At 39.5% G+C, this 144,179-nt stretch overlaps 2 protein-coding genes across 2 annotated transcripts; both read right to left on the bottom strand.

Annotated features, from left to right (window-relative positions):
• Positions 1-68,681: 68,681 nt before the first annotated feature.
• Positions 68,682-137,510, bottom strand: LOC126175211 (vascular endothelial growth factor A-A-like). The gene is made up of 6 exons (XM_049921840.1): positions 137,379-137,510; positions 131,761-131,791; positions 104,378-104,499; positions 104,123-104,218; positions 89,107-89,223; positions 68,682-69,101 (listed from the first exon to the last, which is right to left on the bottom strand). The coding sequence occupies exons 1-6, from the start codon at positions 137,445-137,447 to the stop codon at positions 68,994-68,996; spliced, it is 543 nt and encodes a 180-aa protein (XP_049777797.1). The 5' UTR covers positions 137,448-137,510; the 3' UTR covers positions 68,682-68,993.
• LOC126175213 (uncharacterized) lies at positions 131,799-142,855 on the bottom strand. Its single transcript, XM_049921841.1, has 2 exons — positions 141,686-142,855; positions 131,799-132,166 (listed from the first exon to the last, which is right to left on the bottom strand). The coding sequence occupies exon 1, from the start codon at positions 142,604-142,606 to the stop codon at positions 142,163-142,165; it is 444 nt and encodes a 147-aa protein (XP_049777798.1). The 5' UTR covers positions 142,607-142,855; the 3' UTR covers positions 131,799-132,166; positions 141,686-142,162.
• Positions 142,856-144,179: the final 1,324 nt, after the last annotated feature.

Here is a 144,179-nt window from a genome sequence, read left to right as displayed (position 1 = left end):
ATTTTAATACCTACTCCGAATTTTTCTTTTGTTTCCTTTACTGCTTGCTCAATATACAGATTGAATAACATCGGGGAGAGGCTACAACCCTGTCTTACTCCCTTCCGAACCGCTGCTTCCCTTTCATGCCCCTCAACTCGTATAACTGCCATCTGGTTTCTGTACAAATTGTAAGTAGTCTTTCACTCCCTGTATTTTACCCCTGACACCTTTAGAATTTGAAAGAGAGTATTCCAGTCAACATTGTCAAAAGCTTTCTCTAAGTCTACAAATGCTAGAAATGTAGGTTTGCCTTTCCTTAATCTTTCTTCTAAGATAAGTCGTAGGGTCAGTATTGCCTCACGTGTTCCAGTATTTCTGCAGAATCCAAACTGATCTTACCCGAGGTCGGCTTCTACCAGTTTTTCCGTTTGTCTGTAAAGAATTCGTGTTAGTATTTTACAGCTGTGGCTTATTAAACTGATTGTTCGGTAATTTTCACATCTGTCAACACCTGCTTTCTTTGGGATTGGAATTATTATATTCTTCTTGAAGTCTGAGGGTATTTCGCCTGTTTCATACATTTTGCTCACCAGATGGTAGAGTTTTGTCAGGAATGGCTCTCCCAAGGCTATCAGTAGTTCCAATGGAATGTTGTCTACTCCGGGGGCCTTGTTTCGGCTCAGGTCTTTCAGTGCTCTGTAAAACTCTTCACGCAGTATCGTATCTCCCATTTCATCTTCATCTACATCCTCTTCCATTTCCATAATATTGTCCACAAGTACATCGCCCTTGCATAGACCCTCTATATACTCCTTCCACCTTTCTGCTTTCCCTTCTTTGCTTAGAACTGGCTTTCCATCTGAGCTCTTGATGTTCATACAAGTGGTTCTCTTATCTCCAAAGGTCTCTTTAATTTTCCTGTAGGCAGTGTCTATCTTACCCCTAGTGAGATAAGCCTCTACATCCTTACATTTCTCCTCTAGCCATCCCTGCTTAGCCATTTTGCACTTCCTGTCGATCTCATTTTTGAGACGTTTGTATTCCTTTTTGCCTGCTTCATTTACTGCATTTTTATATTTTCTCCTTTCATCAATTAAATTCAATATTTCTTCTGTTACCCAAGGATTTCTACTAGCCCTCGTCTTTTTACCTATTTGATCCTCTGCTGCCTTCACTACTTCATCCCTCAAAGCTACCCATTCTTCTTCTACTGTATTTCTTTCCCCCATTCCTATCAATTGTTCCCTTATGCTCTCTCTGAAACTCTGTACAACCTCTGGTTCTTTCAATTTATCCAGGTCCCATCTCCTTAAATTCCCACCTTTTTGCAGTTTCTTCAGTTTTAATGTACAGGTCATAACCAATAGATTGTGGTCAGAGTCCACATCTGCCCCTGGAAATGTCTTACAATTTAAAACCTGGTTCCTAAATCTCTGTCTTACCATTATATAATCTATCTGATACCTTTTAGAATTAGCAGTTACTGTGATATATTCACATATTTTGACAATCTCCTGACAAATGATGAGGATAATAATTATTATATTCAACTGTATTATGTTATACTTTCTGACATGGTATTTGTCATTCGCGATGGCCAGCGGCTATTTCTGAAGAAGTACGTAAATATTTGTTCGCTCCAGTAACTATCGTCTCTGTAATATCACCGGCGTCTAAGTCACTGTATCAGGAACACAGACACCCAGTTATTCCGTTACCAACTTCCAGGTTACTTGTAATGGTAGCCCGATAACTGCCAGAGAGCGAGAACTGTGAGTCAATAACTGCCAGAGGAAAATACCGATCTCTGACAGTTATTTCCATAGTCGCTCGAATTCCTTATGGTACCTCTCTTTATACAACCCGTCCAAGCTAAACTGACATATGAGTCGGTGGCTTAAGGGAACGACCGTACTTGTTAATGCCTGTACTGCAGCTCCTATCAGCCACCCTCGTACATTAACTTTATTTAATTGTTTGTGCTAAAAGTAACGAAGGTGAACAATATAGTACACAGTTCTTATCAACAGATGGCGCGCAGTCTCACATTTATTCCCATGGCCTATAGAACGCCTTCCAAATGGTCTAGCCTCTCCTTAGTTCCTAGCCAGATCTCTGATGAGTTGACGGGAAAGCGTAGTACGATCTTCGGTCAACAGATGGCAAGAGGCACTGTTGACATTAGACAGTTATTGAAATAACTGCCTGTATCAGAGGAACGGTTATCGCAGTAACCGTTACTTTTCAGTAACCGGTTATTTCTATCAGTTACGTTATTTTTTGCCACCTCTACCCTTCGACCATAGATACTAGTAGACTGGCCTTGCTGTGCGGAAGCTATAGGGCTGGTGTGGCTCCAACATAAACCACGTGACTGTTGGCAAAACGTGGCGGGATTTCAAATGAGCGGTCTGCCATCCTGTATTTGTATCGTATTTTACCCACATTTCTCAATTGACTGCCAAACGCTACCAACAAAAATTACTTTTTATTTGCGAAAAATTATGTCAGAACTACATTTGACCTGGATTTGTTCACAGTACCATTTATAAAATCTAAAAAATACATCGAAGGCCCCTCTGGTGGGCAGTGGGACTAAATTACTATAAACTATCAGTTAAAGTAAAATGTCGTTAAAATTCTTTTAAACAGTAAGAGTGGGCTCGTGTCAAAACTTTGAATATTGGATTCGCCGCGTTTTGAGCTCTAGTCACTTATAAAAGAAAATGGGATATGGGAATTATGTCAACTATAGGTCCCAAAATTGTCGACTTTAGGAGCAGGTCCATTTTAGAGCATCAATTTTAGGTGCACTTCAAAGGTTCAGTTCCTACAATTTTTACAAAAGTTTAAACTATCAGTTTAAAAAAAATAATATTTTAGATGAAAGGTGAGACTCTGAAGTTTCAGAAAATAATTTTGGAACCTACATTTATTTAATAGTATTAGAAGGTAGAAAAAAATGCTCTTCATGTGTCGACTATAGGTGCTCTTACTTTATTATAATCTCACTTGTATATACAGAAAGGCGCCTATGTGCAGATGGCTTAAAGTTTTTCCGTTTCAGGGCCTGTATCCAAAGCTGTCTTCGGTTTTCATCCTTACGGAACCTATGAGTAGGAACTAGAAACGATTATACTTACTTCTGTAACCGAATTATCACAGATACTTTCCAATGTAATATGAGTCTGACTTTACAGGCATGACTTTCAACACTTTAATTTACGTGATACTCTATTTCAAGTGTAAAAAACATATAAAAGTCACTTCAGCAGATTTCAATGAACGCATCTGCATTATCATAGAAACACACGTGAAATGTAATGCCATTTCCCCCGACAAAACGCTGAGTACAGCCATAAGCGCAACACGAAACAACCATGTTTTGCCAACATTCACGTGACTTTAGCCCAGAGATGTTGGAGCCACGAAAATGACGTCAGGGCCAGTCTATTATATTTATGGTCGAAGCCTCTACCCCATTGAGCCCAGTGTATTGTATCGGGCGTCTCTGCCAGCAGAGATGCCGAGGCACCCTAGTGCGGCAGGGCCCTAATGGAAGAAAAGAGCGGACGACAATTACGAACACGAATCTCAGTGTTGCGCTGCTTCCCGTGCATTGCCGTCGCGTACAGGAGGCCGTATTGTTTTTATACACAGAAAAGTAAGTATATACACAATATTAGCACAAAAGCTAATGTATATTTTATTTAAGTCAAAGTACTGAGGGTGTGTTTGTGCCTTTAATGAAGCTTGTAGAATTCGAAATAATTACTAGTTTTAATGCGTTATTATTACTACCGTTCCTATAAACTCTCTTGTTTCAGAGGTGGGGTTGGGGATGGTTGAAACAATTTTTGAGGGTACGGTTGAAACAGCAAATATATTATTTCGTTTTGTTTTGTAGATGATGAGGGTTAGGGTGAGGAAGACTTCCAGAGGGCAGGCAGTATAAGGATACATATGAAGAGGTGAAAGCAGGAAACTCACTACGTAAAGCAGCGGACAAGCATGAAATAAACCACTGTTCTCTACTCCGGTATATACGAAAGCGAGACGCGACTGGCCAGGACGATGAAGGTATGGGATACAGAGCCCGCAATAAAGTTTTTAAAGAAGAACAAGAACGAGAACTATCAAAATATTTGATGCGATGTGCTGATATATATTTTGGTCTTTCTAAAAAAGAGGTGAGAAAAATGGCTTACGAACTTAGAATTAAGTATAATTTATCACGACCTCCAGCTTGGGACGACAACGAAAAATGGCTGGTGAGGAATGGTTTCGGATGTTTATGAGAAGAAACCCTGAACTGTCCGTACGTGCTGCGCAAGCTACAAGCCTATCAAGGGCGACTAGCTTTAATAAAACTAACGTCGATGCCTTCTATGACAATTTGGCCATTGTCATGGACCGCCATAACTTTGAACCCCAATATATATATAACACCTATGAAACAGGCATAACCACTGCTCAAAAACCAGACAGAGTTGTAGCCAGACGCGGTGCTCGTCAAGTAGGTTCAGTAACTTCAGCTGAAAGGGGTAGTTTAGTGACAGTAACCCTTGCAGCAAACGCCATTGGCAATGTTATTCCTCCATTCTTCGTTTTTCCACGAGTGCGTTACCAAGACCATTTTGTTAGGGGTGGGCCAGTACGGTCTGCTGGAACTGCAAATCCCTCTGGTCGGATCAGGATGAATCATATATGAATTTCCTGGAACACTTCAAGAAGCACGCGAATGTATCTCCGTCTCATAAAGTGTTACTCATACTTGATAACCACTCCTCACACACTCGTATTGAGGCACTGGATTTTTGCAAGAACAATGGCATTGTCTTACTGTCTGTCCCTCCCCATTGTTCTCACAAACTCCAGCCACTCGATCGATCTGCATATGGCCCTTTCAAGAAGGCTGTAAACTCGACCTGTTATGCGTGGATGCGAAACCATCCAGGAAAAACAATGTCAATCTACGACATTCCGGGGATTGTAGCGTCTGCTATGCCCCTCGCTCTGACATCTTCCAACATTCAAGCCGGCTTTCGCAAAACGGGAATTTACCCATATAACCGGCAGCTGTTTAGTGAGCTCGATTTTGCTCTTGCATTTGTAACGGATAGACCCAATCCTGGAAATACAGCTGAGTCTGCAGTTGTTCCTGTAATTAATGAAAATCCACCTGAAGATGAAACACCACCATTAGACCTATCGCCTTCTCTTTCAACTGAGGAACTAGGCCTAGTAGCAGAGACAACAGTTCAACAGCAGGCTATTAATAGCTCACCAGTTCCATCAACCCAGCAAGAAAACGTTGATGAACGTCAAGAAACTTCGAATAGACCTAAAACACCTACACTGTGCAGCAGCATTAGGCCTATCAATCAGGAAACTTCACCGAGACCCTCTACAAGCACACAAGCAATTTCTAATGATGCTATTTTATTTACACCGGAAACAGCACGGCCTTTACCGAAAGCACCCCCGAGGAAATGTAATAGACCAAAAGGGCGAAAAACTAGAAAGTCAACAATTTACACCGACACCCCAGAGAAAGAGGAGATAAGAATAGAACATGAAGCAAGATTGAAACAGAGAAAAGCTAAGCAAGTGAAGAAAAGATTGGATGGAAGAAAAGGAAAAAAAATTTGAAAACGAAGAAAAAATAATACTCAGCAGGAAATGTCATTACAAGAAGAAGACTGCTACTGTATTGTTTCCTTATCGCCATATTCAGAGAGCAGACCCGGAGAAAAGTGGATTCAGTGTATTACTTGTAATCAGTGGGCTCACGAAAAATGCACAGAAGGTGGACTTAGCTATGTTTGCCACAATTGTGACTCTGAATATTCAGATTGACCCCAAGCAAAAATTTTTTTCTGTAAGTTTATTCGTTTGAAGAAATATTTCCTTTTAGTTTTTTCGTAATGTTCATTACTTGTCAAATGTTATTTGGAAATGTCTTTATAGGTATTAAAACCTTGAAGACTGATTAATTTTATCATATAGTGCCACAATTATGCATATCACTAGAATTAGCCTACTCTTAAATAAAAAAAGTTGCAATATTAGTCTATATTTTGTGTTATTTGCATGTGTTTCAGCTGACCCCAATCACCGAGGAAAAATGTTTGTAAGGCTAAGGATCGAGCTGACAAGGCTGGATTCGTTCAGAAATGTGTGCCTGAGCAATAGGGTAACTTTGACGACACTTTCAATGTTACAGGTAATAACGGCAAGAAAAAACTCCGCATTGTTGTTCTTAAACGGACAGTAAGTCTCGGGAGTCTGTTTATGCGGAAGGAGATGGATGCTATTGTTACTTCGTCGAAAAGGGTCTATTATCGTGAAAGCGGAACCACATAAACTGCGCACGGAGTCACTAAGAGTCAGAGCACAAGGTACATCGTTGAAAAGCACAAGGAAGTTGGTTGTAGAAGGGGAAGGTGCACCAAGTCATGGCGTTACAAGGTGTAGTCAATCTGTAAGTAACTGTGGAATAAGAGAAGGAACTGGAGCTACCGACCAGTATATTGGATGCGGTAGTACTATAAGTAGTTGTAGCGTAAGCATAATTTCAGGAATATGTATTTTAAGAAAACGTAAGGGAAACTGTTGTTTCGAAGGCGGAGTTCTTGATGATATATCAAAACAGTTGGTTAAAAAGGCTCGTGACAGAATAAGAAAAACTGAAATTGGTGACAGCTGATAAGGACAAAAACGGATATAGCACAGCTGTGTTTCTTATAGCAACTAGCACCTGTGCATAAGGTGTAAAGTTGTCAGTCCTCCGGACCTACCTTTGCAACCCGTCGAATGGTTTGACGCCGTAACCAAGAAGAAGGGACCGAAACCAATCCACCGATACACATAATTAAATTATAGCAAGTAGAACGAGAAAGATCATGACCATATTAGAGAGCAAAACCTAGATGTAAATGGAAACAAGTAAGGTAACTCAATCTCGTGATGTACACCGAGACTGTACATTATAAACTTGTGTAAATACAATCTACTAAAAATGAAGGTGTTCTAGGGTGACGCCAGAGTAAAACTGTGAACGTACTTTTTTTTAAGAAGAGTTCCCCACAGTCGTTTAATAAACAAAATAAGAGCATATGGACTATCAGACCAATTGTGTGATTGGATTGAAGAGTTCCTAGATAACAGAACGCAGCATGTCATTCTCAATGGAGAGAAGTCTTCTGAAGTAAGAACGATTTCAGGTGTGCCACAGGGGAGTGTCGTAGGACCGTTGCTATTCACAATATATATAAATGACCTTGTGGATAACAACGGAAGTTCACTGAGGCTTTTTGCGGATGATGCTGTTGTATATCGAGAGGTTGTAACAATGGAAAATTGTACTGAAATGCAGGAGGATCTACAATGAATTGACGCATGGTGCAGGGAATGGCAATTGAATCTCAATGTAGACAAGTATAATGTGCTACGAATACATAGAAAGAAAGATCCTCTATCATTTAGCTACAATATAGGACGTCAGCAACTGGAAGCAGATAATTTCATAAATTATCTGGGAGTAGGCATTAGAAGTGGTTTAAAATGCAATGACCATACAAAATTAATCGTCGGTAAAGCAGATGCCAGACTGAGATTCATTGGAAGAATCCTAAGGAAATGCAATTCGGAAACAAAGGAAGTAGGTGTAAGTAGGCTGTTTATGTTTTCTTATTGGCAACATTACGTAGTGCTCTGTATGAAAATCACTGGCTGTGCTGTGTGCAGTCTGTGGCTAGTTTGCATTGTTGTCTGCCATTGTAGTGTTGGGCAGCGGCAGCTGGATGTGAACAGCGCGTAGCGTTGCGCAGTTGGAGGTGAGCCGCCAGCAGTGGTGGATGTGGGGAGAGAGATGGCGGAGTTTTGAAATTTGTAAGACTGGATGGCACATGTATTATGATTATTAAGGTAAATACATTGTTTGTTCTCTATTAAAATCTTTCATTTGCTAACTATGCCTATCAGTAGTTAGTGCCTTCCGTAGTTTGAATCTTTATTTAGCTGGCAGTAGTGGCGCTCGCTGTATTGCAGTAGTTCGAGTAACGAAGATTTTTGGTGAGGTAAGTGATTTGTGAAACGTATAGGTTAATGTTAGTCAGGGCCATTCTTTTGTAGGGATTTTTGAAAGTCAGATTGCGTTGCGCTAAAAATATTGTGTGTCAGTTTAAGCACAGTCTTGTATAATTGTTCTAAGGGTCGTTTCATATGGATCCTGGCAGGGTCGCCATATGAAACGTCCCCTTAGAACAATTATACAAGACTGTGCTTAAACTGACACACAATATTTTTAGCGCAACGCAATCTGACTTTCAAAAATCCCTACAAAAGAATGGCCCTGACTAACATTAACCTATACGTTTCACAAATCACTTACCTCACCAAAAATCTTCGTTACTCGAACTACTGCAATACAGCGAGCGCCACTACTGCCAGCTAAATAAAGATTCAAACTACGGAAGGCACTAACTACTGATAGGCATAGTTAGCAAATGAAAGATTTTAATAGAGAACAAACAATGTATTTACCTTAATAATCATAATACATATGCCATCCAGTCTTACAAATTTCAAAACTCCGCCATCTCTCTCCCCACATCCACCACTGCTGGCGGCTCACCTCCAACTGCGCAACGCTACGCGCTGTTCACATCCAGCTGCCGCTGCCCAACACTACAATGGCAGACAACAATGCAAACTAGCCACAGACTGCACACAGCACAGCCAGTGATTTTCATACAGAGCGCTACGTAACGTTGCCAATAAGAAAACATAAACAGCCTACTTACATAGGTTACAGTACACTTGTTCGCCCACTGCTTGAATACTGCTCACCGGTGTGGGATACCAGATAGGATTGATAGAAGAGATAGAGAAGATCCAACGGATAGCAGTGCGCTTAGGTACAGGATCATTTAGTAATCGCGAAAGCGTTATGGAGATGATAGATAAACTCCAGTGGAAGACTCTGCAAGAGAGGCGCTCAGTAGCTCGGTACTGGCTTTTGTTGAAGTTTTGGGAATATACCTTCACCGAGGAGCCGAGCAGTATATTGCTCCCTCCTACGTATATCTCGCGAAGAGACCATGAGGATAAAATCAGAGAGATTAGAGCCCACACAGAGGCATACCGACAATCTCTCTTTCCACGAACAATAAGAGACTGGAATAGAAGGGAGAACCGATAGAGGTACTCAAAGTACTCTCCGCCACACACCGTCAGGTGGCTTGCGGAGTATGGATGTAGATGTAGATGTAGAGCACTCTTGCATTCGCAGTTGCACATATAATTTTTAACAAACAGAGAGAATCATATTATCCGGCTCATATCGTGTGTCACAGTCGTTACCAGAGTGTCAGTGTTGCAGAGGGCAAGGCGCAGCTCATAATAAATTTCCACACAGACCTGAGCTGTATTCAAGCAGTGAAAACGGTGCAGTATGGCACCACCCAGTGTGTTATTCAGCGAGCCTTGCAATACGGAGCCATAACATGTAAGCTCCGAGCTCGGCCGCCCCATGGCGTCCTAGCACTGACGGAAAATGTGAAGGCAAGTTGAAGGCAGTAATCACGCTGTACCCTGTAGCAATTCGATGGAAGGATCTGGGTTTCCGGATTGCCTGTGAATTATACCTGCCAAGTGAGACGCGAATGTGGAAGGATATGAACTCCTTTTACAGCATTATACACTGCATACAGTTGAGGAACAGTTATGAGGCAATAAGTATTTGTGTCAGCATTACAGTGCACCCTGTCATACAGGGTGACTCCAATGGACCACCTCTGGGATGACTTTCTAGAACGTCGACCTCGCACCAGACCTCAGTGCCCAACATCACTACGTTCTCTGGTTGCAGCTGGTGAGAGCTGCCATTTTTCCATAAACATTCAAAAACGTCATTAAAAGCGTCGCCAGCAGAATACAAGCCATTAGAAAGATAAAGGGTGAACACACGCCATATTAACGTTCACAGTAGATGTCCAGATAGATCAGATCAGATGGTGTAGTTGGTTAGAAATGAATCAAGGGTAGTACGATCATAAGAGATACCAAACGAAAATTTGAGGCTAGACTGACGGTATCTTGATAGGGATGACACAGCATTTTACCGTAAAAGCTGAGTCATCAGTGTGATACCGACCTGATCTTCATCGTCCCATCCAGCGCGCTGTGCGCAGCTCACAGCTAGACGAAAGAGACCACTTTTGAATCTCCGCTGGCTCGCTGCAGGTGAGCTTGCTCTTCCATTGCTCACTGCCTCCGACTGGATGCGCCACACGTACACGCCACCAGAGGGCGCTAAATTCACATTACCTCACTGCTTGCTACCCTGATTCGCCTGCGCGTCTTTTTAAGCAACAGAGTTCTGCGCAGACAGTCAGTGATTCTACAGACTTACCAACCTTAGTACGAAAGGCTACAGTGAGTAAAATTACATGATTTAGCGAAACACTACCGTGCCTTATAAGCTATCAGTGACTCATATACTGAAGAGCCAAAGAAACTGGTACACACTCTTGTAGGGCCCACGCGAGCACACAGAAGTGCCATTACACAACGTGGCATGGACTCGACTAACGACTGAAATAGTGCTGGAGGGATTGACAGTATGAATCCTGCAGGGCTTCTCATAAATCCGTAGGAGTACTAGGGGGTGGAGATCTCTTCTGAACAGCATGTTGCAAAGCATCCCAGATGTGCTCAATAATGTTGATGTCTGGGGAGTTTGGTGACCAGCGGAAGTGTTTAAACACAGAAGAGTGTTCCTGGAGACTGCGCTGTGGAGTGTCGCATTGTCCTGCCGAAATTGCCTAAATCCGTCGGAATGCACAATGGACATGAATGGATGCAGGTGATCAACAGGATACTTACGTATGTGTCACCTGTCAGAGTCGTATCTAGACGTATCAGGGGTCCCATATCACTCCTCCTGCACACGCCTCACACCATTACAGAGCCTCCACCAGCTTGAACAGTCCCCTGTTGACATGCAGTGTCCATGGATTCATGAGTTTCTCTCCATATCCGTACATGTCCATCCGCTCGATACAATCTGAAACGAGACTCGTTCGACCAGGCAACATATTTCCAGTCATCAAGAGTCCAATGCCGATGTTGACGGGCCCAGGCGAGGCGTAAGGCTTTGTGTCGTGCAGTTATCGAGGGCAAACGTGTGGGCCTTCGGCTCCGAAAGCCCATATCGATGATGTTTCGTTGAATGATTCGCACGCTGATAGTTTTTGATGGCCCTGCATTGAAATCTGCAGCAATTTGCGGAAGGGTTGCACCTTGTCACGTTGAACGATTCTCTTCGGTCGTCGTTGGTACCTTTCGTGCAGGGTCTTTTTCTGGCCGCAGCGATGTCGGAGATTTGATGTTTTACACTCGTGAAATGGTCGTACGGGAAAGTCCCCACTTCATCGCTACCTCGGAGATGCTGTGTCCGATCGCTCTTGCGCCGATTATGACACCACGTACAAACTCACTTGAATCTTGATAGCTTACCATTGTAGCAGCAGTAACCGATCTAACAACTGCGCCAGACACCTGTTGTCTCATATAGCCGTTGCCGACCGCAGCGCCGTATTCTGCCTGTTTAAATATCTTTGTATTTGAATACGCATGCCTATAACAATTCATTTGGCGCTTCAGTGTATAACAGTATCACCATTCAAGACTATTTGTTTCTGTTAAGAACTTTGGGAGTTCAGAACTGATTGGCACTGAATTTTTTTGTGATCACCGGAACTGTTTACTGAAAAAAAAACTAATACAGTTTGTATGACAAATATTCGCCACTGTCTATTCACTTTCGCCACCGTTCTGACAGCTTCCGTAGTTGTGCAACAAACCATTCTTTGGGGATATCCCAGTGTCACTGGTGAACAACTGCATGAAAATAGTTGCTAGGAGCCAGATCTAGCAAACATGGAGCACGTGGCGGCACAGCAAACCCTAGTTCAGGCATAGGCGCAATGATCTGGCAACTGGCACGTGGCTGCGCATTATCGCATTTGTGCAAAGTTCCATTGCCCCCTTTCCTGCAGCGGCGTTGGTGCAGTGAACTGCAGTACAGATTACTGCTGATGAATCGCATTGAGAGGGAGTCAGTCCATCAGCAGAATCTCTTCCTGATCCCAGAACACAGTTGTCATTTGTTTCTGCTCAAATGTTGCGGCCATGACTTCTTAGGACGATGACTCCCAATATGCTTCCACTCCCTAGACTGTCATTCCTTTTCTGGAATCTCGTGGAAGAACCATGACTCATCAATGGTGACCCAACACTCAAAGAACTCTGTTGGATCTGCACTGTTATGCTGCATAAACTGTTACCATATCTCCACAAACTTCCGTTTCAGCCCAGTGGTGAGGAAATGGGCACCCACTGGGCACGCACCTTCTTCATCTTCAAATCCTCGTGAATGATGTTGTCGAGGGTTGCCCATGACAGGCTTGTTGCCTTCTCTAAATCATCAAACGTGATTCGCCTGTGCTTTATTATCAAGTCATTCACACTCTGGGTATTGTTTGGTTCGTGTGCAATTCTATGGACGTCCATAGTTTTTGTGTCCTTCAACACAGTCCCTGCAGTGTCTTAACTCTGATATCCAAAGAATCTGTGCTGTTTCCCAATGTATCGCTACTAACCTACTGTGGATGTCTGAAGCAGTCACTCCTTCCCTCTAAAGAAACCACACTCTCCACTGCTGCCCAAGCTTGTCTGCTTCCATGTCGTCTTATCAATGTCCTCCAGCGTGCTCGCAAGCCGGAACAAGTGCTACTGCAATGCGCCACCTTTAGGAAGCAGAATACCAAATGGTTCAAATGGCTCTGAGCACTATGGGATTTAACATCTGTGGTCATCAGTCCCCTAGAACTTAGAACTACTTAAACCTAACTAACCTAAGGACATCACACACATCCATGCCCGAGGCAGGATTCTAACCTGTGACCGTAGTGGTCACGCGGTTCCAGACTGAAGCGCCTAGAACCGCACGGCCACATCGGCCGGCAGCAGAATACCATTTGGTAGCAGTAGATAGAACTACAGCCTATCTTTATCCATACGTTGACACACATTTCAAACTGCTGCCTTGCAAGAGTTGAATCGGGAGTACCAGTCAATAATGAACGAAGTAAATACATAACTCAGCACCACAGAAGAACCTACAGCTATACAAAGTTACGTATATCTCTGTTATTATGAGTCCATAATGTAATTAAGTTTATTAACGTGCTACCTTTTTGTAGACGTCTGTCTTTATCTGGCCACCTCAACAACCGACGCACCAGACAATATACATAGAAGTAATTTCATGCCTTTCGCAATGAAGTGTGTTGGGACCCTTGCTGTTTATTTTATAAGTTAATGATCTAGCAGATAATGCTGATCGTAGCCTCAGACTTTTTGTAGATATGCAGTCATCCACAGTGGAGCAATTATATTACATAATTTTCATAAATATCTAGTCATATCATTTTAAATGTTTCAGCTATGGGTTCTTGGTGAAACATTGTATTTTGTTTAAATTAAACGAAACACCTGTTTTGCTTTGTTTCACAAATCTTTATTTTCATACGATCTATGTTTCGGTTTGTAAGCCAATTTACTATAGAACAACTGATTATAATAACAGCATCCAAACAAAGATAAAAACATGTCATCTTCTTCACATATCGCTTCTTGACTTAAACTATAACATGCAATCAGACCTTGGTATGATTTTAAAGTGGTATTAAGATTAGCAACTTGCTTCAAATATTCAGAAACTTAAAACTTCCCACTTCACCAAGCACAGAAAAGCACTGTTCTATGACTACAACATCGACGAGTCACAACTTGAAACAGTCAACTCATACAAGTAACCTGGTGTAATAACTTGTGGTCACATGAAATGGAATGATCGCATGACCCCAGTCGATGTAAAAGTAGGTAGCATACAGTGGAGAGACAAAAATATGAAAAGACTGAAAATATAAGACATTACCTTGTTTAAATACGGTGTAGAAATGAAATGATCGTATGGTATTTATTGGTCGGGATACCACTTTCGGGGTTCAGCCACCGTATTGCAAGTCTTTTTAGTTGACGCCACTTCGGGGACTTGCATGTCAATTCAATTCACTTCAATTCAATTTATTAGCGTCCTTGTAGTACATCATCAAAATGACATAGGACTTGTCAATAAACATTACAATTTAAAATATATGTACATGAAAATTTATAATTGAATTTACTTGTCACTTAGACATTACAATTTTAATAGAACTATAAGAGCATTAACATAAAAATATACAAGTAGGATAACAACGTACAAAAAAAAGCTACTGATTCTCACATCAAAGATTATTTCCATTCTTACATTAACACCGTTTCACACTTTCATAGAAACAGCAAGTATTTAAATGTGAGCAATTACACATTTATTATGTCAGGGATATATTAACTGCGCTTTTATTGTCAACGATTCATAAACTCTTCAATACTGTAAAAACTATTGCTCAATAACATGTTTTTAATTCTCTTTTAAATATGTGCAGTTTTGGTATTTTTTTAGTTCTTTGGGGAGAGCACTGTAGAGGATTTTGGGTTGGTGTAGTACACTTTTGTGATACACAGCTGTTTTATGAATATCTCTGTGGAAATCATTCCTATTCCTTGTTTCGTAGTTGTGAAATTCTCTGTTTAATGTAGAAAATTCCTTGTGTTCTTTTAAGAAACATATGCTTTCATATATGTATAAGGATGGTAGTGTCATGATTTTTAATTCTTTGAAAGCATGTCTACAAGAGTCTCCATATCCTATACCTTTTATTATTCTGACTGCCTTAATGAATGTTTGTTAGACTGACGTTCCCCCAAAACTGTACACCGTATCTTAATAAACTGTGCATGAATGAGAAATAAACACATAACACTGTTTTAATATTACATGAGCTTTTAAGCATTCAAAGTATATAACATGTTTGACTTAATTTTTTGTTCAATGGTATTACATGCTTTTCCCATCTTAAGTGTTCATCAAACCATACTCCCAAGAATTTAGTGTATGATGCTTGTTCAATCTTACACTTGCCCAGTTCTACTGTAAGGTTAGTTTTTATTTTATTTGTAATATGTCTGAAGCTGATCCACATTGTTTTTTTGCAGTCACAATGAGTCTTTTTTCATTAAACCATCTGTTGCTTCGCCTGTTGCTAATGTGACTTTTTCAGGTAAGTCAGCTTCACTATTTGCTTTAACAAGCAAACTTGTATCATCAGCAAACAGTACTACTTCTGCTTCAGATAGTTCACTTGGTAGATCATTGATAAATATTAAAAACAGTAATGGCCCTACTGCAGATCCCTGGGGTACTCCATACAAAACTCTCTCGAATCTTGATGAATATGTCCTATCTGCATGGCTTATCTCCACCTTCTGATACCTGTCCGACAGATATGAAGGACTCACATCAGCCAGTCGCTTCCGGGAATCAAACCCGGGCCCCCTTGTTTGGTAGGTGGTAACGCTACCGCTGCGCTGTGGAGGCGGACACACGATGTAGAAAAACTGTTGGCACTCAAAACAGCTTCCAGTCGTCTCGGAGTGGAGAAATACAAGTCCTGTATGGTTTTCAAGAGAATCTTATACCATTCTTCCTGCAAAATAGTGGCAAGTTCTGGTAATGATGGTGGAGGACGGCGATCACGCACCTTCTCTCCAAAGCAGAGAAAAAGGCTCAATAATATTGAGATCTGGTGACTAGTGGCAAGGGAGATGCGACATTTCATCCTCGTACACACAGAACCAGTCCTGGACTATGCGAGCTATGTGAACAGGGACACTGTCGTCTTGGATTGCATCATCACCATTGGTGAATAAACAGTGTACCATGCGAGGGACCTGACCAGCCAAAATGGTCATATAATCCCTGGCAGGAATGTGACCTTGCCAAGTAACCATGGGTCCATGGAATACCACCGTATGGCTGCCCAAATCATAATGGAACGCCAGCCATGTTTCACTCTTGGGACGTAAACTCGGTCAAAAGTTGGAAACAGTGTGAAACAAAATTCGTACGTCCAAGTGATATCCTACCATTGTTCCACAGTCCCGGTTCCTTGACTTAGACACCACGTTATCCTGTTACGGGCAATTGCAGCACTGATGAGTGGGTTTGGAATTCTTATTCGCCCTGTATTTACCCGCTTGTAGAGCTCTTTCCGTCTTGTTATGTGTTGCAGGGTTCGCGAGTACGACATTCAGCTCTGCCATGATTTTTGCAGTTGTTGGCCCCTACAATGACAATCTGTCACTATCATTCAACACACATTTTCGTCCATGTTGTGACTTGGCGGATAATGTTTCTCTGCTTTCCTTGTACGCGGTATAAATCTTCGATGCGGTGCCTCTTCGAAACACCAAACACTTCGTTGCCCTTGGTTACAGAAGCACCCACCATACGAGCTCCAACAGTTTGCCCACTCGTTCGAATGCACTGAGTTCCGACATAATGCACTCACAACTACACAGAACAAGTTTCTGACCACGATGTGTTGAGCACATGCACAGGGGCTGTTCATGGCCAAATACAACAGGGCACTCTGCAGGCTTGGCTAGCCTCTGAGTCATGTATTTATAGCAGAGTTTCCGCATTTTTGTCCACCCCCCGTACTTCTTTCATTGGTAGGATACAGGATAAAGGAGGACTATACAAATGGTCACAGGTTTGTTTGAGGCAAGGGGAGCGTCACGGAAAAGCTTGCAATAACTGAGCTGACAGACGACTGAAGGGAGACGTTGGCTATCCCACCAAAGGCTACTTACGAAATTTTAGGAACCGCTGTTAAGGGATACTCAAAGCCCGCTAGGTCTCGCCGCCGTACAGGACCACGAGGACAAAATGGTTCATATGGCTCTGAGCACTATGGGACTTAACTTCTGAGGTCATCAGTCCCCTACAACTTAGAACTACTTAAACCTAACTAACTTAAGGACATCACACACATCCATGCCCGAGGCGGGATTCGAACCTGCGACCGTAGCGGTCGCGTGGTTCCAGACTGTAGCGCCTAGAACCGCTCGGCCACCCTGGCCGACTTCCACGAGGACAAGATAAGACAAATTACACTGCACGAAGGGGCGTTTAAGCAGTCATTCTTCCTTTGTTCCGTACTTGGACGGCGAGGGAATAAATCTGAATATGTGATAGAATGCTGATACTCCTTAACATGAATTTCACAGTGGTTTGCACAATATGAACGTAGATGTAGAACTGAAACAATTACGAACCGCACAGTAAAGTGACATCGCTCTTTCAAACATCAGACCCGAGAGAATATCACGCTCTTCCTGTAGCGCGGATGTCTTTCGTTTTCGAACATCGGAGCATGTTTAAATAATTATATACCAAAAGACCTGCGCATGTCCTAGGGAATTTAGAAACGTATAAAGAACTTTCGTCAAACTCCAGTGAAAATTTTAATTGTTTAGTAGGTTGATTTGGGGGAGGAGACCAAACAGTTATGTCATCGGTCCTATCGGATAAGGGAAGGATGGGGAAGGAAATCTGCAATGCCCCTTTAAAGGAATCATCCTGGCATTTGCCTGAAGCCATTTAGGGAAATCACAGAAAACCTAAATCAGGACGGCCGCGGCCGGATGCGAATTTGAATCGTCGTCCTCCCCTATGCGAGTCCAGTGTGCTAACCATTGTACCACCCCGCTCGGTGAAATTTAATTATAGATACCCAGTACCTATAAACGAGCTCAGGACAAAACATATTCAGGCAATAAACTAACATTAAGCTATACAGTGTTTTTAACGCTGACGACGATAAACTTTACAGGTTTAAACTTTACATTTTGGAAAAGAAACACTGACAATGATAGACGCTACAAGTTTAATCTTTTCGTTTTGAACAAAAGAGGAAGCGAAACAGCCATACGCCAGACGCAGAAAATCATGGACACTTTCACTACGTGATAATGTGAAGTTTGCGGAAGACGAAGAGTATACTCTACCTTGTTTTAAAAGATGAGTTCTATGCGACAGTATAGTGTATGACATTCAATTTGGTATTTACTTCGATTTTACAAGAAACTCTTTGTGTACCCATGATTAAATTAATATTTTCGATGGACCAGATGTAAATTGGACTGTAAATATTTGGTAATAATGGCATTTTAAATTCAAGGAAAAATAATTTCCCTTAGAAGGCGTAGAGAACCGTAGACAACTATGATAGATGCTTCGGCGCCCTTGCCATTGCGTTTTTATAATAACAAGAGATGTTAATCTGCTAAAATATTTTTTTCTGCGGCCAATCACGATACATTTTCAAGCAAGTCTAAGCGTTACAAAGCTTCTCCTTCAATCTTTCCCACTCTATCTCTTTTTCACTCCTACCGTGACTTCACTAGAAATAATAATTCAAGGAAGCTTGTGAAAATAAAATTGTAACAACGAACAGTGAGCAACTGAAATAACTAAGAACACTTAGAACGACAACAGTGCGAAATTCGGAAGGGTTGTTTTTTATCGTCAGAAAGGTGAAGATCTGCTTCATTTCAGTTATATTTTAATTTCTTACTTTTGGTATTTCTCGCCAGAGAGACTAACGTGCTTCAACATGCAGACTGGCAACGGTTAAGTTTCTCCGATGCTGAAGCCAAACTTTAAGCGCACAACATTCGTTGCGTTACAAAATGATCGCGGTACATTTGATCCTCACCTTCGGTAGCGAAAATTACTCTAGGAATGCGTTACGGTGTAACCTGTCTTAGAACAGGACGTTCACCTGTGAACAGCCTGTGCTATCGTACGGGCCGCTAGCTGCCAACGCTTCTGTGGCACGAACGCCTGCCAAATACAAGAGCGGGCGTGCTTGCCTTCTCAAACCGTCTGTATGCTTCGGAAGTTACTGGAACTTAGTCTGCCGTCCTGTTTCGCAATATCGCCCATGTTTCTGCCTCTACGCAACATTCATACTCAAAAAACTCTATGGGCGGTGTTCCCCGGCTAAGTTAACTGTCAGCGCAGCCGTTGCAGGAACTAAACGTGAGAATGTTAGTCGCCTCAATACATTATTTAACATCCGCCAGGTACAACGAGGGAGAACCTGTGGAAAAGGTGACGATGTGCATCTAGTACATGGCGAGATAATTTTTTATTTGTTCGGTCTGACGTTGTTCGTGTGCACTTCCAGCCTTCCAGATTCGTTTAATCGAACGTACTCATGCTAGAACTGAATGATGCAAGTTGCTGTTGAATCTGCCAGCTGAAAAAGACATCTAGTTTCCCTGTCAACGCTGCTGCCATTATATTCTTAGCTGTTCCTGAATAACATTCGTCTACAGCACCATATCTCAAACGCTTCCATTCTCTTCTTTTCCGATTTCCCCACTGTACATGTTTCACTATTATACAATTCTGTGCTCCAAACGTACATTCTTAGAAATTTCTTACTCAAATTAAGGCCGATGTTCGATACTAAGTAGATTTTTTTTGGATAGGAATGACCTCTTCGCCTGTGCTGGTCTGCTTTTTATTTCCCCCTCACTTCGTCCGTCATGCGTTATTTTGCTTGTGAAGTAGCAGAAATCATATACTTCGCTTCCTTAGTGGTCTCCAATTTTGATGTTAAGGTTCACTCTAATTTAATTTCTCCTTCTCCTCATTACTTTCGTCTTTGTTCGGTTTACCTTCAATCCATATTCTATACTCTTTAGGCTGTGCATTTGATTCAACAGCTCTTATAGTTCTTGTTCACTTTCACTGAGGATAGCAATATCGCAGCGAATTTTATCACTGATATCCTTCCACCTGGAATTTTAATCCCTCTTTCGAAACTTTCGTTTATTTCCACCATTGCTTTCTCGACGTATGTATTGAATATTAGGAGCGACAGACTGCATCCCTGTCTTACATCTTTTTAATCCGAACACTTTGTCCTAGTCCCCCATTCTTATTATTCTCTGTTGGTACTTATACACATTGTATATAACTCACCTTTCCCTATAACTTATTCCTATATTCCTAACAATTTCGATCTTGGGTCATTTTACACTGTCTAATGTTTTTTCTAGGTCAATATAAAACGTAAAGATCATTCATGGGCTGGACCATATGCCTGTTCCGACTGGCCGAGTGCTGCATACAAGACAGTATGAGGAGTGGCCTATGATGGTGGGACATGTGATGAGCATGCCGCCAATGCCTCCAGCTGTTATTGTTTTCTAGGTCGACAAGTCTTGATTTTTCTTAACTCTTGTTCCCAATAGTAAGTTAGTTACTTGTTCTACAGACCATTTGAACGATTATTTTATCGAAATGATGTGGAACGAGTCAGGTTGCGGGATATGTAGAGATGACTGATATTAACATTAATAAATACATTATTTTTATGTCTACTCATGTAACTACATTAAAAAAATGTTTTTTCTGGCTACCTGTTTTTAAATGGAAATTCGTCCATGGAATAGGAGAAGCTGTCCATAAGAAATGATTTTAGGTTAGATTTAAAACTTCCTTTGGAACCTGTCACACATTTTACGTTTTTGGGCAAATGATAAAAAATTTTTGTTGCTGCAAAATTGACTCCTTTCTTAGCCACTGACGGCTTTCGTGGGTAATAAAGGTCATTTCTTCTTCTATATTCCGTTCATCATAAGAACAAACCTGATGTAAACAAACACAAACGCAATCATTGGTCAGAAGCAGTAGCACACGTACACTGGTGTTGATACGCTCTTGGAAGTAGGTCCTACTTATGTATTAGGCGTATTATTACTAAGTTAGGTCAAATGAAACTTTAAGAAACTCAAATGTATCAACAGTCATCAACGTTTTTCTTAATCACGCTTTAGATAGGTAGTTTTTATTTCAAAAATCTAGAACAATCGCAGACTCTGTACTATTGTGCTCTGATTGTAGCGCCAATAATGCGTAGTATGAAAACGGTTGAGGATGCTTCCTGTTTCTTAGTAATACACGCGCGTGGAACACGGTTAAAATGAGCCGAGAAATAGGTTGTTCTTAATGTTTGTCATGAATTTCATGAATTTAAAGAGATGATCGGCTTTGAAGTTTTCCCAGGACTGTATTACAAACAATTGAAACAAACATTCGTCGTGGGCGTTTAGCGGAATCGGTAACGTAATGCATAGATGACTTCTGACAGTTCATGTTTTGTTGGTTCAAATCTCGTATGAGTAATTTTATTTCTCGCTTGGTCTGAAATACCTTACTCTCGTAATTGTAAATTTCATAATCATTTTTTATGAATAATGCACGTCTTCTTGTTTCTAATTACATATTGCACGCGAAATTCCCGTTTTCATTTCAAATATAAATTCTTAATTATCATTGTTTTGTGAAAGACTGTTAATAAAAGTTGCTTAAATTAAGAAAACATAACAATTTAATTTTTAAGGCAAAATTAAAAACCAATACTCTATATTTGGACTATGTGCATCGTTTTATACCATGGATGTAGATAAGTGTGGTAGAAATATGAAAAACAATCATTCTCACAGCATCGATCACACCACCATACAAATGCTGCATTTTTACATTTGCCACTGTACCATTACGATATGTGAACCCAACAGAACTGACCTGGAGCCAATTTAAGGGATTTGATCCGAGAAGTAACAACACTGTTAAGCTGCCAGACGTACTGCAACTAACGCACGCAGCTTTTTCACGTGTCACTGCCGAACATTTGCGAGATATAGAATGGTTCGTCATAAGAGGAGAAAATGCGGCTCCTGGTTGGCTTCGTGGATTCTGTTGTGGATAAGCTCATTATGAACGTAGCAGATGGCACTTCCAGAACTGAAATGTACTTTCTCGGATTCGGATAAGGAAGGAGCTAAGAAATTACCAGACAGGTGACAGTAATTAATACCTTCAGTGGCTTCAGTATTCAACAGTACGGTGAAATCCCTGTAATAAGCATTTACATCACACGCGGCTTGCTCGGAAAAACTACCCAGTGTTAGAAATTTTCATCACTCATTTTTGTAATTAGAATACTATAGCAGATGAGAACGAGAGCATTCTATGCTTTCCGACTGGCCTCCGAAAAAGCTCGCGGTATTTCATTCTCTATAAAAATTAAATGGGATTCGGAGCTATATTGCTGCTTTGCTCGTCTCTTTTTACACCTGAATTGCAACTGCTCACATCATTGCAGGTTAGCAACGTCAGACCTGCGTGTGTGGTGCTTTTTGTTTCCCCTAAAGCCAAACTGATCGTCATGTAACAGGATCTCAGTTTTATTTTCTATTGTCTATCCTTCTTGCCAACAACTTTGATGTGTAAGCTGTTAAGCTGATTGGACGACAGTTTTCGATCGTCTTTGCCCTCGCTATCTTATGGACCGTGTGGACGATATTTTTTCCGAAAGTCTGATGGTATTTCTCCAGCGTCATATATTCTGACAACTAAGCCGAGTTGTCGATTGGTTGCCACTTCCCCTAATTCTGAGGGAATTTATCCATCGCTTCTGCCTAATTTCATCACAAGTCTACCAGTGCTCTGTTAAACGCTGACACTATAGTGCATCCGCTCTCTTCCATTTTGACTCCTGTTTTTTCTTCACGCACGTCATGACACAAGTCCTCCCACTCATACAGTGGCCCTCAGCGTGCTCTTTCTACTTATTCGCTCCCTCCTTTGTGTTTGGTGATGGAATTCCCACTGCGTTCTTAATGTTGACACCCTTGTTTTTAATTTCACCTAAGGTTGTTTTGGCTTTTTTAGACGTTGACTCAGTCCTTCCGATAACCATGTCTTTTTCGATTTCTTCACATTTTTCTTCCCGGCTTTTCGTTTCCTTCCCCTGCTCTTTCCGTTTATTCCAGTTCTAAGTGACTTCTCTGCTGTATTTCTGTCTTCCCTAATCGATGTTCTGTTTCCCTCTGTCGCCGTAAGCTTAAGTATCTTTTAGTTACCTAAGTTTTTTCGCAGTTACCTTAGCTGTACTTATATTTGTCTGTCCAGTTTCTGTGATTGCAGTGTTTATTTATATCCATTGCCCTTCACCTGAAATGGCTACCATCGTATTTACTACCACGCTGTATACAGCTTCAGAGAACTTCAACACAAAAATTTTCGTTTGATAAAAACAAAATAAAATAAATATTTCTCACTTGCCTTTATCAAAAATAATGAACTATTAAAACTCTGAGATGGGAGTTAAAATTTCAGACCTCGGAAACATATCTGTTTGTTTCAGATGTCTATGTGCAAAGACAACCAAGCAACACACTCCCCCGTTTCTTGTCTTTCTCTGGCCAAGTCTAAGGTACTCCCCAGAATAACAGTCGCGCAATACTGTGAATGGAATCCCGTCTTTTCGGCTTGCTTTCATGTTTCCTTACAAGTAACACGCTATAATACACGCTGCAATACGTCCACCTCATTTGTCAACAATTGTTTTAAAATATTTGCCTTCTAATATCGAGCAGTTATAAAGAATAATCCGCGACACAACTAAGCCGACTGGTATAGACTACCTCAATACTTTTTTTTTTTAATGTAACAGCGGTGTGGTTTAAGATTTCAGTAAAATTGTTTTCATGTAATCTGAATTGCTAGCGATTTGTTGGTTGAGACAATGGCTTTGAAAGACACGGGAGCTTGTATTGTAGACAGAAGGGTTCTTACCGCATTAATAGCTAACACAAAGAAGAGGACCAACTGACGGGATGCGTACAGCAGAAGCTCTTCGTCGGGCAAAAATTTTCGTCGCTTTCAAACGTTGCCCGGTTACTGGACGCGTGAGGAAAGCTGGAACACCATATTGATTGTCGCTTCTATACATCATTTCGAATTCGAACGGTTTCCTAGTCGCTATAGATAAATTCGTCATACTTTGTCGTCATCGTCACAGGTGGATATTGGCAGGTCATACCAAGAGGGATGTAAAAACACATTTCCTTGGATTCATTACGACAAAAGAATTGGACAAAGCGTTCTGTAGTGTATGTAAAAACGCATTTGATTTCAGTATAGTCCTTCCGTCGGCAGCTGTTACTTCCGCAGACAGAGAATCGTGTAACGTATTTGTTTTCCCAGTGGCAAAAGGCAGTTGAACGCTTCAGAGTTCGTGAATAATGTACACGTCACCGTTCGTCCGTAACTGCTCTGGCAACTACGAAATAGGGTACCAATGATCCCTTGTCTCAACACCTAAATTAGAATATATGAAAAATGCCTGCAAGGTAATTTTAAAGATAATAACGTCAGTCCAATTTTTAAGTCAATAAGGAATAGAAATTCGTGGTCACAACGATGAAGCATCAAATATTCATCAGTTGCTTCTGCTCAGAGCAGAAGATGCTCCTAACTTGAAATCTTGGCTACAGCAAACTTCATATAAGTGGGTTTCTCACAGTATATTGAATGAAATTGTCTCGTTAGTGTCTAGCTATATACAGGAAAACAGTGTGAAATCTGTTAAGGAGGCACTATATTTTTCTCCTAGTGCAGATGAGACTTCGGACATGCCAGTGAAGGAACACTCCGTATGTTTGAAATATGTCGACAAAAATCTTCATGGTGAAGAAGTTTTTACGGGTTTCTATAAAGTAGCTTCAACATGTTCTAAGACATTGTTTGAAGTTGTCCGGGATGTCATTAGGCGTTTATCTCTCGACGTAAAATACTGTCGTGGCCAATGCACGAGCAAAGCTAGTGGACGTTTAACAGGACTACAAAGTAGGACTACTCAGTGGGAGCCGAGAGCTATATTAGTTCACTGTTCGGCACGTAATTTGAATATGGTAGTACAAGATGCTATGCAAGGTATTAGTTACGTGTGAGACTTTCTGGTGATTTTTCCTGAATTAATATCTTTTGTAAGACATTTTTCAAAGACCCCCTAGCGGTGTTTCAATCGCTACAAGAAGACAACGAAGATAGTGTTGTAAAAAGCGTCCACAGACCGACTTTGCGACCATCAAATCCATCAGCTTGGAGGGAAATGGTTCGAGATAGGAGGTGGCTAACTAGAAACATAGTGTGACGCGAAACTATATGCAAGTCTGAAGGCAACGGTGTTTTCAGTTCGTGCTGTAAGTAAACCACAGTTGACACCGATGTGTATTCATAACTAAGGAAAAGTGAAAAAGTGTAAAAATAGGTGCTCGAGTTTATTTTGAATTTGACGATAACACTGGAATCCATCAGTCCAGCTTTTTGAGAACATATGGATAAAATAAGAAAACCAAATACTGAAAACTCGACACCAACCATCAAACTTCTCGCAAAGTACAATCTGGTATTACGTGATCTAATAAATAAACAAAGTAAGTTTACACGCAAAAATACCTTAGCCCTTCAATTTAAACTGTCCTGGCCCGTGCAGTTGAAAAAGAAATTATTAATGACATTAACACTGCCTCATTACATTCTATTATTGTACATGCAACATAGGATATTAAAAAAAGATATCAATTAACTCCTTTAAGATATGATACAGTGGAAAGCCTTGTGACGTGAAGATAAATGAAAGCTTTTTAAGATTTCGTGAAACAAAAGATCAGAGTGCATTAGGAACAGAAAAGGAAATACTAAGTAGAATAGATGAAAAGGGACTTTGTAACCAAATGCTGAGGTCAGGGTTATGACGGTTATGTCTATATGTCAGGCATACACAAAGCTATCAGAATGAGAATTCAACAAAGACAAAAGACTGTATGTATGTGCATTGTGCAGTGCGTACATTAAGTCCAGTACTTACCAGTGCTACGTATGGAATTAAAGAAATCAGGTCCTTTTACGAAGCTGTAGAAATGTTGTATCATTTCGTCAGTCATAAAATTAAAGGGTGGGAACTTTGGTATCTTTCGTGTACCTTAAAAACGCTTGATCCAACACGTTCGTCTTCGAGAGACTAGTCTGTAAAAGCCCTTCATTATGCTCACGTCTATTAGGCCACTTAAGGCTCTGTAAAAAAATAATATTGACATCTAAGTAAAGGGAAGAAAGAGAGCAAGCTATTGTTTTGAAAAACCATTAGAGAAATGTGATTTCATTTTTCAGATAGCGCTGCAATCAAAGCTTTGCTGTTTAGCATCTCAAATTATGCAACCGGAAAATGTAGAGCTTGGTAAAGCGTGTTGTATTGTTCAGATGTAGCTGACAATTTATCTTGCTACAGACACAGTTTTTAAGAAGCAATGTCATCGGTTGCATCTTTGGCAAAGAAATGGGACATGTTAATGGCTGTTTGCATATCATTGTTGCCAAGTAAAAGAGCAAATCTGCTGGTATGCATAACGTTAACCATTTCTTCAAAATTATTTTCCCAAAATTTATAAATTCTGCTTCCAACGAAAAGAGTCACATTGCAGTAATAATTCTTCAAAATGAATATGAGGAGGATTTATCCAGTACATTCCCAGACCAAAAAAGCTGTGAAAAAAGAAATAGCCTCGGTAGTTGAGTACCAAAATACCGTAAAGCAGGGTGACTTTGAACGGCGAGGCGACTTTGAACAGTAATTTAGCATCTTTTTAAAGTAAATGTTGACCTCTTTTGTGTCAATGTGGAACTAAGAGCAGAATCATTAAATATTGCCAAAAGTCGATACCTTCAGATGTTATGACAGTCAATATGAAATAACATCGTATACCAACGCCAGACTATAAAATAATTTTCTGGAAATGTAAGTTCCTTCCCAACAACAAAAACATTTGCCTATTATTATAAGCATTTTTGAGTTTAGAATTTGAAATGAGTTTTTATGGCAAGGGTAACACTTGCATGAACATTTACAATACTCATAAACACCGGCACTGTAGCTCAGCGTGTTCGGTCAGATGGTTTGCTACCCTCTGTAATAAAAGAACTGAGTGAACGGATCAACGAAGAACCTGAACGGGTGCCATCGGACGTCCGGATCGAACGAATTGAACTAACATTATGGAATAAAATGAGATCTACCAAAAATAAAGAAGGAAAGATGCCCTCTGTAATAAAAAAAAACTGAGTTAATGGATCAACGATGAGCTTAAAGAAGCGTCATTGGACGTCCGCCGCGAACAAATACAACGAACAGTAATGAACAAAATAGATGACTTGAACAGCGCCTTCCGTATTCTTTGACACATCAGCTCCATGGAAAATATGTTTTAGTGCAGTTTCCTTCAAAGGAAAGTGTAAAATATTATCTTGGACATGTTCTCACTGAGATGAAATTACACTTCTGAGGAAATGGCATTCCAAGGTGGAATCAGGTGAAGTTTACACAAAGATGATACACTCCTGGAAATTGAAATAAGAACACCGTGAATTCATTGTCCCAGGAAGGGGAAACTTTATTGACACATTCCTGGGGTCAGATACATCACATGATCACACTGACAGAACCACAGGCACGTAGACACAGGCAACAGAGCATGCACAATGTCGGCACTAGTACAGTGTATATCCACCTTCCGCAGCAATGCAGGCTGCTATTCTCCCATGGAGACGATCGTAGAGATGCTGGATGTAGTCCTGTGGAACGGCTTGCCATGCCATTTCCACCTGGCGCCTCAGTTGGACCAGCGTTCGTGCTGGACGTGCAGACCGCGTGAGACGACGCTTCATCCAGTCCCAAAGATGCTCAATGGGGGACAGATCCGGAGATCTTGCTGGCCGGGGTAGTTGACTTACACCTTCTAGAGCACGTTGGGTGGCACGGGATACATGCGGACGTGCATTGTCCTGTTGGAACAGCAAGTTCCCTTGCCGGTCTAGGAATGGTAGAACGATGGGTTCGATGACGGTTTGGATGTACCGTGCACTATTCAGTGTCCCCTCGACGATCACCAGTGGTATACGGCCATTGTAGGAGATCGCTCCCCACACCATGATGCCGGGTGTTGGCCCTGTGTGCCTCGGTCTTATGCAGTCCTGATTGTGGCGCTCAACTGCACGGCGCCAAACACGCATACGACCATCATTGGCACCAAGGCAGAAGCGACTCTCATCGCTGAAGACGACACGTCTCCATTCGTCCCTCCATTCACGCCTGTCGCGACACCACTGGAGGCGGGCTGCACGATGTTGGGGCGTGAGCGGAAGACGGCCTAACGGTGTGCAGGACCGTAGCCCAGCTTCATGGAGACGGTTGCGAATGGTCCTCGCCGATACCCCAGGAGCAACAGTGTCCCTAATTTGCTGGGAAGTGGCGGTGCGGTCCCCTACGGCACTGCGTAGGATCCTACGGTCTTGGCGTGCATCCGTGCGTCGCTGCGGTCCGGTCCCAGGTCGACGGGCACGTGCACCTTCCGCCGACCACTGGCGACAACATCGATGTACTGTGGAGACCTCACGCCCCACGTGTTGAGCAATTCGGCGGTACGTCCACCCGGCCTCCCGCATGCCCACTATACGCCCTCGCTCAAAGTCCGTCAACTGCACATACGGTTCACGTCCACGCTGTCGCGGCATGCTACCAGTGTTAAAGACTGCGATGGAGCTCCGTATGCCACGGCAAACTGGCTGACACTGACGGCGGCGGTGCACAAATGCTGCGCCGCTAGCGCCATTCGACGGCCAACACCGCGGTTCCTGGTGTGTCCGCTGTGCCGTGCGTGTGATCATTGCTTGTACAGCCCTCTCGCAGTGTCCGGAGCAAGTATGGTGGGTCTGACACACCGGTGTCAATGTGTTCTTTTTTCCATTTCCAGGAGTGTAAATGAAACAAATGATTAAACAGAAATAGTCCATAATCATACAAAGGTATTACATGTTTCACGTTATATGTACACACAAATCCAAACAACATACATGATAATTTTAAAAGATACATTTCAGTAATGATATAACATATTAAACACCATCTTAGTATTCACTCAAACTGTATATACATTTCTCTGTGAGATATAGTTTCAAATGATTTTTAAAACGTTTTAGGTCTGTTTCTTTTTTAATGATTTTGGGGAGTTTATTAAAAAACCTTTTGCCTGCTTCTTCTGGGGCAGTCATAGACAGTTTTAGATTTCTGTTTATCATGTAGTAATTTTCATTTCCTCTTGTACCGTGTTTGTGTACATCTTTATTTAGGAGGTGTTTATCACTTGACCTTACCGCCATTATGCTTTGGTATATGTACAGTGAATATACTCTCATAATATTATAGTATACAAAAGCTTGCCTACAGGTCTGTCTTGGTGGTATTTTTGCAATGCATCTCACTGCCCTTTTCTGAATTGTGAATATTCTTTTTAGGTAGCCAGCTTGTGCACTTCCCCATATATGAACTGAATAAGACAAATGTGGGAAGACAAGTCCATAATACATTGATCTGAGGACTTTACCATCCACAGTCTTAGCTGTTTTATGCATGATGAAGATCTGTTTGTTTATCTTTTTACACAGTGCATCGATGTGCTCCCCCCATGCCAAATGTTTGTCTATTATAGTTCCTAGAAAATTTGTGCTGGTTACTTCTTTAATAGTCTTTCCATTTATATTAACATTTATATCATAATTTTCACTATGCTTGGTCTGAAATACTACATTCATTGTTTTAGACTGCTTCATAAACAGGTTGTTTTGTGTTAAATATTTATTTGCATTTTCGATAGTCAGGAGTGCTTCCTTCTCAAGCTCCTCCTTTGTGTCAGCTGTGCAATTGATTGTTGTGTCATCAGCATACATTATAAGTTCCTGATTTATATAGCTAGGGAAGTCATTTACGTAGAGTATAAATAGTATTGGCCCAAGCACAGACCCTTGCGGCACACCGTGTTTAACTGTTTGTAATTCTGATCTGTAGTTTGTTATATTTCCCCCACTAGTATGTCTGATTTCTGTACATTGTTTCCTATTTGTAATGTATGATTTAAGTATGTCATAGCATTTTCCTCTAATTCCATACTGATATAATTTCATCATTAATTTTGAGTGGTTCACACAATCAAATGCCTTAGATAGGTCCATAAAATTCCCACAAGTCTTTTGTTGCCTGTCAAGTAAATTAAGAATGTGCTCAATTATATCTGTTGATGCTGTTTTTGTTGACTTCCCTTCTCTGAAACCATGTTGTGATGAATGCAGTATACTGTACTTTGTTATAAAACTTACAATTCTATTCTTTATTATCATTTCATAGATTTTAGCAAATGTTGAGATCAATGATATTGGCCTGTAATTTCCTAATTCATCCCTGTTCCCTTCCTTAAATATTGGCTTCACTTTACTTACTTTCAGTGAATCTGGAAATATACCTCCTTCTATCGCAGCATTCAGCATGTGTGTCAATGGTTTTAATATACATTCTCTGCATTCCTTTATGAGATGTGATGTGACACCATCCAAGCCAGATGAATGTTTAATTTTAAGTTGTTTTATTAGGTTTGACACTTCTGCATCCGTTGTAGGTATGAAAACCATAATATGATTTGTATGTGGGGGGTTTACCAATTTACTTGCTGCATTTCTTTTATTTTGGCTTATTAATTCGTCTGCTACAGTAATATAATATCTGTTAAAAGTATTGGCTACTCCTAGAGGGTTTGCGTTGCTTTTACCACTCATCAGTGGGCAGATGTCCTCCGCCCGATTTGTTACTTTTCCTATCTCTTCATTAATGAACGACCATAAACCTATTGAGTGGTTCTTTCCCTTATCTATAGACATCCTGATGAATGATGCTTTAGTTTTTCTGATAAAACTACAGTACTCTTTCTTTTTTATTTTATACAGTGTGTTTCAAGAATCATAAAAGAAGGTTGTATACCTGGAAGAATCCTGGAGATACTAAAAGGTATCAGATAGATTATATAATGGTAAGACAGAGATTTAGGAACCAGGTTTTAAATTGTAAGACATTTCCTGGGGCAGATGTGGACTCTGACCACAATCTATTGGTTATGAACTGTAGATTGAAACTAAAGAAACTGCAAAAAGGTGGGAAGTTAAGGAGATGGGACCTGGATAAACTGAAAGAACCAGAGGTTGTAGAGAGTTTCAGGGAGAGCATAAGGGAACAATTGACAGGAATGGGGGAAAGAAATACAGTAGAAGAAGAATGGTTAGCTCTGAGGGATGAAGTAGTGAAGGCAGCAGAGGATCAAGTAGGTAAAAAGACGAGGGCTAATAGAAATCCTTGGGTAACAGAAGAAATATTGAATTTAATTGATGAAAGGAGAGAATATAAAAATGCAGTAAATGAAGCAGGCAAAAAGGAATACAATCGTCTCAAAAATGATATCGACAGGAAGTGGAAAATGGCTAAGCAGGGATGGCTAGAGGACAAATGTAAGGATGTAGAGGCTTGTCTCACTAGGGGTAAGATAGATACTGCCTACAGGAAAATTAAAGAGACCTTTGGTGAGAAGAGAACCACTTGTATGCATATCAAGAGCTCAGATGGCAACCCAGTTCTAAGCAAAGAAGGGAAGGCAGAAAGGTGGAAGGAGTATATAGAGGGTTTATACAAGGGCGATGTACTTGAGGACAATATTATGGAAATGGAAGAGGATGTAGATGAAGACGAAATGGGAGATAAGATACTGCGTGAAGAGTTTGACAGAGCACTGAAAGACCTGAGTCGAAACAAGGCCCAGGGCGTAGACAACATTCCATTTGAACTACTGATGGCCTCGGGAGAGCCAGTCATGACAAAACTCTACCATCTGGTGAGCACGATGTATGAGACAGGCGAAGTACCCTCAGACTTCAAGAAGAATATAATAATTCCAATCCCAAAGAAAGCAGGTGTTGACAGATGTGAAAATTACCGAACTATCAGTTTAATAAGTCACAGCTGCAAAATACTAACGCGAATTCTTTACAGACGAATGGAAAAACTGGTAGAAGCCGACCTCGGGGAAGATCAGTTTGGATTCCGTAGAAATGTTGGAACACGTGAGGCAATACTGACCTTACGACTTATCTTAGAAGAAAGATTAAGAAAAGGCAAACCTACGTTTCTAGCATTTGTAGACTTAGAGAAAGCTTTTGACAATGTTAACTGGAATACTCTCTTTCAAATTCTGAAGGTGGCAGGGGTAAAATACAGGGAGCGAAAGGCTATTTACAGTTTGTACAGAAACCAGATGGCAGTTATAAGAGTCGAGGGGCATGAAAGGGAAGCAGTGGTTGGGAAAGGAGTAAGACAGGGTTGTAGCCTCTCCCCGATGTTATTCAATCTGTATATTGAGCAAGCAGTAAAGGAAACAAAAGAAAAATTCGGAGTAGGTATTAAAATTCATGGAGAAGAAGTAAAAACTTTGAGGTTCGCCGATGACATTGTAATTCTATCAGAGACAGCAAAGGACTTGGAAGAGCAGTTGAACGGAATGGACAGTGTCTTGAAAGGAGGATATAAGATGAACATCAACAAAAGCAAAACGAGGATAATGGAATGTAGTCAAATTAAGTCGGGTGATGCTGAGGGAATTAGATTAGGAAATGAGACACTTAAAGTAGTAAAGGAGTTTTGCTATTTAGGGAGTAAAATAACCGATGATAGTCGAAGTAGAGAGGATATAAAATGTAGACTGGCAATGGCAAGGAAAGCGTTTCTCAAGAAGAGGAATTTGTTAACATCGAGTATAGATTTAAGTGTCAGGAAGTCGTTTCTGAAAGTATTTGTATGGAGTGTAGCCATGTATGGAAGTGAAACATGGACGATAACTAGTTTGGACAAGAAGAGAATAGAAGCTTTCGAAATGTGGTGCTACAGAAGAATGCTGAAGATAAGGTGGGTAGATCACGTAACTAATGAGGAGGTATTGAATAGGATTGGGGAGAAGAGAAGTTTGTGGCACAACTTAACTAGAAGAAGGGATCGGTTGGTAGGACATGTTTTGAGGCATCAAGGGATCACAAATTTAGCATTGGAGGGCAGTGTGGAGGGTAAAAATCGTAGAGGGAGACCAAGAGATGAATACACTAAGCAGATTCAGAAGTATGTAGGTTGCAGTAGATACTGGGAGATGAAGAAGCTTGCACAGGATAGAGTAGCATGGAGAGCTGCATCAAACCAGTCTCAGGACTGAAGACCACAACAACAACAACACAGTGTGTTGTAGGCCTCAGTATTTTTTTGTTTGGAGAGGTCATAATATACTCTCAGATTATTTCTGGCATGGATTACTTCTCCAGTCACCCAGCTTTTCTTTTTTTGTTGCTGTCTGAAAAGCCTTTTACTAACAGGACATGTAACATCATAATAATAACTGAATAAAGAAAAAAACTGGTTCCGTTTGGTGTTTGCATCTTTAGCTGCATATATTGTTTCCCAGTTTTCTGCCTCTAACATCTTTTTTAGCAGATTTATGTTATGTGGGTAGTTCTGTCTTCTCATCTCCCATATCTTCTGCACTGAATCACTAGTCTTTATATTTATGTCTATCATGATTGCAAAATGGTCTGCTAATGTGGAGTTTATTACCTGTGTGTCACAATGGCATGTAGGAATATTTTTATTACATGATCAGTTATAGTTTCACTATGCTTTGTTACTCTGGTTGGTTTATCTATTTTTATTTTTAGGTTGTATATGCACAATATGTCCAATAGGGTCTTAGTATTGTCTGTATTTTTACTTGTGTCTATGTTCAGATCTCCTATAATTATCAAATAAGCATATGTTTTTGAGAGTTGTTGGATTATATCTTCCAGCTGTTCAACGAAGGTTTTGATTATACCATTTGGTGATCGATACAAACCTAATATACAATAATTCCCAGCAATTTTAGTTTCCAGTGCTGTAGCTTCAAAGCTCAATTCTATAGCATATTTTATTATATTTATGGCTTTAGTTGATTTATAGTTAGAAAAAATGGCCACCCCACCACCTTTATAGGAAGTTCTGCAAAAACTGGCTACTTTCACATAATTCTTCAAGTTGTACATTCCTATGTGATTTTCTTTTAGTCCATGTTCTGTAACTACTAGACTGTTTGGCCTATACTCCTGTAATATTACCTCTAGTTCCTCTGTTTTATTGTTTATATATTGAACATTTTGGTGAAGTATTCTAACAGTTGGCTTTAAATGTAATAGTTCCCCTTCCTGTAATATACTAAGCACTTCACTTGCTCCCTTTGCTTCTGGTACTATGCAATGTTTTTTTTCAGTTTGTGTCATTAAACCTAGATCATATCTTTGTCCGGTGTTTATGTCCCTCTCACTATTGTCACACTGGTATTTAAGATGGACAGTTTTACTTACATCTTTTTCCATGTTCTCTTTCTGCTTACTCAGTACCATAAAAATTCCTCACTTAGTATAGCAGGTCTCCTAGTTCTCAGGCATCTGTCTTGATTGGAAGCTGCTTCTGCTGTTGATCTCCCAGGCCTCAGGTACCTCTTCTGTGTGTTTGCTGTTGCTGGTGGCTCCTGCGCTCCCCGACTTGGTGACTGCCCTTCTTTGTTAGCTGCTGCGGCTAATGAACCTTGTATGTTTTCCTCACATGCATTTTCATTGCCTTGAGGTAGTATTATGGGGTCTGCTGTTCTGGATGCTGTTGCTGATGACGACAGCTCTGCTGATGATAGTGGTGATTCTGCTGCTATTGGTTTATCTGACATTGCTGCTGAGAATATCTGAGCCTTTGCTGCTGCTACTGGTGTTTGTTGTAGCTCTACTGCAGATAGTGATGATTCCACTGTTACAGACAACTCTTGTTTTGGCGGAATCGGGATTGGAGACACTTCCATTACAGATGACTCATTAACAAATTTAAGTATTTCGGCACTAATAATCTTTTTCCCTTTTACGTTCATGTGGAGACCATGTCTAGTGAAGTGCTCTCTGTGAACATTGTTTATCTCTACGAAAGTCGTATTCTGGAAACCTCTACATATTTTCTCATATAGCCTGTTTGCTGCAACAATCTCGATGTTTACGCACGAGTTTTCCATCAGATCGTGTCTCCTGGGGATACTAACAATGTAGAAATGCACTCGAGGCATCCTTTTGACTGTTTCCTTTAGGATTCTCGTTGCACGCAAAGTTTCATTACAGTAAACATCATTTGCGCCTCCTATTATGATGCAGCTGTTACCGGTCGTTAATATGTTGTCACTGTTTTTCAGAATTTCGCGTAATGGCGCGCCTGGTTTGATGATGCATGTTAGATTAAGGTCTGGGTGATTTCTTCTCATAATTTCCGTAATTCCTCTCCCATGACTATCTGCAAAAATATATGTCTGTTGCTTGTATCCTTGCTTATGCATAACGTGGTTGTTTACTTTGTTTTCTTTACGAATATTTACCTTGTGTTTTTCTCCGTTTAATCCACTTGTATATTTTTGTGTGGATAGTTTGTTCATATTTTTATCCATAGATGCACTATTAACACTTTCTTTTCTTGCATTTGATTCACTTGTGCCTTTTTGAGTGATCAGTTAGTTCATATATCTAGTTACAGTCGTACTGTTTACACTTTGTACATTTGGTTGCGCAGACCTCCGAATTTTATGGCTAGCATTAATGAGATCTTGTTGCCTTGACGATTCAGACAGTTCCCGTATGGTTAGTACCAAATTTTCCATTGTTTTTATATATTTTTTTATAATGTCAAGTTCTTTTTGAAGTTCGCCATGCACGCTGTTTTCTATTCCCGCGTAGTACTTTCCACTCGCGATCTCGCGGCCGTTACACTCTATGTCACATTTACACTGTATTTGTAAATCTTCTTGAGCAAAGCAGTGTGAATGGCTCCATTTATGTTTAAACACGCATAATCTAATTCCATTTAGCACTGTTTCGTCACAAACAATACACTTGATTGAAATTAAGTCCTCAAAAATTGCAGAGCGTTTTAAAGTTACGTGTACACTTGCCGCCATCTTGCTCAAAATTTAAATCTATACTCAATGTTAACAAATTTCTCTTCTTCAGAAACGCTTTCCTTGCTATTGCCAGTCTACATTTTATATCCTCTGTACTTCGACCATCATCAGTTACTTTGCTCCCCAAATAGCAAACCTCATTTACTACTTTAAGTGTCTCATTTCCTAGTCTAATTCCCTCAGCATCGCCTGACTTAATTCGACTACATTCCATTATCCTCGTTTTGCTTTTGTTGATGTTCATCTTATATCCTCCCTTCAAGACAATGTCCATTCCGTTCAACTGCTCTTCCAAGCCCTTTGCTGTCTCTGACAAAATTACAATGTCATCGGCGAACCTTAAAGTTTTTATTTCTTCTCCATGGATTTTAATACCTACTCCTAATTTTTCTTTTGTTTCCTTTACTGCTTGCTCAATATACAGATTGAATAACATTGGGGAGAGGCTACAACGCTGTCTCACTCCTTTCCCAACCATTGCTTCCCTTTCATGTCCCTCGACTCTTATAACTGCCATCGGGTTTCTGTACAAATTGTAAATAGCCTTTCGCTCCCTGTATTTTACCCCTGACACCTTCAGAATTTGAAAGAAATTATTCCAGTCAACATTGTCAAAAGCTTTCTCCAAGTCTACAAATGCTAGAAACGTAGGTTTGCCTTTTCTTAATCTAGCTTCTAAGATAAGTCGTAGGGTCAGTATTGCCTCACGTGTTCCCATATTTCTACGGAATCCAAACTGATCTTCCCCAATGTCGGCTTCTACCAGTTTCTCCATTTGTCTGTACAGAATTGGCATTAGTATTTTGCAGCCGTGGCTTATTAAACTGACAGTTCGGTAATTTTCACATCTGTCAATGCCTGCATTTTTTGGGATTGTAATTATTATATTCTTCTTGAAGTCTGAGGGTATTTCACCCGTCTCGTACATCTTGCTCACCAGATGGTAGAGTTTTGTCAGGACTGGCTCTCCAAAGGCTGTCAGTAGTTGTAATGGAATGTTGTCCACTCCCGGGGCCTTGTTTCGACTTGGGTCTTTCAGTGCTCTATCAAATTCATCACACAGTATCATATCTCCCATTTCATCTTCATCTATATCCTCTTCCATTTCCATAATATTGTCTTCAAGAACATTGCCCTTGTATAGTCCCTCTATATACCCCTTCCACCTTTCTGCTTTCCCTTCTTTGCTTAGAGCTGGGTTTCCATCTGAGCCCTTGATATTCATACAAGTGGTTCTCTTTTCTCCAAAGGCCTCTTTAATTTTCCTGTAGGCAGTATCTATCTTACCCCTAGTGAGGTAAGCCTCTACATCCTTACATCTGTCCTCTAGCCATGCCTGCTTAGCCATTTTGCACTTCCTGTCGATCTCACTTTTCAGACGTTTGTATTCCTTTTTGCCTGCTTCATTTACTGCATTTTTATATTTTCTCCTTTCATCAATTAAATTCAGTATTTCTTCTGTCACCTAAGGATTTCTACTCGCCCTCGTCTTTTTACCTACTTGATCCTCTGCTGCATTCACCACTTCATCCCTCAAAGCTATCCATTCTTCTTCTACTGTATTTCTTTCCCCCATTCTTGTCAATTGTTCCTTTATGTTCTTCCTGAAACTCTCTACAACCTCTGGTTCTTTCAGTTTATCCAGGTCCCATCTCCTCAAATTCCCACCTTTTTGCAGTTTCTTCAGTTTTAATCTACAGTTCATAACCAATAGATTGTGGTCGGAGTCCACATCTGCCCCTGGAAATGTCTTACAATTTAAAACCTGGTTCTTAAATCTCTGTCTTACCATTATATAATCTATCTGATATCTTCTAGTATCTCCAGGGTTCTTCCATGTAAACAACCTTCTTTCATGATTCTTGAACCAATTGTTAGCTATGATTAAGTTATGCTCTGCGCAAAATTCTACCAGGCGGCTTCCTCTTTCATTTCTTAGCCCCAATCCATATTCACCTACTATGTTTCTCTTTCTCCCTTATCCTACTCTCGAATTCCAATCACCCAAGACTATTAAATTTTCGTCTCCCTTCACTACCTGAATAATTTCTTTTATTTCATCATACATTTCATCAATTTCTTCGTCATTTGCAGAGCTAGTTGGCATATAAACTTGTACTACTGTTGTAGGCGTGGGCTTCGTGTCTATCTTGGCCACAATAATGCGTTCACTACTCTGTTTGTAGTAGCTTAAACCGAACTCCTATTTTTTTATTCATTATTAAACCTACTCCTGCATTACCCCTATTTGATTTTGTATTTATAACCCTGTATTCACCTGACCAAAAGTCTTGTTCCTCCTGCCACTGAACTTCGCTAATTCCCACTATATCTAACTTCAACCTATCCGTTTCCCTTTTTAAATTTTCTAATCTACCTGCCCGATTTGGGATCTGTCATTCCACGCTCCGATCCGTAGAACGCCAGTTTTCTTTCTCCTGATAACGATGTGCTCCTGAGTAGTCCCCGCCCGGAAATCCAAATGGGGGACTATTTTACCTCCGGAATATTTTATCCAAGAGGACGCCATCATCATTTATCCATACAGTAAAGCTGCATGCCCTCGGGAAAAATTACGGCCGTAGTTTCCCCTTGCTTTCAGCCGTTCGCAGTACCAGCACAGCAAGGCCGTTTTGGTTAATGGTACAAGGCCAGATCAGTCAATCATCCAGACTGTTGCCCCTGCAACTACTGAAAAGGCTGCTGCCCCTCTTCAGGAACCATACGTTTGTCTGGCCTCTCAACAGATACCCCTCCGTTGTGGTTGCACCTACGGTACGGCTATCTGTGTCGCTGAGACACGCAAGCCTCTCCACCAATGGCAAGGTCTATGGTTCATATGATAGGGATGTCATTTAACAGTAATTGACATGACCCCACAAAATAGGCAAATGTTTCCATGTTGAAAGTAACCCCTACTCAGGAGATGAAACTAAACAGTACAAAATTAAAAAAAATAAACTAAGCATGGGGGATAGAAATGTATAATGTGCTTTATCATCTTCAGTAACACGTCTTGCAACTTCCCAAAAAGTTTCTTGTCAATGCCTTGAGAAGTTTCTGTTTAATTTACAAAAATGAATTTAAAACATTCAAAGTCACCCCACTTTACAGTATTAGTAACAGAGAATTCAATTGTAGCTTTAGCGTTCCAAATTAATGCACAAAATTTTACCTGTTTTTAATATCCCTGTTGCTGTTTCTTCAGCTGAACACTTATTTTCGAAGCTCATACTTAAAAAAGAACTATCTGTAGAATTTTATGACCCAACCATTGATGTCAGTGAAATCATCAATACCTTTCACCACAGAAGTAAGTTACCAGTATGCCGCATGGTCACTAGAGTTCAAGGTGAGTTTCTATAGATACAAATCAGTCAAATAACAGATAGAACTATAGATCTGTTCTTATTGACTGTCAATCATTATAATGTTTTTCATTTTAATAACATTTATCAGTATTAATAATTTTTGTTTAATACTTTGAATACAAAAAATGAATGATATCTTTGTTTATATTACATGGGATTTTACAAAACAGTCAATTAATATGTATTTCTGACCGGTGTAATGAAAGTTATGTTAGTTATACATTTTATGTTGGGGTGGTGGGTCAAGATCTTTATTTTTGCACGCGGGTTCGTATCGTGTACCCACCGTTGGGTTAGTGGCTTCGCCCAGTTACATTTGAACCCGAGTTTGATCTCATTTCTGTTGCTTTTAAGTCAGCTGTCTTACTGACTGAGCTAGGGCAGTCTCAATGTATGCTCAGAGTACCAGTAGGCTATATTTTACTTTATCACAGCACAGATCTTTGTGACACAGGCAGTGTCCATAAGAGATGTAAAGGAAAGGTAATCATTTCAAAAATATTGAGGCTCCCCAGAAAACATATAGTACATTCTGCCATTGATAGTTACCCACAGAAATTTTGGGAAGTCGATGGCCAAGTTCATATCCCACTTCGTCCCACGCTGGTTATTCCAGGAGAGTTTTTTTCAGTTACAGCCTGTTCTTCATATTTACTAAACTGTGAATTGAATCTGTGTCTGCTCCTGGCACATCTTACAATCACATATCTGTTTCCAGAATCACTGCCTCGCCATGATCTAAACGAGCTGAAATCTTCCCTTATCTTTAGCATTTTCCCAAGCGTGCCTCCTCCTCTTGCGATTTTTGAACAATAATTCTATTTATTCTTTTATATGAAATGTAAAATACATATTTCTCAGTGCAAATTTGACTGGGCGTAGACACATCTCAGTCAGCAGAGGAATAACCATTATATCTTACATTAGGGTAGAGTTAGTAGTACTTGAGGGGTTTAGGTGGATGGTGTGGTGTCACATGGCTGTCAATCAACAGCTAGCAGCTTGTATTTCTGCATCTCCATCTGCATCTCCATGTAACCACACCTTTATGAAGGACAGTCGGAGCATCCTAATGCACTCTCTGACCAATGTTTCCATCTTAATTACTCTCCTGGTAAAACCAATGCCTGACAGTCAGCACTGCACTATTCATCTTGCCCCAGCAGATGTTTGCTGTCTTCTGATGTTCATGTGACTTCTTTTGTCTGTATTATTTTATGCTGTTGAAGCAGCCACCAAGTCATATTTGGTGATGTGGGTAAGATAGCATGAATGCAGTTGAATGTTCATGGACCATCCAACTTGGAACGGAAACTGAGGATGTCATAAAATGACAGTAGACACTGGGATAAATATAGGAAAAAGTCCAAAAACTGAGCAGAAAACAGACTTGACATGCATTGAGAATACAAAGTCAGAATGCCATATGTGAAAAAGTGTGCAAATCACTTAGAACGGCATCAAATGAATTCCTAAATGCTGCTGCTTGAGAGTTTTGTTCTTTCTCTCCCATTCTCATTCCTCAGGACACTGAATTGCCCATTGTATGGTCTTATCATTAGTGGAGTCAGTTTATGATGTCCCCCAACGAACAATTGATGCTAGGTAACTCCAGTCTGCCAGACTGGGTTGCAGGCGGTGGTATGTACTTTTTGTTAAGGTAAGCAGTTACAATAGAATTAAGATGTTGTTTTTAAATATCTAATTTGATGAATTTCAAGATCATCGGGTCATAAGACTCAGAGTTCAACTGCCCCAGGAGATGGCTTTCAGTTAATAATAGAACTAAGTTTGTAAACTGTTCAGAGTGTGAACTTCATACATATTTTTTATCTTTTTTGTGGCTGAAAAGCTTCTCTCAGCAGAAGTACTGGATGCTGAAATATCAAAATGAGAACAAAGAGTTTTACAATTTCATCATACACAGTCTGGAGGCCATTTGACAATAAACTTCAACAAATCATCAACACTTTTGTGGCACATTTCTCCAGGAATATATACAATCACTCACTCTGGTATTAAACAAAAAATATGATTCATTGCAGCCTTTCGGTGACTGTAATGCAAGTTCAGGGTAACATTTTTTATAATGTTCAAAATTATGCACATAAGTTAAAACAAAAGTGTGTCCAAGTATCTAACTGAATCCATCTTATAATTACCACATCACTGCATATCAAATTTCACAGTAGATTCTTCCAAAGTTTTTTACCAAATTGATTGTGGTATTATTCCTAGGACATTTAATTACTGGTTCACCCGTATACTGACTGTGAATGACTCTTTCCCATATTATTTCAAATTGTCACACTGAAGATGTCTTGCAAAGAATAAAAGCAAAACTCATATGGTGCAAGAACTATGTTCTATTTAATTGTGACTTGACATCTGTAACCATCACGCTTGGTTTTCAACATTTACTCAAATTCATTAATTTTGTCACACTTTAGCCAGTATCATAAGTTCTGTTTTGAAATATGTCAAATAAGCCAGCAGTGACAGGAAAAAATTGGAAAAAATATCTAGAATGAAATTTAAACTGGCATCTTGATTTCAAATCCCTGCAGTATTAGATTTTCACCAAACGCAGACCTCCACTGCATACTGCACACTTTAGGCAGTCATTTCGTTACTTTTTGTTCTAGAGCCAAGTTTATTTTTGTTGACCAGTAAGAAAAGGCTGCATGACTATTCAAAGTGAGGAGAAAAATTTTATGTTCTTAGATTATTGATAAGGCTTGAGACAGCATTGAGTTCAGTCTTCGAGCAAAACAGTGCACAAGCTCTGCAGTAGGAAACATTCAGTTTTGACTGCAGTCCATTCAATGTTTAGACAACTGCAGTTCCATCGTATCCCTGAGCAAGTTCATGAATTTTAGTAACCTTTAATGGATGAAACTAAAAGCTGTGTCTTAGCAAAGTAGTGATGAGACACCTGAGCAATTACATACACTGTTGCTTCATCCAGAACAATCAAGGGAAAATTGGATTCTCTTTTCTCCTCTCTTATTTTATTCATGAATGTATTTGAAATCTGGGCAGGCAAGTCATTTTGTATTAAATTTGACACACCTGTAAACACAGAAGATTATATTAAATAATGTTTCAACTTTTCATCACACTCACTGAAAAGTAGTATGTGTTCAGCATAATTGTGTTAGTTCAGATTTTGCTTATTAGGACATGCTGATAGCCACTCATTCTTGTTGTAAAGTTGTTGAAATCTATATTCAAGATTTCTGATTATGATACATGATTCAATTGTAGGTCTACCCATCTGTATTATGTTCTTCTCCTTTTGGAAAATGCAGGCACCAAAGTTGTGCAGCAGAGACGAACATTCACACTGGCGCCCCACTCTTCTGATTTCCATGATTTTTGCCTCTCAATGATACAATACACCACAGGCCCAGTTGCTAACCTTCCCGCCAACTGTAGCCTACCTAGGCATCGTTTACTATAAACTGTTAAGGCTGTTTATAGCATTGAGATAGCATAAAAATATACAGGGTTTTAGGGGTATAAATTCAGATATTATTATTGGTGATGGAGGATGGTGTAGTGAACAACGTTGCACAGTATTTACTTCATTTTGCAGTTAGTAACTACAGATATTAGGAGGATTATGTTTTGAGATTGGTTAGTACTTCCAAGTACATGTGCCAAGAGCAAGCAATAAATGTTTATTTTCCCCTGGGCAGCAGGCCATATCTGAAATGTGGATGTGTGGGCACAAAACAGTTAGTCTATTCTGACAGCCAGAGTCCACTTACTGGTGCAGTTTCAACCGTGTAGAAAACAACAGATATGAAATTATATGATGTGCTTGCAGGAAGACTGTTTTACTTGAGGAAAAACAACTAACACACTGCAGTGAATACATATTAAGGTAGGGGATCACAATATCTGCACTTATACCCCTAACACCCTGTACGTAATTAGTCATCTGTCTTATCCATGAGTATATTTCCTATAGCCCTAGAAAATAAATGATAACTTTTAGTTGTTATTACCTCAACTAAGGTCCACTGCTGGTGGCTGGTTGTAGCAGCCTGCCTTGCCACCCCTCACAGAGCTCCAGATGCTGCTTGTGTAGCCAATTCAGAGATCAGTCCTTACTCGAACCATAACTCAGAGAATGTGAACTTATGAATTTTGCTGACAATCGTGAAAAATCAGCTGGGCTAATCCAGAAATATTGTATAATTTTGCATTTGTCAGACCATGTAATGATGCTTTTAAACTTCAATGTTTGTATTAGTTTCAGCATTGTTTCCAGTTTATGCTAGTTAAGCAGTGCTTAGATTGCATCCATGGAATACACACCATTGGTTACAGGGTACCAAATGCTTTTGATCATTCTTCAAAAAATCCCTAGACAGTGGCCAACGTGGTGTATTTGAACTCGACAGTGTTTGCACAGTGGTCTCATGCTGTTTCAAGTCATGGTGCCAACCACTGCCCACAGTAAGTTCCCTACAGGTTCGCATACCAGATTTTCTCGAAAAAATCTGTGAATTCATCCAGGTGTCCATTCACTGCATTCCTGAGCCACCAAGAAAGCTGCATCTTAATCCCAGGTTCATTTGTTTGAAATGGAAAGGCAATTAAGCCTCAATCTTAAATATCTCAGGTTCCCAATCAGGACCTAGGGAATGTTGCTCAGCTGTCAGTCAGTCCTCAAACAGGATACTCTTTTCAGGTATAAACCACACACATCTGTATTCTGTGACTTTAGGGAAACTCTCATGATATCAAAGCATGGCTTATTTCAGAGCATCAGCACTAAAGTATTACCTTGTTCCTTGGCATGACTTCAAATTTTAGTAGCCTCCAGAAGGTTAAGATTCATAGTAATCTGACCCACCTATTGCTCACTAGGATCACAAATGCTACACATGACTTACATATGCACTTGACATTTCATCTCTTCACATCCATACTAATACATTGTTTTTGCCATGTATACAACAATAAATACATGCCAATCACTACTATGAGAGGACTTCAAAAAGTAAATTACACATTATTGTTGCAGGCCTCATAACTTTTTTTGAATAGTGCACTGCACTACAAATTAACACAGATACATGACACTATTTTTCAACAGGATTACCAAGACTCTGTAAACAGTGGTCAGGACATTCTATGAATCGTTTCATTATGCAATGACAGATGCCTGCTCCTTAGTAACAGAGCCATTTGAGAACCTCATTGTCCTGATTATTCAATAATCTATGATTGCTGTGAAACAGTTCCTCAGTTGCCTGGGGATTTTCATGTGTGTCATAGCCTTCCATCCTGATCAGCATTACCCTCGTCTCTGCTGCCTTGGTCAAATTGTTGGCTCTGTTTCAGTATGGCTGGATACAGCATTTCATTTAGTCCATGATCTGCCAGAATTTCACAGAGAATTTGTGTGCAATTTAGTTGTCTTGCCCAAAATAATGGTAGTCTTCTGCATACTTCAAGTTTGGAATACATTTCCAGTTGCTATGTCATTTCACTCCCACACTGTGATGCACTTGATAACTGTACCACAGGGGAACTGTGTCTGCAGAAAACCCAAAACATGCACTATCTTCTGATAAAATGCCTTCCTTGTTGCACAATGGTCTTAGCATGAGATGATGTGTACCTCCTGAAGTTACCTCATAAATGTAATATGTACAAAATGCTGGGTATTTGCAACCTCCGCAATTATTTATACATCTACTACTATAAACTGATCTACTGAGAGATCTCAGGCTGTGGATGTTAAATACCCACACATTGAGCTTCCTATCATAATGTAGGCATTTAGTAGATCATCCTTATTCTTGCTGTCATCCAACAGGCAATCATCCCTGTTCAGGTGAGATATCAGTAGCTGCTGCTGACACTGACTCATCGAGAAACTTGCTCTCACAAGTGTCTAATGTGATCAACATTTTCCTCTGTGGACAGACCAACATTGACTTCTATATATTCTATACTTTTGAAGAGCACCTGAGAGTGTTTCTGCATGACGCTGTGATCTCTCTAAGACTCTCAGCCTTATATGAATGGCTCCACTGTTATGGCTGCTTGCTTCCAGTAGTCAGTTTATCAGCTTTTCCCCCCCACAATTTGAGTAGCACTTTATACCACATACTAGCTTGTTTTTCTTAGTCTGTGGCTTCTGTGTTGACAATGGTGGTGTAGGGTGTCATGTGAGCATACTCATTAATGGCCTCTGGTACTAAAAACTCTTTAAGTACAGATGAAAGACTACTTAGTCATGAGCAGTCACAACATGTCTGTCAGATTTCCCTTCTTCAGTCAGATGTGTGGAACAATCATTGCACACGCAGATGGTAAACTGGCCTCATCTGGAACCCTTGTTCCATCTAATACAAAATTACCTTTTAGCTCCCATGGCTCATCTGTAACATTTTTGCTTGCCCTTTGTACACTACTGCTTGCATTCCATTTGTCTGTATCTTTAAACAAGTTAGTCACAGTTTTTGTGGTCCAGTCCATGACCATTGCTCTGCCCAAGAATTGCAATTACTAGAACGTTGCTTCTCCTGTTGCTCAGTGATACAAAGAACTGTTTTTCTATGCATTTATTTTTTGCTCGAAATATGGGAATCTGTTAGAGCCCTTTAATGGGTATCTCAGCCAATTTACTGACACACTCCACCAGTTCATAGTTTTTTATTTCTATTAGAAATTTATTTATGAATGATTATGTTTTAAAGAGTTATATTTATGTATTAAGCATCCATTTCTTCAAATCACTGATACAGAACATGGCATATTTTACACTTAAATATGCAATTTTAAATACATGATAAATTACAGTAAAATAATTCTAAGTATGTAATATAATACAGTAAAATAGTGAAACAGAACATCTTACAATAATAATACAATCTATTATGCAATTCAATAGATACCAAATCAATTTCAGATACATAATAAGAATGGGGAAACAATTTAATATGTGCTAGCAGATATTCACTTACAGTATAATAGCATAAACATCGCAAATTAGTTTTGGGAGCAATTTTGAATTTTTGGGTATTTTTCATTTCTTGATATGTTGGGAAAGTTTATTGTTACATTTTACCCCAGCTTGCAGTGTTCCATTTTTTCTAAGAGTTGTGTTTGCATACTCACTGTGAAGTGTCAATTTTTGCCATGTGTTTTATACAAGTAGTTTCAAAGTCTTCCCATAAAGTGTCTAGAGATGATATATCATATCATGGAGAACAATTTTTATTGGAGACAAAATGTTCCACTGATGACCTCAGATGTTAAGTCCCATAGTGCTTAGGGCCATTTGAACATAATGTTCTCTGACACTACCCAACAACACTAGGCACCTAGTATTTGCTGGTCCTGAGACAATGAGATTTCGTCAAACTATCAGGGTCTGTTAACCAGGTGTGGTGCATACTACTTATCTTAGTAAACTGTTAGAGTTATCATAATAAAAAGTGTCTCTAAGCAAAGAAACTTATTTTATGAGGGACTCAGACACTTTAATTGGCTTGACCTACACCCTTTTATATGGAGCAGAGAACTGAATTAAAAGCAACACACATTGCTTACACATATTGCAAAGTGTCTATGCCCTGCCGGCTCTAACAGGCACAGACAATACAAAAAGATACCTCAGCATCTGTAAATATTTTGTCTCTAACAAATGTTGTTTCCTGTGATGTGATCTGTCACCGTTAGACATTTGATGCAAAAGCTTTGAAACACGCTATATATGGACCACTTGGTTTGTATGTACTAAGTTGTTTTCAGACTCTGAAATTTTCTTTATTCAAGTAACCATCTAAATAATGTACATGCACGGCAACAGTAGAAACTGGAGTGTTTTAAATAGGGGTCTTCAAGGGTTTATGGGTGCTGTATTTTCAGTTGCCATATGATCCACTTTTGTGCTGTAAAGCAGATTTTGATAATTGGTAAACTGCCTCCTTTTTTGTATACCTAGTGAGTATTTTTATGGCAGAGCTTGTTTTACTTGATTTCCTGTCAGAGCAGTTGATGTGTGTCTACCATTTCAGGTTTTCCTGAATCCATATTCCTAGAAAATTTTCAGACTTAATTTTTTTCTAATTGTGTACTAAAGTATTTATAGAGGGGATTAACGGATGTTTCTTTTATATGGAATGAAGGAGAACTGCAACAGTTTTCTCTGTGTTAACAACAAGAATGTAAGTGGTGAACCATTATGCAATGTTTGAAGTGCAGTTTTGTTTTTCATGCTTTAATTCTCTAGGAACATTTGTGTCATATATAAATTTTATATATTTCTGGAACTGCTGAATGATTCTAATTGTAAGTCATTTATAAATATCAAGAATAACAGCTGACCCAAAATGAAATCCTTGAGGCATGACAAAGGCTACATAATTTGTTTTCTTTTCAAATGGTATGTGTATGTAATATTCACTTCCTGATATGTGATTTCTGCTATTTGTTCTCTTCTGTTCTGATATGATTTCACATATTAATGTGCCAAGCCTCTAATTCCTACATATTCCAACTCGGAAGGCAGTAAGCTGTAACCTATCACATCAAAAGCTTTGTGAGATCCTGAAATATTGCTGACAAAGTTTCCTCCCGGTCTGTTGTGGTTGAAACATCATTCTCAAAATTAAAAACGGCAGTTTATGTAGAGCTGTGTTTTCTGAATCCATATTGGGTATGGCTGCTGCAGTCTTCGGCCCAAAGACTGTATTGATGTAGCTCTCCACGCTCCTGTAACCTGTGCAAGCCTCTTCATCTCCAAATAACTACTGCAACCTAAATCTATTTATTTATTTATTTATTTTCGAGTTCCGTGGTTCCTTGACGCGAATGTATTGCAAGGATGTAGAACATGTCAGGTTATTACAGTAGATGATCATGAGGCAACCAATTTAACATGTATAAGTAGATACATGAAAAAGGACATCCACTTGTCAAATAATTACACACAAAAGTGCAGATAACAACACAGGTAATAGTACAGTAATGACATAGATGACTGCATAAATAATAGTGCACTAATGACATAGATGATTACATAAACAAATTTAAAGTAGTACATCTAAAAAATATTCTGCCAACAAGTGATATGCTGCTTGAAGGTCTCTCGGGCATGCAGCCGGGTTGACTGGTCATTGTCCCTTGTAGGGACAGTGAAGGACGATTTAGGATTCCGGAAATCTGGAGTTTATTTCATACCGTGCGAGTATGGGAAAGCATATGTGGGGCAAACCATTCGCACCATCGAGGAAAGGTGTACTGAACACAAACGGCACACCGATCTTCAAGAGCCTACAAAATCTGCAATCGCAGAACATTGCCTCGAGACAAATCATCGTATGGAATACGAGAACACAGAAGTCCTGCACAACACATCAAGCTTTTGGGACTGTGTATACAAGGAAGCAATTGAAATCTGGCTGCACGAGAACCTTATTAACAAGGACAACAGATTTTAACTCAGCCAAGCGTGGAATCCAGCAATAAAAGTTCTGCAGGAGCAGCGGAAACGGGGCACCACACCCGCCGAAGGCAGCATGCATACTGACGCCCATCAGTCATCTCGTCAGCGCAAGCTACCCCCACCACCGCAACCTGCACATCCCTCAGTCCATACGCAGAGTCAGTGGAGGGGAGAGGCGACAGGTATATATACCACACCACCCGCTGGCCTAGGACGTCAGTCAACAGGAGTAACCTGTACACGTTACGCCATCGAAAATTCGTTCAACAACGACCAGTCAACCCAACTGCGTGCCCGAGAGACCTTCAAGCATCTCATTCGCCGGGAAAATCTACGAACACACATAAGTGATATGCTAATCTACATAATCAGTTCTATCAGCAATGCATGAAATTAAACACAAATTCATGAAGTATTACACATTATCAAAGAATTCCTGTAAAGAACAGAAAGAATTATCCAAAAGATAAAGTTTTAGCTCTGTTTTGAATTTAGTAAAATCCTCAATGACTGATTTGATATGAAAAGGAAGTTTATTACACATTTTTATACTTGAATAATGAACTCCTTTCTGTAGCATGCTGAGATTTTTTAAAATCTTTGTGAAGATCATGTTTTCTTCCTGTATTGTGATCATGATACACACTATTCATTTTGTAAATTGCATAATTTTTGTTCACGAAGCACATTAGCGACAAGATGTATTGACAAGGCATGGTGAAGATCCCTAGCTGTTTGAATAAATTTCTGCACTCTGCAAACTTTATTTGCTTGTAGTTGATTTCCCCAGAATATGATGCCATATGTCATAAGTGAATGGAAATAACCAACATATGCAGTTTTGATTGTTTCCATGTCACAAACAGAAGGAATTGAGCAGATGGCAAATGCTGCTGAATTCAGTCTTTTACATAGGTCAGTGATGTGGACAGACCAGTTTAGTTTGTTATCAATATGTAAACCCAGAAATTTGGAAGATACAACTTTAACTATTTCTTTGTCTCCACATTTTATTTCAACATTTTCCAATTTTGTGTTTACTGTTTGAAACTGAATGAAACGAGTCTTATTAACATTGAGGGACGTACCATTTGCAGTGAACCAATCTAGAACTTCTTGGAATATAGTGGTCACAGTGTTCTCTAGACTGCAGTTGGGTACCTTGACAATCATAATGGTTGTGTCATCTGCAAATAGGGTGAAGTGTGCTTCTTGGGTCACACACCATGGGAGGTCATTTACAAAGATTAAGAAAAGTAAGGGACCAAGCACCGAGCCATGTGGCACTCCACATTTTAATGTACCCCAATCAGACCTGGCAGGTGCCTTTGCACAGTTGTTTATACTACCTTCTGATTACTGTCATCTAGATACAATTCAAACCACTTCGTTACTTTATCTTTTAAGCCATAATGCTCAGCCTTTCTTAGTAGACTCTTGTGATCTACACAGTCAAATGCTTTGGCAGATCACAAAAGATTCCAACTGGTGACATTTTCTTGTTTATTGATTCAAGGAGTTGGTTGACAAATGAGAAAATGGCTTGTTCAGTTGAAACACCCTTTTGGAATCCGAACTGATTTTTATTAAGGATGTTATATTTATTCAGGTGAGCCATGATTCTATTGTACATAAGTTTCTCAAGGATTTTTGAAAGACTTGTTAACAATGAAATTGTGTGGTAGTTAGAAACCTCTGCTTTATCACCCTTTTTGAAGAGTGGTTTAACATCTGCTAATTTTAGTCTATTAGGGACAGTACCTCGATTTAGAGACTCATTAAATATGTGACACAGAACTTTAAGAATATATTTGTGGCAATGTCTCAGTACTTTGATAGATATATTGTCCACACTAGTGGAATTTTTGTTTTTTATTTGGCATATCACCTTCTCAATCTCATCTGTGATGTAGGGTACATACATCAGGCTAATTTTTCTCTGCACTGTTTTTTGTAGAAGGTTCATGGCTTCATCCATAGACCCTTTACATCCCATTTGATCTGCTGCTGTCAGAAAATGATTGTTGAAGATATTGGCAACTATTTCCCCTTCATCTATCATGCTTCCATTGTGACACACTTGGACACTGTCTGTATCCCTGAAACTTTTCTGTCTCCTTTTTACCACCTTCCATATTGTTTATATTTTATTATTTGATCTGTCAATATAAGACTTGATAAACATACTCTTAGATTTTTAATAACACTCTTTAGGATGTTACAGTACAATATGTAGTGTTCCCTATGCTGAGGTTTATCAGAATTTCTGAGTGAAACATAAAGTGTTCTCTTTTTTCTACATGAAGTTTTTATTCCCTTAGTGAGTCACTGTCTCCTACAATCATTCCGGTTTGCACTTTTTGAAATTTTCTTAGGAAATACAGCTTCAAAAAGGGTAACAAATTCATTTAGGAAAAGGTTGAATTTATCATTTACATATTTAGCCTGATATACTGCCTCCCAATCCAACTGCTCCAAATGCCTACTGAAGGTTTCCAGATTCTCGCTGTTGATTAACCTGTATGGCGTACTGATAGAACTGCTCTTGTTAGCAGGGCTTACATCACGTATTTCCAACAGCTGTGCATCATGGTCAGAGAGACCATTTAAGATTTTAATTACAAATATATTTTCGATTCTGTTATTATCTACAAAAATATTGTCAATCAGACTTTTACAGTTCTTTGTTACCCTAGTGGGAAAGTCAACAACTGCCCTCAGATTGAAAAAATTCATTACATTCTCAAACTCTGTTCTATCATTGTTTAACCCGCTTACTGTATTCATTTCTCGGTCACCAGTTACAATTTTTACTCCCCACACTTCCCTCAATTACTGAATTGATGATCCGTTGATGTATCAGAATGTACCCTATCAACTGATCCCCTCTTTTAATCAAGTTGTGCCACAAATTTCTTGTCTCTGCAATTCTGTTCAGTACCTCTTCTGTAGTTATATGACCTAACAATCTAATCTTGACCATTCTTCTGCAGCACCACATTTCAAATGCTTCCATTTTTTCTTGTCAGAAGCCTTTATCACCCAAGTTTTACTGCCCTACAGACAAACGTCTTCAGAAAAGACCTCCTAATACTTAAATTGATGTTGAATGTACACAAATTTCTCTTCTTGAGAAACACTTTTGTTGCCATTGTAAGCCTGTATTTTATATCCTCTCTACCCAGGGTATCATCAGTTATTTTACTCCCTCAATAACAAAATTCATCTACTATCTTTAGTGTCTAATTTCCTAAAATAATTCTCTCGGCATCACCTGATTTAATTTGTCTATGTTCCATTACCATTTTTTTTTGTTTTTGTTGATGTTCATCTTATATCCTTCTTTCAAGATACTGCCCATTCCATTCTGTTCCTCTTCCAAGTCCTTTGCTATCTCTGATAGAAGTATTGTGTCATTAACAAAACTCAAAGTTTTAATTTATTCTCCCTGAAGTGTGATTTCTTCTTCAAAGATTTCTTTAGCTTACATTACTGCTTGCCCAATCCACAGATTGAATAACATTGGAGACAGGCTACAACCCTTTCTCACTCCCTTACCAACCACTGCTTCTCTTTCATGCCCTTCAACTCTTCTAACTGCTCTCTGGTTTCTTTACAAGTTGTAAACGACATTTTGCCCCCTGTATTTTACACCTGCTGCCTTCATAATTTCAAAGAGCATATCTAGTTAACATTGTCAGAAGCTTTCTTTATTTCTACTTATGCTATAAACGTAGGTTTGATAAATGTAGGTGTGCCTTTCATTAACCTATCTTTAAGAGAAGTCGTAGAGTCACTACTGCCTTACATGTTCCTACATTTCTCTGGAATCCAAACTGATCATACCCAAGGTTGGCTTCTACCAGTTTTTCCACTCGTCAGTAAATAATTTGTGACAATATTTTGCAACCATGACTTATTAAACTGACAGTTCGGTAATATTCACCCTGTCAGAACCTGCTTCCTTTGGAAATGGAATTATTACATCCTTCTTTAAGTCTGAGGATATATTGCCTGTCTCAATACCTTGCTCACCATGTGGAATAGTTTCATCAAGGCTGGCTCTCCCAAGGATATTAGTAGTTCAGATGGAATGTCGCTACTCCAAGGGCCCTCTTTCTGCACAGGTCATTCAGTGCTCTGTTCAATTCTTTTCCCAATGTCATATCTCCTGTTTCATTTTCAACTACATCCTCTTACCTTCTATCAGCATCAACTGCATAGTACTGGTTTTCCATCTGAGCTCATTACATTTATACAGGCACTTCTTTAATTTCTCTGTAGGCAGTAACTATTTTTCCTCTCATTATATGCACCTCTGCAGCCTTGCATTTGTCCACTAGCCATCCCTGCATATCTGTTTTGCACTTTTTGTTAATACCATTTTTCCATTTTGCTGCTTCATTTTCTGCATTTTGATATTTTCTCCTGTCTTATTTTTTCTTGTAGGTCAGCTTCACTAACTCCCTTGATAAAAAGGCTCATATTGTTTGCAAAAAGTACTGATTCTGCTCTTGTTAGATGGTTGGGAAAATCATTAATAAAAACTAAGAAGAGCAAAAGGCCTAGAACAGAATGCATGGGGTACACCACAGTTGACTTTCAGATATGTTGAGTAATATTTTGTGCCATTATATATTATTAGTTCAACATTTTGATATCTGTTGCACAGATAGAATTGAAACCAGATGTATGCTTTTCCATGTACTCCATAGCAATACAGTTTCTCTAGCAAACTATCATAGCTGACGAGGTCAAATGCCTTGGATGGATCTAAAAATATTCCACAGTTTAAGTCCTCATTATCCATTGCAGTTAAAACCTGTTCCAAGAAGTGATATACAGCTGTTTCTGTAGACCAGTTTTTCCTGAACCCATTCTGTGCATTGGTTAGAATTTTGCATTTGTTTAGGAAACTCAACAGTCTCTCATACATAGTTCTCTCAATTACTTTAGCAAAATCTGACAGTTGTCACAATGGTCTATAATTTTGTATGGTATGTGGACAGTCTTTTTCATAAAGTGGCTTTATTATTTATTTTTTAATTGCAGAAGGGAATTCACCAGTTTTAAATGATGTATTAATAATATCAACTAATTCAGTTACTGTTTTGTTTGCACTGTATTTTATGACCTTATTGGGAATGCAATCACATCCACAGGACATTTTATTTTTCAGCTTATTAATTGCATTTCTTACTTCTGAATGCATAATTGGGTACAAAAGCATTGTCTTTTCATTTGCTGGAACTTTTGACTTACTACCATTTGAGTTCCCCAGGTTCTTGATAAGATTTTGAGCACTGTTAATGTAGTAGTCCTTTAACATATTGGCAGCATATCAAGGGTCTTCAACAACTTTTCCTCCCTTTTTTTATGATAAGATTATTGTTTGTCACTTTGGATTTACCAATGTTATGGTTTATGACCTCCCAAACTGATTTGGTTTTATTGCTGCCTGTTCTGATAATTAAATCATTGTTGAGTTTTTTTGCTGCATGAATAACTTTTATGTAGCATCTAAGATATGGCTTTATGCTGCATTATGCTTTGAATGCCAACCCAGATTTCTAAGAGTACCTGCAAATTTCTTAATTCCCGCAGTTAACCATGAATTAGATTTGAGAGAGATTTTTACATTTTTTAGGGGGAAAATGACTTCAAAGCAGCATTTATAATCAGAAAAAATGACTCATATTTAGAGTCTACAGTTTTCTTTGGGTCTCTGTCCCATTCAACACTATGCAACATGCTATGAAAATTCTAAAGGCTAATTTCATTAATGTATCTTGTTTCTATATAGTTTCCACTATCATGTTTGTTCCTATTCATATTTTTTAGTAAAAGCTTGATTGCCATGTGGCCAGAGAAACCAGTATCTGTTACTTCAACCTCATAACTACAGGTCTCGTTGTTAATAAACACCTGATCAGTTGTTGTCTCACACCCATCTCCATACCTGATGATATCAGTTACTGTGGCTTCTAAATTATATAAGGTGAAGAGATTTAGCAATTGATTCTTGTGTGCATTATTATTACTTCTAAAATTGATGTTGAAATCACCCTGTACAACTGTTGATTTTGACCTAAGTCTCAATTCATTCATTAGATCCTCAAGATTTTTAAAAAATAGAGGAATATTCCCAGAAGGTGACCTATATATACAGACAATTACCAAACCACACTCAGTCAGTTCACAGACACAGTATTCAAATTCTTTTTCTATACACTTTACATTGCTTAACTTCACTTCTTTATAATTAAGATTGTCTCTGACATAAATACAAACACCTCCACATCTGTACTTTTCTCTGCAAAAACTGCTTATGATTTTAAATTTGGGATGGGCTGTTGTACATATTTGAGAGTTTTGTAGCCAGTGTTCACTGAGACATACAACAGATACTTGGTTAAAACTGTCACTTAACAAGACTTCAAGTTCACCCAACTTATTACATGAACCTTGTACTTTCTGATATAGAACTGAAAACTGATTATGAGACGCAAAGTTAAATAAATTATTACTTATCTTAATGCTGCTTTCTTGAAGCTCTTTGACACTAAAAAAATCCTTGAGGTGATTTGGCTGCCTCACATTACTTCTAATTGGTAGCCCAGAAATTATTGCTGCTGCTGCTGCTGCTGCTATAGGTTCTGATGAAGTGGTTACTGAAGCTGGTTGTGGTGTTGGTTGGGCTTCTGGCGTTGTTGCTAAGACTGTTGTAGTAGTTCCTGGAGTACTCATTGGTGATACTATTGGTGGTGCTGCAGATGAAGCTGATTGTGATGCTTGTTGGGCTTCTGCTGTTACTGGACTAATTGGCAGCTCAGAAATTATTGTTTCTGCTGCTGCTGTTGTTGTTTCTGATGAAGTGTTTACTGAAGCTGGTTTCGGTGTTGGTTGGGCTTCTGCTGTTGTTGCTAAGACTGTTGTGGTGGTTCCTGGTTTACTCACTGCTGACACTGTTGGTACCTTGGTAGGCCATAATAATGGGAAGACATATGGAAAAACATGGAAAAGAATCTGCTTAATGTAGAGGAAGAAAAAAATCATTGCGTAACACCTGTTTGTTGTTTCAAAGTGAGGATTTCCATTTTCGAAATTCAGTGTTCAGTTATTAGCACATAAATAATTGTGATAATATTGTGTGTATATAATTTTATAATTTAAATATTTTCTGTTCAACTCATGAGTGTGAGTCCATATAATGTACTTTCTTAACAAAATGTATTAAAGTCCGCATTGACTGAGCCTAAAATTCCTTTAAAAAAATAAAAATAAATAACAAAGTACACCAACAGAGAGGCCAGTATCAACATTTATTTCTACGTAGCCTACTTTCATATGATGGTCAACTTAACATGGAGTACTCGGTTGCTTAAAATGTGTTTTCCTCAGTGACAGTGGACATTAATAAAAAGAAAATAACAGAAAACAATCCCTTGGTTATGAGCTATAAGATACTACTTTCAGTGAAAATACAGATTGCTTTGTTTTTGGAGTAATGTTAAAAACACAAAGAAAATCTGTCAAATCTGGATTGGTTGATGGTACATAAAAGAATTCCAGAAAGTCAGGTTACCTTCCATTCGGAAGAACTGTATTCAAAGAACTGTGACTGATACCGGAACAACAGGGATTTACATGCATTGAGAATAAAAAATAGTGCATTGAGAATGGCTAGCTACTAGCTGAAATCTGGATTTGCATAATAAAATCTAAAAAGGACGACTGATTGCTGCACTCTATAAATTATAATTCCAGAAAGTGTAAAAAATATTCAGAAAAATTTGACTCTTGGTTCAACATCTACACCCACAAACCACCATGAAGTGCATGACAGAGGGTGCATCCCACTGTACTGGTTATTAGGGTTTCTTCCCATTCCATTCACATGAGGAGCACAGCAAGAATGATTGCCTCTGTGCATGCTATAATTATTCTAAACTTTTACTCATGATTGCTGTGTGTGAGAGATATGTAGGTTGTTGTAAAATATTCACAGAATCATCATTTAAGCCAGTTCTTGAAACTTTGCTAGTAGACTTTCTCGGGGTAATTTATGTCTATCTGCAAGAGTCTGATAGTTCAACTTCATCAGCATCTCTGTAACACTTTCCCATGAGTCAAACAAATTTGTGACCATTCATGCTGCCCTTCACTGTATACGTTCAATATTTCTTGTTAGTCCTCTTTGGTATAGGTCCCAAACACTTGAGCAATGTTCTAGAATCAGCCTCACAAGTAATTTTTAAGCAATCACCTTTGTAGACTGATTGCACTTCCCCAGTACTCTACCATTAAAACATAGCCTACCACATACTTTACCCACAACTGAGCCTGTGATCATTCCATTTCATATAGGCCTAAATCTTGATAAAAATCTAAATTGGAAGATACACATGACTACTTAGCTAATAAACTTAACATCTTAGCATTTGCAGTGGAAAAGCAGGCCAACACAGCTACTTTGAGTCATTTATTCATTATGACATAATCTTGTGGGGAAATTCATCAAATGTCATGTTACTCCTAATATTACAAAAGGAAATAATTGGGAACACGTTTGTCACCATACAGTGGATATCCTGTTGATCACTGTTAAAAGATTTAAAAATACTATATGTTCCCATTCTTTATATATATGATGTGTTGTTAATCTTATATAAAAATCATTATACAGTAAACACTTTTTGTTTCGATCACAACTGCAGCATTCATCACAGACACCATTTTAAGCTACTGACACACCACTTAGAACTCTATGTCCAAGCACCAGATAATTTCAGGTTTAAAATTTACAATAAAATAAAATAAAATATTTAACATGAAGCTTGGTACAGGGAAAAGATTACTCTTCACACTTACAATGGAAAAGTGTTATTAGTCTATTTAAGAATTCATTGAGGTCAGTTTCACAGTTTAAAAAAGGTAATTATATATTTTATTTTAAATTGAAACTACAGTACCAGTATGTATTTGTATAGTAGTAGCTCAGTGTAAAGTGGGGTGAACTATTTTATTTCTCTTAAAAAATGTTTCTTACTGTAAGTTTTCACAAGTCTCCTATACACCAAATCAAATGATTTGAAAATTGTATGTTAGGAAATGAATAAATCACATTTTTGTATACACTTTATCCACTGTTAACATCACCTTGTCCGAAAAAGATATGTATCATATGAGAATAGAACTTGTGAAAATCCAGGATGGAATGTAAAAATATCATGAAAAGAGTAGTTGGTACTCATCATATAGCAGAAATGATGAGTTGTAGATAGGCCTTGTTGACTGAAAGCTCACTTTCCAAGTCTTTTTATTGTGCCTATCTGTGGCTCAGCATCTCCACTATGTGGTGAGTAACAACTATCCTTTTCATAATACTGAGTACAGAACTGTGCAACAGATTATCCTTATCTGTAAAATCTGTGTGTGTGAGCTACATATTTTAACAAATCTGTGGCATCCTGCCTGATACAAAACTGCTTCAACTCAGTCTCACATTACCTCATGACCGAAAGTATACAACTCAATCATGATATCATACACATAAGTTTTGAGTGTACAATGTATGTTAGCCAATTCTTCACTCAATAAATTTTAAATGACTCACATTGTAAAAGTAACTTCTAAAAAGATTATCTATGCATCAGGTTGTGTAAAATATATACATGAAAAAGATTAATGGACAAACACAAAATAAATATCAAGATGTTTCCCTAAAGAGCCTAAATCACAGGTAACTGAATCCTGAACATGAGTTAAAATTGCTGGTTACCAGATGTCATCACTCAAGAGTTCTATTGTCCATATTTCAGTTGTAATCAGCATTTAGCAACAAACCTCATTACTTTTGCTTTTAGTAATATTTGTATTTATACATTATCTTCTGTCTATGCCATAAGCATATCATTACCTGCAAATAAAATACTATTCAATTCATTTGGTGGTGACAGTTATGCATCTTTGTTACATTTTTCCCTCTGGTATCAAATTATTGTTGTTGTTGTTGATGATGATCCAAAGACTGATTTGATACAGCTCTCTGTGTTAGTCTATCTTGTGAAAGCCTCTTCATCTGCAAACAACCACTGCAACCTACTTCCATTGTAACCTGTTTACTGTATTCATCCTTTTTCTCCTTCTAATATTTTCATCCTGCACACACCTCTCCATTACCAAACTGACAATTCCTTGGTGCTTGCATAGGATGTGTCCCATTAACAAAACCCTGCTCTTAGGAAAGTTGTGCCATGAATTACTTTTTTCCCTATTTATTTGAGTACTTCTGAATTAGTTACTCAGTTTACCCATCTCATTTTCAGCAATCTTCTTTAGCACAACATTTGAATAATTTCTCTTCTTTTCTGGGCTATGTATTATCCATGTGTCACTTCGATACAAGGCTACACTCCAGACAAATACTTTCAGAAAAGACAACCGAAAATTTGTGTTGGGTGTTAACAAAGACCTCATTTTCAGAATTCTTTTCTTGCTATTGTCAGTTGTCATTTTATATCCCCTCAACTTCAAAGATTATCAGTTATTTTTCTGCTCATATAGCAAAACTCATCTACTGATTTTAGACTCTCATTTCCTAATCTAATTCCCTCAGCCTCACCTGATGTAGTTCGACTATATTTCATTACCTTCTTTTCACTTTTGTTGATATTCATCTTGTAACCTCTTTGCAACACTATACCTTCTGTTCACTTGCTCTTCAAAGTCCTTTGCTGCCTCTGACAGATCACCATGTCATCAGCAAACCTCAATGATTTTACTGGACTTGAGATCCACCTGCTATGCAAACATCATCTTTTCATATAACCACAGACATGTTTCAGCACTGTTCTGCCATCATCAGTGGGTATTCTTTACTCAAATTTGCAAAATGTTGACATGTTTTCAGCAATAATTATTCTACAAAAATTAGGCCTAAAAACAATTTCTGTCTGTTGTTATAATTACCTTATATTTTTACATTATTGGTTTGTGTAGAACCTTGTATACATTATCAGATATTGGTACTGTGTCATCTGCAATTAAATGATGTTAATGTGAGTTTCTTTGGCAAGTTAACACATCAGTTCCAACTCTGTCTGGTTATTAATTACAGAAAAATTTTGAATTTAGCAGAAAAAAAATAAATAAAAATTAAAAATAAATTGTGGGAATTTACCACTGCAGTGTGCGTCTTTTCCCCATTTGAGATAAACATGGATAAAAAAGGAGGACTGCTTAATAAAAACACTTGAAATAACTCTTTGTAATACTACTGTATTGTAACAAAGTTACTCAACACAATATTGAACTTAAATATATCATAAATTTTAACATAATGGTAAAAAATTCTTGTAAAAAAACAATAGTTTCTTCTCCATGAAAGGAGGATTAGCAGGGTAACCTGAAAGAGTTCAGAGACTGAGTCTAAGCTATCTAGGCAACTAGTCAACACTGTAGTTTGTTAACTTCTTTGAAAAAATTATTTCATTAAGGAACCATGCTATGTTCATTCCTGTGTTTAACAGTTTCATTATCACATTGTCAGTACCAATGAATGACTCTTCGTACATCTCAATAAATTTGTAGGCGCCTGGAAGTTTTTTGTAAAACATAGGTTCATAGCCTTCCTCTTGGTGTACTGAAGTTATCTTTGCCACAAAGAGCCAGAATCCACATTTACTACAGCAAAGTCATTGAGTAATCAAGAAATGTGATTCTTCCTTTAAGTCCCAGGCTCTTGTTCACTGAATAGCGAGTCATATCTGTATCTGAACTACTGTTATGGCCTGAGAAGTCTGAATCTGACTCTGGATGAACTAGTTGTTTGACCTGTTTTCTCTTTTTCTGGCACTGCTGCTGTAAAATCTAGTGCATGTCATTTTGTTTATATAGCACACACTTTTCTTCCTTTGGCATGTCTTTTGTTCCCAGCAGCAAGCTTTTCTTTTCCCATGGATTCTTGTTCCATTTGTTCTTTATTGGGAATTGACATTAGAAGCACAGATTACAATGCTTATTCAGAATTTTCCTCTAAATCTCTATTTTAGGCAGTGGAATTATATCTTAAGGTGAAATAATCTCACACCGTGTGGACTGTGTGAGAGTCTTCACATTGTTGGGGCCGTAGAGATTTACGCCAAACACCTGTGGGACCTCATCTATTAGTCTTTTCTGACAAAAGTGCCATGTTGCTTTTGGGGACCAACTGGAACAATTACTTCCTTGTGAAAGTGAAGCTCAAATGCATTAGTGTCAATGAATAGCTTGTCAGTTCTTTTCAAACCCTACATTAAAAATGTTCAAATGAAACAGCAGAAAAGTTATATGTAAATGGTATGGGTGTCAGCACGGGAAAGGAGACAGGGTGTATGTGCTTTAGGGGGAGGGGGTCAACATATATCCCCTGCCCCCCTCCTGCTGAATATTTTTTTAAAAGCAATTTCAATTTTTTAAGTATTAGTTGACAAAAAATGACACCTTTGAATGAATATATTCAAGATTAGCTAATTACATATACTAAGAGCTCTTGTGCAGGAAAAATTAATAGTTTGCAGGATTTACCAACATGCCAGTAAATCAAATCCACTTATATTACTCACTGAAACAATGTTTCAAGTTTTAATGCAGTGTGTTGGTACGACTATCAGTGATGAAGGAGGGGGTAGATAAGCACAAATCTGCATGGTTTTGCTGTAAGTCTGTAGGCGGGTGGCCAGGAGGCAGATAGCTAACAATCAGATACCATGTGACAACTTCCAAAGAAAAAAGCGTTTTGTCAGCAGTTGTCTGAGGGTGCAGATCCAAATGAATTGCTGTTGCTTGAAGAATTTTATGTGCAGGAGTATTTTGAAATCATTGACATGACTGTCAAAGAGGTTAGATATAAAAAAACTTGAATTGACCAACTGGGCTCTAAGAAACAGGTTTCCTTGGCAAAAGTGTCACTGGAGAACAAAGGAGATGATGTGGTTGCTCCATAGCCAGAAATTGATGTTCATTCTTTGCAAGCAGAACTTGAACTCTTTCACATACAACGTAAAATGCCTGAAAGACACAAAAGACTTTTGGATTCTATGAAAAAAGAAGTTCAAGAATTATTTGCTAATGTTGAAGCCTTGGAAAGACTTACACTTGTGTGCCCAGCCTCATGCCAAAAAGCCCAACGCAATTTTACTATTCTGTGACAACTGAAGAACCATCTGTATTCAACAGTGATACAGCAGAAGCTCAGTCACACAACAGTTTGCAGTGTGCACAAGTTGCTATTGGATAAAATAGATTTAAGAAATGTTACTAGAATAATTAGATCAAATTTTGATAACAGAAGAAAATTTATTTGAATCACTGGAGAATGAACTTCGTTAGATTATTTTACTTTATACTCTTGAAATAGCATTTAATTATCGTTACTGACTTTTTAATTACTTATATTTTTTATTCTTACTTCTCATGGTTTTCTTTTTGGGGTTTAAAATGTATTTTTAATGTGTGAAGAAAACTAAATAAAAATGTATATGTGATACTGTTTATTTTCATTTCCAGAAAGAATCAACTAGAATTTAATTTGAAAATTATTCAATTTGAAATAGTTTTCACATCTATTTAGGACATAATAATCATGCCCACACAGTCAATAAATTAAAATGCTAATATTTTATAATTTTTTTTTTATACAGTAATCAAAAAATGTTTCAATTCAGGCTTAAATTTGCAGTTTTAAGTGCCATGGAAGTATGTTGTCTTGAGGCATCCAAAATTCTCCAGAAGTTAGTTTTAGAGCCCAATTTTTTCAATTTTTTTGAGGTGGTCTCTCATTTAGACCCTTTTGTGATCTATAACCTATCTAATGAGTCATCATGCCTCAATAATATAGTGCTAGTGATGCCTGTGGTAAGTAGTAAAAACAGACTTATCTCATTTTCTCATCTCTGAAGCAAACTGGGTCAAACTTCTATGGAACAATAAGTTACAACAAGACAATTTATTTATTTATTTATTTATCCATCTTTAAGCATTTACATGCAATCGATGTCGTCATGAGCAATGTACAATTTACATATTAAGAAATATAACTATTGTGAGGTATCACACAAAGCTAAAGTATACATTTTAAAAGAACATACATAATAAAGGAATACATTTGATACATAAAGATATCCCACATAACCAAAGTGTGCATGTTAAAGAATGTGCATAATAAAAAAATACATTTCATACATAAGGATTTCTCCACATGTTTAACAATTAAATGTGGAACTCCAGAGACAAGAAAAGCTTAGGAAGAGGTTCGAACAGAGTTGCAAGTTGTTTCGTAAGTCAGGTCTATTTTTGAAGAGTTTTCAAATTCTTTAACACTGTAAAAAGCTTTGTCTTTCAGCCATTTTTTAGTCTTACTTTTAAATATATTAAGAGAGGCACAATGTGCCTGCACAGGTAATGTATTGAAAAGCCTTATTCCCATGTATTCATAACTGTCTTTATGTTTTCTTGAGTCGAGTTGTTGGTATGTCTATCTTAAATGTTTGACGAGTGTTATGATCATGAACGGACTGCCTAAGGTTATAACTGTTAAAGTTTTCTTTTATGTACAAAAGGCAGCTGTATATAAAAAGAGAAGGGACTGTTATTATCTGTAATTCTTTGAAGTATGACCCACATGATACGTTATTTTTGGTAATCCCAGAGATGCTCCTGATGGCTATCTTCTGCCAAATAAAAATTTTCCTTGACCATGGAGAATTACCCCATAGAAGAATACCATAGCTAATATGGCAATGAAAGAATGCATAATAGGAATTAATCAGTAGGCTTTCAGAAACACAGGTGCGTAATTTTTTCAGTAGATAGATAACTCGCGAAAGCTTTCGAGATATGTTGTCTATGTGACTCTGCCAGGTTAATTTCGTATCTAAGTATATGCCAAGAAGTTTGGTAGAAGTGTACTCAACATCAGCATTGGATAAGCTGAAGGATATATTTACAGTCTTTTCATAGTTAATAGCTAACTCATTTGCTTCGAACCACATATTGGATAATCTGAGAAAATCTTTACTTTGCTCCTTCAGTTTATTTATGTCCTTCCCTGAATTGATGAAAGTTGTATTATCTGCATAAAGCACAGATTTGCATGGCATATTGCTGGGCAGGTCATTTATAAATATTATAAACAGTAATGGCCCAAGCACTGATCCTTGGGGTACACCTCTAGTGACATTCAGTAGCTGTGACTTCTGACCGTTGTAGCTTACAGTTTGCTTTCTATTACTGAGATATGATTTAATGAGGGAGAGTTCCAGATCCCTAATGCCATAACACCATAGTTTTTCCAGCAGTATTGTGTGGTTTACAGAATCAAATGCTTTGCTTAAGTCCACTAGTGTGGCTTCAGCAGATAATTTGGATTCAAAAGAAGATTGAACAATAGAAACAACATTTTCAACAGCATTAATTGTTGATAACTGGGCCCTAAAACCATATTGAGACTTAGTCAGTACATTGTTTTTTGACAAATGCATGTTAATTTTCTTTTGTATACAATATTCGATTATTTTTGAAAAAATAGGTATCAGAGAAATTGGACGATAATTATTAGTGCAGTTTTTATCGCCCTTTTTGTGTAATGGAATTACTACTGTCTTCTTTAGACATTCTGGAAAAATACCACTGTCAAATACCCAGTTTATGAGTGTGCAGATAGGGAATGATATCAAGTCAATTATTTTTTGAATCACAAAATTTGAGAGGCCATAAATATCTTCTGATCTGGAGTCACTTAACTTTGCCACTGGTTTAATTACATCACTTATTTCCACATGTCCCCAATTACAGGTTGGCACAGTATCAGCAAAGTTTTGTAAAAACTGGTTTATATATGTAGATTGTGAATTTGATTTTGAAATCTTCTTATGAGGAGGTGAGGGATTAGGGTTTGCTGCATTGATAAAAAAGAGATTAAATTCATCTGGGGTGACATTAACATCAGTTGTAACTTTTACACTATGACTACCTGTACCTAATTCTGCTTTAATGACCCTCCACGCAGCCTTACACTTATTATTGGAGTTTTTAATGAAGATATCATTTGCTCTACATTTTGCTAATCTGATATGTGATCTGTAGTGTCTCTTGAGGCTAACATACATTGTATTGTCAACACTACCATTTTTTACCTTATAGCATATCAAAACCATTAATCTTAGCTTCTGTAAATATGGTGTAAACCACCTATGTGGAGTAGTTCTACCATGCTTTCTTGCCATAGTTTTGTTTCGTTTGGTAACCATTGGACAGGAGGTATTGAAAATTTCAGATAGAGTACTAACAAACCTGCTACAAGCCTCAACATTGTTGGAAGCATATATTATAGTATTCCAGTTTAGTACCTTCAGCTTATCCCTGAAGCTATTTATGCTTTTATCATTTAATAACCTGACATACCGGGTTGGTTCACAATCCCCCATTGTTTCATTAATTGTTAGTTTTACCCATATACCTTTGTGATCTGTCAGATGGTTGACATTAAGGAGTCCCAATTCAAAATCATCTTTATGTATATTTGTGATAAAATTGTTGAGACAAGAAAGTTGTCTTGTGGGACTATAATTTGCACAGAAGAGATTATGGGATCTTAGCATGTTAAGCAAATTAGTATTTTTGTGTATTTTCTTCCTTACATCAAAATTTAAATCTCCTACAATTACTGTCTTGTGTTTGGTATATTTTTCTGTACGGTGAATAAGTTTATCTAAACACACTACAAATTGATCGGCATCACTATCAGGAGAATGGTATATTGAAATAACTGTGAGTTTTAATGTTGGTAGTAGCATGACATATGCTTCAAGAATGCCTTTAACACATATGTCCATAACATCAAGCACAGTATATCTTAACCCTAGGTTGTCAGTTATATATATTGAGGAACCCCCATAACCTTCATTGGGTCTGCAGTAACTTGTAATTAAATTAAAACATGGTGGTATATACAGTTTTATCTCTTCTTCTCTTAACCAATGTTCATTAATATATAATACTATTCTATTGTTTCCATTCAATACAACACCAAGTTCACCAGCTTTATATTTCAGAAATCTAATATTTATGTGCATGAATAATATTGATGTTTCACAGCAAGAGGGAAGATGCGTGGTGTCTTGGGCCCAACTGGATGCACACATGGTGGTTTGCCTTTCACTGGTCCTCATGTTTGGTGTGGTGATGGTGTTATGTTTCGGTAGCGGCTGGACTAAACCTCCACCTGGTGGTCACCTCCTGAGTTGATGTGAGTCACTTCAAAAATTTAGTGCAGGTTTACTCCAATCTACCCTATAACTATGATTACTTACATTCAGCTTTCAAAAATCCTTTTTCATCTGCATTCCCATAAGTTGTTGAGAAGCACACACAAACACTACATGTATTTTCTGGAATTGTGTTTGTAAATAATATTTTTCAACTTTACCAAAACACAATGATAACTTTCAATACAGCTGTTGTGTGTACAGTCCCAATTGGCATTCAATTGTTCTCAAGTTAGTTTGATGCCAAATTTGATTTATTTTACCTTCTCTCTCTCTCTCTCTCTCTCTCTCTCTCTCTCTCTCTGTGTGTGTGTGTGTGTGTGTGTGTGTGTGTGTGTGTGTGTGTGTGTTAAAAAGTGTGTTCTGGCACAGTGTGGTGTAGTCTTTTATAATCTATTTTCCTTCTGCTAATGTCTTCTGTATGTGGAAGTTTTCTTGTACTGTAAGTTTCTGATATAGGCAGGGGTTGGATTTTAATATGTGTAGTATGTGGCCATTTTAACATTAATTTTCTTTCAAATAGTAACAGTCATAAACAACTGGAATCATTGTTTTCAGCTTTCAGTCTACTCCCAGCAGTTTCAATCCCAACAAGACTATATGCATACACTAAGACCTTGATTGATAAATTACAATGATGTAAAAATCACAATTACAGTGATGTAAAAACACAAGCCATAACAAATGGTTTTTCTGATCACGAAGGTCAATTGACAACCTTAAAACTCATCAGTAGAAAAACTGTAAATGATCACAGCCAGGTTACACAAGTCAGAGTAATAAATGTGGAATCTACTAGCTTGTTTAGAAACGCTTTACATCATGACCAATGGGAGGAAGTGCACCAGGCAGTACAATGAGTGAGAAGTTCAATTCATTTGTGGACTTATTTCTGAAACATTTTGAAGCCTGCTTACCCCAAAGAGAGATTAAAATGAAATCAACCTGTTGTGGAAGGACAGAGTGGATAATAGCTGGCATCAAAATTATCATGTGCTAAAAAGAAAGACCTGTATATAGAACATATTATGCTATTTATGTAACCAGTCAGTGAAAACTGGGACATTTCCAGACAGACTGGAACATGCAGTAGTGATGCCCATCCACAAAAATGGTTCAAGGTATGTAATACCCAAGTATCAGCCCATCTCTTTGCTGCCAAATGTTCTCAAAGGTGTTTGAGAGAGTAGTTTATGATAGGATTTATGGCCATATGATACAAAATGGCTTACTGTCATCTACACAGTTTGGCTTTCAGAGGGATTCCCCACAGAGAAAGTTATATTTAACCTAACAGATGAAACTCTAGATGAATTAGAAGGTATCCAGTGGGGATCTTTTGTGACCTTGCTAAAGCTTTCAAGTATGTAGATCACAACACATTGCTAAAAAAAGCTTCCACACTATCAAAGACGAAATTTTGATGTGGCTAGAACCTAATCTACACGACAGGAAGCAAAGAATTCTCTTCATGGAGGCAGGTGTAAGAGTAAACTCAGACTGGGAAAATATAAAGTGCGGAGTCCCCCCAGGGCTTGAACCTTGGGCCACCAATTTTCCTGATCTACATTAATGATCTACCAGTTACAATTAAAGACAGAGCAAAAATAGTCATGTTTGTGGATGATAAGAGTAGTGTGATCAAGGGTCCCAACTCCACAATGCTGGACACAAATGGTTCACAGCAAAAGCCTAACCTAAATTTACGAAAACTAACATTATGCAGTTTCAGATAGAAAATAAAATAACTCCCAGTTCCTGAAATGGAGATCAACAACCAAAAAATTTAAGAATGATTAATGGGAAATCTCATATAAAGACGTGAAACAAATACTAACAAAGAGATAGAGGGGCTGGCCAGTACTTACCTCAGCTCAGTACAGCCGATAGATACACAAAACAGAACAAAGTTTACATTCCTAGCTTTCGGAACTTTGTTCTTTCATCAGGGAGGAGAGAGGGGAAAAAAGGGAAGAGGGGAAAGTGGATTCAGTTACTCATAACCCAGGTTATGAAGCAACAGGGAAAGGTAAACAGGGAGGGTAGCTACCGATACCCCTCCACTGTGGTTCCACCTATGGTATGGCTCCTATATTGTTGAGGCATGCAAGCCAACCCATCTCAGCAAGTCCATGGTTCACGGAGGACTTAATTCATATAAAACGTATGTTGCAAATTTCTGAGATGATATGGCACTGTCAAATTCATATACTTACATTAACTAGCACTATCAGTTGATTTCCTTTGCCTATACAGCTACCAGTATAGCCAAATTATCATTTTTAATCATAATATTCCTGAATGGACTGCTGTTGAGGATAGAGAGATAGTGAGACTGTTGGTAGTTGAGACCAACATTGTTGTGAAACTTTCATATCTCTTGATATATCTCTGTTGCAATTTTTTTCCAAACCTAAATTTCATCTCAACAATTTGTTGTACGTTGCTAGGTTTTCCAAATCCTGTGATACATCTGTACCAGCAGTCGAAACTGTTAATACTTTATTGCACATTTGTTTAAAGCACCCTTGTTTAAAAAATGAGTATGACTTTTTAATAAGCATTCTACAAGCATGCAGCTAGAATGCAATTTTTTTCTATTCATGTATTTTCTGTAATATGGTATGTACTAATCATTACAGAAATGGTTATATGACTTGTATGGTTGAAATTCCATATAAGTAAGAAACTTTGTTACATAATTAATCACAAAGCAACAAATCAGGAGGAAAAATATATTTCATGACTTTAGAATCGCTCATTAAATTGATTTCCATTGTACCTAAAAGTATTCAGAATAATATAGTTTGTTATGTGATATAAAATCTACATAATATGCTCAGTATTTAAAACATATGTTTTAATTTATTGCTTAACACAGCTTATGCCTCAAGGATTATTATTTACTTTGTTACTAAGTACTCAATACTTTACAAGAAGATAAAACAAAAAGTTGTAGAGTAGACAGACAAACTTAGTCGGGTAAAGAAACTTATGTTTTCTGTAAACTTAGAGCTGTCAGTTTAAAGACTCTTCATTGTTTATTCATTCACATTCACATGTATCCATATTCCACATGTCCTTTGGCTTAACACAGTCTTCAGGCTTCATGCCATTAATGCAGTTACACTGACAGTCACTTGCACTGTATTCCTGAAACAGTGGAGTGATATGTTGATATGAATGGGCAGTATTAATGCTTTATAAGGAATAGATCAACATACTGCTAATTTAAAAGTTAATTAGTTGCATGTCCCACAGATTATGTTCATGACACCGCACAATAATTTGAATGTCTCAATTAGTTTACTTAATTATTGGTTAATCAAAACACAAACACAAAATTTCTATTTAAATCATTTTAATTTACTGACATGTGAACTCATGATGAAGCAATTAATTATTAGACAATGAATTATCAAGTAGAGATTAGTTTGATTTGCTGTGAACAATATTGGATCAAGAGAGATCATGAGACTGAACACTCATCTATTACAGTCACTGGCTACCAGCACCAAGACAATTGTTTTGCACCTACCTAAGCTTCCATCAGCCTAACCTCACTTTCAGTTCTCATCCTCCCTTCAAGGTGACAATATCAGAGTTCAGTCCTGCACACACACCATGACAGACACATAAAGTGGTCAAAAAATTCTTATCCGAGATCCTCATTGCAAATTACTCAGGCTTTCCCATGCCACACTTTCTCTACACATGCAACTTGGCTCAGTATGTAAAGCAGTTCATGGCACCAAAAGACATTTCCTCCCACTATCAAGAGCATGTGTCCTTGTGGGTACTAGCCGAGATTTAAGATCCCAAGCTTCATGTAAAAAGTGTCCTCCATTCCTCTGAACCTTGCCCAGGCCATTTCTCCCATGAGAGACATTATCAGTGCAGCACATCATGTTGGAAAAAAAAAAAAAATGTGTTTCTGCTGAAGAATGCTCAGTGACCAGTTAGTGACTTTCTTCTGTGTCCCAAACTCTTGTGCAACATATGTAAAATGTTTATTTTGTGGATGCATCACCACTAAGGATGCTATTAATACTGTGCCTCTTGGTGCCATTCTTTTTATTAAATGTTATCCTATCAGCAAGTGACTTTCACTAAGAACTATTTGAGACTGTTTCAGTGGTCCCTGGAGTAATTTAGTTAGTTGAATGAACCTGTGCTTTGTCACACATCTGTTTTGAACATTATTTATTAAACCATCACCAATGTACCTATTCTCATGTCCTCAGCTGTAGCTGATTTTCTGTGATTATTTAATTAAGTCAGGTAGAGACACATTCCTACAATGGTGACATGACAATAAACTCTGATGACTCAGTTTTCAAATTTGGCATGTTGCTGGCTGCCTTGGTCCTAGCTGCCCCATTAGGCTTGTGTCCAGACCTGTTCTCACACTCACACTTCAAGAGCAACCTCTGTTTCAGTGCTACAAACTCTGTAGCACTGGGCTACTATTTTGTACTTCATGTGATGAACTGTTTCATGCCACGGGCCATAATTTGTGCTTTTCACCACAACCTATCGCACTTTTGTGCATTTCATGTGTTTGCCACTGTGCCACCTAATGACCATGGCCTCTGCCACTGGCCTGACCAAAACCTTGCCACCCACAGTTGCCACTCCAGCACCCTCTGATGTTGTTGTCAACTAACCGCACTCCTCACAGAAGTGCAACACTGCAACATCGACTTGCCCATGAAAGTTGGGGCAGCCCAGCTCCCGGCACTGATCCAGACAGATGCCCACACTGGCCTCTGCATCTGCTGCCAACGCCATCCCACCTAGTCACACCACTCCGACAACCAAGACCCTTCCGGCCACCACCACTTTGTCTGGCTGTGGCATGGTTCACCTACCACCCTTCAATCCCTAGGACCCTTATCTGTGGTTTTCTATGGTAGAGGCCATCTTCATTGGCTCCAGCTTCACCTTGATGACACCCATTTCACAACAGTTCAAGCCGACATATGCAATGGAGGTCCCTGATGTCATTTTGTTACCTGCAACTGCCCACCACTACAAGACACTTGGGCGCCACCTCATAAGGCAACTCAAGTCCTCCTAGATGCATCTCAATCTGGTCCTTTCCCTGAAGCAGTGAGAGGGCCGGCAGAGCTCCCCGTTTCTGCGCCATTTACAAAGACTGACCGAGTCCCACAAGATCTCCTATGGCTTCCTGTATAACATCTGGCTGGCTTGCCATCTGGCCCCAAATAAAAAGTGTGGCATCACATGCTGATCTCTCCCTCACTGCCACTGCCAGCCTCAGTCACAGGGCACACGAGACAGTGGCCTCCATGCCCGTTACCACCACCACCATGTACCAACTACACTCCCATCCAGCACTGCCAGCCAACAATTACACTGACAGCTGGCTCACCACGAGTTCACATTTTTAGCTTATCATGCCACTCCTCTCCCTGCTGGCCCACACCACAATACCCAGCAGCCCAGGATATATGATTTCCTTGTTCACCTTAGTGCTGACTTGGCAACACTGTAGGGTAGGGTTCTGTTTCCCACCTGGACTTTTACTACCCCTGAGTACACAGCCCTAACCACTGATGCAATTATGGCTGCCACCACTGAAACTCCAGCTGTTCCAGCAATACCCCTTGTGATGTGGTCGGTTTCTGTTGATACTGAGAGAACTTCAAAGTGTACCGCTGCAACTGCAAAGAGCCCTGCTCTTGGGCCCGAAAGCCCAACAGCTGTTAAGATTAGGCACACGCAGCTGCTGCGCAGTCTCTCAGTGCCTGTTTGTCTGTGATTTCACTCAGCTATGCCATTCTTGATCGACAACGGCTGAGACCTGTCTATCTTCTTGTGTCGGCTCATACAGGCCCCTGGCATTACATCAGTGATCCTTCTGATAGTGGTGAACAACTCTACAAATCTACTATCACCACATATGGTGAGTACCATTGCATCTGCAACCTTGACCTGCAATGGGGCCTCCCCAACCACATTATGAGAATGGATCTCATTGGGCAGTAATGCCTGTTCTCTGATGTTGGCTGGAACCTTACTGACAGCTGTACTAGGAGATCAACTAAGAGCACCATCCAATTTGCTGTCTTCTTCAGTATGAAGCAGGCAGCTGGCATAGTCTGGCCCATATGTTGACTTCCTGGCACAGTTTCCTGGTTTCAAACTTCTGTCCAGTGTACCTTAGTAGGTCTGTCATTCAGCTGCCCATTGTGTAGATACCACATCTGTACAGTCTGTCTTCTGCTGGCTACAATCTCAAGTTCATCAAGGTGGAGTTTCACAAGCTGACTGCCGCCACCATGCTCCACCCTTTGAAGAGCCCATGGGTGTCTGCCCTTCACTTTCTCAAGATGAATGTCTTCTGGCACTCCTCTAGCAATTACTGTGTGCTAAACTCTCTTACCATTCCTGGCTGGTACCCTGTGCCATTCCTACAATAATGTACAAGCTGGAGCTACAATCTTCAGTACAATCAACTACAGTAGAGCTTTCACCTAGATTCTTGTCACACCCAAGGACATCCCGAATATTGTCATCATCATGTCCTTCCACTTGTATGAGAGTGGCTTTATGACCTTCAGCCTCTGAGGTTGTTCTGGTGTTTCACCTACTTGAATGAAATCTTCATTTTCTCAGTGACACTTGAAGAACACTGCAAGCACCTTCACATGATCTTTGAATGCCTCCAGGATGCTGGCATCATTGTCAACACCGCAAAACTTGTTTTCTGTGTCAGGAAAGAGATACTCTGTCCGCTGCCAACTCTCGTTCCCAGCCCAACCTTCCTCGATTTCCCACACCTTGCGACTGTCAAGTACCTCCATCATTTCTGCAGCTTGCTCAACTTCTGCCACTGCTAAATGAGGACTTCCACTGCTATGCAGGAGCCACTCACCACTGTCCTTTATAGCATCAAAACAAAGGGGAACAAACTGATACCATGGACACTACAAATGAAGAAAGCTTCACAGCCACCAAGTGCAACTTGGTGGACACTACCCTGCCTGCTCATCCCACTCCATCCCCCTGGCCCACTTGTCATCAGACTGATGCAAGTGAGGCAGCCATCAGTGCTGTCCTGCAGAAGCATGTTAGTGGTACTTGGTATCCACTCGAATTTTTTCACTTGCTAGCTCTCTGTCACTCAACAGCACTGGAACACAAATGGCAGAGAGCTCCTCACTATCTATAAGGCAATCAAATACTTTTGGCTGTTGGTAGAGTCCCATTCTTCACCAACCACAAACCGGTAATGTTTTCCCTCTCAAAAGATATTGACCAGTGCTCTCCACATAAATTCAAGCAACAGTCATTCATCTTAGAGTTTACTGCTGACATATGTCATGTTGTCGGAATTGACACAAAAAAAATGGTTCAAATGGCTCTGAGCACTATGGGACGTAACATCTATGGTCATCAGTCTCCTAGAACTTAGAACTACTTAAACCTAACTAACCTAAGGACATCACACACATCCATGCCCGAGGCAGGATTCGAACCTGTGACCGTAGCAGTCGCGCGGCTCCGGACTGAGCGCCTAGAACCGCTAGACCACCGCGGCCGGCAATTGACATCACCACCACCAACTATCTCAGCTGCAGCTGCACTGTTGCTTCATCTCTGGACTATGAGGCCCTCAGCACTGGCCAGGAGCACAAACTGGAACTCACTCACCTCTGCCTGGTTGCTGCTTTGGGCCTCCACTTCAATGTACTTTGGTCCATGGCTCCAACAGCAATACATGGTGTGAAGTATCCACTGGCTCACTGCACCTGTTCCTGCCCACTGCCTTCCACAAGGCTTCAATCGACTCTTACATAATCTGGTTCAAAGCAGCATGCATGCACACTTCCACCACTCTGCCTCTGGTACATATTGGCCTTCATATCACTCACAAAGCTGACCTGGAGATTTCAGCTACTGACATTGTTTATGTGCCAGTCACCCATAGTGTCAGACCACTTCCTGAAGCTCACCAATCTGCCTCTCTCCTGCAACCCATCTGCCTCCCTCCAGTAAATGACGAACTCATAGAACATTCACTCACAGCGACCTCACCTCATACACCCATGTCATGCTGTGCTTCAATGTTCACCAGTCCCCATTTTGCCCACACTACTCCCCCCCCCCCCCCCCCCCCATCAGCTCCTGAGGCAATACTCCGAGAAATTCACCCTACATCTTCAAGGCACTCCTACCTGTGTCTCGATCAAATCAATAGCCTGAGGCCTACATGCTGCCTGACCTCACACCACTCAGCCCAACCACCATCCTCATCAACACTACAGCCGCCCACCAACGATAAAGCCAGCACCAGTGCCAACACCATTCGCTGTACCCCTGCTGCCGACCTGCAGTGATGCCATCCTACTGCACCACTGCCTTGGAGATGGCAGCAATTCCACCAAATTATGCCGGTACTGCTCCCAATTCTGTCCCCAATCCACCAGCCACAAACAATGCAGGCATAAACATCATCAATGTCCAGGGCACTCCCACCACTGTCCCTCTACCTCTCCTGAAGCCATTTCACCTATGCTATATGCTGACTATACCCCTGATGCCACACTGCCAACCTTGCTACATATGTCACTCTCTTAGTGGCATTATTTCATACTTTTGCAGTGCTCTAGCCCAGACCTGCCAGCCACTGTCCTAAATCTCAAGAGTGCCCGATGTGTGCATTTCGCACTGTCAAATGTAGCCTCTTAAGTTGTCAGCCACTCCACGTAGTGACCTAGCAGTGCCACACTGTTCCTGCATCTACCATCCCGCACTTCCAACATTACCCAGCACCTGCTCGCTGCATGTGCAGCTCCTGAAGTAGGCTGCTCTTCATTCACTTTCCCTTCACCTCCTTGCTCTAGTAGACCTGGCTCAGCACCCCACAACCCACGCACCACCAGCTGATATATCACTCGAGCACTCACTAGCTCCTCCCTGTCATGCAGTGCCCCTGCACTACTGAATGCCAACTACCTGCCTAACTCATGCCCGTTGTCCTGAAGTCAGGTGGCAGCCCTGAGCCTCACCATTGGTAAAACACACCTCTCTGCCAGTACCAGCCTCCATCATTGCCACTTTGTTCCTCCTCCATGTACCATTCTTGTGGGAGTGGGAACTGTGTGACGGCCCTCCACCGCACATTGGTCTAAGCAACACAGCCTCATTCCATATGTGCCTAACTCACTAGTGCCATCTGCTAATGCAGCACCTCTGCCTACCTCCACCCAAAGCTCTCAGTTCTGTTGTGCAACTGGACAACCATCTACTATGGTGGTGGCTATGGGGACCAAGACTATAGCTCCACAACTAGCTGGACTTCTATTGGCCTAACCTCACTCTGAGTTCTCATCTTCCCATCAAGGTGACAACATCAGAGTTCGATCCCACACGCACAACATGATGGACATGCCACGTGGCTGTGCCCTTCATATCTGAGGTGCTCATTGCCAAATACTGAAAATCATCCATGCCATGCAGTCTCTACCCATGCAATGCAGGTTGGTATGTAATGCAGTGCATCACACTACAAGACATTCCCTCCAGCTGGCAAGTGCATGTGGCCATGCAGGTACTAATCAAGATTTAGCATCCCACCCATCATGGGTGGTACACTCATATCAAAAAGCTGTGTTCCATTTCCTTGAATCTTGCCATGACGATTTCTTCCATGAGAGACATTACCAGTTCCATGCCTTGTGTCAGCAAAAATCATCTTTGTGCTAGTGAATATTCAGCAGTTACTGTCTTTGTTCTGTGTCCCACACTCAAGTGGAACATGAGTAGAGCATTTATTTTCCTGGTAAATTGTCACTAAGGATGCTATTATTACTCTACCTCATGGTGCTGCTCTTTTATTTCATGTTATTTTCTCAGCAAGTGACTTTTGCTAAGAAATATTAATTTCCGATACCATTTCAGTGCTCCCAACAGTAACTGAGTTAGCTGAATAAACCTGTTGTTTGTCTTAAACCTATTGTGAACATAACTCACTGTGCTAGTGCTCAACATGCTAGTTCTCACATCCACGATCTAAGTTTTTTTGTGATTATTTAAGTACATTCCTACATGCTCTTTTGTGAAACAATGTTCTGTATTACTTCCACCTGTTGTGCAATTAGTTGTCAATCTATTACATCCTACAGTTGCTCAATGTGGGACATGTTTTAGTGATTGTTTGCCCAGTGGAGTTGGCAGTTGTATTCATGAGCATGTCTGTCACAAGGAAGGTATGTAAGGGAATTGTTTTGCTGGAAGAGAATACATTTTATATATGTTGCTAGAGCAGACTGTGTAATGTTCTGATGCATCCTGAACTGTTCAGTTTTCCTTCAACAAACCGCAGAAGTGTAGAGTTATTATAGACTATCGTTCCCCAGCTTATGTTACCCACAATTAACCCATCACTGCCTATTACACCTTAGTCTGTCCTTTTCAATACCACACTTACAAATAACCATTACAAATTCAAAGGCAGAATCTACTCATCATCATCATCATCATCATCATCATCATATTCTTCTTCTACTACTGCTACAGTTTCCAGCCCGTGGTTGGGTCTGTTTGGAACATAAGCCTCTCCATCTTGTCCTGTCCTCCCACCACCAATCTCTCTCTCCATTCTTCTTTCAATTGTGGAAAACCTAGTGGAAACCCTTACACTGTAAGACCTGGAGGAGCACTCAAGACATCACTTCCACAAATTATCAAACTTCTTGACAATGTACTCCTGCCTTGGAGCACCACTGCCCATCAACACCAATTCCACCCACAGAGAACCCCCTTATCAACCCTTTGTAGCACCCAGACCCTGCATGCTGACCTTGTCAGTTTGTCACATCCTCCAAAACTCCCTTCCAGCATTCCATGAAACAGAGAACTCAGACAAACCTGAAACATTGTTGTTAACATTTCCACCAATCCCACAGAAGATTCAACCCTATAGAAAAGCCTCACCTATAGGCCTGCACACATTTTTAACCACATTGGACTTGTCGAAGGACTACTTTTCTTCTCTCAATCACTAAAGTTGAAACACCCTTTTCTGCAAATCCCTCCAACCAGTCAATATAATATCAGCATTTAACCTTGCCTCTCCCAGTTATTACCACCATCCAATTGTCACGCCCATCTCATTGTCACCTAACCGCCCCCTATTCACCTTCCAGGAATTCTTTGCCTCCAGATTGGCCCCACTGTACTACCCCAGGTCGCCCTGTAGGAATACTAACTTCTTAGTAGAAGAAAGGACAGCCATTTACAGCCTCAAAACAGATCCTGATGTAATCATCCTCCCTGCAGAAAAAGGCTCCACCACTGTTATGATGAATCACAGTGATTACCAGGGAGAACACTTCTGCCAACTGTCTGAGTCCTTTACATATGTGGTCGTCCATAGTAATCCCATTCCAGAAATCCACCATAATATCCTCTGATCCTGAGTGAAAGCCTTCGGCTCATTCCAGAATCTCTCCCCTGAGTCTATCTGCTTTCTCACCCCCAACAATCCCCCCCCCCCCTCACACACACACCAACCTTCTACATGCTTCCCATAGTACACAGACGTAACAGTCCTGGATGCCTCAATGTAGTCAGTTACTGTGCTCTTGCTGAGAGGATTTCCACTCGTCAACCAGCACCTCCTACCAACTCTCCAAAGCTTAGCTTCTTTCATCAAAGATACTGCCAACTTCCTTCATTAACTCTCAATCATCCCCACACCATTACTACCTGGATCCCTACTGATCACTGTAGATGCCACCTCCCTGTACACCAACACTGCTCATGCCCTATTTCTCCTGCTGTCCTTCTGACTCCAAACCCAGAGCCACAGTCCTCATACATATTCCCAACTATATTTGCATGCACAGCTACTACTCCTTTGAGGGAGGTTTGTAAACAAATCTGCAGCACAGCCATTGGCATCTGCTTGGCACCTTCCTATGCTAACCTATTTATGGATCATCTAGAGAGAACCTTAATAGCCTCCTGAAATTCCAAACCCCTTATCTGGTCCAGGTTCGTTGATGATATCTTCATGGTCTGGACTTGGGGTGAAGACACACTATCCCCATTCCTCCACAACCTTAGCACCTTCTCGCCCATCCACATCATGTGGTCCTCCTCAAACCCACGTGTCACTTTACTGGATGTTGACCTCAAGCTTTCTGACAGCTCTATCTACATGTTTATCCATATTAAACCTACTAACCACCAACAGTACCTAGATTTTTGATTTGACAGCTTTCACCTCTTCCACAACAAAAACTCACTCTCATACAGCCCGGCCATCTGCACATGGGGTAATGGGGTATCTGCAGTGATGAGATTTCCCTTGCCCAGTGGCTAAAGGTCTCACATCAAACACAGATTTCTCGTGCCATATCCTCATTTATACCTAATCCTCCCACCATCCCCAAGAATCAGCTAGGAAGGAGTACCCCCCCCCCCTCAGCACCCAGTATGACTCTGTACTGGAGCAACTGAACCATATCGTCTTCAAGGGTTTTTGTTATCAATGACCATGCCGGGAAATGAGGGCATCCTACCCCAGATCCTTTCCACTCCTTCCAAACTAATACTAGTACACTTCTCTTAGCCAGGAATGCTTGTTTTGACTGTACTAGTCTGCTTTTTATGTCTTCCTTGCTCTGCCCATCATGGGTTATTTTGCTGCCTAGGTAACTTCTTTACCTTCATCTGCTTCACAATTGCCAACCCTTCGGTTATGTTTCTCGCTGTTGTCGTTTTTTCTACTTCTCGTTACTGTCACCTTTTTTTTTTTTTTCAGTTTACTCTCAATTCATATTCTGTCTGTTCATTCCATTCAGCAAATTGTGTAATTCTCCTCCACTTTCACTGAGGATAGCAATGTCATCAGCGAATTATACCACTGACATCCTTTCCCCTTGACTTTTAATTCCACTTTTGAACCTTTCTTTTATTTGTGCCATTGCTTCTTTGATGTACAGATTAAACTGTAGTGACAAAAGACTACATCCCTACCTTACACCCTTTATAATCTGAGGACTTTGTTCTAAGTCTTCCAATCTTATTGTTCCCTCTTGGCTGTTGTACACATTATACATCTTTCCCTACAGCCTGCCCCAATTTGTCTCAGAATTTTTAACATGTTGCACCATTTTGCACTGTGGAATGCTTTTACCAGGTTGATAAATCCTATGAAGAGGTCTTGATTTTTCTTTTGTCTTCCATTATCAACTGCAATGTCAGAATTGCCTCTCTGGTGCCTTTACCTTTCCTAAAACCAAACTGATTGTCATCTAACACATCCTCAATTTTCTTTCCCATTCTTCTGTATAATTATTCTTGTCAGCAACTTGGACTCATGAGCTGTTACGCTGGCAGTATGATAATTCTCACTTCTTGTTGGCTCTTGCAATGTTTGGAATTGTGCGGATGATGTTTTTCCGGAAGACAGATGGTATATTGCCAGAGTCATACACTATACACACCAAGGTGAATGGTTGTTTTGTTGCCACTACCCCCAGTGATTTTAGACATTCTGATGGGGTGTTATCTGCCCAGTCTGCCTTATTCGATATTAAGTCTTCCAAAGCTCTTTTAATTCTGATTCTAGATCTGGATCCCCTATCTCTTCTATCTCAACTCCTGTTTTTTCTTCTATCACATCATCAGACAAGTTTTCTACCTCATAGAGGCCTTCAATATACTCTTTCCACCTATCTGCTCTCTTCTCTTCATTTAACAGTGGAATTCCTATTGCACTCTTAATGGTACCGGCCTAGCTTTTAAATTCATCATAGCTTGTTTTGACTTTTCTATATGCTGGGTCAGTCCTTCTGACAACCATTTTTTTTTTCAATTTCTTCACATTTTTCATGCAGCCATTTTGCCTTAGCTTCCCTGTACTACCTATTTATTTCATCCCTAAGTGACATGTATTTTGACATTCCTGAATTTCCCTGAACATTTTTGTACTTCCTTCTTTCATTGGTCAACTGAGTATTTCTCCTGTTACCCCTGGTTTCTTCACAGTTACCTTCTTTGTACCTATGTTTTTGTTTTCACCTTCTGTGATTGCCCTTTTTAGAGAAGCCCAGTCCTCTTCAACTGATCTGTCTACTGAACTATTCCTTATCACAGTATCTGTGGCCTCAGAGAACTTCAAGAATATCACTTCATTCCTGAGTACTTACATAACCCATTTCTTTGTGCACTGATTCTTCCTAATTAGTCTCTTAAACTTCAGTCTACTCATCATCACCATTAAATTATGATCTGAGTATACATCTGCTCCTGAATATGCATTACAATTCAGTATCTTACTTCAGAATCCCTGCCTGACCATGATGTAATGTAACCGAAGTCTTCCCATATCTTCTGGCCTTTTCCATGTGTGCCTCCTCTTCCTGTGATTCTTGAACAGAATATTTGCTCTTACTAGCTGAAATATGCCGCGTAACTCAGTCAGTCTTTCTCCTCTTTCATTGCTACCAGCAAGCTGATATTTTCCCATAACCCTTTGTTCTACTGCTTCTCCTACAACAACATTCCAATCCTCCATAACTATTAGATTTCCATCTTCCTTTACATACTGAATGACGTATTGAATGTCTTCATACACATTCTCTATCTTGTTATCTTCAGCTTGTGATGTCAGCATGTGTATCTGAACTATCATTGCCCATGCTGTTGATTCTGATGAGAACAACCCTATTACTGAACTATTCACCGTAACTCACTCTATTTCCTACATTCCTGATTATAATGAATCCTATTCCCAATATCCCATTTTCTGCTCCTATTGATATTACACTCTACACTCATCTGACCAAAAATCATTGTCTTCTTTCCATTTCACTTCACTGACCCCACTATATCTAGACCAAGCCTTATCATCTTCCTTTTCAGATTTCATAGCTTTTCTACCCTGTTCAAACTTGTGACATTCCATACCCTGGCTTGTAGAATATTATCCTTCCATTTGTTACTCAATGTTTTTCTCATGGGTACCTCCCCATTGTCAGTCCCCTCCTGGAGATCTGAATGGAGATATCATCATGGCACTTTTTCAATTACAGGCCACTTGTCCTGTGGATTCACATTGTGTGTCTTTAATGCAGTGGTTTCCATTGCCTTCAGAATCCTCATGTTTTTTATCACTGCTGATTCTCCCACCTTTACGGGCGCAGAGCAAGAGAATGCCCCAGACCTCTGTTACCTCCTACACCAAGTGTCATATCGCTGTGGAGGATCCAGGTGAAGACCCTGTCACAGGCTTGCCCTATCCCACCAGAGGCAGAGCCACAGGTGAAAGTAGCCATGTCATAAAAGTTGCATCTGAAAAGTTTGCTGAATAGTCCCAGATGTTAAAAACTACACTGGTTATAATGATGTGTCCATAAATAAGCACTGAGAAACATGTCAACAAGTGCTCTATCATGTAAATCACCACAGTGATGCTGTGATGTATATTGCAGCAAAGCTAACAGAGTTTGTGTGAGAACTTGTGTAATTCAAAATGGAGTGCAAAATGCAGCAAAGTCTTAACTGAACTTTTGCTTCAAATTAGGGAATACAGTGAGGGAGACTCATGGAATGTTAGTCTCAGTTATGGTGTTGAAGCACTGAGTAAAAAGTGTGCTTCAGTAGTTTAAACAGTTTAGAGAAGAAAAGAAGGTGTCAAGGATGAGCTGCGTTTGAGTCGACCATCAACAAGCACAATCCCAGACAACATCAACTGAATGTGACAGATGCTTGCAGATGATCAGCAGCTTTCTGTGAAAATGATAGTAAAAGAGTTGAAGATACGCAAAAACAGCGTAAGAATTATTATTCATAAACATTTGAATATGTGCCTGATTTGTACCACAAACGTTGATAGATGAGGAAGAGCAAACTCAAATGGAAACATCTAGGACTGATCTGGGAAAACATCATTCCTCATCCTTCAATTGATGACAGTTGCAAGATCTTGTGGCCAATTCTGGTGATACCACAATCAGCTGCATTTGCACAATATGGGCCAGATGCTGACAGACTTATCCATCCCATTTCACAGACCACAGTAGCTGACATCACTTCCAAGCTCCAAGGGCTCAGTGCTTCGAGGCAACAGTGACCGTGTGTGTGTGTGAGTTGTATATGTATGTGAGTTTGTACATGAGACGGATTTCATTCAATAACTGTTGAACTGTCTACCTCTTCTATGTGATGAATAGTATTCAATCGAATTCTTATTCCATCCCAGAATTTGAAGAGAAAGAATGAGATATACTGGCACTGAGTAAATGAAAAATTCACATACAACTCCAGATTTCTGATGATAGTGCCACTGAGTAAAATATTATAACATTTTGGTAGTTGTCAACCTTCCCAGGTTGACTTTTCCTTTTCTGCATGCCTGCTAACATGTCTGTTGAAACATTTATTCACTGCAGGAATATATAATCAGTTTATCAGTCCTTCACTTCCCACAATTATTATACCAGTTTCACTCCCGAGAAGATTATCATGCCACCTCTGTAACTCTATTATAGCCAGTCCTTCTGCAAAGTCAAGTGAGTGTATGTCTTCTCTTCAAAACTACCCTGGTCTGAAATGTATCAAGCAAAACTCTCCATCGAAGCTATGATTTCTTTTGGCCATTTCATTAGATTAAGTCCATTCTACCAGCTGTTTGCATACATCATACAAAATAAGATTTCTGATTTCCTGGTAATTTCATTATTTCCTACACTCCTCCTCAAACGTACTTTCCAATATATGGCTTATATCCTTGTGTGTATGCTGTAAAAGTTGTTCTGCGCATGAATAAAGGAAAAATAAATATTTTTCTATTCCAACAATATTAGGAAAAGAAATAATTTCTACTCACTGTAAAGATGACGTATTGAATTGAAAACATGCACAATGAAAAGACTGTTACACATTATGGCTTTTGGCCAAAGACCTCTTCAGCAAAGAGAGCACACACACAAAACATACACACATTCACACAAACAAGCACACCTCATGCACACAAAACCGCTTACTACCAACAGCTCCACTCAGAATATACAAAGGGCATTCAAAAAGTTTTTCACAGTCGTCTATAATTTTTGTATTTTTTGCAGGAGGAGAATGAAATTTTTTATGAACATACTTGGAACATTTAGCTATAAGTTGTTATATAAAAGTATTTTCTTTTATTTACAGGTGAGCCATAATGGACTGTGAAATAGACGTCAGGTTGTGACAATGGTCGGTGATGGAGTTTCTCTTCAAGACCAGCGATGACTCTGCCACATCGATTCACAGGACATTGCTCCCTATTTACGGGGAGGACACAGTGGATCACAGCAGTATCCAGTGGTGGTTGAAGAGTTTTAAAGAAGGTGATTTCTCTGTACTGGACAATCCATGATGGGGTAGACCATCGACAGCATGACATATGTGTGATGACACGACAGCTTGTTGAAGTGACACATTTGTCATTGGGTAATGTGGTATCGCTGGTACAGTCACTAGGGTACAGAAAAATCTGTGCACATTGGGTGCCTAGGTTATTGAAAAGAGAAATGAAAACGATGAGGAAGAATGTGTGCGAGGGTCTCATAGAGACCTTGACTGAAGAGTGGAAATGGTGTTTTGATGGCATCATTACCTAGGATGAAATACAGTTGTTTTTGTCCAAACCTGAGAGCAAATCCCAATCCATGGAGTGGCATCTTCCGGGTTCCCCTCAGAAGAAGAAACCATGACTTTCACAAACAGCAGGCCGAAAGGTGATTGCCTCCTCCTTCTGGGATCAGTGTTGTGTCATTTTCATTGGCATTTTGGAACCTGGCTCCACAATTAATCGGGACGGTTACTGTTTGTCATTGGACAAGCTGCAACGTGCCAAGAAGACCTACAGACCACAGCTTCAGGGTCAGCTCAACAGGCTACACCATGACAATGCCAAACCCCTTACAGTCCTTATGGCACAGGAAAAAATCAGGAAAATGGATTGGAAAATTGTTCCTCATCCTCCCTACAGTCCAGACTTGACTCCATCTGATTTTTACCTCTTTGGTCATCCGAAGGCGCACTTGCACGTTAAAACATTTGACAGTGAATAAGATGTTATTTCCTGTGTCAAACAATGGTGTAAAAGTCAATCCCTAGAATTTTACCAAAGTGCATTTACATCATGGAAAGAACTTTGGGCCAGATGTGTCACAGCTGATGGAGGCTACATTGACTAGGCTCAATGTATAGCTAAATGTTCCAAGTATGTTCACAAAAAATTCTCCTCCTGCAAAAATAAAAAAAATTAGAGATGATTGTGCAAAACTTTTTGAACACCCTTTGTAACTTTCGCATGAATAACAATCTGGAATGGGGCAAGGAAGGGGAAGGGGTAGCAGGGAAGAGGTGGGGACAAAAAGAGCACTGTCTGTCAGGGCATGCAGGGACTAGATGGCAGCCTGACAAGAATTGCAGGTGCAGCTGGAGTGGGGCAGAGAAGGGGGAGGGGTAGGGGTAGCAGGGAAGAGGTGGGGGCAGAAAAGAGCACTACTTGGCAGGGCATGCAGGGACTAGATGGCAGCCTGACAAAAATTATAGGTGCAGCACTGGGAGGTGGGGTGTTTGACAGAAACAACAGGGAGCAGAAAAGGAGAGAATCAGGGAAGGGGTAAGGAAAGGTGAGTGCATTTAGTGAGGGTGTAAGGATGTGAAAAGGGAGGATGTGGTGGGACAGAGGGACAGAAACCATTCAGTGGAGGGAGTTGGGATAGTAGAACACTGTAGGTTGAGGCCAGGATAATTTCAGGAGTGGAGCATGTGTTGTACGGGTAATTCTGATTTGTGCAGTTCAGAAAAGCTGGTGGTGGATGGGAGGATACAGACGCCCAGGTTGTGAAGCAGCCATTGAAATAGAAAATGTTATGTTTAGCTGCATGTTGAGCCACAGATTCGACTATTTTGCTCTTGGCCACAGTTTGGTGGTGAATGTTCCAACTTGATACCTGATTTGTTGTTGTTGTGTTGTTGTTGTTGTTGTTGTTGTCTTCAGTCCTGAGACTGGTTTGATGCAGCTCTCCTTGCTACTGTATCCTGTGCAAGCTTCTTCGTCTCCCAGTACTTACTGCAACCTACATCCTTCTGAATCCTTAGTGTATTCATCTCTTGGTCTCCCTCTATGATTTTTACCCTCCACACTGCCCTCCAATGCTAAATTTGTGATCCCTTGATGCCTCAGAACATGTCCTGCCAACCGGTCCCTTCTTCTTATCAAGTTGTGCCACAAACTCCTCATCTCCCCAATTCTATTCAATACCTCCTCATTAGTTATTTGATCTACCCATCTAATCTTCAGCATTCTTCTGTAGCACCACATTTCAAAGGCTTCTATTCTCTTCTTGTCCAAACTATTTATTGTCCATGTTTCACTTCCATACATGGCTACACTCCATACAAATACTTTCAGAAACGACTTCCTGACACTTAAATCTATAGTCGATGTTAACAAATTTCTCTTCTTCAGAAATGCTTTCCTTGCCATTGCCAGTCTACATTTCATATCCTCTCTACTTCGACCATCATCAGTTATTTTACTCCCCAAATAACAAAACTCTTTTACTACTTTAAGTGTCTCATTTCCTAATCTAATTCCCTCAGCATCAGCCGACTTAATTCGACTACATTCCATTATCCTTGTTTTGCTTTTGTTGATGTTCATCTTATATCCTCCTTTCAAGACACTGTCCATTCCGTTCAATTGCTCTTCCAAGTCCTTTGCTGTCTCTGACAGAATTACAATGTCATCGGCGAACCTCAAAGTTTTTATTTCTTTTCCATGGACTTTAATACCTACACCGAATTTTTCTTTTGTTTCCTTTACTGCTTGCTCAATATACCGATTAAATAACATCAGGGACAGGCTACAACCCTGTTTCACTCCACTGCTTCCCTTTTCATGCCCCTCCACTCTTATAACTGCCATCCGGTTTCTGTACAAATTGTAAATAGCCTTTCGCTCCTGGTATTTCACCCCTGTCACCTTTAGAATTTGAAAGAGAGTATTCCAGTCAACATTGTCAAAAGCTTTCTCTAAGTCTACAAATGCTAGAAATGTAGGTTTGCTTTCCTTAATCTATCTTCTAAGATAAGTCGTAGGGTCAGTATTGCCTCATGTGTTCCAATATTTCTACGGAATCCAAACTGATCTTCACCGAGGTCGGCTTCTACCAGTTTTTCCATTCATGTGTAAAGAATTCACGTTAGTATTTTGCAGCCATGACTTATTAAACTGATAGTTCGGTAATTTTAACATCTGTCAACACCTGCTTTCTTTGGTATTGGAATAATTATATTCTTCTTGAAGTCTGACGGTATTTCGGCCTGTCTCATACATCTTGCTCACCAGATGGTAGAGTTTTGTCAGGAATGGCTCTCCCAAGGCCGTCAGTAGTTCTAATGGAATGTTGTCTACTCCGGGGGCCTTGTTTCGACTCATGTCTTTCAGTGCTCTGTCAAACTCTTCACGCAGTATCGTATCTCCCATTTCATCTTCATCTACATCCTCTTCCATTTCCATAATATTGTCCTCAAGTACATCGCCCTTGTATAGACCCTCTATATACCCCTTCCACCTTTCTGCTTTCCCTTCTTTGCTTAGAACTGGGTTGCCATCAAAGCTCTTGATATTCATGCAAGTGGTTCTCCTTTCTCCAAAGGTCTCTTTAATTTTCCTGAAGGCAGTATCTATCTTACCCCTAGTGAGATAAGCCTCTACATCTTTACATTTCTCCTCTAGCCATCCCTGCTCAGCAATTTTGTACTTCCTGTCAATCTCATTATGGGACGTTTGTATTCCTTTTTGCCTGCTTCATTTACTGCGTTTTTATATTTTCTCCTTTCATCAATTAAATTCAATATTTCTTCTGCTACCCAAGGATTTCTACTAGCCCTCGTCTTTTTACCTACTTGATTCTCTGCTGCCTTCACACTTCATCCCTCAGAGCTACCCATTCTTCTTCTACTGTATTTCTTTCTCCCATTCCTGTCAATTGTTTCCTTATGCTCTCCCTGATACTCTGTACAACCTCTGGTTTAGTCAGTTTATCCAGGTCCCATCTCCTTAAATTCCTATCTTTTTGCAGTTTCTTCAGTTTTAATCTACAGTTCATAACCAATAGATTGTGGCCAGAGTCCAATTTAAAACCTGGTTCCTAACTCTCTGTCTTACCATTATATAATCTACTGATACCTTTTAGTATCTCCAGGATTCTTCCATGTATACAACCTTCTATCATGATTCTTAAACCAAGTGTTAGCTATGATTAAGTTATGCTCTGTGCAAAATTCTACTAGACGGCTTCCTCTTTCATTTCTTTCCCCCAATCCATATTCACCCACTATGTTTCCTTCTCTCCCTTTTCCTACTCTTGAATTCCAGTCACCCATGACTATTAAATTTTCGTCCCCCTTCAATACCTGAATAATGGAGACCTGGTTTGTAGTCACACCAATATAAAAAGCTGTGCAATGGTTGCAGCAGAGCTGATATGCAACATCGGTGCTTTCACAGGTGTCCTGGCCCCCAATTTACCTTTTCCTTTTTCCAGTCATTTGCATTTGTTGATGCCAAATTGATACGTTACTGATTTCAGAGCCAAATGGCTCAAAGTCATTTGGCTCTGAATTTAATAGCGCATAATGTTGACATCAATACATACAGCTGAGTGGAAAAAGGAAAAGAAAAAGAGGGGAATATAAAAACATTAATTTTCCCTCCATTAATGGTAAAGCAGCTTTAACAGAGTGGTCACAATGATAAGACCCGTTTCACACAGGAATACGCAGAAGAAGGGTGCAGTATATTGCCATGAGGTTGAGATCATCAGCTGTGTGGAGAACAGTTGGTAAGGCAATGGAGACATTGCTTGATGCTTATCAGATCAGGGTAATATTGAAAGAGAAGAGGTAAATTCATTTGATTTTTAATAGTATTGACCATAATCCAGTTACTCTTCTGTCTTCCATCACAATGGAAATCACAAGATCGTTCTGTGCGTACTCTTTACAGCTGCCTACTCCAGTCCCATCACTAGTTGAATCTGCTCCATCAAAAGAGCACCACATTTGAGATGATCCTTGGAGCTGCCACAATTGTCACTGATTACTTATTCGCCCTCTTCTCCTCATATCATAATTATCACAATTTTCAAATTATGATTTTTCTTTTAATTTTACATAATTTCTTTCCTGAGCTGCTGTTTCTCTACCATTTCATTTTACTTTCATTCTTTCTGTTGCTCCACATTTCCATATAATTTGTACTTCTGTTGTTCACTGCCCTTGTCTTTTCTCTGACTTTATTCACCGCCCTTCCTGCTGCTTCAAACTTTTAAGGTTTTTAATCTCATTTGTTGCTAATTTCATTTTCCACTCATCCTGTCCTGTTTTTTTGCTTTTTAGACTGTGTGTCATGGACAAATCCTCATCTCCCATTACTCTCATTCTCTCCAAATTTTTCTCTTTTGTAACATGTAGGCATCTTTGATTCAGAAAGCTTGTGTTTCTTATTATTCTCAGTTCTGCTTACTGCTGCAGCATGATGGTAAATATAATACCTTTTCTGTATAAGTTTCATTAAAATTCCATTAGTTTGATCTTTTCACATACACTTTAATTCATTATTTTTATTTCAATCTTGTCCTCTGTGAACTCAGGAAACTTGCATTTTTTTAAGTTCTTACTTTATAATGAGCCATTCTGAAGTTGTTACATCAATTGTGTGTACTAATTTCCATTATTAATATTCATATCTTTGACTTTCTGCATAGAATATAGATTACACAAGGTACTTATATGTCATTTTTTATTAGTGTTTTCAACATCAAAACAATAAAAGCCTTGAAAGGACAGATTGTCTGTATCTATGTTTAAAACTGATATGCTAATCTTGATTAAACATGTACACAATGTAATGAGATGAGTCAGGAAGCTAATACAATAAATCATTAATAAATTTTGCTATGCTATTCCCTTTTTTTTTTTTTTGTTTGCATCTCTCAGGAAAAGAGTTTTCAGCATAGTACAACAGAGCATTCTTCTACATATCATACTGGTCGAAGAAAATGTGAACAGTAAAATGACTAGTAAAATTTAATGAAATTTTCATAATTTCCCTCACCTGTAAGTCATTGCAGTCACCGGGCATTACTGTACAACCACATTTGCAGGAGACATGTTCTTCTATTTGCACGTACCCACAAGTTACATAACCAGTGTTTCGTTCGTTACGTCTTACCTGGAAGTTCCACAATAAAATATTATGACAACAATTTTAATTTATTAAATATGATGGAACCATGGCTTCTCTCTCTCTCTCTCTCTCTCTCTCTATCTCTCTCTCTCTCTCTCTCTCTCTCTCTCTCTCTCTCTCTCTCTCTCTCTCTGTGTGTGTGTGTGTGTGTGTGTGTGTGTGTGTGTGTGTGTGTGTGTTTCTTTTCTTGTTTATATGCCTAATATATTTTAAAAAATTCCAAAAGACTTTCATTCTCCCATCCTCTCTATCTCTCTTTTAAAAAAACACACTACATTTTTTCGCATGACCAAGGTTATGTAGGCTCCATATACAGGGTGAATCATGTAAAATGTAACACCCCTTTCATTTCATGAATGGTTCGAGATATAGAAACAAGGTTTTTGGCAAATGATAGTATGCAAAGGGGCATTTACCTTGGAATGTGATAAGAAGCCTTAACTCCTGTGTCAATTGAGGTATTGAAGCAAGTGTGATATTTTAAATAGAATGATATATTATATTTAATGACATTGAAAGCTCTTGAAAAGACAAGTACAATGACAATCCTTGTTAATGTAGAGGCTGAAACTCTTCACAAAAGAATCCAAGAAAAATTCTAAAATTTAAAGGTAAGTCAGCTGGAATTGTGTTGTAAATATGCTCATGCCAATCCACATTGTAGTAGTACCCAGCCTTATGAGTATTTACTTGTCTGCACTGCAGAACTAGCAGAAACTGTCATCTATCAGCAGGTCATTTCTGCTTCAACATTCCTTACATGCAGCCATCTACACCAATGAGAAAAAGTTAGACATGCAGGTTTTATACAGGAAATGGTGGCACAAGATGTATTTCCAAGGAATGTGGTATCAACCACAGGAGTATCATTCACATCTTGCATCGACATCAATTCCATCTGTATCATCAGTCACCACATCAGGCACTCCTCAGGATGTAATTTCAAAAGTTGCATAGAATTTTGCTGGTTTGATCTGCACCAGTTGCAAAATGACACTATGTTTTTACAGTGTGTGCTCTTTACTGATGAAACAACTTTTACAAACCATGGTAATGTACAACAACAAAATGACCATGAAGTGTAAACCTATGGTTGGGCCTCATAGGAAATTCCATTTTCAGGCCTTTCTTCATCTCAGGAATGTTAACTGGAAATATGTATAAACACTTTCTTACAGACATTCCCACTGGATAAGCAGTGGTGTATATAGTTCCAACATGATGGCTGCTCAGCTCACTCTTCCCAAGTTGCAATGCAAAGATTCCTGACCATTGGATAGGATGGAATGGCTGACCAGGTCTGTTGACTTGACACCTCTTAATTTCTTTTTATGGACAGCAACTATGCCATATGATATATGCCATCAAATCACCACAGCATGAAATGCCATGTCACTCATTTTACTTTCATATGTTCATCTATCTCTCAAACAGTGATTGTAAATGTGCATTGCAGTTGATAATAAACAGTTTGAGAACATATTTAAGAAAAGTATAAAACTGCCGCCTTTCATTAAGAAAAGTATTTATTTTGTGGATGACATGTCAACAGTCATTCTGAGTAAACTGTTATTTAAATTGTATCCAATCTAGTTACAATTTCAAGTAGTATTTATACACCCATTTGTCCAACAGCAGGTGGTTTACTTCAGGAAGTATTCAGGTGTTTCCAGGAAAAGACAGGTCAAGTATTTTTTTTCCTGAATTTAAATAAGTTATCACAGCAGTTTATTTTATCCCTGGATTAGGGCTGTTTATCATGAGGAAGTATGAATGAATGATATTTCTGTTTTAGCTTTGACAAGTAAGCAGAAACGGGGAGGGTTTAAATGGAAAACTGCCTGATGAAACACTAGTTGTCTCCACAAAAACCTGGAGACACAAGCACAATTGAAATACTTTTCTCAAGTCCCAGCTGAGGCATAAGAAGCTATCATTTGCTGTAGTTCCATACACAAAGATCATAGATGACCCTGTAATTGTGTCACAAAAGAAATGAGGTTTCATCTTAGTAGCCTAGATTTGTCTTGCTGCATTTAACTACAGTGCCTCACATGAGAGCTCTTTTGGCAGTCTTTAAACTGCAGGAGCTGACTCTGGCCACATTCCTTTCCAGTTTTAGTACATTTCTCAGATACTTTTAACGAGTTTCAACCTCAACATTAACAAGCATTGTATCACTGTGCTAATCTTTTTAAGCATTTAAGGATGCTTTTAAAGAGAGTATACCATTTTATTTAAAAAATGATACTTGCTTCAATATGTTGATCACCACAGGAGTTAAAACACTTTATTACATAACAAAGTACATGCCCCTTAGCATACTATCATTTGCTAAAACCCTCATTTCTATACCTGGAACTATTCACTAAATAAAAGGGGATTTACATAAAGTTCAAAGTTCTCGGAAAATGGTAGAACTTTGATTGCACCAAGAAGGGCCCATTGCAGTTATGATTGCTCAGATACAATAAACAGTTATCACCGACATTATGCTGGCTGGACACACAATGCTGGGATTGCAGTTTTGCAGGTGGCCTGACATGGAGACTATATCAGTTGGGGTGAGTTGAGGGAGAAAGAGGTGAGAAGCAGGATGGATCAAGGATGGTAGGTAGTGGCTTAGAGGGAGGCAGCAGATGTGCAGAACTGGAATGCAGGAAGGGCCGGTGGCAGGTGCCAGGGCTAGGTATGTGAGACATGGGCGTTGGAGTCTGTCAGGTGGGGTGCACAATGAAGTTAGCATGGAATGGGAGGAGGTGGTATGATAGAGGTAGGGGAAACTGTTGGGCAGGCAGTATGGGGACAGTATGTTAGCAGAGATAGAGACCAGGAGAATTACAGGAGTGAAGGATGTGTTGCACGGATAACTCCCATAATCCTCCTGGTCCCAATCACCACCAGTCTACTGGCCAACAACATTTGCCAAACAGTTTTCTGTTCAGAACATTTTTAGAACACTGTTCTTGGGAAAAACACAGTGGTTGATAAAATTATTCCAATAAAACAGTCTAGATACATTTACGACTTGCTGATGAGTTTTGGTCTCCTATAAGGCCATTACCAGACCTTTCTTTTTTAATCTTGTAACAAGAGTGTTACATTTTGTAAGTTGACAAAGAATGAATACAATTATAAAAGTAAAATAACCTAAAATAAATCACTGTATACCCTTGGTGACACCAGGAACCAGTTCTACAGAGCAGGCTACTCTGAAGAGACGTGTTTGGGCACAACAAATAGACTCTCACAATTATAGTTTTTGGCCATTAAGGCCTTCGTCAACAATAGACAAGACATACATACATACATACATACATACATCCCATCCCATCCATCCCCTCCCTCCCCTCCCTCCCTCTCTCTCTCTCTCATGCAAACACAATTCACACACACGACTGCAGTCTCAGGCAACTGAAACCACACTGCGAGCTGCAGAAACACTATGATGGGAGTGGCGACTGTGTGGGGGTAAGGAGGAGGCTGGAGGGGGGAGGGGGAGGGATAGTATGGTGGGGGTGGTGGACAGCAAAGTGCTGCAGTTAGACTGAGGGCAGAGGAGAGGGGGTGGGGGGGGGGGGGGAGAGGTGGAAAAGGAGAGAAATAAAAAGACTGGGTGTGGTGGTGGAATGACGGCTGTTCAGTGCTGGATTGGGAACAGGGAAGGGACTGGATAGGTGAGGACAGTGACTAATGAAGGTTGAGGCCAGGAGGGTTACTGAATGTAAGATGTATTGCTGGGAAAGTTCCCACCTGCGCAGTTCAGAAAGGCTGGTGCTGGTGGGACGGACATATGGCACAGGCAGTCATTGAAATGAAGGATATCCTGTTTGGCAGCGTGTTCAGCTACAGAGTGGTCCACTTTTTTCTTGGCTACAGTTTGTCAGAGCCATTCCTGCGGATGGACAGCTAGCTGGTTGTCACGCCTACATAGAATGCAGCACAGTGGTCTATTACAGGGGTATGAGCCATGAGGTAAGTGATTGAGAGCAGGGGTTGTGTAAGGATGGAAATGTATATTGTGTACCGTATTTACTCGAATCTAAGCCACACTTTTTTTCCAGTTTTTGTAATCCAAAAAACCGCTTGCGGCTTAGAATCGAGTGCAAAGCAAGCGGGAGTTCTGAAAAATGTTGGTGGGTGCCGCCACAACTAACTTCTGCCGTCGAATATATGTAGTGCTACACAGGCATGCTCTGTAGGCACAAAGATAAATACTGGCACCAAAACCTCTGTGTCAGTAAATAATATAAAAAAAGGTGGAAGGCGAGCCTTTTTCCTCCGCCCAGACTTTCGACCACTGCATTTTGGTACATTATCCAATGAAGTAAATGCAAATTCTGTATTGTTGATCTTCAAATGTAGCAGCATTTCCATGTACTAAGAAAATCCGACTGGCAAGACTGTTTGGGATGTTTGTCAATATGGCCAACTCTACGTTCTGAATTTTTTTCCTACCTGTGAGAAGGAACTTTTGTGAGTTGTGAATCACATGCAGTATTCTCTTCGCCATGAGATTAATACGAATATAAACATCTTGCCATGTATTGTTTCATGTTTGCTACTATCTCATTTAAATCCTGTCTGCCTAATAAACTACGAAACTAGAGTGAGACAACCGCAAACACGGAAGAATATGCGTATCGTGTCATGTTTATATTCGTATTATTCTTATGCCTAATAGTGATACAGTCAGAAATGAAGCACGGCAACTGACTAGATTTTTAAATCTAAGATGACTAATTTCTGTGCAGAATGTAATGAACTAAAGAGGCGCCTGCAAAGATTTTCAAACGAAGAAAAATTTTCGCTAAAATTTCGTTCAGAACATCATCTATCATACGCAGTCTATTATTTGGTTCTTGTTGATCATTATCAAAGAAAGCAGTAGTGTAAGTAACAACAAATGTTTCGCTAATGAGATGATTCCTCTCTATTTTTTATTTGTAAGCGGCGGTAGCGTGCACAAAAGCAAGCCATGCCGCGAGCGGCGACAGGCCATAAACATGCACTATCAGAATGCGACAAACAATGCATGACACAGTACAGTAATGCATTTTCAGCTTAGTGATGTAAACACCTATAACAAAGAAAACGGCGCTTATCAGATCAAATAAAAATAAGCAATCAATTCAAACCATACGAAGCACGTGAAAAAGGAAGGATATCCATATAAATACGGACGGAGCGCCTGACGCGTAGCAATGGCTACCTGGTAAAGCTTAACTGCTAAGCTTACGACTCGAACCAAACTACTGCAGCTGTATTGTCATTCATTCGAGCTAAATTGTGTCTCATATTACAATTAGACGAACTTTGCTTTGATTTGGAGGTGCGACCTAAAACTTTTCTCTCCCCCTTGAATTTCGAGTCTCAAATTTCAGGTGCGGCTTAGATTCGGGAAATTTTTTTTCCTTGATTTCGAGTCTCATTTTTCAGGTGCGGCTTAGATTCGAGTGCGGCTTAGATTCGAGTAAATACGGTAGGTTTGGTGGACAGGGGAATACTAGTGTGGGAGGGGTGGGAAGGATAGTGGGCAGGACATTTCTCATTTCAGGGCATGACGAGAGGTAATCAGAACCCTGCCAGAAAATGTAATTCAGTTGCTCCAGTCCTGGGTGGTCCTGAGTTACGAGGGGAGTGCTCCTCTGTGGCCAGATGGTGGGACTTTGGGAGGTGGTGGGAGATTGGAAAGATAAGGCACAGGAGATTTTATACAAGGTTGGGAGGATAGTTACAGTCTGTGTCTGCCCCGATAAATGAGTGGTCAGCGTGACTGATAGCTGTCCTATGGGCTCGGGTTCGATTCCTGGCTGGGTCGGAGATTTTCCCTGCTCAGGAACTGGGTGTTGTATTGTCTTCATCATCATTTCATCCCTGGCAAGCAGGTCACCCAATGTGGCGTCGAATGTAATGAGACCTGCACCAAGGCGCCAGACCTGCCCCACAAGGGGCCTCCCAGCTAATGATGCCGAACGCTCATTTTCATTACAGTCAGTGAAGGCTTCAGTGAGACTCTCGGTATATTTCAAGAGGGGCTGCTCATCACTGCAGATGCAACAACCATGGGTGGCTAGGTCGTACAGAAGTGACTTCTTGGTATGGAATGGCTGGCTGCTGTCAAAGTGGAGGTATTGTTGGTGGTTAGTAGGTTTGGTATGGACAACCAGCAATGCATCCACAGCTGCCGCTCTTCCCTACTTTCCCCCCCCCCCTCCCCCAATTCACTGTCCAACATCCCCACCATACTATCCCTCCCCCTCCCTGCCCCAGCCTCCTCCTTTTCCCCAACCCATCGCCACCTCCATCATGCACTGGTGCTGCTGCTCACAGTGTGGTTTCAGTTGCCTGAAACTGAGTTATGTGTGTGAGTTACCTTTGCGTGAGTGTGTGTGTGTATGTATGTGTGTCTATTGTTGACAAAGCCCATTGGCCAAAAGCTTTCAAGTGTGAAAATCTGTTAGTTGTGCCCATCTGCGACTCAGCATCTTTGCTATATGGTGAGTAGCAACTTTCCTTCTCAGAATATTGTTACATTCCATTCTGGATTTTCCATTGTTTGAATACATAGTTTGTGAAGCATTCACACAAACATATTTCCCACCCCAAAAGGATGTGCTTTTGCAGTGTCCTACACTTCATGTCCTTCTTGTGATATATACTGAAGCTGCACTGTTCTTCTTTGGCACGCTAGTGTAAAAAGGGACGACAAGTCAGCTAAGTTGCAAAATCTGTGCAAGTCAACCATTTATGTACTTATAGTTATGTATATAAGATGACTCCTGGTGTTTCCTTTGTCTTTGAGCTAAATCTACATCTACATCTACATCCATACTCCGCAAGCCACCTGACGGTGTGTGGCGGAGGGTACCTTCAGTACCTCTATCGGTTCTCCCTTCTATTCCAGTCTCGTATTGTTCGTGGAAAGAAGGATTGTCGGTATGCCTCTGTGTGGGCTCTAATCTCTCTGATTTTATCCTCATGGTCTCTTCGCGAGATATACGTAGGAGGGAGCAATATACTGCTTGACTCTTCGGTGAAGGTATGTTCTCGAAACTTTGACAAAAGCCCGTACCGAGCTACTGAGCGTCTCTCCTGCAGAGTCTTCCACTGGAGTTTATCTATCATCTCCGTAACGCTTTCGCGATTACTAAATGATCCTGTAACGAAGCGTGCTGCTCTCCGTTGGATCTTCTCTATGTCTTGTATCAACCCTATCTGGTACGGATCCCACACTGCTGAGCAGTATTCAAGCAGTGGGCGAACAAGCGTATTGTAACCTACTTCCTTTGTTTTCGGATTGCATTTCCTTAGGATTCTTCCAATGAATCTCAGTCTGGCATCTGCTTTACCGACAATCAACATTATATGATCATTCCATTTTAAATCACTCCTAATGCGTACTCCCAGATAAGTTATGGTATTAACTGCTTCCAGTTGCTGACCTGCTATTTTGTAGCTAAATGATAAAGGATCTATCTTTCTGTGTATTCGCAGCACATTACACTTGTCTACATTGAGATTCAGTTGCCATTCCCTGCACCATGCGTCAATTCGCTGCAGATCCTCCTGCATTTCAGTACAATTTTCCATTGTTACAACCTCTCGATACACCACAGCATCATCTGCAAAAAGCCTCAGTGAACTTCCGATGTCATCCACCAGGTCATTTATGTATATTGTGAATAGCAACGGTCCTATGACACTCCCCTGCGGTACACCTGAAATTACTCTTACTTCGGAAGACTTCTCTCCATTGAGAATAACATGCTGCGTCCTGTTATCTAGGAACTCCTCAATCCAATCACACAATTGGCCTGATAGTCCATATGCTCTTACTTTGTTCAATAAACGACTGTGGGGAACTGTATCGAAAGCCTTGCGGAAGTCAAGAAACACAGCATCTACCTGTGAACCCGTGTCTATGGCCCTCTGAGTCTCGTGGACGAATAGCGCGAGCTGGGTTTCACATGACCGTCTTTTTCGAAACCCATGCTGATTCCTACAGAGTAGATTTCTAGTCTCCAGAAAAGTCATTATACTCGAACACAATACGTGTTCCAAAATTCTACAACTGATCGACGTTAAGAGATATAGGTCTATAGTTCTGCACATCTGTTCGACGTCCCTTCTTGAAAACGGGGATGACCTGTGCCCTTTTCCAATCCTTTGGAACGCTACGCTCTTCTAGAGACCTACGGTACACCGCTGCAAGAAGGGGGGCAAGTTCCTTCGCGTACTCTGTGTAAAATTGAACTGGTATCCCATCAGGTCCAGAGGCCTTTACTCTTTTGAGCGATTTTAATTGTTTCTCTATCCCTCTGTCGTCTATTTCGATATCTACCATTTTGTCATCTGTGCGACAATCTAGAGAAGGAACTACAGTGCAATCTTCCTCTGTGAAACAACTTTGGAAAAAGACATTTAGTATTTCGGCCTTTAGTCTGTCATCCTCTGTTTCAGTACCATTTTGGTCACAGAGTGTCTGGACATTTTGTTTTGATCCACCTACCGCTTTGACATAAGACCAAAATTTCTTAGGGTTTTCTGCCAAGTCAGTACATAAAACTTTACTTTCGAATTCATTGAACGCCTCTCGCATAGCTCTCTTCACACTACATTTCGCTTCGCGTAATTTTTGTTTGTCTGCAAGGCTTTGGCTATGTTTATGTTTGCTGTGAAGTTCCCTTTGCTTCCGCAGCAGTTTTCTAACTCGGTTGTTGAACCACAGTGGCTCTTTTCCATCTCTTACGATCTTGCTTGGCACATGCATCACACAAATTCATTTTGAAAACTTATGTTCAAAAACTTTACGTACAATTTATGCATGTTTTTTCATCTTGACTTTATCAAAACTCATGTGGGTGTCATTATATACTGTGTCATATTTAATTGTCAGTTGTAAACATTATCTATGCTTTTCAGGAATGAGATATATTGTGTAGTATTATAACATCAATTGTAAACTTAAACTGTGATTTTCACAAACCTTGACCACAATATCCTCATTCACAACTAACAGTTCTCAAATTTCAATACCAGAGAAGGAAAGTTGCTACTCACCATATAGCAGAGACGCAGAGTCATGATAGGCACAACAAAATAGTTCACACAATTATAGCTTTTTGGCCATTAAGGCCTTTGTCAGCAGTAGACACACATACATACACGCACAAACACACACTCACGCAAATGCAACTTGCACACACATCTGCAGTCTCAGAGAGCTGAAACCTGCAGATTCCAACACACCCAGACAACATTGTGAAAACCATCAATGTTACCCTGTTTGAGCTTTTCAAGTACCTATATATGCCATACAGCTTGAATAATGTGGCCCACACATAGCAGTGATTCATTGATGGACACCTCTCTGCCTACCCCACTGCTACATGTATTTAGATGTTTTGATCTACTCCAGTACCCTCGAAGACCACTCAGTTCATTTAGAGCAGGTCTTAGACACCTTCTGTAAAGGAGAGACTATCATTAATGAGGCTAAATCCCAACTTGAACAATCTAAGGTCACGTTTCTGGGCCGCATCTTGAATGGGGGTGGCATCTGCTCCATGGCAGAACATACAGGTACAGTCCAGAATCTTCGTCTACTGGAAACATACCATGACTTACGTCATTTCCTTGGTACACTAAGCTTTTACTACCACATCTTACCACAAATGGCTACTTCACATGCATTGCTGACAGACACACAAGCCAAAAAGGACAAACACAGCAAGAGGAAGGTCACATGGCTAGCAAGCATAAAAGAAACATTCCTGACCTCCAAGAATCACTAGTCAGTGCTATCACACTAGGCCATTCCACCTCAAATATGTGACTCACCCTTACAACAGACACTGGCAAATTGTCAATGATGTACTGCAGCCACTAGATTCATCTCCAAGAATCTTACATTTCCCCTGTCTAAATGGTCTGTGTACAATCAAGAGCTGCTTGTGATCTACACTGCCATTAAACATTTTTGAGAGGACATAGAAGGGCACAACATAACAGTTTACACTGACCATAAGCCATTTGTGACCCAATATAAAATCAGCCTCAAGACATCAGCCCCTGCCTTTTCCACCACCTAGACCTTGTTTTGCAGTACACTACTGACATCCACCACATTGAAGGGGCAGACAACATAACGACAGATTCCCTTTTGCAGATCAGTGCAACTTTGTTACAGTATAACTGTGAACTTATGGCCACAGAGCAAGCCAACAACCCTTGCATAGTGAACTCTTAACAGATATGACAGCCAATCTTTGAATAAAATGCCGAATCTTACCCAGTACAGAGCTAACACTGCTGTGTGACATGTCCCAAAACAGAGTATGCCCCCATAGTGCCACTCAGTATCTGTCAGGGAATGTTCAACAGACTACAAAACTTGATCCACCCAGAGATCAGAACATCATAATACCACCATCATGATGGGTTAGAGTGACATGGGGTTAAGCAAGACTGCAGGCACTGGGCACAGTGCTGCCTACCTTGTCAATGAAGCAAAACCTGTGGATATGCCCAGCTACAGCCAAGACACTTTCTGATACCCAAAGCATTTTTCAAACATGTACGTGTCAACATTGCAGGATATCTTCCTTAATCTGAAGGCATCTGTTACCAGCTTTCGGCCATTGATAGATCACTGAGATGCGGTCAAGGCAGTACCCATCCATGATGTACAGTAGAAACAACAGCGCACACATTTATAAAGTCATGGATCATGCATTTTGTAATCTCGGAATGGATCACCACAGACCAGGCCCACAGTTTGAATCATCCCTCTTCACAGACCTATACTGCCCGTGCGGCATCAGTCACACGTGCGCCACCTCTTACTATCTCCAGAGCAACAGCTTGGTTAAGAAGTGGCACAGGACTGTGAACACGGCCCTAATGTGCCATGGTGGGTCCTGCTATGAAGCACTGACATGGGTGTTCCTTGGCATTCGGACAACACATAGAGACAACATCCATGTGTCACTTGCCGCAATCCTATAGAGCAAAGCCCTATCGCTTCTGGTAGACTTCATACGACTTAGGTTCGATATAGTGCACACTGACCTTCATACTAAAGGCACTATTATGTTACACCCCATTGCATTCCATAACATAATAGACACATCAAAATTGTAAAATAAGCAGGTAACAAAATACCCTTCACATAGTACAGTGTTAGAAGATGTGTTCCTGCTGCAGCTAGAGTCAGGCCGACAACACACGAACAAACTTCTAGGTGCAAGAGGCTGCCACTAGGTGGCGCTACATACTTCGTATGGAAAATTTACAAAGACATGCAGTTACAAATGTGCCTGTATCATAGTAATATACAAATGCATAAAAAATGCAAGAGGATTTAATTCATAAAAAATATAAAATAACTGTGGGACAGAGCTGCCTGGATATAACCACAAATGTTGCAAGGGAAAAACATTTGGTCGACCTCATTACAAAAAACCACAATGATTATTTACCTATTATTGTAGGATTACAGCATTCCTTCATGAAGAACATATTCCAATTTTTATAATATTGCAGCAAATTCATTGGTACAATACACCGAACAATAAATAAAATATCTGATAAAATGTCAGCCACATACACTAATAGTGCGTCTGAACGCATGAAATAAAATAAGAGATGAGACCTATTGCATATTATAAGATGTTGAAAAATATAAATTACATAACACTTTTTATTGGTAATATCACATATGGATAACTATATACTTTCTGATTATAAACCAGATATCAGGCTTCATGTTGTATCTAGTTGCGACCTAGACTTTGAGCCAGCATCATTTTTTTTTTTTTCATTGAAAGGCAATGCTCATATGTTTATGCAGTGTTTATAGTCACATACATAAACATTTTTTAATAAAAGATTTTCATTAAAGTTTGTAAAAATTCCTATGTTACATTAATTTGAATAGTGTACACACACTTTTCCGTGCTGCTCAGTACTATGCTGTATTAACTTCCCGTGATGTGTGGTAAAGTACTGTCTTATGACTTATAATATATTAAACTTCCTGGCAGATTAAAACTGTGTGCCGGACTGAGACTTGAACTCTGATCCTTTGCCTTTCGCGGGCAAGTGCTCTACCAACTGAGCTACCCAAGCACGACTCACACCCCGTCCTCACAGCTCTACTTCTGCCAGTACCTCGTCTCCTACAACTTATATTCTATAATATATTGTTTATTACTGCAACTATTTCCATGACAGTAAAGTGAGGTGACCGAACAGCAATTGATTTGAACGGCAGTTTAGCATCTTTTTAAAGTAAATGCACACTCTGTTGTTTAAATATGGAACTAAGGCTACAGTCATTAAAAATCACCAATAGGCCTATTTGATACTTTCAGATGATGTGACAGTCGATACAAAATAATGTTGTATATCAACTTCAGAAAATAAAGTAATTTTCTGGAAATGTAACCACAAACACCTTTCCTTGTTATTAGAAGCATTTTTGGTTTTAGAATTTGAAACGAGTTTTTATGGGCAAAGTTAGCGCTTGAATGGATATTTACAGAAAGCATAACATGTTGTATTTATACTTTGGTGATGTAAAAAAATAAAATATGAAGGCTTGTCTTTCAAGGGGTGACTTTGAGCAGTGCCGTCCATATTCTTTGACACTGGCAGATCAGTTGATCAGTGCTAACTAACAGTGTAAAATTTTATGTTGGACAACTTATAAGTGATGTAAAATTTTGTTTCTGAGAAACTGCATTCCAAGATGGAATCAGATGTAGATTTTTTTTTGTATAGCCTAATGTTCCTGATGTGTCAGGTTTTGAGGAAGAAGACATTTGTAGGATGCTACCTGGTTCTAAGGCAGGTAGATGGGGAAGGCTTCATTTCGGGTTTAAATTTGATGGCTATGACATCTCTTGGAATGGACACTCTTTCTCCATGACTTCCTTTGCTGTAGAGTATTTACAAATATAATTCTTTAAAATGTGATGCCTGTTTTTCCATTAGCATGAATAAACTCACACAAATTGTTTTGAAAAGGTCTATTATTGAATAATTTTATTTCATAAGTATTTCCATTATTAGCAAAATTAAACTATAATCATACAAAAAGTTTCAAGTAAATAAAACTGAAAAGTAAGCGGTAATCTTACAAGATGAATTCTTTAAACCTACCTGTGTTTTTGCTTTTTTCAGTTACAAAACTTTTATTCTATAACTATGTGTTATATGTATGAGTTAGAATACAGTTTTGGGAATTTTGGGTGATTCTGGTAATTAGTCACGCAAATATCCTCCAATTCACATGCTCTACAAAAAGCCTCATGCAAAGCATGCCATAGTGTTTAAAGGGTGACAACAACAAAGTCTGTGAGGAACATTCTCTCACAGCATGTAAACTTCTTTTATTTTCGAGGAGCAGTTCCCGTTAGCTAGATCTCTGTGTTGACATACACAGTTGTACCAAAACATTATGACTACTGTCCCCTGCGAGACTAAGTCCCACACGGTCATGTTGCAGGCATGTGACACAGTAAGGATCAAGGGAGTGGAGGTGAAAGGGGAATCATGCTAGTAATGATATGGTCCACAATCAGGGAAATGCACTGACGTAAGTGACTTTGATAAAGAGCAGACTGTCAAGGTCCAGCACCTGGGAATGAACATCTCAGAAATGGGATAGATAATCAGCTGTTTCTGTGCTATGGTCATAGCAGCTATGAAAATGGCTGGAGGACAGTGATAGCCCAAGTTGGTGATAATGTGTGAAAACTTCATCACATGGAGGTCAGAGGCTTGTCCACTCTGTAAAGCAAGATAGGCAGCAGTCTGTGGTAGATCTGATGATGAAGTACAGTGACTGTGTGTTCCCACATTGATCCAATGATATCCTTAGCCACATCTGCGGTAGTCACAGGATCGTCACTATTGGATTGTGTATCAATGCAAACATTTTGCCTGATCAGATGAGTCATATTTCTTATTACTCTGGTCTGATGGTTGTGCCTGGATATGCCATCATTCGGGCAGATGCCTGCTCAGGACATGCACCATGCCATAGATGAAGGCCAACGGGGCAATTTTATGCTGTAATGGATATTTTCCTGGGCTTCCAGGAGGCCTGTGATAGTAATCAAAGGCACACTGACAGCAGTGGACTATATATATATGAATATTCTCACACTCCACTTTCATCCTTTCAAGCTTGTGTCTTCCTTGACAGCAATGACATGTTCAAGCAGAATAAATTGTCTGTAACACAAGGTCAGAATCATGTTAAAGACATTGAGAAGCATGATAATGACTCATGTTGAAGTCTGCACCATCAAATTTGCCTGATCTGAACGTGGTGGAACACATCTGGAATGCTATCAAGTTCTGGTTCTGCATTCACAAACCACCAGCCCATAATTTACAGGAATCGTATCACCTGTGGATAAGCATCTGTTGCGACATACCTGCAGAAATGCCAAGGACTCGTCAGATTCATGCTATGCAGAACTGCTGCTGTATTGTGTTGCAAAGATGGTCCAACATGCTATTAAGCTTGTGGTAATAATGTATAAGCTCATCAGTTTAGTTCTTCACTTGTTCCACATGTTTTAATATTCTTCATCATTATGCGATTGGCACAGCGTTGTGTTATTTATGGTCGATACCTGTTATCTGATGCCATAAACTGAAGGTAAGACTCAAGATTCCAGAAGCGAGATAAATTTGCATCTACAATTTTGAAAAGCGAGGCCAAGCTTGTGAAATATAGAGCATAACATTTGAACACTGACATTTCAGGAGCTTTGTAGTAGCATAAAGAAAAGTATATAGTGAGAAATAATGCTATAAATTTTGGGGTTGCTTATGATGTACAAAATATAACCCATAATTTACTTACTGCAATTGGTGTCATTTTTTTCTTTCTTGGAATACATGTCATGCCCGACATACAATGTCCAGCACATCTTTTCACAGTTACTTTTGAAGGTAAATACTGAAAATATTTAGAAAAATGTCAAAAAAATTGATAAAGATTTAAGCATATTTCATTATATATCTGTTCTCATAAATGTAATTCAACTTACATATAAAAATACTTGAAATATCTGTGTCAGTTAATTTTTACATGGAGTGTAGTGTACTGTTTACTTACAGTGTATGATTTATCTTCTGATAAAATATCAATAATTACATCCTTTGGTTTTCCACACATATTCTTTATGGTAACATCACTTAAGTCTTTCATATGAGTCTTAGTAGAACAGTGTGCTGCACCTAGAACACAATTATAAAATATGGTTGGTATGAAATTTTGGTTTGGAGAGAGCTAAAATTGAATGTATAGAGCAGATAAACCAAACATGTAACTAAAAATTCAAGTTACAACCATCTTAATAACAGTCATGGGGATGCAGGAGAACATATACTATGTACATGGTAATGAACATATGAATGAACAAAAGATGTAAAAAAAATGGTAGCTTTCAGAACCAGGGGTCACTTCAGTTCATAAAAGGAGTGATTATACATATGCAATATGATGTTCCAAGAATTAAAAATGCAGAGTTTAGGTATGTGATTGGAGCCAACAAAATAGTGTAGAGAGAATTCCATGGGCATGGGAAAGAGGGAGTGAGTGGTGGTGCATGTGGAGTAGGAGAGAGGCAATGGCTAACATGGCTGATGGCGCATGAAGCAGGCATGTTTGTTGCACCTACAATTCGTCAAACTTTTCCATCCACTTACAGAAAGGGGTTTATCAAGCTGAGGGAGGAAAATCACTCAGCAATAAATGAATAGAAATGTATACCTGTTATTAGATGTAATAAACTGAAGGTAAGAATACCAAGTGTAGTGACAGATAGCCAGCTCCTGCTAGTCACAATTTAATGACAGCATAACCATCGCAGAAAGCAGGAAGTAGATGTTTCACTGTTATGCCAACCTTTCTGACTCCAGTACACAGGTATGACAAACTGTTTGGAATCACTGGTATTATCAAAACATGGGATGCCTTCATCACTACAACAGGGAGACAATATGACACCTGGGGTGTCTGCACAACATGCGGGATCATGGTCTGTATTAATAGGTCTGTATTAATAGCCCTCTCCCAGGCCAGGATATCAACTCAGTGACTGCTGTAGACTGAGTTACTGCGTGTGTGTTCCTGAGAAGCATCATCACTCAATCACCATTCAATGGCATAGCCATCAACATCAGTTAGCAATAGTTCTATAGGATTGCTTGTCACATGGTCCTTCATGGAGCACCAATGGGCCCAAGGGCCAAATTGGGACTCTACTGGCAGATAACCTGCTTAGAGACTCCACCAGACGACCACTGGGGAACGGAGTTTGCTTGCTGGATGACTTCAACTTCACTGCTATTCACTGGATACTCATGAAGTATGACTGGGGCACCAACACTGATTCAACATTAGCTGTCATCAAGCTGTCTGCCTAGTGAGAATGCTCTGCTCCTTAGACAATGTCCTGCTACAGCAGCGGCCACGATCCTGGCAATGTATGCCACTGATGACCTTGGATTCTGCAGACACTTTTCCCAATACACTTGTGCCTGAAGCATTGGTATGAGACCAACAGATGAGTCTGTTGGCAATGCTGAACTTGCTCCTACTCCCCAGTGAGTGAATCTGCACAGTCAGGGAGAAGAAGCTGGAATAGCCATGGTGACAAGCTGCCACCTGCTCCCCCATCGTCTGACAGGGCTGACACTGCCTAACAGGCCTGTCACAGTTTAGTGTCAGAAAAGCTAGTGGGGGCAACACTAAAGCCAGGAGACCTGGAGTAACTTTGTTTCTGGCACACTATATCACATCATAGGACATCACATCCTGGTGAGCCAACAGCAGTGTGTGATGTAATTATTATTGAATACTGAAACATTTAACAAGTACTAAGCGAGGTGGCCCAGTGGTTAGCACGGTGGACTTGCATTCAGGAGGACGATGTTTCAAACCTACATCTGGCCAGCCTGATTTAGATATTCTGTGATTTCCCTAAATTTCTTCAGGCAAATGCTGGGATGGTTCCTTTAACAGGGCATGGCCAACTTCCTTCCCCATTCTTCCCTAATCCTATGGGACCAATGACCTTGCTGTTCGGTTCCCTTCCCCCCCCCCCCCCCCCCCCCCAAAAAAAAATTTAACAAGTAACAGAAAGAATGTGCAAGATATATGAGCTGCTTTTGTTTGTGGTATGATATAATGGTAATAGAGAGATTTCAGAACCAGTTTTGAAACTGTAAGGCATTTCCAGGGGCACATATGGACTCTGGCCACAATTTATTGGTTATGTACTGTAGATTAAAACTAAAGACATTGCAAAAAGAGAGTAAATGAAGGAGATGAGTCCTGGATAAGTTAAAAGAACCAGAAGCTGTTGGGAGTTTCAGAGGGAGAATTATGCAACAGCTAACTAGAATAAGGGGAAGGAATACAGTAGAAGAGGAATGGGTAGTTTTTAGAGGTTAAATGGTGAAGGCAGAAGAGGATCATGTAGGCAAAGAGACAAGACCTAATAGGAATCCTTGGATAATACAGGAGATACAGAATTTAATTGATGAAAGGAGAAAATATAAAAATGCAGTAAATGAAGCAGGGGTAAGGGAATACAAACGTTTAAAAAAATGAGATGAACAGGAAGTGGAAAATTGCTAAGCAGGAATGGCTAGAGGAAAAATATAGGATTTAGAAGCAGATTTCACTAGGGGCAAGATGGATAGCAACTACAGGAAAATTAAAAGAGGCACTGAGAGAAAAGAGAACCACCTGTGTGAATATCAAGAACTCAGATGGAAAACCCGTCATAAATGAAGAAGGGAAAGTTGAAAGTTGGAACGAGTATATAGTGGCTCTATACAAGGGAGATGTACTTGAGGGCAATATTACAGAAGTGGAAGAGGATGTAGAACAAGACGAGGTGGCATATATGATATTGCAAGAAGAATCTGACAGAGCACTGAAAGACTTATAGTCAAAAAATGGTCTTGGAAGTAGATGACATTCTGCCCAATCTACTGACAGCCTTGGGAAAGCAAGCCATTACAAAACTGTTCCATCTGGTGTTCAGTATGTATGAGACAGGTGAAATACCCTCGGATTTCAAGAAGAATACAATAATTCAAATTCCAAAGAAAGCAGGTGCTGACAGGGTGAACATTACAACTATCAGTTTAAAAATTCCTCTCTTGTCTTCAATCTTCCCCTCAACTATCAGTTTAAGAATAATGATACTTTTCATTTCATATCATGTGCCTTAAGTAAGCTTGTTTCTTATGTTTCATTGCAGTTAGCAGTTAGCAGTCTCCTTTTACTATTCTCAAGATCTCTTCATTTGTATTCCTTGCTGTACATGGAATTTTAAGAATTCTTCAATGTAATCACATCTTGAATGCTTCCAACTTGTTCACGGTGTTCACTTTCAAAGTCCAACTTTCCACACCATACAAAACCACTGACCACACATAAATAGTTAAAAAGCTATGGTTGCAAAATAACTCAAATTCTTTAAGGAATAATGGAAAAACTGGTAGAAGGTGACCTTGGGGAAAATCAGTCTGGATTCTGGAGAAATGTAGGAGCACATGAGGCAATTATGACCCTACAACCTATCTTAGAAGATAGGTTAAGGAAAAGCGAACATAAGTTTATAGCGTTTGTAGACACAGAGAAAGCTTTTGACAGTGTTGACTGGAATACACTCTTTGAAATTCTGAAGGTAGGAGGAGTAAAATTAAGAGAATGAAAGGCTCTTTACAGCTTGTACAGAAACCACTTAGCAATTATAAGAGTCGAGAGACATGGAAATAAAGCAATGGTTGAAAAGGGAATGATACAGTGTTGCAGCCTACACCCAGTGTCATTCAATCTGTACATTGCAGCTAAGGAAACCAAAGAGAAATTTGGAGTAGAAATTAAAATTCATGGAGAAGAAATAAAAATTTTGAGGTTTGCTGATGACATTGCATTTCTTTCAGAGGCAGCAAAGGACTTGGAAGTGCCGTTGCATTGAGGATCATGCATTGCTCTCTTGCCAGACAAATGCATTTCTCTCAGTATGTGTTTATTTACAGCTCTGTGCTTTGTTTGACACCTATCATGCAGTAATCTTGGTTTCTTTAGAAGTATCTTGAAAGGAGGATATAAGATGAACATCAACTTAAGTGAAACAAGGATAATGGAATGTAGCTGAATTAAGTCTGGTGAGGCTGAGTGAATCAGATTAGGAAACAAGACACTTTAAAAGTAGTAGATGAGTTTTGTTAGCTGTGCAGCAAAGTGACTGATCATGGCCAAAATATAGAGGATATAAAATGTAAAGTGGCAATGGCAAAAAAGCATTTCTGAAGCAGAGAAATTTGAAAACACTGAATACAGATTTAAATGTTAGGCAATTCTTTTCTGGAAGTGTATGAAGTGTAGTCATGCATGGAAGTAAAGCATGGACATTAAACAGTTTAAAGAAGAAGAGAATGGAAGCTTTTTTAATCTGGTGCTACAGAAGAATGCTGAAGATTAGATGGGTAGATTGTATAACTAGTGAGGAAGTATTCAATAGAATTGGGGATGAAAGGAATTTGTGGCACATCCTGACTAGAAGATGGGATCAGTTGATGTGACGTGCTCTGAGACATCAAGAGACTGACAGAGAAGGTTGAGAAGGCAAGCCTTGCTTATGGAGTTTCAGTGGCGCTCACAATTTGCAGCATTGTCCCCTTTGCTTCTGAGTTGAGTGGAAGCACCGGACCAGAGACTGCAAAACATCTGTGACAAGCCAGGCTGCAAATTTCTGGACTTGCACCATAGGGTTGAGAACTGTAGGGTCCACCTAAATAGGTCAGGTGTGCACTACACATCTGAGGGTGCTAATCACATAGCTGACTGTGTGTGGAGTGCACACATGTGTTATTTAGCTTAGGCAACTCTCCATCCAACCCACATAATGATAGGTTAGCAAATGCAGAAGTATCAGTGTAAGTTCAAAAGAAATGCCTCTCAGGGGTGAGAATATAAAAAAACCTAACAGTAAACTGCTGAAGCATTCACAATAAAGCACCAGAGTTTGATGTGCTCATGAAAAGCAGTGAAGCTCATGTAATACTAGGTACAGAAAGCTGGTTGAAACCTGAAATTGATGGCAGTGAGATTTTTGGGGAAAATTTAAGTGTATATCAAAAGGATGGGCAAATGGGAAATGTAGGTGGTGTATTTGCTGCCGTAGACAATAACCTCATATCCCCCAAGGTAGAAATTGAAGCTGCATGTGAGATTGTTTGGGCAAGACTCAGTATCAGGTCGGGCATAAAATGATAACTGGATCCTCGTTCTGCCCACCAGACTCATCTCCTGATGTAACCCACAACTTTAGAGAAAACATCAGTTCACTTGTATTTAAGTTCCCCAATCATACTGAATCATCAGTGGAGAGTTTGATCATCAAACAATTAATTAGGAATGTTACGGTTTTGTTAGTGGAGAGTGTGATACGATATCCTGTGAAATTTTACTAATTTCCTTCTCTGAAAATTACCTAGAAGAGATAGGAACCCCACTCATGATGGAAATATATTGGATCTAATGGCAACAAATAGGCCAACCTCTTTCAGGATGTCCACATTAAAAATGATGTTAGTACCCATGATGGTTAGTACCCATGATGCAGTTGGGGCAACAATGATTACAAAGTACAACTAAAACAAGCAGAAAGATTTATATGTTCAGTAAACTAGATAAAAATTCAGTAGGGTCATATCTCAATGAGGAACTTGAAAGTTTAAGCACAGGGTAGGACCATGCAGAGGAACTTTGGTTCAGGCTTAAAACAGTAGTTGACTATGCATTAGACAGCTATGTACTCAGTAGAACAGTTCATAATGGGAGGGAACCTCCATGTTTGACAATCACTGTAAAGATACTTCTAAAGAAACCAAGATTACTGCATGATAGGTGTCAAACAAAGCACAGAGCTATAGATAAACACATACTGAGTGAAATTCATTTGGCTGACAAGAGAGCAATGCATGATTCCTCCAATGGAAAGATGAATGAAATAAGTATTAGTGCCAGTGGTGTTGAGAAACAAGTGAAATCATTAAAATTGCACAAAGCTCCAGGGACCGATGGAATCCCTGTCAGATTCTATACTGGATTTGCAGCTGAGTTAGGTCCCCTTCTAATTGCAATGTATCATAGATCCCTTGAACAAAAAACCTGCCCAGCTTTTGAAAAATGCAGAGGCGACACCTGTCTACAGAAAGGGTAGTAGAAGTGATCCACAAAACTACCATCCAATATCCTTGACATCAATTTGTTGTAGAATCTTAGAACCTATTCTGAGCCCAAACAGCCAGCCGGAGTGGCCGAGCGGTTCTAGGTGCTACAGTCTGGAACCGCGCGACAGCTACGGTCGCAGGTTTGAATCCTGCCTTGGGCATGGATGTGTGTGATGTCCTTAGGTTAGTTAGGTTTAAGTAATTCTAAGTTCTAGGGGACTGATGACCTCAGAAGTTAAGTCCCTTAGTGCTCAGAGCCATTTTTTTTTTTAGCCCAAACATGAGGTATCTTGAACAGAATAACCACCTCAATGCCAACCAAATAACCACCTCAATGCCAACCAGCATGGATTTCAAAAACATCACTCATGCGAAACCCAACCTGCAATTTTCTCACATGTCATACTGAAAACTTTGGATCAAGACAGTCAGGTAGATGCCTTAGTTCTTGATTTTCAAACATCATTTGATTCAGTACCACACCTACAATTATTGTCAAAAGTAAAAAAAAATAGATCATATGGGGTATCAAGTAAAATTTGTGAGTGGATTGACAACTTTTTGACAGGGACGACACAACATGTTATCTTGGATGTAGAGTCATCATCAGATGTAGAAGTAACTTCGGGTAGGCCTCATGGAAGTGTGTTGGGGCCATCGCTGTTCATGCTATATATTACTGACATTGCAGACAATATGAATAGTAACCTCAGGCTTTTTTGCAGATGACACAGTTATTTATAATTAAGTTCCACCTGAAAGATGCTGCATAAATATTCAGTCAGATCTTGATACGATTTCATAGTGGTGCAGATATTGGCAACATACATTAAATGTTCAGAAACGTAAAATTTTTGGCTTCACAAAACAAAAAACTGTAGGATCTTATGAGTATAATATAAATGATTCACTGTTGGAATCAGCCAACTCGTACAAATACCTGGGTGTAACACTTTGTAGGGATATAAAATGGAATGATCACATAGGTTCAGCCATGGGTAAAGTAGGTAGTAGACTTTGGTTTCTTTGCTTAAAAATCGCTCGTGTGACCAGTTATAGAATGTTGCTCATGTGTGTGGGACCCATATCAGATAGGACTAACAAGGGATGTTGAATGTGTATAGAGAAGGGCAGCATAAATGGTCACAGGTTTGTTTAATCCATGGTAGAGTGTCACAGAGATGCTGAATGAGCTGAACTGGAAGGCTCTTAAAGACAGATGTAAAATGTTGTTGTTGTTGTTGTTGTGGTCTTCAGTCCTGAGACTGGTTTGATGCAGCTCTCCATGCTACTCTATCCTGTGCCAGCTTCTTCATCTCCCAGTACCTACTGCAGCCTACATCCTTCTGAATCTGCTTAGTGTATTCATCGGTCTCCCTCTACGATTTTTACCCTCCACACTGACCAATACTAAATTGGTGATCCCTCGATGTCTCAGAACATGTCCTACCTACCAATCCCTTCTTCTAATCTAGTTGTGCCACAAGCTTCTCTTCTCCCCAATTCTATTCAATACCTCCTCATTAGTTATGTGATCTACCCATCTAATCTTCAGCATTCTTCTGTAGCACCACATTTCGAAAGCTTCTATTCTCTTCTTGTCCAAACTATTTATTGTCCACATTTCACTTCCATACATGGCTACACTCCATACAAATACTTTCAGAAACTACTTCCTGACATTTAAATCTATACTCGATGTTAACAAATTTTTCTTCTTCAGAAACGCTTTCCTTGCCATTGCCAGTCTACATTTTATATCCTCTCTACTTCGACCATCAGTTATTTTGCTCCCCAAATAGCAAACCTCCTTTACTACTTTAAGTGTCTCATTTCCTAATCTAATTCCCTCAGCATCACCCAACTTAATTTGACTACATTCCATTATCCTCGTTTTGCTTTTGTTGATGTTCATCTTATACCCTCCCATCAAAACACTGTCCATTCCGTTCAACTGCTCTTCCAAGTCCTTAGCTGTCTCTGACAGAATTACAATATCATCAGCGAACCTCAAGGTTTTTATTTCTTCTCCATGGATTTTAATACCTACTCCGAACTTTTCTTTTGTTTCCTTTATCGCTTGCTCAATATACAGATTGAATAACATTGGGGGTAGGCTACAACCCTGTCTCACTCCCTTTCCAACCACTGCTTCCCTTTTCATGCCTCTCCACTCTTATAACTGCCATCTGCTTTCTGTACAAATTGTAAATAGCCTTTCGCTCCCTTTATTTTACCCCTGCCACCTTCAGAATTTGAAAGAGAGTATTCCAGTCAACATTGTCAAAAGCTTTCTCCAAGTCTACAAATGCTAGAAACGTATGTTTGCCTTTCCTTATCTTTATTCTAAGGTAAGTTGTAGGGTTAGTATTGCCTCACGTGTTCCAACATTTCTACGGAATCCAAACTGATCTTCCCCGAGGTCGGCTTCTATCAGTTTTTCCATTTGTCTGTAAAGAATTTGCGTTAGTATTTTGCAGCTGTGGCTTATTAAACTGATAGTTTGGTAATTTTCGCATCTGTCAACACCTGCTTTATTTGGGATTGGAATTATTATATTCTTCTTGAAGTCTGAGTGTATTTCGCCTGTCTCATACATCTTGCTCACCAGATGGTAGAGTTTTGTCAGGACTGGCTCTCCCAAGGCTGTCAGTAGTTCTAATGGAATGTTGTCTACTCCGGGGGCCTTGTTTCAACTCAGGTCTTTCAGTGCTCTGTCAAACTCTTTACGCAGTATCATATCTCCCATTTCATCCTCATCTACCTCCTCTTCCATTTGCATATTATTGTCCTCAAGTACGTCGCCTTGTATAGACCCTCTATATACTCCTTCCACCTTTCTGCTTTCCCTTCTTTGCTTAGAACTGGGTTTCCATCAAAGCTCTTGATATTCATGCAAGTGGTTCTCCTTTCTCCAAAGGTCTCTCTAACTTTCCTGTAAGCAGTATCTATCTTACCCCTAGTGAGATAAGCCTCTACATCCTTACATTTGTCCTCTAGCCATACCTGCTTAGCCATTTTGCACTTCCTGACGATCTCATATTTGAGTCGTTTGTATTCTTTTTTGCCTGCTTCATTTACTGCATTTTTATACTTTCTCCTTTCATCAATTTAATTCAATATTTCTTCTGTTACCTAAGGGTTTCTACTAGCCCTCGTCTTTTTACCTATTTGATCCTCTGCTGCCTTCACTATTTCATCCCTCAAAGCTACCCATTCCTCTTCTACTGTATTTCTTTCCCCCCAGTCCTCTCAATTGTTCCCTTATGCTCTCACTGAAACTCTCTACAACCTCTGGTTCTTTCAATTTATCCAGGTGCCATCTCCTTAAATTTAAACTTTTTGCAGTTTCTTCAGTTTTAATCTACAGTTCATATCCAATAGATTGTAGTCAGAGTCCACATCTGTCCCTGGAAATGTTTTACAATTGAAAACCTGGTTCCTAAATCTCTGTCTTACCATTATATAATCTATCTGATACCTTTTAGTATCTCCAGGGTTCTTCCATGTATACAACCTTCTTTCATGATTCTTGAACCAAGTGTTGGCTATGATTAAGTTATGCTCTGCGCAAAATTCTACCAGGCGGCTTCCTCTTTCATTTCTTAGCCCCAATCCATATTCACCTACTATGTATCCTTCTCTCCCTTTTCCTACAGACGAATTCCAGTCACCCATGACTATTTAATTTTCGTCTCCCTTCACTACTTGAATAATTTCTTTTATCTCATCATACATTTCATCAATTTCTTCATCATCTGCAGAGCTAGTTGGCATATAAACTTGTACTACTGTAGTAGGCATGGGCTTCGTGTCTATCTTGGACACAATAATGCGTTCACTACGCTGTTTGTAGTAGCTTACCCGTACTCCTATTTTTTTATTCATTATTAAACCTACACCTGCATTACATTTGATTTTGTATTTATAACCCTGTATTCACCTGACCAAAAGTCTTGTTCCTCCTGTCACTGAACTTCACTAATTCCCACTATATCTAACTTTAACCTATCCATTTCCCTTTTTAAATTTTCTAACCTACCTGTCCGATTAAGGGATCTGACATTCCACGCTCCGATCCGTAGAATGCCAGTTTTCTTTCTCCTGATAATGATGTCCTCCTGAGTAGTCCCCACCCGGAGATCCAAATGGGGGACTATTTTACCTCCGGAATATTTTATCCAAGAGGACGCCATCATCATTTATCCACACAGTAAAGCTGCATGCCCTCGGGAAAAATTATGGCTGTAGTTTCCCCTTGCTTTCAGCCGTTCGTAGTACCAGAACAGCAAAGCCATTTTGGTTAGTGTTACAAGGCCAGATCAGGCAATCATCCAGACTGTTGCCCCTGCAACTACTGAAAAGACTGCTGCCCCTCTTCAGGAACCACACGTTTGTCTGGCCTCTCAACAGATACCCCTTCGTCATGGTTGCACCTATGGTACGGCTATCTGTATTGTCAAGGCACGCAAGCCTCCCCATGAACGGCAAGGTCCATGGTTCATGGGGAGGAGATGTAAAATATCCCAAGAAATTCTCCAAATAAAGTTTCAGGAACCAGCTTCAAATGATTACTCTAGGAATACACTACAACCCCTTATGTATCACTCGCATAGGGACCATAAGGATAAGATTAGAATAATTACTGCACACACAGAGGCATTCAAACAATCATTCTTGCCATGCTCCATACGTGAATGGAACAGGAAGAAACCCATATAACTGGTACAGTGGGATGTACGCTCTTCCATGCACCTCATGGTGGTTTGCCGAGTATAGATGTTGATCAGCAATATGGTGAGTCCTAGAGTAAGTGATGCAGGCATTATGAGTTTGCAGTCAGTACCAGACAGACTGTCAGGAACATCATTACATGGCTGTACAGATGTTATGTTTGGTTTGATTTTAAACACTTCGTGTCTGTCAGAAAATTCCAGAACTATTGAGATAATGGGAATACTCTACACCTGAAGACCTTCATTTCTCAGTTTGTCCTCTCACTTCCTTCATAGTGGCCACTCGCGTGCAAACTAGATTTTGTATGTTGGTACCTTGAGGGAAGTGTTGCAGAAATACTGTGACAATGTGCTCACTGTACAAAGAGTTTAGGGATGCATCCTTGGTGAACTGCTGGTCGACCAAGAAGAAGGAATGCATCAAACATGAAATCATCTGATCACCTCAATATTTAAAAGTACTGTCAAATTCTTTGAGGATCTGGTCAAAAAGAACCAGTTCCTTGATCTGTGTAGTGATGCTTCTGCCATACAAAGCTCCCACCACGCCATCAACAAATACTGATTGGCATATGTGGCAATGATACTGAATCCTTTAAAAATATTCTGCAAGAATTCTGATTCATGCTGAGTGAAAGAGCATGATTGAAAGAAGATGCAGACCTGATCACCAATACAACACTTGACAGAAGAGAAACAATTCCAAAGAAGAGCCCAGCTAAGCTTAACAACAGTCATGAATAGGGAAATCTGTGGGCATTCACCACATCAGTCACCCAAAACCCTTCATTGACTAGCATAGTATTAGACCATAGGAATTCATAGCATAGAGTACAATTATGTTAAGCAGGAATTTTTTTGATATTTTTCCTTCCAATCTCTATTACAAATTTTGTGTTTGTTGAATATTGACATATGTTTACAACCCACGTAAATAGATGTTGTGTGGTAGTGAGCAGTAAAATGTAGGGTTCTAATTAATGTGTCTACTTGTTAGAATGTACCAGGAAGGAATGCCAGCCATTGCTATAAAGAATGATGCAGAAGACGTGTTAGCTTACTTGGTATTACAGCAATTGTAAAGCATCTATCATTGAGCTGGATATGACAGTGGGGTGAACCATCTGATTGTTGTAGGTAATACTGATGAAGACTTTTTTGTCTACAGCGAACAGGTTTTCATTTTGTTTTCATGTGTTGTGGATATCTGTGTAGTGAATTTTCAGGGTGTTCAGTTCTGATATAGGAAAGATTCATGCCACCGCTGCATGGACCCATACCTTGAGAATCGAAATTTTGTTTTGTGTAGTGTGATGCCAGGGAGCACTGGCATTTATCATATGTAATAGAAATGAGTTTTACTTCTATTGTAGGAGGAGAGAGTATGCAGTATTGTAAGTAAGGAGATGTGGCCTCCGAGAAGAAATGATACACCAATGTCCATATCTGCTTTAATCCAGGAACAGTTGACCCTTTTGCACAACAGCTTAGATTAAGAAATTTCCTAATGAGATTTTTAACTCATGTTCTATTTAGGTTTCTCCAAAATAACATCTGAACCAAAGACAAAGCACCAACAAGGTAGAAGAAGAATATGTGCATTTTTCTGTCTTTAACCACATAACTTTCATTTATGTGAATGTGTGGATATGTACATGTCTTAGGTAGCCATGACTTAGTTAAGGACATAGTTGTAGAATTAGTAATAGTGATTTTGTTTATGTTAGTTCTTGTGTCTCACGTCATGTTGTTATCTAGTTGTGGAGAATCTAAATGAATAGCTGTAGTATTGTGCAGGTCCAGCCAGACAGCACTTCAACAAGAGCAGCAGTCTGAAATGTGCCCTAATCCAGGTTTTACATGGTGGCAGTGACCAGACAATGGATGGAGCCCAGATGTGTGCTGACGCCATGCTGGCGTAATTACAAGTGGCGGAAGGGACAGTGCCTTTGGTAGCTGACCAATCAAGGTCACCTGGCAAACTGCTTGCTTTCAAGGGCAGTACATCTCAATTTCTGGTATTGAGGCACAATGCTGGGATTAAGCCATTGTCTTTCTCCCTTTGGAGAGTATCATAATATCCAGGTTGCAGCTCTGCAGCTTTGGGCTTTCCAGGGAATCCGCATATTTTTCTGTATGAGACCCCTGCAATACTTACTTCCAATGACAGTTCCTTAGATGGGGTACACAGATGTGGACCCCACCCTACTTAATTTCATATGCTATTGCTCATGAGTTCTCAGCAGTTCTCTGTCTCAGTACAGATGTGTTAACCCCACAGATATTGCTGGACTGGGTGAGACCCAGTGTGCTGAGAGGACAGGGACCAGATGATAATCCTAATGTCTGTGCCAGCTGCCACAATTGATGGACGCAGTTGCGCAACTGCTACTGCTGTATATGATAGTGCTGTCCTAGGATGTGCTGTCCTAGGATGTGCTGCCCATGTCTGTCCAGCCCTTTGCGCCTAATTCAACAGCAATGGAGATGATAGGCCTCCTTACTCCAACACCACATACAGCAGTGCACAGCCCTCTGATTCACCACACTGTGAAAAGAAACACCAACCTAAGTGTAGTGAACCATACTCTTTTGTGTGACCATGTGACAATGTCATGCACCTCTAATGTCTTTGATATACCCAACAAAAGTCTCAATGTACATTACAACTTTTGTTGTTTTCTGGTGCAAGATACTGTGTACCATCAACATTAGACCAGTTTACACTTATTCCAATTGAGTGCAGGAGAGGGCTATTCTATAGCTGAATGTAGAGTGTTTATTCTCCTTCCATCCCTGTTGTACCATTCCATGCTACATGTCTCAGTGTTTTATGTGGGTGCCACAACCAGTCATGGATGGCTACAAGCCTTCAGGCTTGCCTCTTTCCATTTATACAGCTGTGCATACTATCAAACTGTCAGTTTAAACTTGTAGAAGCCTACTTCTGGGAATATCAGTTGGGATTTCAGAAAAATGTAGGAACAAGTGAGTGAGGCAGTTCTGACCCTACAACTTCTCTTAAGAGGATAGGTCAGAAAAAGTTTTTGACAATGTTGACTGAAATACTCTCTTTGAAATGCTGAAGGTAGTAGAGATAAAACACAGGGAGTGAAAGGCTATTTACAACTTGTACAAAAACAAGATAGCAGTTACGACAGTCAAGGAGAATGAAATAGAAGCACTGACTGAGAAGGAAGTGAGACAGGTTTGTAGTCTATCCCTGATGATGTTCAGTCTGTACATTGGGCGATCTGTAAAGAGACCAAGGAAAAATTTGGAGAAGGAATTAAATTTCAGAAAGAAGAAATAAAAACTTTGAGATCTGCCAATGAAATTGTAAATCTGTCCGAGACAGCAAAGGACTTGGCCAAGTAATTGAATGGAATGTACATTGTCTTGGAAGGAGGATATGAGATAAACAACAACAAAAGCTAAATAAGGGTAATGGAATTTAATTAAATTAAATCAGGTGATGCTGACAGAATTAGATTAGAAACTGAGATGCTAAAAGTAACACAAGAGTTTTGATGTTTAGGCAGTAAAATAATTGATGAAAGCTAAAGTAGAGAGGATGTAAAATGTAGAATGGCAATGGCAAGAAAACTATTTCTTAAGAACAGAACTTTGTTAATATCAAATATAGATTTAAATGTGAGGAGCTCTTTTCTGAAAGTATATGTGTGGACTGTAGCTTTATACAGAAGTGAAACATGGGCAATAAACAGTTCAGACAAAAGGAATATGGCAGATTTTTGAAATGTGGTGTTACAGAACAAGGCTGAAGATTAGATGGATAGATAATATATCTAACAAGGAAGTACTGAATAGAATTACAGAGAAAAGAAATTTGTGTGTAAGTTGACTAAATACAGGGATTGGTGGTGATGATCAGTTTGTGAGGCATTCAACTGTGCAGTCAACAGTACTCTTACAAAGTCCCAATTTTTACACAGTCCAATTTAGCCACTGTCTGTATGATGATGATGAGAATGAAATGATGAGAACAACACAAACTCCCAGTCGCCGGGCAGAGAAAATCCCCAAACTGGCCAGGAATTGAACCCGGGACCCCGTGATCAAGAGGCAGCAACACTAGCCACTAGACCACGAACTTGTCCACTATGGACAAACAGTAGATACTGTTATTCTGAAGAAGGTTGTATTATCCTGACTGAAACCTAGGTAAATTCTAGGTACATGGTGCAACTGAGACTGTTCATAATTAAAATTAAATACAGGAATTGGTTAATGGGGCACATTGTGAGACATTAAGGGATGACTGATTTAATGTTGAATGGGGGGAGGGAGAGATAAGAGGGAGGGATAAAAACTGTAGTATTCAGAGATTTAGAGGCTTATACAGGTTAGACTCAAGGAGAGCTGCATCAAACCATTCTTAAGACTGAAAAACACAACAACAACAACATCTAAAATTTATAGAAAGGCAAATCAAGTAATTTGTTTACTAATAATATGAATGTTAATTTTCAATAAATTGTATCACACTTTTATTGTGTGCCATGTGTGGTGGAAGAGCAATTCCAGTTGGTGGTAGGCAGCTGGCTGTTAATTTTTCTGTAAAGAAATTCTAAAGTAATTGTTGTGAAGGTGAAATCTATTCTCCTTTAGAAAATTATTTTGGAGGTAAAATACAAAACATAGAAGTAAAAAACTTTGTTAAAATGATTTTATAACTGATATTCTTTGCATCAGCCACTTCAGTTTATAAAGATAATTGCAGCTTCTTCATAATCAAAACCTAAGCCAGCATTCATCACCCCTGAAGAAAACAATGAAGCCATGATATAATGAGATAAGCATTAGATTGGGAAAAAGTGAACATGTCCTCTGTATGATCTGCAATGATATGACATACACCTTGGAAGGTTACAAGCCATCTGGATTGACTCTTTCCATTTATACTAAATTTATCTGCCCCTTGTCACGAATGGTGATAGGCAGGATGCTTCAGTTGCATTTACTTAAAGTCTCATTACATTGACTTATTACGGGGAAATGTATTTGAGAAAATTTTAGTGGTTTTCAGTAAAGGGGCTAATACTTCCAGTCTGTGAATAAGTGAGAAATGCATGGCCTGCACACTGCTCTGAATGCAGCAGGTGTGTCATGGGCACTCCAAGCTTTGTGCTGACTTACATGTGTCAAGTGGCCACCAGTGAAGGCTCACGGAGCCTACCAGTCCTTTTCAGTAAGTTGAGGTTAGTGGCATGTCTCGTCGCTTCAGATGGCTGAAGGCAACAGTTTCAAGTGCTTGCTGTGCCATCACAATTTATGGTGGAAAAATACAAGTTGTGGAAAATTCAGATCTTTGATTTGTCCCTTGCTGGCTGTCATCAGACAGGAATTTCTAGTACAAACTAGCAAGCTCTGATTGGCCCGTGACACGACATTCCGGGGTGGAGATTTGTTAAACGTGGCATTGACACATTATTGGTGGAAAAGAGTAACATTTTTCAAGATTGACATTTATGGTCAGATTGGTACAAACTGTGAGATGGTCAAAGAAAAATGGACACTCTTGGTTTGATGATGGATGCAGACAGGTCACTGGTTTGAGATATTGTGGCACTTTGAGTTGTCAAGTCCTGATGAGTGAGATTCTGACTATCCACTATGAACCCACCACAGCTCCACTGAACCCATTTCATGCCTTAGTATCATTTGATGTGGTATTCTGGTATTCACCCAACCACTGGAGTTTTTACATTAATCATTGCGTTGTATTGGATTAATTATTTAATGTGCAGCTAGGATATGGAAGCCATCCCTCCATTTGCCTACCTTGTTAGATGTCATCAAGAATTAACTTCCTTTCTTCGTAGAATGCTGATACTAATACTTTGGAATTGGTCAATGTAATAAATAATCTGTGTTGTTTCACTTCACTGTTATTTGAAGGAGCATGTAGTTCCCTTCAATTAACTGATTTATTCTATTGATTGAATGGATATTTGTGCAACAGGATTATTGCAATTTTAAACCTTATGATTCTACAGGGTGAGTCACTAACTATTGCCACCTAGAATAACTCCAAAAGTATTATAGTAGCTGAAAAGTCTGTGGGACAAATGTTGCATGGGACAACAGGGGCCATAATATGATCGTGTTTTGTTACTTGCTGATAGCGGCTATTGAGATGAATCCAATGGTGTGTAACAGTAAGGTCTTTGAATGTTAACAAAGGTCAAAAAGGTGGCATGAATGTTCATTTACAGAAGGCATTCGAAGTGATGACCATTGGTATCAATGCAGTGTTTCAATCTTCTTATCATGGACTGAGAGGTATTCCTTATCACTTTGGCACTTATCAAAGCGCATGCTCAGACAATTCTCTCTCTATATCGTGCAAATAGTAAATATTCGCTGAATATGGCATATCCACCTAATGTGCCATTGAGGTGTGAACACCATTCGATGGTTACGCAATACAACACTAATGGTAAGACTAGTATTGTCAAATCAAGTGAATGTGAAAGATGTATTCCTTCAAAGAAAGAGTCGATATGCTTCTCATTTATGGGGAATGCCAACGAAATTCAGTGAGAGCTAGAGACTTACATGCTGAAAGATATCCTCAATGTACTCACCCTACATGTCGTACATTTAAATAAGTGTATGATAAACTGAAAACAACTGGATCTTTAACACATCAGAAACATATCCTGCAAAGGAAAGTTACTAATGAGGAAACATAAATTGGTATTCTTGCCACTGTGGTTTGAGATCCTTGTGTTAGTTCACATCAAATCGCAAGGGAGTCAGGCATGAGCCAGAGTAGTAGTGTTCATGTTTTGATTCACCATAAATATCATCCTTACATCAGTCTCCACCAAGAGTTCGCATTGAATTCTCCAATGGGCTCAACTTCAGATTCAGAGGGATGACACATTTATTAATGTGATTTTATTTGCTGACGAGGCTACATTCATGAACCGTGGAAATGTTAATTTGCATAACACGCATTATTGGGCAACTGAAAATCCATATTGGCTGCAGCAAGTTGCACACCAATAACTGTGGTCTGTAAATGTATGGTGTGGTATTCTTGACGACAGAATTATAGGCCCATATTTCATTGAAGGAAGTCTTAATGGTATGAAGTACATCACATTCGTGAAAGAAACTTTAGGACTGTTATTGGAAGAAATACCTTTAGGAACAAGGAACATAATGTGGTATCAACATGATAGGTGTACGGCACGTTTCTTGCTGATGGCTAGAAATGAGTTGCAGAGACAATTACCAAATCATTGGATTGTACGCAGAGGAGATGTGTCATGGCTGGCTCATTTGCCAGACTTGATGCCTCTGGATTTTTTCCTGTGGGGATTCATAAAAGACATTGTTTATAAAGACATTCCAACTACACCTGAAGGTATGTGAGAGAGAACTGTCAAAGCATGTGCCTCGATAAGTGCCGATGTGATAAGGAATACCCCTCAATCCATGATAAGAATATTGCAGCACTGCATTGATACCAATGGTCATCAGTTCAAAAACCTTCTGTGAATGGATGTTTATGCCACCTTTGTGACCTTTGTTGACCTTCAAAGACCTTACTGTTACACATCATTGGATTCGTCTCGATAGCCGCTATCAGAAAATAAGTAACAAACTATAGTATACCATTTTAAAAAACAAAGTTGCCCTTCATATCTCTGAAGTGGCCCCGCCTAACAACAAAAAACCAACATTGAATTATGGTCCCCTTTGTCCCATTCAACTTTTGTCCCACAAACTTTTCAGCTCCTATCGTTCTTTTGGAGTTATTCCTGGTGGCAATAGTTAGTGACTCACCCTTTATATTAGGGCATTTCAAGATAGTGATTCCATTGTGTAATGTGCGGTTAACATGGCTTCTTGGGGAAGTGTTATGGAGTCTGGGTAGGTCCTCTACTTTGATAGGTTTCACAATCTCACACACCACATGATACTGCAAGCTGAATATTGAAGATGTGTCATTGAAATATAAACTTCAGTTATTTGTTACATTGTAATATGAGAAAGGTGGAAGGAGTATATAGAGGGTCTATACAAGGGTGATGTACTTGAGGACAATATTATGGAAATGGAAGAGGAGGTACATCAAGATAAAATTGGAGATATGATACTGTGTGAAGAGTTTGACAGAGCACTGAAAGACCTGAGTCGAAATAAGGCCCCGGGAGTAGACAACATTCCATCAGAACTACTGATAGCCTTGGGAGAGCCAGTCCTGACAAAACTCTACCATCTGGTGAGCAAGATGTACGAGACAGGCGAAATACACTCAGACTCCAAGAAGAATATAATAATTCCAATCCCGAAGAAAGCTGGTGTTGACAGATGTGAAAATTACCGAACAATCAGTTTAATAAGCCACAGCTGCAAAATACTAAAGCAAATTCTTTACAGACGAATGGAAAAACTAGTAGAAGCCAACCTAGGGGAAGATCAGTTTGGATTCCGTAGAAATATTGGAACACGTGAGGCAATACTGACCCTACGACTTACCTTAGAAGAAAGATTAAGGAAAGGCAAACCTACGTTTCTAGCATTTTTAGACTTAGAGAAAACTTTTGACAATGTTGACTGGAATACTCTCTTTCAAATTCTGAAAGAGTCTAAGGACATGAAAGGGAAGCAGTGGTTGGGAAGGGAGTGAGACAGGGTTGTAGCCTCTCCCCAATGTTATTCAATCTTTATATTGAGCAAGCTATGAAGGAAACAAAAGAAAAATTTCGAGTAGGTATTAAAATCCATGTAGAAGAAATAGAAACTTTGAGGTTCACCGACGACATTGTAATTCTGTCAGAGACAGCAAAGGACATGGAAGAGCAGTTGAACAGAATGGATAGTGTCTTGAAAGGAGAATATAAGATGAACATCAACAAAAGCAAAACGTGGATAATGGAATGTAGTTGAATTAAGTTGGGTGATGCTGAGGGAATTAGATTAGGAAATGAACACTTAAAGTAGTAAAAGAGTATTGCTACTTGGGGAGCAAAATAACTGATGATGGTCAAAGTAGAGAAGATATAAAATGTAGACTGGCAATGGCAAGGAAAGTGTTTTTGAAGAAGAGAAATTTGTTAACAACGAGTATAGATTTAAGTGTCAGGAAGTCGCTTCTGAAAGTATTTGTATGGAGTGTAGCCATGTATGGAAGTGAAACATGGACGATAAATAGTTTAGACAAGAAGAGAATAGATGCTTTTGAAATGTGGTGTTACAGAAGAATGCAGAAGATTAGATGGGTAGATCACAAAACTAATGAGGCGGTATTGAATAGGATTGGGGAGAAGAGAAGTTTGTGGCACAACTTGACTAGAAGAAGGGATCGGTTGGTAGGACATGTTCTATGGCATCAAGGGATCACCAATTTAGTACTGGAAAGCAGTGTGGAGGGTAAAAATCTTAGAGGGAGACCAGGCGATGAATACACCAAGCAGATTCAGAAGGATGTAGGTTGCAGTAGGTACTGGGAGATGATGGAGCTTGCACAGGACAGAGTAGCACGGAGAGCTGCATCAAACCAGTCTCAGGACTGCAGACCACAACAACAACAACAACAACAACAACAACATGGGGAGTGTCACAGATTTAATACAAACTGACAATTTTCAATGCAAATGTATCCTGTTGCCCTCATGTGCCATTATCAAACACAACAGAATATATTATTGATCTTCTGCCTTGATTACTGGTTTTAACAGCTGCTGTAGAAGATGGGCATGCAAACAAATGTACAACAGAAGCTATTTATTAAACCTTGGCTTTAGAAGAAATGGCTCATGACAAATTTGGTTCGCCGGCGTCAGTGCGCCGGAAGTCACGATAAGGCGCGCGCCTTATCGGAGCGTTGCGCAAGCGACCGGAAGTTAGTTTTTGAGCAACATGCTTCTAGTAATACTAGGGAGCGTGTTGCGCGGATTTGAATGCCCGCCACGATTCGTACTGCGCGCCACAGGCTAGCCAGCCAATCAGAGGCCGCCAAGCGCTCAGCGCAGCGACTAAGTCCGCTTCAAGGTCACCCGCCTAGCGAGCAACCAAGAGAGGTGTAGCCACCAAGTTACAAGTGAATAATGTTTTTAGTCTTTTTTAAAAAAAAAAAATCTCACAGGATAGATAAGGATGGTTCTCGGGTAAGTGGATCAATCTTTACTGTCTATAATACAACATACAATCACCATTTATTTTTATTTTACAATTTCCATTGCCAACTTTAGCCCATATAAACAGGTACTCGTCAGCATTCAATTTCTTCTTTCTTCTGGTAGTCAATACAAATGGCATACTGGAAACAAGTGTACCATAAGGCTGTTTAGCCAAGAGTCCTGTAGTCTCAGCTATACTCCAAGTTTTCCAGGCTAAAATATTAGCATCTGGAAATGCTTCAAGGCCACCGTAGTCACAGTGATTGCCCCACACTACAGCTAGTGTAAGCCATGTACTGCCTCCAAAAAGAGCTTGTACATCACATGTAAAGTTCAAGCGGAGTCCACGAAACACATTGGGACCTCCAATCAGTTGTTGTTTATTGAACTGTCCAGCCAAATCAATATCAATTGCCTTCAATGCACGATACACAGGAAAGCTGTGCCGCAGCACGGAGTGTCATTCGCCTGGCGAACGTCGTGGAGTGCGGACGCTTAGCTCTGGGTGTCTCGCTGGGCGTTGGCTTGCTACGTTTACTTGTATTAACGTGCCACAACAATGCCTCGGCGATGTGCATAGCGAGAATTTACAGATCTGGTATAAAAGCTGCTGAACATTTTTTTCTATTTAGGTACCAATATGTCTACTATGCAGAAATGTAGAAATTAGCTTCTAATAGATCCAAGCAGAGGGAGAGCTGGGAATCAGTCAAAAGACTGATGATAAAAAGAAGATGATGTCTACTGTATATATTGTTATCCAGCTCAATTTAGTTGAGAATAAAAAAGCACTGAGCTATAATTACTTCAAGTAGTGCACTGGGTTTACTCTTACACTGTAGCAAGAAATGAAACACTTAAATAAAGAAAAAAAGATTTTGACTTCATCAGTACATAGACAGCTGAAAGTGTCTATGTAAAGTTATATAAATTTGTAGTTTTAAGTATTAGATAAAAACAGTAGATGATAGTGGCTTTTTTTAAAAAAGCTACTGTATTTACATGATTTATCCACTAGTATATATAAATTGGATGGAGAGAGTAAAAAATGAAGAGGTACTGAGAAGAGTGGGAGAGGAAAGACAGTTACTAGATGTAATAAAGAGAAGAAAAAGAAATTGGATTGGGCATATATTAAGAAAGAATGACGGACTGATAAAAACAGTTTTAGAAGGTTATGTAGAAGGGAAAAGGAAGCCAGGAAGGAAGAGATTCCAGATACTGGGTGACATGATGGACGGTACAACATACAGCCGCCTTAAGAAGGAAGCAATGGATCGCAGAAAATGGAGAGGCAAAGGACCTGCTAATATAGCAGATAACTGATGATGATGATGATATATAAATTAATCTAGAAGTAATTTTCTTTGTATGAGTGTCAGTAGAGCAGCACTATTAATGATATATTGTTAGTATACTTTACAGAAGTAGCCCACAGTGACTGCTTTGTCCTGTTAATATACAACTTACTCTTTTTACATCCATGGAAGCACTCTTTCATGGTGGAACTTACAGAGCATTATTACGACTGAATGACTCATTACTGAAGCAAAAGTCATAACAGAGAATTATACAGGAATCTACAAGACTTCATCAAAGATTCACCAAGGCTGTAAGTGCAAGAACTTGACACTATTAAATATTACCTAGTAGGCTAAATTACATCTGTAAATTGATAAGTAGTATTGATATGCTATAATGTGACAATAATACCAATCAATAGTGAAATTAGTTGGTTATATATTCATACTGTGCTAACATATTAATACAATATTATACTGCATTGTGTTTTTCTATATTACATGTCATTCTTTGTCTGTTATATGATCCAGCAAATTCAAACAAAAATCAATGTGTCACTTCTCCTATCCATTTCAGAAATTGTTAGGAAATTCATTATTTTGAGATTTGTTTTGTCAAGCGAGTGCCAAGAATACCAATTTTCAGGCATTAACTCTCACCAGATGCAACACAGTGGCCAACGGCATTTCTTAATGACCATGAGCAGCAGTGTTTGCATAGAATTGTTGGTGCTAACAGACAAGCAACTCTGTGTCAAATAACCACACAAATCCAAGTGGGATGCATGATGAATGTATACATTAGGGTACTGTGGCAAAATTTGGTATTAATGGGCTATGGCAGAAGGCAACTACAGCAAGTGCCTTCACTAACAGCGTGACATTACTGCAGCACCTCTCCTGGACTCTTGAGTGTATTGGTTGGACCATAGTTGACTGGAAAACCACGGCCTGGTCAAGTCCTGATTTCAGTTGGCAAGAGTGGATGGTCAGATCTGAGTGTGGTGCAGGCACCCCAATGCCATGTACCCATGTTGTCACCAATATGCTGTGCAATCTGGGGGTGGCTCAATAATGGTTTGGGCTGTATTTACATGGAATGGACTGGTTCCTCTGTTACAATTGAACCAATCATTGACTGAAAATGGTTATGTTCAGCTACTTGGAGGCCATCTGCAGCCATTCATAGGCTTCTTGTTCCCAAACAATGTTGGAAATTTTATGGATGACAATGTGCCATGTCACCAGACCACAACTGGTTTGAAGAATATTCTGGACATTCAAGCTAATGATATGGCTACCCAGATTGCCACAAATCCTGCAGCAGCAACACTTTTGCAATTACAGATGGCTACAGAGGTAGCATGGCTCAATATTTTTGCAGGAGATTTCCAACAACTTGTTGAGACCATGCTGCTGCACTATGTCGCACGAAAGGAGGTACAACCTGATATTAAGAGGTATCCCATGACTTTTATCACCTCAGCATATTATTATTTTTTCTTTTTTATCTCCTTGTTGTATTTTTTGGCTCCATTGTTTTATTTTACTAACTTTGCCTTCTCTCTCTCTCTCTCTTTTCCCATTGATGCTCACATTATGGTGTCATCTCTACTCTTGCCTTATGTCTCACAGCTACTTCTTGATCTCTTTTCAGTTTCTGGTTTTTCTTATTTTCAGACCTCATCTTTATTATCATTTGGTTATTAATATCTCTCTCATATTATTCTGCTATGCCCATCTTGACCTGTGGTTTTGTGCAGCCTTGTTGCTAAAGTGTCTTATGTCTTATCTCCTTGTCCCTTGTATGTATGTATGTACACTCCTGGAAATTGAAATAAGAACACCGTGAATTCATTGTCCCAGGAAGGGGAAACTTTATTGACACATTCCTGGGGTCAGATACATCACATGATCACACTGACAGAACCACAGGCACATAGACACAGGCAACAGAGCATGCACAATGTCGGCACTAGTACAGTGTATATCCACCTTTCTCAGCAATGCAGGCTGCTATTCTCCCATGGAGACGATCGTAGAGATGCTGGATGTAGTCCTGTGTAACGGCTTGCCATGCCATTTCCACCTGGCGCCTCAGTTGGACCAGCGTTCGTGCTGGACGTGCAGACCGTGTGAGACGACGCTTCATCCAGTCCCAAACATGCTCAATGTGGGACAGATCCGGAGATCTTGCTGGCCAGGGTAGTTGACTTACACCTTCTAGAGCACGTTGGGTGGCACGGGATACATGCGGACGTGCATTGTCCTGTTGGAACAGCAAGTTCCCTTGCCGGTCTAGGAATGGTAGAACGATGGGTTCGATGACGGTTTGGATGTACCGTGCACTATTCAGTGTCCCCTCGACGATCACCAGTGGTGTACGGCCAGTGTAGGAGATCGCTCCCCACACCATGATGCCGGGTGTTGGCCCTGTGTGCCTCGGTCGTATGCAGTCCTGATTGTGGCGCTCACCTGCACGGCGCCAAACACGCATACGACCATCATTGGCACCAAGGCAGAAGCGACTCTCATCGCTGAAGACGACACGTTTCCATTCGTCCCTCCATTCACGCCTGTCGCGACACCACTGGAGGCGAGCTGCACGATGTTGGGGCGTGAGCGGAAGACGGCCTAACGGTGTGCGGGACCGTAGCCCAGCTTCATGGAGACGGTTGCGAATGGTCCTCGCCGATACCCCAGGAGCAACAGTGTCCCTAACTTGCTGGGAAGTGGCGGTGCGGTCCCCTACGGCACTGCGTAGGATCCTACGGTCTTGGCGTGCATCCGTGCGTCGCTGCGGTCCGGTCCCAGGTCGACGGGCACATGCACCTTCCGCCGACCACTGGCGACAACATCGATGTACTGTGGAGACCTCACGCCCCACGTGTTGAGCAATTCGGCGGTACGTCCACCCGGCCTCCCACATGCCCACTATACACCCTCGATCAAAGTCCGCCAACTGCACATACGGTTCACGTCCACGCTGTCGCGGCATGCTACCAGTGTTAAAGACTGCGATGGAGCTCCGTATGCCACGGCAAACTGGCTGACACTGACAGCGGCGGTGCACAAATGCTGCGCAGCTAGCGCCATTCGACGGCCAACACCGCGGTTCCTGGTGTGTCTGCTGTGCCGTGCGTGTGATCATTGCTTGTACAGCCCTCTCGCAGTGTCCGGAGCAAGTATGGTGGGTCTGACACACCGGTGTCAATGTGTTCTTTTTTCTATTTCCAGGAGCGTATGTATGTATGTATATATCGATCGATTAGTATGTATCTATTAAACCGAGGACCTAGAAACGACTTTGTTCCACTATAGCCCTCAGTGGTTCACAACCCCACAACAGGCCATAGCAGTCCACCCACCCCACCACTGCGCCACTCCGAACCCAGGGGTTACTGTGTGGTTCGGCCCCCAGTGGCCTCCCCCTCTCCCCAGGAATGTCCCATACCAGACAAGTGTATCCCCAAATGTTTGCGTGGTAGAGTAATTATGGTATACACATATGTGGAAATGGTGTTTGTGCAGAAATCAGCGACACAGTGTAACTGAGGTGGAATAAGGAAAACCAGCCAGCATTCTCCAAGGTAGATGGAAAACTGCCTTAAAAACCATCCACAAGCTGGCCGGCACACCGGATCTTGACACTAATCCACCGGGAAGCACAGCATTAGAGCACTTGGCTAGCCGAGTGGGCTCCTTGCCCCTTTGTCTTTTGCATTCCATAAACTAAAAATACTGACTTTCCCATCCATGTGGATACCAAAAACAATAATTTCATTAGTCAAAGGCACCACATTACTAGAAAAAATGCAGATGTTCATTCCACAAGAAATAAGGTCAGCTGAGAAGTATAAGCAAAACAGGTTCACGATATGCAAGTGTACAGTTGGTAAAGAATCTTCCCAGTAGTCTAAAGGACAGTATGAAAGGAAAAAAAAATGCAGGAAACTTGTAAAAGATTACTTAATGGAAGAAGAATTTTATAATGTAGAGGAGTATACAGCCAAAGAATGAGGAATGCTGTTATCACTTGTATGTATGTATTGTAATCCATTGAAAATATTGTAGTATGGAGTATGTAAATAACTTACAGTATGTTGCTTTCTATTGTAATAGGTAGGTTAAGTATTTTAAGATATTAGGTTAAGTTGACCTGTCCTTTATTGCAAGTACACATTCCATACATATGTTCATAGGAATGGTGGTAACAGAATAATATCATCTACAGTTTATCCATAAATAGAGTTGAGATTTATTTCAGGTGTGAAGAAAAAGACAAGTGATATCTGAACTGCACTGTTCTATGCCTACATACAAATTTTACCTAGGAATTAGTTACTGAAAGATAAAATGTAATGATTGTACAGCATCGATCACCAGAAGTCCCCACCTGGGGATGTTCAGCTGCTGAGCTGGAAGTCTTTTCAGTTGACACAACTCCAGGTGACTTGCACACTGATGATAATGAAATGATGAGGAGGACAACACAGCACCTAGTCCCAAGTGGAAAAAATCTCCAACCCACCTGGGAATCGAACACGGGCCAATTGCGTGGGAGCCAGACAAGCTGACCACTCAGTTAAGGGGGAGGACATAAGCTGCTGACAATGTCTTTAAGTTATTAAAAACAGAAAATGAGCTACAGCTGCAAATAAAGTATGTGTACTTGTATTTAACTTAGTGCATCTAATGATGTGCTTAGGAACTGCACCTTAAAGGTATCTTTATAACAGATTTTACTTTATCTCATAGCAGTTACAATGTCAATGTTAGCAAACATTACAGAAAGAATTATCTTAATAGGATGAGAGAATGTTACAATGTTTTCTGAAAGCAGGAAAATACCACAGTCAGCCTAGAACAGTTGAGAATATTGAAAACATATTCGGTATTGTGTTAAATGATATCTACGCTAATAGAGAAGTAACAGATTAACACATTCCAACAACAGCAGATCAATTACTTTTATTCCTATTGCTTCTAGGCCAATTAGGAAATTATTATGACAACATAATGCATAGGAGAGGTAGAGCTTACCTGTATCTGTAAATTCAGGTGTTTCAGCATACTGCAACAGACAAAAAATTAATGTGGCTTTCTGTTGCTGTGTTTAAAGTTATGTGTTTTGTTTGTTAATCTCAGGCAATGTACCATAATGAAATTTAATGTATTTCAGTTGACAACTAGGCAAAAGATTTTGAGCCCTGTGAATTATATTGAAAATAGTTTTGTCTTGCTCTGTTATTTACTGTATTGATTGCTGCTGTGCCTGCAGTCTTCATTCAGGCATCACTCAGTTGTATGTGTTGCCACCTAGATGGTGCTTCTAAACTGGGATCTGTTTATGCTTTCTGTCACAAGACCTCTTTAGATTTCATGCCATCTGCTGCAAGTTATGTCAGCCACTGCAGCTGGTGCTGATAGCTGGAACTGCTTTCCTCTTCTGCAAAGTAGAATGTATATGGACATCATTTTGTTTGTCATGAATCATCAGGGATATGCATCAAATTTGGCCAGTTGTGGCTCAGCAGTTCGCACAGTCCTTGTCACAGTTAATCGCCAGCACCAGCTCTACAGTTATTGCCTACTGACACAGATCATCAGTTGCTGCCATTATAGCCAGTTGCTATGAAAGACTGATCATCTTGCTATGAAAGACTGATCATCTCACAGCAACCACTGAGTATTTAAGTGATATTCTCATTCAGAGCCAGACTTATAAACTATTAGAACTGAACTTCTATAGATTACATAGTGCTCTTTCAGTGTGTGACATTGGCTTAGCACACTGACTACAGAGCCAAGTAGCATTCATCACGCAAAGCTGAGTTTTTCATTCTGTATAAACTATTTTAATAAATGCTATTTAGTGTTTATCGCTGCATTACCCATATTATGTATGTTTTAGATGTAACACTGGAAACAAGTTGGAATATCAGCAATATAAGGAAAAGATAGGTTGCTACTCACTGTAAAGATGACACATTGAGTTGCAGACAGACACAATGAAAATACAATTACACATTTAGCTTTCACCCAAAGCTTTCATCAGAAAAGGAAACACACACGAGGCATTCATTCACACAAGCAAGATATCTCATGCACACATGAGTGCTGTCTCCATCAGCTTGTACCAGAATGCCATTCCATTCTGAGCTGCTGGAGATGACAGTCATATATGCATAAGGTATGTTTCCTTATGTGAATGACTGTGTATGTGTTTTCTTTTCTGATGAAAGCTTTGGCCAAAACCTAAATGTCTAACTCTCTTTTTGTTGTGCATGTTAGCAACTCAATGCATCATCTTTACAGTGAGTAGCAATATATCTTTTCCATATATTTTAGGTACATCACTCTAAGCACACCAGTTGCCAGCAGACTAGCCAGATTACTTGCACAACAACTAGTTTTCTGTAATAGAAATTTCACTTCCTGCTACCATGGATGTTGGGCATTGACTTGTTTTGATGAATAAAGCAGTTGTAAGCTCCTATGAATGATTTATACACCCCAGGATGTCTCAATAAATGTTATATCAGTACTTAAAATCTTCAGAAAATTGTAATTTTTAAGGACTGAGATAAAAAAGATAAAAAGCCACATCATGCCCTTGTAACTTTTTACTCAAATATAACAGAATGATTTAGTGCCACATTTGTGCTAGAAGACAGCACTGAAATTTTAAATTCCCAAAAGTATACATAAGAGCCAGTTTAAAGATAAACACTGTGATTAGAAAGCGATAAAAAATTGAAAAATCAATCTTTTGAAAAGCACTAAAAGTAACTCAACCAGTTTTCCATGAACACATGATTATTTAATAAGAAAATGTTTAAATCCATACTAGATACCTTTTTGTATATCTGTAAGGCAAGCTTCATTTGCTCGAGCTTAAGAATCTTAGTGGTTACCACTCTTATTCCCTTCTCATTTGTTATTGTGCTGTCAGTTTGAAATTTATTGTAGGAAATATGGTACTCAGAATAGTAGTTACATGTCATAACAACTAACAGGTCATATGTTTCCATACACATATATTTTATTGTCCTACAAGATACAAAGCATGTTGTCAAGAACATTGATCAGAGTGAACTAAATGCAGGTCCAGAGAGGTTACTTGAGCTACCTCAGGGCAGTGAAACTGCTCCAGGTGACTCCAGGGAGTTATGTCCCCATAGCATATTTTGCATTTATATAAGTTTTTCTTTAAGCTAACAGATAAATAAAACACACACACACATTGCAGCTTGATGGATGTGTGTGAGTGTGCTGGGTGGAGGGGGTAAGGGGAACAACTAAAGAAGGTGAAGGGAGGAGTGTGGAAAAGTTCATGATGGATAGGGAAAGGCAGGCATCAGTGGCTCAGGATAAGAATTTGCCACTGATGAGTCCAACTTGGCACATGCAAGGGAAGCTGCTTGTGGTACACAGTGAAATGACCTAAGGGAAACCTCTCTCAAACAAATACATTCTTGTTTAAAATGAACTACTATTATTTCAGTTCACCTGCATTACAACATATTGCTAAAACACAGGGAGAATAGTATGGATATTTAATGTGTAGCTGAATGTATGATGTTAAACCATAATTTTACTCTACATTTCTTGAGGAAGAAAGATGGTCACTGTAATGAGGCACTGATCCCTCACTACCAGGACAAAAGAGGAGTCATAACAATGAAACAAGAAATTTACTCTAACCTTGAGATACAAAAAAATTAATGTTCACCACACCCAATTGTAAAATATGCCCCCCCCCCCCCCCCTTAGATCGCAACTGGCCTCATCACTCATGGAATTTGTATGATATAAGAATAAAACTCAATAGTGTCAATCTAAAAGTAAAAGATTACTTTTAAAGTAAGCATCACACACAAAATTTCTGGGACCAATTGTACCTTACACATAAAAAGGTCTGAACATATCATAATACTTTCACAAGTAAAGCACTACAGCATGCCTTACACACTGAGTAACTAATATATTCAGCATAGCAGCTCATGCACTAGAATAATATTCACTGCTTACATCCATTCCATAATTAGTTTAGGATTAAAAGAAGGATAAGAATCACAGAAATTTATTTTTCTTTTGAAAAATTAAAACCAGATTTGAGTGCTTATTCCTCCAGCTTCCTGAAAGAAATCTGCAGCCAGTGTGCACCTTCTACAAGATTAGAAAATGAACTAAAAACTGAAAAGTTGTACATAAATAAAGAGTACTTTTCAAGAGTCCTTCTTGTGCAAATCTCTCTATCTGCAGCTATTAAATGCAGGAAAGCTTTCGAAATGCTAGCTTGAGGTATGTTGTTTTCTGGCCTGATAAAACGCTGTTGATTTGTTATCTAAAATAATACACGCAGAAGAAGGACCATAAAATCAGAGAAAGGTGTTTTCGAGTGGAGTTATCAAAGCATATTACACCTTGAAGTAGTATCATAAGCTTTTTCAAAGGCATAAAAAAAGATGTGACAAGCCACTGCGTGGGCACCAAGCTGAGAGGGATGCCAGGAGTGACACAACTGTAAGATTTCTATACAAGATGTATCATAATTAGTAGCTGCCACTTGTCGCACCAAGCTGAGAGGCATGTGCAAGTTCAAGGTTTGCATACAGTGCATATCAAGTCACTTACGTGGAAAAACATTCTCAAACCAGCTCTTACCCCACAAGCCCTTAGTTGATCGCATCATACATGACACGCTGAACTCAGTTTTCAAATGCTCCTTTACAAAGGAAAATCCAGGAATATTCCCTCAGTTTAATTCTCTTATCATTGTAGAGATGAGTGAAATAGATATTAATCTCAGTGGCATTGAAAAACAGCTGAAATCATTAAAACTGAACAAAGCTTCAGGCCCAAAAGGAATCTCTATCAGTTTCTATGCGGAACTTGCAGCTGAGTTACCTCCTCTTTTAAGCATAACATATCATACATCCTTTGAACAAAAGCCATGCCCAGTGGCTGGAAGAAAACACAGGACACACTTCTCTACAAGAAGGGCAGCAGAAGTGATCCACAAAACACCTGTCCAATGTTCTTGACATCTGTTTATTGTAAAATCATAGTACATATTCTGAGCTCCAACATAATGATAATCTCAAACAGAATGACCTCCCTCATGGAAACCAGCATGAGTTCTGAAACACTGATCATGTGACACCCAACTCATGCTTTTTTTTTCACGTGACATCCTGAAAGCCGGGGACCAAGGCAGTCAGGTAGATGCAGTATTTCTTGACTTCAAAAAAGCATTTGACTCTGTAGCACACTACACTTGTTATTGAAAGTACAGTCATATGGAATATGGAGCAAAGTTTGTGGCTATATTGAGGATTTTTTGGTAGGGAAGATACAGCATGTTATCTTGTTGTCTTGGATGGAGAGTCATTGGCAGATGCAGAAGTAACTTTTGATGTGCTCCGTAGAAGAGTGTTGGGACCCATTCTGTATGGTTGCTGCTATTGGCCTTGAAGGCAATATTAATAGTAGCCTCAGACTTTTCATAAGTGATGCCATTGTCTACAATGAAGCATTTTCTGAAAAACCCTGTACAAACATTCAGACAGGTTTTGATAAGATTTCAAAGTGTTACAAGAATTGGTAACTTGCTTTAAATGTTCAGAAATGCAAAATTTTGTACTTCACAAATTGAAAAAACATAGTACCTAATGACTACACGATCAATGAGTCACTGAAAGTTTATTCAGTAGGTTTCAAGAACCAACTTTAAGTAATGACTCTAGGAATATACTATAGCACTCTTACAAATAACTCCTGCAGGTATTGGGAAGATAAGATTAGTCTAATTACAGAGAACAATATGGTATTTAAGCAATTATTTATCCCATGTTCCATAAGTCAATGGAGCAGGAAAATGTCTTAATGGCAGGTATGATCAGAAATATCCTCTGCCATACACTTCACCGTGATTTGCAGATTTTGAACATAGATGTAGACATGATCTGCATATGAATACTTCTAGTAAAATGCTACTTACACAGCTCTGACAGAAATAACCAATCTGGACAAAGGACTATCCAGCTATGGTCATTTTTAATATTCATATTATATTCCGGGGGATAGAGCTGTAAGTTAGGGTAAATTTAGTTGCAGTTGAAACAGCTACTACAAATGTGTTATCTTGCTGGTTGGACACAATCTTGAGCATGAACATATCTCATTCAATATTCTCCATCACATCAGAAATATCCTCATAAGTAAAATGAACACACATTATCAACAAAGGAAATTAAAATGGAATGTTGAAGCTGTGTTATGCTTATCAGGGCATTACTTAGAAATTACAGAAAATAAATGGATAAATCTAGACACATACAAGGTAATATCAACTCTAGAGTTAACATCAATTGTAGAGCTACTATGTAATGTCCACAAACACAAAAAATAAACTGCATGCAATTGTATTCTAGTATTATTATCTGCAGTTTTTTCCTTGAATAATTATTTGACAATGTGAGAAGTTGATTGTTCTCATAGTTCATCAGACATTAGAATTGTGGAGGCTATCCACACAGACATTTTATACACACACCATTTAACAGCAGTTGTTCACTTGCAGTATTATTGCCAAGAGGTTTACACATATTAGAAAACTACTTAAAATGACAGTAATATGCAAGGTGATTTTATACCTGTGGACAATGTTGTGCATAGCACAAAGACCAAAAACAGACAACAAAAATGACGATAGTACTCTGCATGGCTTCAGTAAATATGTGTTGGTCACTCTGATTGAAGTTCTTGCTTCTACTTCACAAAAAAAAAAAGGAAACAGGAAACCACTAACTTGATATAAATATCAGAAATGACCACAAGGATGCAGGATGGACACGGTCTGCTGATAACTTAAACCAATAAGAAGCATTACCACAGATGGTGTAATTTAAAAATTGTGAAATGTCTTTCATCATTTCGACAGACCTAAAAAAAGTTAAAAAATATACTTTTCTAAAATAAACTAAAGTTACATAATACTGACCTTAATTTAAGAAGGTACAAGCGAACTTTATGTTTGATCATGCTATTGTAATTTACATTCCCCGCTTTATTTGATGATTTAGCAATCAAATGCTTCTGCAATGAAATATAAATATAATTTTTAAATGTTCTGAGCTGAAACCAAAGTATTGTGAATACTGTTCCTAAACCATATCTTGCTGGATTATACATTTGGGAAATTATAAACTGACAACTTACCAATTTGTTCTCTAAGGAAATGGATTCTGGATCCAATGTCACGACACTAATTACCTAAAGATATTTATCTATTGATACCCTTTATGTACATAAAAACTCACTATCTGCATTTTACAGAAGTTTCTTGATCTCTTATCAGCTCTCAATTTGTGTGCAAACTAAAAGACAAAATTTTGTATTGTGGAATGATTTTAATATAAACTTTAGGTTACTGACAGTGCTTCTTTGTCTTTGTTATACAAAAGGCCTACATGAAACAAGTGACATACATTTCCTTCGCATATGCAAGCATGTTTTGATAATCAGAGATAATCTCAGAGATTTGCAATTAAATGTGTGTTTTAGATGTAGATACTACGTGAGACATTTTTCTAAAAACCCAAATGCTTTTCAGGGAAGTTGATAAGTGGGAACTGAGTGGTGAATCTCACATTGCTTGGAATATACTGTAAAATGAAGAAGTCAAACTTAATTTCTAATTTTTAAATGGGAAATAGTGCAAGTTTATTAAATAGAGTTCTCAGATATGAATGATTGGTGTCTCAGTGATTGTTTTTTGTGATGATTCAATCAAAAACTCATTTTGCCTATGTGTCATGCAAGCTCAACAGAAGTGAGGGCCAATTGTTGGTGCTAAATGAAGTAAGTTGCATTTCCTCCCTACTATACCATATCTCATGTTATAACAGTGCAGCAGATCTAGCAGGTGATATAACTGCAAGGAAGGGACTAAAATCAGTTTGAATTGGAGGGAATATGTTGTCATAACTACTGAATGGCAGTGCAACAATTTCACATCCATCAAATGTTATTGTAGACTTCAGCAATGTGCAATTAATGTACTTTAATTAATGTACCACTTGATTATGTAGCTTTAACAAAAAATAGCTGTGATCCCGACAGTCATGTCTGAGACAACTTAGAGCAATTTTTGTGTCTCCATTTTCACATCGTGTGCCTGCTCTACCACATGCCTGTCTATAACTGTCATCAATATGTCTCATATTTAACAGACTCAAATACTTCTGTTGCTAGATTTGTTTCTCTGTCCTAATTTTCCCCCCTGGAACTCATAGTGATATTAATTCCAGGCACTAAAAGCATAAACTACTGACAATAAAGGACAATGCTGATAGCAGGATTACAAAATAATTACATTGCCACAAACAATCGAGTGGAAAAATACGAAATTAAAAAAATAATAATAATAAAAAAAGTACAAATTGTTATCACATCCTACGTATGCAATCCGTGTGATTTTGCTGCTTGACAGAAACTGACATTGGCATCTATAGTTACACGTGCAAGACTTTAAAGGCAGTATACGTCTCTAGTAAGTTTCTCCTTTACATAACTGAGTCAAGCCCCATGCTGAGTGGCAAATTTTATGTCTTTACCAAGATTTATGTGCCAAAAATTATGTCATTCATACAGACAAATATTTCACTTTAATAAAATGAAGATTGATAGCTGAATTTATAGGGCAGTGGCACTAGCTCACCTGGACAGAGGTTAGTACAGTGTTCTGTACAGTGGTTGCCCCTGCACCAGCTGCGTGTGACTTTCTATCTCCTTTGAGCCTGTGTCACTTTGCAAATAATAACCAAACACTCAACCACATCATAACCACTCCTGGACACCCAGCACAGCAGAACGTGTGCCACTTGTCTCCTGATTCCATTAGGGCTGCTGAAAAGATGGTGAACGAAATGTTAGCTGCTCTAATAGTCCACTCATTTGACAGTCTTTGGGCATCTCCAGTCTGCCTCATGCCCAAAAAGAGTGGTGCTTTCTGGCTGTGTGAGGATTACAGGTGCTTTGACATACAACTCATTTCAGACTCTTTCCCAGTTCCAAACATCCAAGACTTTAAATCTCCTGGTGGGTGCCACCATCTTTATCATAATAGACTGCCAGATGGCATAGCTACAGATACCATTGCACCCTGAGGATCTCCCCAAGACTGCCCAGAACTATATCATTCAGATTCTTTGAATTTATATGGTTGTCATACGGTTTAAAAAAAGACCTGGCAGAGATTCATCGATGGAATACTTCATGATATTGATCGGTGTTATGCCTATTTGGATAACATACTAGTATTTTCAGCTTCCCCAGACGAACACAGACTCCACCTCTAATGAGTTTTCGAGACTTTGCTACTCCTCTAATGAGGTTTTGAGGCTTTAGACCAGATGGGAGTAATTGTTAATGAAGAGAACTGCCAATATGCAAACCTACTGTGACTTTACTTGGACACTTCCTCAGTGCTAATGGTTAAATGCCAACTGATGACTGTACTGCTCTTATCAGTTCACTGTCACCAAGAACTCCATACATTCTTGGGGATGATAAATTTCTACTGCAGACATAGACAAATCTAGGAAAAAGGGGATCCCATGGACATCACATATGCTGCACTTTTAATGATATCAAAATGTGTTTCCCATCAGCTGCCAATTTTGCACTAATGGATCCTCAGGGCAACCTTCTTATTACATCCAATGCAAGTGACACCACCATTGGAGACGTTCTCAAGCAACTTCCAGATTTTGAAAAGATATGATTAGCATATGACTGGCAGCTTATTAAGCCATCAAGTTCTTTCAGGAAAACATAGAAGGATGACAACAAACCTTGTTTACTAATCACCGTCACCTCCAACTCCTCGATGTGGAGGTTCAGACACATAGACTTTATTCCTCAATTCACCACCAACTTCTGCCACATGAATGACACTGACATCCTGGTCACAGACTATATGTCTAGAGGGTCAGTGATCATCAACAAACCTGACTTCACCATGGTGGCTCAGCTCCATCTTTCCAATACAGAACTGCAAAATTGTATCTCAGACCTGACTTCTGGTCTTAATATCTCATGTCAACAACTGCATTTTATGTCGTCAGCTTCCTTTCTATAATAATGAATTTATACAGCTTCCATAAAACCTCCAGTGCATGTGACTTCAATGAAATTTCTTGTACCCATGTAGTTTGCAGAATTATAGCTGTTCATTTTCTTATCTTAAAATGTAAAGCACTGAGTGTAAGCAAAACATGCGATAGTGAGTAAATATGCCAGTAGGGAACAGAATGTCAACAAGTGGATGCAGCACAATCCCTACGACGACGCCTCTGCCAAGCGAACAATCTATAATTAATACCATAGTGTAACCTAAACTCTATGTTCGTACACAGTATATAAGCATTTCTACATACTAAATTAAAGAGTATGTCATTACAACAAAACAGAAATGTGTAAATATGCAATCCATATGCAAAGCAGCAAGTATATATCTTACATAATAAATAAGTCATTAGCATCATATCAGCATAAGCAAATAAATGTTCATATGTAATCTTAATAAGTAAACATGAAGGCAAAAGCAGATAAATCACAAAGTATAACTTACATACATAGCCATATCAGCACAACTAATCAGGTGACAAATATAATTTAAATAAATAGGCACAGCAGGCACATAATGAAAAATATGACATCAGTGAATATGCCTAGCAACCAAGCGATGCATAATATACACAATTAACAACCCTGTTCATTAATAAAACATTGTGAAAATCAGCAAATGTACGCAAGCATGTCGCTTCACAAGTAAATTTATAGAGCATAAAATTTAATACAAAGTATAAATCACATAATCGCAAGCAACAAATTACATATAAAGTACATACCTAAGTAGAAATATGTTACTTGAAAAATAAACTTAATTAATAGTTACCTTTTTAGTTTATTACTTTCTTCCTTGAAATTACATTCTTCCTGAAATTTTCTCGATAGCAAGTCTTCTTAATGTAGGACACACAGAGAATTTACCTGTAGTTCTTAAAGATTTTATACAACTGTTTCCTGGAAAACTGAACATTAATAACATAAGTTACCAAGTAACTATAGCTTTATACTGAATTTAACCGGAGAAATTAGACTGTGTATTTGTTTACAGCTGTCAGTGCATTTGCATTGAGCACTTGATCAGCTGTAGGTAGGTGTTAAGTTGGAAGTAATTGTTTCTGGTCAAAGGTTCCCTCTGCGGCGCGCGGACTGATTGTAGCTTTGTGTATGTGCTGCCGCTAGAACACGGCTCGGTATCCCTGTGTTCTCTGCATATTTACGTGTAACTGTTAATTTTCTCAAAAGTATGTCATCCCACAAACATTTTAACGTTCGATATATGATGTATTCCCTTAGAGCGCCGTGATTAAAGAGTTTCTACTTCAACAGTGTTATCATGAATAATTTTGCAAACTCTATATGGACCGTTATAAAGCAGAAAAAATTTGCGACACAAGCCTTTTCCTTTGTGAGACAAACGATGAGATTTAATTAATACCTTTTGACCAACTGACAAAGTTTTTAAACGACCAGTACGTTTAGGTGATTTTTCTCTTCTAGCAGCCGCAGATGGAATATTTTGTAGAGCCAGGTTGACATCAGAATGCCGCAGTTTCCGTGTAGGTGGAAAAGGAACGATTTCAGAAATACGACTTGTCGGTGCTTTATTTTTTAATATCAATATAGACTGTAAATAAGTTGAATCATTAGGGAGTTCATTCAGAATGTTTTGAAAAATATGAAGATACTGATCCCACGTTCTGTGATTATGATGACTATAAAGATGACACAATTTATTAATTTCCTTCATCCATTTCTCTGATGGGTTGGATTGAGGGTGAAAAAGTGAATTGAAAATTGGTTTAATCTTATGAGGCCGTAGAGTACGAAGATAAATTTTAGAATGAAACTGTGATCCATTATCTGATATAACTTTATCAACGTGACCCACTTCTTTAAGAAAATGTTTGATGAAGGCATTAGATACTGAAGAGCTGTTTCTTTGCGTAAAGGTGTAAAACACACATATTTTGATGTCAATTCCACTACTACCATAATGTACGCAAAACCATTAGTAAAACGAACCACTGGACCGAACAAATCGACTGCAGCCATCTCCTTTAATCTCGCTGTAATGATAGGAAACAACGGTGCTCTGTGAGAAATAGTTGGCGGCTTAGCCTTTTGACATAATATTCATTTAGCAAGAACAAATCAAATACGTTTTTCCACATTACTGAAGTAGCAATTTTCTCGTAATTTATGAAAGCATTTTCTAGCACCAAAGAGAGCACAGTTGAAATGTGTGTACCAAATCAATTTCTTAACCCACTCACTCATCAGGAAAGCAAACTAACCAAACAGAGTTGTCAACCGATTTTCGTTTAAAAAGAATATCATTATGAACTGAATAATACTTAATCACTACGCTTTCATTTCTCCTCCACTTCTCCTTAATGTCTTTCCAGATTGGATTCTTGTTTTGCTCCTTAGCAATGTCCTGGAGCGAAGACGAAATGAAATTTTCAAAGAGCGAAGACGAAATGAAATTTTCAAACGCAACACCTTTGTTTTCTTTGCAGTCTTCCTGAGCACTTTGTTTCAAACCCTTAGGTGCACATGATAAAGCATCAGCAATAATATTAGAAGAACCCTGGATGTAAACAATACTAAAATCAAATTCCTGTAGATACAGTGCCCATCGTGATAATATTCCATGTGTTAATTTTGTTGACATAAGAAATTCGAGAGCTCGATAATCGGCGTAAACCTTAGTACAAAAAGATGCGAAATTTTGTGAAAGCCCAAACAACAGCCAAAGCTTCAAGCTCTGTGATCGAATAAATCGTTTCTGATTTGGGGAGAATACGACTTCCAAATGCAATAGTTTTCTGTACTACGACGCCATTTTCTTCTATCTCTCGAAATAAGTGTGCACCTAGGCCTTTGTATGGTGAGTCCGTCGCCAAACAATAATCTTTAGATAAATCCGGGTGTGAAAGAAGTGGAGCAGCAACTAAAGCATAACGAAGTTGTTCAAATTCTAATTGAGCTTCCTCATCCCAAAACCAATTAGAATTCTTTCCACAAAGTTCAAATAAACGAGGTGTGGCCAAATTGTCCAATCTAACAAAGCGTCTAAGAAAATGACAGACACCAAGGAAACTAAGAACATCAGATTTAGTAGTAGGAACAGCATAATTACCAATAGCACCTAGTTCCTCTGGATCTGAAAGAATACCTTCTGTTGAAATAATAGGACCAAGAAATTTCACCTGAGACCGACCAAATACAGATTTTTCCAACTTCACTGTAATGCCAACTCTTGCAAAAATACATAATAATGAATCCAAAATTCTGTTATGCTCACTCCAAGAACGTTT

The sequence above is a fragment of the Schistocerca cancellata genome, chromosome 3 (assembly GCF_023864275.1).
Source record: "Schistocerca cancellata isolate TAMUIC-IGC-003103 chromosome 3, iqSchCanc2.1, whole genome shotgun sequence".
NCBI lineage: Eukaryota > Metazoa > Arthropoda > Insecta > Orthoptera > Acrididae > Schistocerca > Schistocerca cancellata.
This window is presented reverse-complemented; position numbering and strand designations above follow the sequence as displayed.

What these genes read in the sequence shown, in the direction of transcription:
- LOC126175211 (XM_049921840.1), bottom strand. Translation starts at nt 137,447, where the DNA reads ATGCAGAGTACTATCGTCATTTTTGTTGTCTGTTTTTGGTCTTTGTGC. An exon ending in AAAAAATGACACCAATTGCA is followed by an intron (nt 89,224 to 104,122) that starts GTAAGTAAATTA and finishes TGGAACTTCCAG; the next exon opens with GTAAGACGTAACGAACGAAA. An exon ending in GTGACTGCAATGACTTACAG is followed by an intron (nt 69,102 to 89,106) that starts GTGAGGGAAATT and finishes CCACTGTTTCAG; the next exon opens with GAATACAGTGCAAGTGACTG.
- LOC126175213 (XM_049921841.1), bottom strand. Translation starts at nt 142,606, where the DNA reads ATGAAGGAAATTAATAAATTGTGTCATCTTTATAGTCATCATAATCAC.